This window comes from Lissotriton vulgaris, chromosome 2_2 (genome assembly GCF_964263255.1).
Source record: "Lissotriton vulgaris chromosome 2_2, aLisVul1.2, whole genome shotgun sequence".
NCBI classification, from domain to species: domain Eukaryota; kingdom Metazoa; phylum Chordata; class Amphibia; order Caudata; family Salamandridae; genus Lissotriton; species Lissotriton vulgaris.
The window spans coordinates 301,592,635-301,736,813 of record NC_141688.1 but is presented as its reverse complement, the minus strand read 5'-3'; the positions used below and the strand labels follow the sequence as shown (position 1 = coordinate 301,736,813).

At 43.1% G+C, this 144,179-nt stretch overlaps 1 protein-coding gene across 1 annotated transcript; it reads left to right on the top strand.

Annotated features, from left to right (window-relative positions):
* The first annotated feature begins 45,497 nt into the window (after positions 1-45,497).
* Positions 45,498-143,210, top strand: LOC147729350 (astacin-like metalloendopeptidase). The gene is made up of 12 exons (XM_086959837.1): positions 45,498-45,984; positions 46,093-46,210; positions 53,086-53,261; positions 59,086-59,167; positions 79,950-80,077; positions 82,847-82,962; positions 83,114-83,339; positions 84,162-84,280; positions 84,414-84,649; positions 84,746-84,821; positions 85,502-85,648; positions 143,085-143,210. Exons 1-12 carry the CDS (start codon positions 45,675-45,677, stop codon positions 143,208-143,210), a joined length of 1,860 nt encoding a protein of 619 aa, XP_086815963.1. The 5' UTR covers positions 45,498-45,674.
* Positions 143,211-144,179: the final 969 nt, after the last annotated feature.

Genomic DNA, 144,179 nt, shown 5'->3' with positions numbered 1-144,179 from the left:
CTTCAACTGCGCTACAACACAAGTCGCTGTGATTTTACAAACATTTGAACCGTTTGAGCTAGAAACAAATTTCATTAGTATTCACCTTAATATTTTTCAAAATGTTCTTACGATAAACTCATTTTGGAGGCAAAGATATATTTAATCAGATGTCCAATAGGCATTCTGTCAGGACATCATTGCCCAAAAGTGAGAGCTGGGGGAAGCAGTTCACTTGAAACAAACACAAGAATGAAACTGAGGCACTATAATCAGTGCAATTGTGGTACTTTGAGGCCAATGTCATGCTAAAAAATGTAGTTTTTAGTCGAAATGGAGAACCTAATCTTTTCTGTATTAATTGCGCAAATCGCCATTTTGGTAACCAGTTGAAGATTGTTAATGGAGGAGTGCTGTTGTCTTGAAGCACGTAAGTGATCCCTTTGTGCCACACGCTGTCCAGGGGAATATCATCAAGGGCCAGCAAAAATTATCGCTGACCGCCTGTAGCATGTGAAATCGTAACACCGACTATCGCCGGATCCTATCGCCCGGTGAGCGCACACATCACCGAGGTGATAGAAATTCAGGCAATATCGGGGCATTAACGGAGGAATACCTACGATAAATAAAAGAGTAAGAAATAAACATTGCTGATAGGGAGCTGTGGACTCAGCATAATGATTCACCTCCCCTTATGAACATAGCCAAGTCGGTAAAATAGCAGGCGTAAGAAACCTGCGATACAGCGGGCTAGAGCTAGTTTCAATGTTGCTAAGCCTGTTAGCGATTGCCTTGCTGATAGGGAGAACCTCTGTTAGCGTTGAGAATCACTGTATTCTACTAGGGAATGCCTACCTTGCATCTCATTAGCAATGCAAGACGATAAGTTTATGTGCGCTAAGGCATGCATTCACGCGTTAGCGTGTCCATGCTGATAGGGCGTTATAATTATATCCGCTTTTCGTCCTTTAAGATATGCCCCCCAGTTCTGGTCCTGCTTTGTCCTGAAAAAGCCTCGTAATTCTTTGTGAACTGGTTCTGCCTGGTTCTGTCGCTCTTCCACATCGTAGGGGAGGCCCAGGTCGAAACTTAGTTCACTTCCCTGCATTCAACAAAGCCATGCTAGACCTCTCAAGCAGCTGCAAGCATTGAACTGAGCATTTGTCATATGACACAGATGTAATATGACACAGAGTAAATTCACTAGATAGCATACAATATGATGTATCATTTATTAAAAACCTGTGTTTGAAACACAACGTGTTGAGGCCTAGGAAATCCAAAGGTTATGGTACAAAACACATTTTACTCAAGTTTCTGATACAACAAATTATTTTGCATCTGCAATAGTTATCAGTATCTGAGAATAAATAGGTTACTACGCCAGACATGCTTCAACCCTTTGGATACCCGTCCATTGTCACAGTGACCGTGTGCGGAGGAGGGCAGGGGGCCGTCCTGACCACGCCCAGTCATAAATCACCCGCACCGCGGCGGAATTCCAGCTGCGGTCAATGGGTTAAAAGAGTTGAGCATATGCGATGGGATTCGGACTTGACTGTTACAATTAGATCATGGCCAAGACAGATTTGGGTTTGGTAGAGCTCTGTCTGAAGTGGCTGAAAAACGATGGACTGGAATTAATTCAAGTATTTCTTCCTTGACCTTGTTGTTTGTTGCTGTATATTCTCTGTAAAGCTCAACAGCAATGCCCGTATCTGAGACCCATGCTCTCTGTGCCATTGGACTCAAGCTGTAACTCACTGACGAGGTGCAAGTTGGCAGAATCTGTTCCAGGGTTCCTTGTGTTCCTGTCCAAAGGGGACCTGGCTGGTCAGTGCAGGCTGGGCTGTTTCTGTTGAAACAGGACAAATACTGATTTACATATTGCAGGTCTCTTTGTGGTTTGACATTGTTGGGAAAAATTATGGACTGGAATTTGGTCCAGAGCGCTCACCGGTACTGACATTAATTCAAGCATTCCTTTTGTCACCCTGTTGTTTGTTACTGTTCTTGCTACATAGTGCCACTGGTTACTCACCAACTATATATCTGCATTGAGTCTATCAATATTCTTGGCTCAGACCAACTTGTGTTCTGGCTAGGTCATGGCAGCGTTCGTTATTTGAGTGAGAGGCTGTGTTGTTAACCCAAGATAAGAGATGAATTTGTGATCTAATCTTCATCATACTATTAGTCAAATCCATTGATTTTGGTATAGTGACATCATTGTCCACAATCCAGTGCCTAAATGGACATTGAAGAACTGCTATTGAGCTGGCTTTATTGATGAGTCAAATGAGAATGGGGACAGTAATTGGAGACCAATCTTTACTTTTACATATTTGTATACATTGCGGTTGAGTAACGAGGACTCAAAGCCCTTAATCGACTTAGAGATTTCAGATTCCACCATTGATAAGCACTGGGAGAGGGGGCTGAACATTTTGGCAGCTGTTGAGGGCTAGTAGGTGAAGTAGTGTTCTCTCAAAGGGATTCTGCCTTCTCTTGGAAGGAACCAGAGAAGTGAAGTATTAGCTCTCTAAATATGGATAGCATCTCCAGTGAACTTTTGTCAGAACTGTCAATCTTGTTCTGAATAAAAATGTTTTGATTTGTGAATGGCAAGCCTGTGACCATTGTTAAAAATGTTACAGGCTTTTTGCCCTGTATCTGATTGAGTGCCTTTCTAGACTAACCACATGACTTTCAGTAGTCGTACAAACTTTCTTTATTAGAATGGCAAATTAAAGATTGATTAACCCAGCATGACCCAGCAGAATCTGTTGAGTTCTATTTCTAGCCACAACTCGCAGTTCCTGGTGGGACCAATTAGTGCTGTCTCAGTCAGAAACTGTACTATTTTAAAGACAGCCTTTTTACAATAATGCCTATTGAAGGTCATTTTGTTTCAGTGTGCAGAGGTTGCCATTTACCTTTTTATTGGCCTCACTTTTAGGGGAACAAGGCATACTGCATTTGAGAGGTGTTACAATGAGGGCTAATGTGACAACTTCTTTTTCTAGGACATCCAGTAACTTGACCAGGGGGCATCCTAGTCACCTGATGTTAGGCTATCATAATAGCCAATTCTTATTTCCACTATGGTGTAAGTATTGGTGGTTAGATGTTACTTTGATAGGAAGGAGTTTGTACCATGAGATATCTGGGGATCCACCCTACAATTAATTTTGCAGACCGGTTTCATTTAAATTATACACCACTCTGAATAAAGTTCGCAAACTAATTCGTCATTGGCATTCATTGGCCATTACTATTATTTGCTGGACCTCACTAATTAAAGTTCATCAATCATTTTTCTTTTTTTTTCTTAAATCTTTTTATTGACAATTTTCCCCACCCACCCTTTCCCTGACCAAGAACAAGTCAAAAATAGATAAATAAACAGCATATTATATACATACAACAGAAATTAATCCCGTATGATATACTTTACCATAAGGATACAAAGAAATAAAGATGAACATAATACTATATACACAAAATACAATCATGTATGTCTCTGGATCCACAATAACATTGGTGACCAAATCCGCATGTCCATTAATCTTTTCTTAGCCCCTTTGTTTTTATAAATTGCAACTTCCAGGCTACAAGTGGCTAATAGCCTAGACCTCCATTGTTGAAATGCGGGTGGATCAAGATCTAACCATGCTGAGGCAATAGTAAGTTGAAGTATAGCCATGGTCACGAATATTAAGGCCTGAGTGTTTGACTGCAATTCACGATTTGCTACCCCCAGCATGATTTCCTCAGTTGAGATTTCAATTCTTGTTTGACAAACCTCTGATAGAAATTCAGAGATGTCATTATTCAGGTTAGTCAGCGTGTTACATGTTGCAAATATATGTGTAATATCGGCCCCGTATAGTGCACAACGAGGACATGTTGTTCCCTTCCCTGTTCCCCATTTAGCAATTTTCTTAGGGGTGTAATATAGGAAGGAGAAAGTTTTATAAAATTGCGCCTGTAGCTTTATCGACATTAATGAATGTAGGGTAAACTCATATGCTATGCTAGGAGAAGTGTGGCTCACTGATTAGAGCAGCAGACCCTGATGCAGAGGTCTGGCCCGGGACCAGGGTTCAATACACGACGCGGCAGGGTCCTGAACCCAAAAATGTCCACATACTCGATAATTCTCGCCTCAGTGCCTATTCTAATCATGGGGTCCCGCGCTGCAACTCTGGGCAATAGCTGCTTAATCTCCACTACGGCGACCCACCCGCTGCGGGATGCCTGGCTTTCACCTTGGGGATGCCCAGTAGGAGTTATCTCACAGGGGATATTGGAATGTACTCCTAGTTGTTCCTGCCAAATTACGCATTGTTTGTCCATATCATCTGGGGCCATTAAATTCAATGTTTCATAGATTTCCCCAATCCTGGGAGTCATTTTTTTTACATAAATTATCAATCAATTGATTGTTCCGGAAGTTCTTCCGCCCACCAGTTTTCTTCGTTAGGAAATCTCTAACCTGCAAGAACGTAAAAAAATCCTTATGGCTAATATTATATTCCTCATGCAGATCCTCAAATATCTTAAGACATCCTTGTTTATAAAAGCATCCCAATTGAACCATCCCTGCCGATATCCATCTATTTATGCAATTGTCATGAAATATTAGAGGCGGATCATTATTACTATTCGTTGGTGTGTAAAATGAGAATCGCCCAAGCCCCAACATTTTGCGAATACTGCTCCATGCTTTATAAGCCCCTAAAATAGTCTTAAATTTGACTTTCCTAAAATAGTTGTTAGTATGTCGCCAGAAGCAACCAGCAAAATCTTCTCCTAATAGGAGTTCCTGAGGGGTCGGGATCTCTTGATTAATACTATCGATCGAAATCAAATTGGCGCAATATTTTAGGACAGTGGCCCAGTAATACAACTTGAAGTTCGGTAGGGATAAACCTCCCTTTTCCTTCGGTAGTACCAATCGTTTAAGAGTCAGTCGGCATAGAGTCGATAATCCTAAAGATTTTGGGGAAAATTCAAGGCAGATAGTCCTAAAGAAATATAAAAATCAGGGAAAAAAAGCATCTTAATCAAATTACAGCGGCCCCTAGAGGTATATGTAAATTATCCAGTCGGACCATCTCCTTTTTGGTTCTAGAAATCAATGGTTTTAGGTTAATATCAACAATGTTTTGAATTTTGGCAGTTATTGTAACCCCTAGATATACGGCCTCCTCAGTTACTCTTGAAACCCCATCACAATCTTGTTATTTAGAACAATCTGGGTTTTATTAGAATTCAGTTTATATCCAGATACTAATCTAAATAGGTGTGCTTCCTATTCTATCACCGGCATGGCCATATTGGGGTCTCTAGTGACAAGCGCGATATCATCGGTGTATGCCAAGGTTTTGGTATTATGACTACGTATTTGAATTGGTGAAATATTTCTACAATTGTCAAGCCAACGAATAAATGGATCGATATACATTGCAAATAAGAGGGGTGAGCAGGGGCATCCCTGCCTAGTTCCCCTCGTGATTGCAAAGTTTTCTGACAGGAGCCCATTGACTAATACTCTAGCACTTGGTTTATTATATAGGCCTTGAGTGGCCATAATAAATTTGTCGTTGATTTCACTATAAGACATTGCCGTTCATAAAAATCTCCCGGAGGCCCTATCAAACGCTTTCTCTGCGTCAAGGAGTATAAGCGCCATAGGGTCTCCTGTGGACTCTGTATAGTCAAACAGCGAGATCACCCGTTGGACATGGTCAGTCCTGGTATAAATCCATGTTAGTATTTGGATACTATTTTATTTATTATTGGTGCCAATCTGGCCGGCAGGAGTTTCGAGTAGATTTTTGAGTCACCATTTATTAGAGTAATTGGTCGATATGAACCTAAATCAAGCGGATTTTTTTTTTTCAAGAAGACCACAATCTTAGCTTCTGACCAGGATGGGGGGGTGTACCTCCAGGAAATATGTGGACAAACAAAGTAATCAGTATTATTTTTAATTGATCAGCAAATTTCAGATAAAACTCAGATGGTATCCCATCCAGTCCTGTCGCTTTTCCGCTTTTTAATGTTTTTAAAGATAGTAGGATCTCATCCCAGTTGGGTAATTCATCCAACATGTCCTGGTCCTTCTAAAAGGGACCTCGATTTACATCTAAATAAAGATCTGGATCCCCCAATCCGCTTATCGGTTCAGTATAGAGATCTTGATAGAATCTCTGGAATGCTGCCCTTACTTCATCTGGTTCTGATTTTATACCTAATCTCGGATCTTGGATTTCTCTAATAGTGCTTGCTGATGCCTCTTCTCTAACACGCATCGCTAGCTGATGCCCAAACAGTTCTCTCAGCTCATATATCTTTTCCTTATTTACTGATGCTCTAGTGATGGCTGTTTCTACTATTATTTCTGTGATAAGGTTTTTTGCAATGGCTACCTGAGATAATGCACTGTCTAACTCCTGGCCTTGTTGAGCTGCAGCAATCAGATCTTCTTCGGCTTTGCCCAAGTTATAATGTAGTGCAGCTAAGTGGGATTTCCCTTCCTTGTTAGACCTGAGAGAGAATTGTAGGGTCTCACCTCTTATGCCCACTTTAAGAACATCCCATACGATTACTATAGATGTACTTCCAATATTATCTGCAATAAAGCCCGCAATCCACCCCTTCATGTGTTCACAGTACTTTTCATTCATTAATAGAGCCCTTTCGAACATCCAGCTCTTAGTTGGATGGTTATTCAGAGTATATGATAGTTTTAAAGTTAATGGGTTATGATCTGATAGTAGGCATGGTAATTTATCTATCGTACACCCACTTTTCAGTGAAGCATGTAGTCAAGTCTTGCATGTCGCGAATGTGGATATGAGTAGAATGTGAAACCAGGATCTCCCCAGTGATTATGTTGCCACCCATCTATAAGGCTATGTACCAACATAAGTTTTTTAGAGCCCGAAAGACTCTAGGTTTCCTGCCATGATATTTAAATTCCGGAGCCATAGTCCAGTCCCTGGGGAGATGTAGGTTAAAATCCCCACACACTATAAGGGGTAGAGGCCAATGAGCGAGCTCGTTGGAGATCTTTATTAGCAACTCTGGTTCATCACAAACACTCCCATGTATAGTACAAATTGTTATTTTATTTCGCCCCTTATTGTACTTGCATTCGGCGATTGCCCATCTCCCGAGTTTATCGGAAAGTACTTTGTCAAATTGGAGGCCTCCACCTTTTGCTAAGATTGCCACCCCCTTAGTTCGGACTCACTGTGTAGAAGCAGTGATAAGGTTATATCCCATTGATTTTAATAAGTAGGGCTGAGAACCTTCAATATGAGTTTCTTGTAAGCAGGCAATATTAGCCTCCATTAGTTGTAGTCCTACCGCCACCTTCTGTCTTTTTGTAATATCATTGAGTCCGCAGATGTTTAAAGAAACAATTTTTAACTTAGCCATATTAAAATTAGAATTATTGCCATCAGCCTGGTGTCATACCCATGTCTTTGTAGCCTAATCATTGCACGATTGTCTGTGGCTACAGTGTTACAGTTTTTTTTACCCTTCATGTGATTGACGTTCCTTGGTCCTACACTCCCGCCCCCTACTCCCATGTCTCACCCTTTCCCCCCCCATCCCCGTCCCCGTCCCTTATCATCCCTTTAGGCATCCTAGGTCCCGAGTCCTAGGTGTGGGCGCCCGTATGGTCAGATCGCCAAAGCGCACCCTGTGACCCTGATAGATTTATAAAAATTAAACACAACCTTTAAACAGGTAAAGCAATTTGTTTCAGCATAGGGTTTTTAGGTTTAAACTCATATTATGCTCCACCCTACTTATACATTTTAGTACTCCCCCATGCTTTTCCAGAATGTTTTAGTTTTCTCCTATTACTTCTTAATATGTTATTTAGTTATTTCCCTGAATTTCGGGTCTCCACCTCTGAGATTTCTCTTAAATATTCTTCAGCTTGTATTTCACTCGTAAACCTTCTGATTGAACCTTTAAATAAAATTTTCAACCGTGCCGGATTCTGTAGGAATACCTTGGCACCAATTTTTTCAAATGGTGCAAATAATTGGCACATTTTCTACCTTCGCTCTACGGTGGTATGCGCAAAGTCTGGCCTGGAAAAAAATGTATACCCTTTATATTCCCTTTGGCTTGTGGGTCTTGCAAGATCATACGTTGGTTCTCTAAGAAGAAAGTTCCCAAAGTAAATCAGCATAGCCCTGGGATATTGGCGTGTTTTATATTAAGAGTCAAAAGGAAGCGATGGACAAGTTGAATCTCTCTATCCATATCCCAGGCCTCTAATTCCGGGAATGCCGTTTTGATTAAAGTAATCATTGTCCCTCTAGCATAATTTCCTTCAAAATTTTCTGGAATACCAAGAAATCTTAGATTGTTCCATCTGGATCTGTTCTCGTGATCCTCGACTTTCGCCATAAGATCTTGATTATTCCATCATGTTCTTTTTCTGTCTTTTGTAGTTTGATGACGTCTATTTCTAAGTTTTCGGTGCGAGTTTCTAGTGTGGCCATTGTCTCCCAGATCTCAGTACAAATTTTATTTACACTTTTTTAACTGCACTTTGCAATTTGTCAATAGCAGCACGGCTCCTTTGGCTATCTTTTTTGACATCCTTATGAAAGTTCTTTATTGAGCTCAGAACATCACTTAGTGAGGGTTCGCTTATAGTTCCAGATCTGCAGCTGTCTCCCATTGATTTTTGGTTTCCTTCTTCTATCTCGGCGGAGCTGCGTTTCTGGTGTGGTGTTTCTCCCGGTAATTTTACGATCAGGCTTTTCGTGAAGGATTTGTTCTGTTTTTGCCATGATAAGTATTAGTGCCTGGGTCTGTTGTCTCTTCGTTGACGAGGTTAGATTCTTTTTTGCTTCTTATCCTCTTTTTTTTTCCTCATTTTTTCCTTGGATTTGTTTCACAAATATTCCTGGAATCATGTGAGCCAGATATCTCCGAAGATAAGGTCTCCATTTGTAAACCTGGACTAGCTTTACTTGTATCACTTAATTCACTTAGTTCACTTGACTCGCTTGATATAGACATCCCTGTTTGATATATATCTGAGTCAGAATCTTCCTCCGAGTATGATTTATTTTCTAAATGTAGATCTTGCCCGTGTGGAGACATCTTGCTTTGATCTGATTGCTCCCTTAGATTAGTCATCAAAGTTTTTGTTTTTATGGGTGCCCTCGACCCTTCAATGCTCCCACTTAGAGCTGCGATCTGGTTGGCGATGTTCGCATCTCTGATGTCATTTTCATTTCCTTCGATGTTCTCGAGGGGCACACCAGGGCTATCTATACAAGTTCCGCTCACACTAACTGGAACTTTGATCTGTAATTTTTCATTCTTTAAGGCGTTAACCGCGCCATCCTTATGTAGAGGACTGAAGATATTGGAGATTCCAGGCTAAGAAGTAGTCGGAGAGCCTGGATTTTTTACGTTAGCCTTCAAATTTGTTATTGTTTGTAGCCGCTGAGCTTTCTTGGCCATTAGCTCCAGTTTCGCATCTTCCACAATATCTCTCCCCTTCTCCTTCTCTTTCTCGTTCTCTTTCTCTTTCTCTCTCTCCTTCTCTTTGTCTTTGTCTTTCTCTTTTATTTTTCGTTTTGTTTTCTCCTTCTCTTTCTCTAGTTTTTTTCTATATTTTTCTCCGGGATTTTACTTTTAATTTTCCCACTCTGATGAGGTTCATTTCTTTCCAAGTCCGTTTCCTTTGCCTTTGACCCTCAGGTTTCAGGGCCTCTCTGTCTCTCATTGTTTATTTGTGAGACATGAACCGTCTCCTTTTCCTTTACCACATTATGAGGTAGTGGATTGTTTTCCACACTCTGAGTATTTTCTGCATGTTCCTGTATTTCTTGGGGTAGTTCTTGAGGTTGTTCCTGGGCCTCACAAATTCTTTGCTGGGCCATGACCTTCCACCTCTCCGTCGAGTTCCGAGTAGGCCAGCACAGTTGTTTGTATTCCAGCTCTTATATCTCCACTGTCATCGGCTGCAGCATCTCTTTTTTCTTTTCTCTCCATCTCCATGTCCTGTTTTTGGCTGAGAGTCCTATTCTTTTCACTTGAATGCTTTAGGAGATGTCTTTGTAACCGTGTCTGTACCTGTAGTTGTGACCAGGATTGAAACTGTGTTTGTTTTTTGACTTCCCTGTATGTTTTTCCACTTTGCTAGTTGATTTGCCAGTTGACTTGCCTCCCTGGTATTATCTGCGGAGCCTTAGATGTGTTATTAGTTTTATTAGTGACCCAGGCACCTCTTTTGCAAGTGTTGCGCTGCCGATCTATTTTATCCATATATCCCAATATCAACACTGAGCACGGCTATATAATTTTTTCTGGTCTCTCTAGTCTCTCTGAGTGTCACCTTACGGTTCGTTAACCCCCAGCACAGCAAGACACAGACTTTCCTTCTCGACAGCATTCGTCGTTTTTTCTCTCCTTTTACAGGCTTTCACAGGCGTTTTCATATGCTTTCACTGCCCCCTGCTGGCTGTGCCTTTCGGAATTGAGACGTACGTCTCCACGGCAACGGGAGATGCATGCGACGCACTGCATACCGCGCACGGCATTTACTACTCCCGGCTGGTGTGCGCAGATGGCGCCTGTTGCTGCCGGTACCGGATATCGAACAGAGTGCTCGAAGGACGCCCGATGCACGGTAGGAGAACAGGAGAGCAGCGCGAGCACAGCGCGTAGGGAGGGAGGGAGTTGCCTACACCACTAAACAAATGAAAGTCCGACAGTGGTAAAGGTGGTAACATCAGCAGGGCAAGGAAACACAAAAAAAATGTCATGTTATATCCCGAGCGTTCTCAGCTCTATTCTCGCCCCAATTTAATCACTCTCAGCTCTCAGCACACAGCTTTAAAGACCCAGGGGGCAGGATTACCTTAAAAGCATAGAATGGAGTCCATATTCAGACTTCAAACGGTTCGCACAGCTTGATTGAACTTTCGGCGTGACTCACAGTTTTTAACCCTTAATCACGGCTACGGCCACGGCTACAGCTACGATCCTGCTGAGGTCTCCTATAAACCACTGCAATCTAGGGCTTAGGAAAGGGAATCTCCAATCTCCAATCTCCAGTCTCCAGTCTCTTTCCTGGTTCTTTTCTCTCTAGTATACAGACCAGAATCCCGTTCATAACCGATCACATCCAGCGATGGGTCACAGCAGGATAGCCATAGAGTGCTTCTTTAGCTTCTTTAGTTTCTTTACCTCTTTTCTTGGAGGAAAGGTTGCAAGGTTTTTCTTAGAAACGCTAACATCTGACAGGGCTCACAGAGTGCTGCTTGTGCGACCACTCACTCAGCCGGCATCTTGGCTATTTAATTTCCAGCACACAGTTTATTTTCTGCTGTAAAATTGTCCTTTTTTTCAGCACAAAGACAGCTTTGCACTCCTTGGTGGTTAGATGTTACTTTCATAGGAAGGGGTTTGTCCAATGAGATATCTGGGGATCCACCCTACAATTAATTTTGCAGACAAGTTTCATTTAAATTATACACCACTCTGAATAAAGTTTGCAAAATAATTTGTCATTGGCATTCATTGGCCATTACTAATATTTGCTGGACCTCACTAATTAAAGTTCATCAATCATTTTTCGATGAGACGATCAAATGATAAACCATATTTTGGCTATTGTGTTCGAGAAGATATAGCACAGGTTTCATATTCCATTATTCATTCTAGCCTTATGATCCAAAGATTGTCGTGCATTAGGCTTATATTTATCCTACGATTTCAGCACCATGTTTAAGTTGTGGAAATGTTAAGGTTGACTGGTTGCATACATGTTTTACATGTCCGCCTCTTTATCATTTTTGAGGTCACATTTTCCTATTCATCAGTCAAAAGCTTCAAGAGACTTTACTGCCCGACCCTAGAGGACTCTCTTCAGAATTATCCCACAATCTAGGCATATTACTGTACCAGCAATTTTAGTTTATCGCCTCGCTGATCATCAGGTCATTAATCCTACAAACATGGAAATCCAATGAGATGCTAACTTTTAAATAAGGGTTAAATAAGATTAAATGAATTAGGTAGTTTGAGAGATATCCTAACCTACCCTCTCAGAAAATAGGAAATGCCTCCAACCTGCTTGTACAAAAAAGTGAAAAGTAAAGAGTCAGAGGGGAGGCAGGGGCAGGACACAGTCTTACCCCTCTCAAACCAAAACTGTCCTTACACTTACCACCTTAGCCATATCTTGCGCTAGAGTCCAGTAAATTTCAACATTTTTATTCTGTTAACTCAGTTGAAAACCATACTGAGGTCCATCTGATTAATACATGTGATGAAAGCAATATTTGGCTGTTCCCAAGCCTGCCCTAAACCTGTACTAAGTTTCCACTGATATCCCTTTATCCCGAGTCCAGGTCTGAGTTCTCTTCATCAGAACTCTACATACCACCTTGACCATGGAACTCATCACTGAGGTCAGTTAGTAATTATAGTCTTCCCCAATATTCTACAAAAAAATAGGAACTAAGACCAAAAAATTAGGAATAGTGTTACTACTTTCAGCATTTAGTGCATTTAAAGTATGTGCATTCACAGGTCTGCATTAGATTTGAAATGATCCATGGGTACTTGTTCAGGCCCTTGAGTTTTCTGGGAAAGGTAGCTAGCTGGAGGCATTTTGTTATTAGGAAGACCAAATTCTTTTGAAAGGTGAAAGAATATTTGGCCATACAGAAACCAGGAGCGGCCCATACAGGTAAAAGTGGTGGCGCAGGGTGGGGTGGGGTTTCAACTGACGTCGACGACGAGAGACAATTAAAAAAATATTAATTATTCCTTCATTGTCATCTGTCGTTCCCCCCACCCGCCCGCAACCTAATTTTGAGTTCTGTCTGCTAGAAAAGTGAGTTACCCATGAGACTCTTTTGCTGTTTGTTTCTAATGTTAGATGTGATCCGATTCGAAATCTGTTCCTAATGTATTTATCAGATCATTATAAATGCAGGTTCCGAAAAATGTCTAGTTATGGGGCCTTCACACTTTAACTGCATCTAGGTGCGAACACATCTCTTGCATCCTGGTCACTGTTTTTCAGAATCATTATTTGAAATTTCATGTATGCAATACATCCTGTGTATGGAGAAACATTGATTGTTTTAATGCATTTGAGCTTATCGGAAAGGGGTGGTTATCCAAATTCACCCCAGCAAATGCATATTATTTGGCCAGAAAGCTTTACTCCTGATGTTGTCGGAAATTTTGAATAATACTTTACATGCTTGTGAAACGTAGCACATGGCATCGAAATAAAACATTAAACATTCCAGACTCCATTTATTTGTGTGTGCCAAATGACGTTTGAGCTGGACAAATGCTAAGAAAGTTAACTTTTATCTTTCCACTGCAGTTCAACAAAGGGTATGAATCAAGTATTAGGCTATATTTAACCAGACCGGCCTTTCACTGTCCTGGTAAGCTCTTCTCAAATGGTAGCGTTAACTCGAAGCCCAAGCAGGGGAAGGCAGAGCCGGACCGGATGGGGGCCCGGGGCAAATGCCGCCCAAAAGCCTGCGAAAAAGAGTGACCCAGGAAGGCCTATCGACCCCCCCAATCAGGGGGCAATTTTGCGAGTGGCTGAAGGGATAAGAAGGGGGCGCAAGGACCCCTGAGTACAGAGAATCCCCCCACCTCCCCTTGGAAGTAGAAGTAGGAAATGTCACCCACCCTCACCAAAAGAAGCGGGAGTCGCAGCCGCAAAGTAGAGGGGAGGCGGTAGAAACCCAAGATAGTTAGGCAACAGAGAGAAAGTTGACTAGAGGTAGATGGAAGGCTACCACAGTGAAGGAGCTATGGACGGCGTACAGCCCCGGATCAGAGGTAATGACCAACAGGGCCCTTGGGCTGCCTCAAGGCAGGGGTACTGAGGGAGAAACATAACAGGACGCAGCCACAGGCACATTACATGAGATGCTCACACAGGGCCCTTGGGATGCCACCCAGCAGAGGCTCAAGGAGCAAGCGAGGGGCACACGAAGGGTCCAGGGGAAGAGGAACAGCACTGGCAACCCGAGCAGGTCCTGACGGACACCCACCAGATTTGACAGCAAGTTGAAGCCTGAAACTGTGAACACAAAGGCCCTGAAATGGGGCAAGCTGCAAAAGACGCTGTCTGAGAAGTGCATAACCAAAGGGAAGGCAAAAGATATTAACAAGGACAATGTGATAAGCATTATCATGGATATTATGAATGACCTATAAAGTGCGAAAAGGTACAACCATGTAATATGTGAATAAACTGAGACCTTTTAAGGCACCAAACCAAGTTGTCTGTGGTGTATATCCAATGGAAAAGGGATGCAGTTAAATGGGCATGGGGGGGGGGCCTTGTTCATTGCACAGAGTGTGCTTGTGGTCTTAAATCTGATTTGTATTTGGGAGAAAAATCCATTTCTCATATTCTTTTCAGTCTTTCCATTAAAAGTCTCACATTTTAGTTTTGTTTACTTTGTATTTTTAGCAATTCAGGAAATGTTCAATTACCTTAAATATATTTGCAGAGTCTTTTTTTATCAATGGCCTAGTCATCACCCTACACCTGTATTTCAATAACCACTGGTATGTTTGGGGATTATTTTAATTTGTGCCTCCTTTTTAGGTCGAGCACGGGCAGCGCATGCACTGCTCTGCAATGTATGTTGCATTTGAGTATGGACTTGACGCTCCACCCACTCTCCGCCCATATTTTCTATTGGCTTGTGTCATTGTCTTTTGTAAACGTTGGCTTCTGACTTGTTAATAGGCTTGTTAGTCCCTCCTTAGTACTGCCTTGTCTTCATTTGTAACCTCCCATGAGGACTGGGCCTTTTATGTCTGTTGTTACACGGTGTGTCTTATTTAGTCTGTAAACGCTACTTTCTTTAACCCCTTCGCTGCCAGGCCTTTCCCCTCCGTGCCTACGTTCTTCGGGGTAGTTCGCACTTAGGCCCCGGTAACTTTTTGACCACATAAGGTATCCACACCAAATTTGTGTCCTTTTCTTCCAAGATCATGGGGATTTTAAAGGGTTTAAAGGGTTTTCTGATTCCCCTGGAGTGGAAATTAGCTAAAATACATCTACAATTTGTTTAGTTTTGGAAAAATGTGGGAAAAATGTGGGAAAAGTGCTGCAGATGAAACGTCTGTTTTTTTGCCTGCAAATGGCATCAAACAAAGGGTTTGTGGTGCTGAAATCACCATCTTCCTAGCTTTCAGGGACTGATGAACATTTGTCAGGAAATCCAATTTTTGTACACAGTTTTGGCACTTTACTGGGACATAGCCTATTTTTGCTATTTTTTGTGCTTTCAACCTCTGTCCAGTTAATGGTAAAAATGAGTATGAAAGCAATAATGGATCCTGGAAAGCTATACATTTCAGAAAGGTAGACACAATTTTAAATTCAGAAAGGGGTCATTTTTGTAGATCCTTCCAGGGTTTTTTTTAATAGAAACTAACAGTTGAAAATAGGAAAAATTGAAAATGAATGGAAAAAAACAGCCATTTGTGCAAACGTTTTCACCTGTAACTTCTAAGTATGACAGATTCCTTAAAACAATATACCGTTACTTCCGCTGGACCCTTCTGGTTGTGAGGATATATAGGACTTGCAGGATCACCAAGGACCCAAGGAACCCAAAGCCAATAACCGATCAGCGCCTTGCAATAGTTTTTATTGTGTACCGGGGATATAGCAATGCATTTGGAAAAATATAAATAGTGAAGAATTGGTATGAAAGACACCTATGTATTTCTGAAATGGGAACAAAATATAGATTTTAGAAACAGTAGCTATTTGCACATCTCGGAAATTGTGGATACTCATGTGAATTATAGGACATTTTTCATCCTTCAGGTCGATCGACTTGCTGGCAAAGCAGGAGGAGGGGTTGCGGCCATAATTAATCAGAAACACAAATTTACATCATTAGTTTCTTTAGGTATCCCCACAGTCGATAGCCTTCTACTAAAATTTGAGTCCCATCATTCTCTGTTCATCTGTGCCCTATTTTATAGACCCCCACAATATGTCCCCACATTTCACCAGCTATTAGGTGATATGATTGCCGAGGTGGTGGTCGACAATTCTCAAATTGTTTAATTTCATATAATTAAATTACTTCCCACACTATTTCCCTATAAAACCACAACCCGCTAAGGAACTAAAAATGTAAAATTGAATTTAAAATAATGTATTAACTACTATAAGTAATAAATAAAATCTATATAATTAAATTACTTCTCACCCTATTCCCCTATAAACCCACAACCCGCTACGGAAATAAAAAATGCAAAATTGTATTTAAAAAAAATATTAGCTACTAAAATTTAACACATATAATAAAAATACAAACAATTCTCAGACAAAATACTAAAATGTATAACATTAATAATAAGTCGATATTTTTAACAACTACATTTTTGTAAACAATATTTAACACTTCGATATTTTTGTAATCAATATTACTTACCTGACAATCGATATTATTGCCTACGATATTTTATCCATCGATATTTATGACACACAATATTTTTACCTTGATATTTAGGTATATCTATACATTGACATTCTAGTTCTGTACCATCCAGCATACGCTGAGAACAAAGAAGATTCCACCAACTGGTGACATTGATGTTCTTGGCATTCTTCCAGTTTGATGTAATGACTTGAAAAGCAATAGCAAGTGGCAGATTCAGAAATGTACCTAATATAGAGCGTGTTGGCCAAGAGCGTGAAGAACTGGTCAGAAACATATGGTTGGTATCAAACGGCAAATTAATAAAGCAAATATTGGAAATAGTTCAACAGACCTGCGACCAAAAAGCCGCAGTTGGCGGACAATGAAAAAACATATGTAGATATATACCACGAAGGGTTCTATAAGACCAACACATATTTGAAAAACTTGGATTATATTTTTACAAAGAAAGTAGGGTGCTATATAGCATATTATAAAAATAATAAAGGGATTGTGTAGTGCTGGCATTGGGTGAATTGTGGTGTATTTTGGTCTAGATTGAACCCCAAATCATTACATTAAAGATAAGGCATGTTGAAGTTTAGATTCCCACAATCCATTTAATTTTAGACTAGGGACGGGAAGGAGTAATGTAATGCAAATATTTATATATGTGTGATGCTAAGTGATGACGAAAGTGCAATTCGATCAGGAGGTCAGGAACTTATATGAGGTTGCGATTGAGTGAGTTAAGAGATAGCTTGTAAAAGAGCATCCTTGAGAGACTCATATTTAGTGGCATAAGTAGACAATAGAGAATATTTGGTTTGAATTACAGAAAAAGGAAGAAAAGTCATATCGTAAAATCGTTGTTTTATTTGGATTATACCGTTAAGAACTCATTGTTTCCAGAAAATAGTTTGATTAGAGATTTTGAGAGATTTATTATGCCATATAGAGGATTCCAAAAATTTTTGTATCCGGGACAAGGGCATCGTCAGAATATGAGAAGATATCATTTTGGAATATTTAGTAGATGGAGTGGAGAAGGCTCACGGAGGATTAGAAAAATATGGTAATGAATAAAACGGAAAAAGTAAAAGAAGTGAATCTTCCAGTTTGCACCAGATATTATTGGGTGGAAAATCAGTGTCTGCCAAACATGGTAGAACCTGTTTTAAGACAAAGGCATTATGGTATTGCTGAAAATTTAGAAAATTTACACCCCCCCAACTATTTGGGTTTACATAGAGATGCTAAAGTGATGCGCGCCTTTTTAACATTCCATAAAAATGTATCAATCAATTTATTAAGACGTTTAAAAAATGTTAAAGGTAATTTATTAGGCAACATGGACAGGTAAAAATTAATGACCTGTAAAAACATCACCAACAGCCCCACCAAGACGAATATAGTGGGGACAATCACTCTGACATATGAAGGATCTTATGATGAACATCTTCTAAATTTATCTGAATAGTCTTTGCCAATAAAGAAGAATATTTAATTCTCAAACGCTTGATAAACTGTGGTGACCTTTTAAGTCCAGTGTCATCAAACAAAGCCCAGACATAATACTTATTAGGAAGGTGTACCTCCCATTTTGAAAAATTCAATTTATATCAAGATAACCCAGAATATGTTGATAATAGATTAGTAAAAGACTGAAGTGATGTTTCCGGTTCAGAGACATTAAGGATCACATCATCGGCGTACGCTGAGAACTGAATCTCAGTATCTTTGTGATAAAAGCCATGGAAGGATGAGGAGTTTTGTAGTGTGTGCATAAAGGGTTCATGGGATAAAATAAAAAGTAAAGGAGGTAAAGGACATCCTTGTATGGTACCACATGAAAGGGGAAAATATAGAGACTGGGAACCATTTAAAAAAAAAACTGTTGTCATCGGGGAGGAATATAACATAGCTAAATATTTGAGAAAAGAGGGGCTAAAACCATGACATTTTAGAGCCTGCATCATAAACTTCCAGTTGACTCAGTCAAAAGCCTTTTCGGCATTCAAAGTTACGGCGGCCAGAGGTGTATTATCAAAGGAGACCATGTATAAAATATCCTAAAACAACCTAGAATTGTCAGTCCTGTGTCTACCCTTAACAAATCTGGTCTGCTCAGATCCAACCATATCAGGAATTAAGGGAGAGATCCTAATTGACAAAGTATTGGCGAAAAGTTTGCAATCTAGATTAATGAGGGAGATAGGCGTATAATTGGCACATAAAGAGGGGGTCCTTATCCATCTTAGAGATAAAATAAATCCTAGCCTCCCAGAAAGTCCCCATAGCTTCAAATTGTGAGAGAAAACATTGATATAAAGTAAGTAAGTGCGGAAGCAAAAGATGTGACAAACAGTAGTAAAATTCAACAGAAAAATTGTCTGGACCTGGTGCTTTATCCTTGGGTAGCACACAAAGAGCAGATTCTAGTTCGGAAATTGAAATAGGCTCTTCTAGAAAAGAACGATACTGCATCTGTTACTGTCTTGGTGGGAGAGAGTGAAAGTAGGAATCTAATGCTTAGTCAGTGGGGAAGTGGTCGGGTGTGTAAAGATCTGTATAGAAATCAGTGAAACATTTCAACATTTCATTGTTTTTTACATGAGGATACCCATTATCATCTATAATCTTTAATATTTAATATTTTTGAGATTTAACTTTCAGATAGTTGGTAAGTAACTTGCATGCCTTACTACGTTCATCATAAAACTTGAAATTAATTTGTAACAACTTTCCAGCAGCTTCCTCTGTTGACCTTTTATTGAGTTCAAATTTAGTTCTCATTAAACGTTGAAGCACAATATCATTGTTAAAACCAAGCAATAGTTGACAGTGGAACCCTGCAGAAGCTAGCACCTAACCTGCTATCCCCAAATTATATAGAGCAAGGGAAGTACCCCAAATCTGTGTGGACGCAATGTAAGCACTCACTGTCATGTGTTGAGTAGTCCAGCCAATGCGTTTCGTCCAAAACATTTGACTTCTTCAGGGCTGTAGAATAACAAATATATACACATTTAAATACATTAAAACATTTAAAAAACACAACTTTACAATATAACCAACAGACAATTACATTGTGACAGAACTAACTATACAATTGTTCATTGTGGAAGAGAGTGTGTCACAATGATCTCATTCCATGTAAACATAAAAGTTAAATAATGTAACATATGAGTGACCCACCAAGTCAATACATACAGAAAAGGACATTGAAAATTGAGATCTAAGTACACGTGAATGACATGAAGTATGAGACACTGTAACACTCCCTACTTCAGAAAATAATTCAAGAAGAATTCAAGAGGGAGTGGGGTGCCCCCCAAACAGGTGAACAGGTGAACAGTTCTCGAAGAGTATAAAAGAGAGAAGGAAGAGGAGAAAAACAGAGGAGAAATATAATACTCAAGAAATTGGCGAAACAGCAAAGAGCGGTTGGCATGTGCATACCCTCAGTTGGATGAAGCAGAGAGAACATAAACGTCGTCCATGCATAACCACAACCAATTGTACAAGCAGAGTGAGAGCACAGAGAATAACAAATGCCCTAAAAGGGTTTGATCGTCATTACCCACCATATGCAAGGTCATCTTAACATATGGCGTCATTGCATCCAACAAAAATTATGAATAATCAGCATATGGTCAGATAGATGTAGAACAAACAAATGGATCACTCTGTATATGTTCTGTTAGAAAGAGCAGAAAGGAGAATGATGTATCACAGTACTCGTGAGACATGCGCTGTGGAATTATAGATCACTAGCAGCCGTCCCAACTTTGTCCTGGTATGAATTGCTGCCGGCCAGTAGTATGTTGTTTGGTAGGATTTCGTTTAGATAGCATTTCTTATCTGTGACAAGCCTGTGAAACGCTCCGATTCAAAGTGCACTGCTGATGCACTTAAGAGTGCGCGTTCAGTAGTGTGTGAACTCGAGTTTTCCTACTTTATTTTTCCTTGCAATATTATATAGCGCAAACTCGACAACATGGCATGAGCACAATTTACATTACAGAAGAACACATTCATTTGTGGTTGGCACAGGGAGACAAAGCGATTTGCCTGGAATCACAGGATGTTGAGCTGATGCCGAGATTCGAGCGTAGCTCCCCAGCTCTAATGTTCGCAATTGTAGAACTTGTGGCTGGAGGTGTGTCTAAAAGTGTATGTTGGTGCTTGCCATCAATGAGAGAGACCTGCACATTTTTCAAATGGGTGGTGAAAAAATATGAGTATGTTGCTGGAGATGTGGGCCGGCGTGCCACCAATGTACTTACCGGGGAGGGTAAACACCCATTATTCTGTAACTTTCTTTCCGCATACCATCACTCCGCATACCGTCATTATAAAAGAACCATGACTTCGCAATGCCATTATAACACATGGCATTACATTTTATATGTTTTTACCAAGCATACATTTACAACAAAATTCGTTGTAAATGCATGAATGGTATTTTTTAATGTTTGGATAAGGTAAGTACGGGTATAGGGGTATATGTTTTCAGGTACTGAGGTATATGTTTTGGGGTGTTTGGGTATTTTAAGGGTTTCAGATATAGTTTTGGGTTATGGGGTACAGAGGTAGTTTTCGGGTTTAGGGATAGGTATGGGTTTTGGGGTACAGAGGTGTTTTTAGGGTTCAGGGCTAGGTTTGTGTTTTGGGGTATAGGGGAATTTTTAGGGTTCATGGGTAGGTTTGTGTTTTGGGGTACAGGGGTATTTTAAGGGTTCGGGGCTAGGTTTGGGTTTTGAGGTACAGGGGTATTTTAGGGTTCAGGGGTAGGTTTGGGTTTTGGGCTGCAGTGGTATATTTAGGGTTCAGGGCTAGGTTTGGGTTTTGGAGCACAGGGGTATTTTTAGGGTTCCGGGTAGGTTTGGGTTTTGAGGTTCAGGGCTAGGTTTGGGTTTTGGGGTACAGGGTTTTTTTAGGGTTTAGGGATAGGTTTGGGGTACAGGGTATATTTATAGGGTTAAAAAGGGTTAGCGTTTAAGGGTGTTGGGGTATTTTAAGGAGTAAGGGTGGGTTATGATTATGCGGTGCAGGGGTATTTAAAGGGATAAGGGTGAGATTAGCACACAATATGAGACTTGGCATGAAGGGCGGAACATACCACACGTCCCCAGCGTTTGTCACGCCCCAGCACACGCCCACAGCACAACGCAGACACGCCCACAAGGGACTACTTTGCTGGCACGGTTCTTTTACCTTTTAAATGTATATGGTGGGCGTCTGCATATCCTATGTCCTTCTGCTCCAACTGCCCTTTCCAACACTGTATTGGGTGTTGTTATTAGTGCTGTGGTTCCTGAGATTACCCGCCTCAAAGGTTTGGGTTCTCTCTTTATTATATTAGTATGGATACAGGAATATCTAAACCAATACATGATACTCACATAAAATGAATGTAAATAGCTATGTCCCTGTAACAGCTGTAATTTTCTGTTCGTTATATTGTAAAATTGTGTTTTTTGTGTTTTTAGTGTATTTATATGTGTATATATTTGTTATTCTACAGCCCTGTATAAGTCCAATGTTTTGGATGAAATGCGTTGGCTGGTCTACTCAACACAGTTTATGGTGTCTTCAAATTAAATTGTAATTAAATAAAAAGGAGGACTTGAAGAACAACTTTGAATGCAGACTTTGTACTTTTGTGACATTGTTCATAAGGTGGTGCACCTATTGCTCTGTTTTTGTTAAACTTTGTAAAGTCCAGTTGAGGATTGCACCGTGACAGTCGGTGCGTACACTGCATGCACACTGATTTAGGGTACTTCCCTTTGTGTGTATAATTTGGGAATATTAGTTTAGGTGCTAGCTTATGCAGGGCTCCACTGGCAACTATTGCATGATTTTAGTACATAACCCATAATTGCACTAACTTGCCCAGATTCCTTTTTAAATACTACATTATATACATTTCAAGTATTACCAGGCTTTAATGACAGAAGACAGAGGCTGTCTCAGGATCTTTTCCCACCAAGATAGAATGTAAGAGGAATACCAACTGGTGGCCCAAATGTAGAGGGTGTTAAAACTAAATTCTAGAGATTAGAGAAACTTAAAAAACAAGAGATATCCAGGTGGTGGGATGGCACCACACTGGCAAAACTTATGGAGAATGAGAAAATACCTAGAGGACTAGAAATATAAATGTTTCCAACTTTTGAGGATCTCGACCATGAGACACTAAAGGAATTTGAGGATTATCTCTGTGACGCATCATTTACTATGATGCGTATATTCATTAAAAAAGCAAAAGGAAGATGCGGGATTGACTCCGCGCTCTGCAGAAGCTCTCCTCTGTACTCCTCATGGGCTCCGGATGAACCGCTGACAGCCCATTCACGTCTTTAGCGAATTTATGCGGTGCAGCTATCGAGACGCACTGGGGAACTACATTTTTTTTTTAAAAAGAATCCGAATTCAGCAGCAATACTTACATCTGATGTCCCGGATCAGGCAGCTATAGAAAGTAGTGCTTGCTGGTCGTGTGGTGCGGTGGTTTGCGCTGCGGCTTACATCAACGTCATTTTTTGACTACAGGAGTGTTTCCTTCAGACAAGATAGCAGGCAGAGGTCGAAAGTGCTGCTGGAGGCAGCACATGAAGCACAGAAGGCCAGAATGGGAACGGGGTCGGACTGAGGTACCTATCAATACCATGACAGTTGGGGGGAGCTTAGATGAGGAGGCAGTAGCAACACCACGCCTGAAGTTATGCCAGTGGCAGGTGATGCCGAAGTGGGTGTTGTGCCTATTCTCAGGCCCGGTATCGGTACTGGGAGAGCAACCGAGCTGCTCCGGTTCTGTGGGCCGAGATGTTAAACGAGGCAGTCCAGGAGGGCCGGGAGGATGCGGGAAGACTGGAGAATCCCCCTCAAATCCCCATCCTTCTATTTGTTCAGAAACTGCTAAAAGAACTGAACTGGTTCTTAGAGATCATGTTACTGGAGCTGTAGGCATGAATAAAACAGAGGAAGCCATTTTTGTAAGTAAGGGGGCGTGTATCGCTCCAGCAACCAGTGGCACCAACACTTCAGAATCTGGCTCAGCATCTGATTTAATATCTGTTCTGAAAAATGGCGGTCTGACCCCAGAAGACTTGGCTGAAGCACTGATGCAGCCATTGAATCGTCTTTTAAGCATAGATACAGGGGATAAGAAGGGGGACTGGCATAACAGTGATAGAGCGTTTTTCGTGGATGAATCAGTCTGTAGTCCCACGGATACTGGAATCAGACTTGGTGCAACCCATTCCTGTTCATGGGTAAGGAAATTCTCAGTCCATTCAGTATAGTTAACGAAAAAGAAACGTGAATCAGCAATGCACTTCAGTAGGTGGTAGCAATAAGGCAGGGGTTCCCAGCTGCACTACAGCCAATGCTCCAATGGGGGGGAATAGGTGGTACCAATGAGGCAGGGGTTCCCAGCTGCTCTACAGCCAATGCTCCACTGGTAGGGGAAAGGTGCAAAAGCGAAATGCCCTAAAGCTACCAGGGCAGGCGTAGGCGGTAAGGGTCGATGTGGAGGAAATAAGCTGCAAGATGATGATGCACTGGGATGACTAAAAGAGGCGGCGGCAAGTACTGCAAAGACTGGTCCTGGGTCGAGTCCCCTGTGTAAATGGGTGCTGTCCATGGGAGAAATTAAGGCTATTGTCTCAGGCTATTAAACCCCAACAATATGGCAATGGCAGCAGGAGTAGGGTCTGGAGAAGGAGCCTTGCAATCAACTCTTGCGACCCCGCTCGGTTATGTACCTATGTCTCACAATAGTCCTGAAGGCCAGGACTGGATGCTAGGCGGATTTACTTGCGGATCTCGAAGTTTCCTTGTACCGTCATCTGATGGACTGCTAGAGGTATTAGCAGAAACTGGGCTTGCGACCCTTCAAACAATTTTGACCCTGCCCACAGCCAAGTATTACCATCAGCGCCTGCCCCCGAATCAGGGATGTCTGCTAGAGTCCAGTAATCAGTTGACAGCGAGGAACCGTCATTGTATAGAATTAGGCAAGCGCTAACTGTTTAGCGAGCAGAAGCCCAAGAGTACTATCAGCAGGCTAAGGATGACATTTGGGAGATTAAGCAAGCCTTTACAGGTGTCACACTTAAGGTCACTCAGCTTTCCTCAGAGGTCACAGACCTACAACAATGTGTTGCAGCGGTGGAAGAGGCTGCAGCAAACTTCGCAAAAACGCAGGACTCACAAATTATGTTTATGCAAGCCAAGATTGAAGACCTCGAGAATCGGCAGCAGCGTCAGACTCTTAGGGGTTTTAGTATTCCGGAAGGAAGGGAAGGCTCGAACTCGAGGGCCTTCATTGTCAGACTATTTCAGAAAGCTTTGCCTGACTTAGCCGATTAGTATAGGGTCACCCAGGATCAGCGCGCGCACAGATTGCCTTAGTCCACCTTGCAGGGCAACTAAGCTAGGTCTAATTTTTCACAACCAATTTTTTGATATGCCAAGGAATCTTTTTAAAAGCACGTCCATCAGCTCATGTAAAGGTGGATACTTTGTATGGGTGCGTTCGGATTTATGTATATCAACTATGGACAAGCGCTGGAGGCCGCGCCAATTAATGGATCCTCTGAAAGATGTTTGCTCATAAGTGTTTTTGCAAGAGCCGGCTCGCTTAAAAATTATTAGAGACGACGTCTAAATTTTTTCTTTAATGAGAGGGATGCTATACAAGCACTATCAAAGTGGCAGACCACCGCTAAAAAATGATGTATTGATTAAAGGATGTACTTTTGGGACAATAGAGAGGAGTCCCGGGAAGTGGTTTCCAGCACACATTCTAAAAATACTTTTGTAACTTTGGCTCTATTTTGCTCTGTTATTACTGTATATATCCTAGGTAGGAGGTGGTGGGTTGCAGTGAGGTCTTGGTGCTCGTAGGGAGGTAGAGGGGGGCCTTCAATACGCCTTTATTTTGAGATAGCAGGGAAGCAGGCAATTCCTTTTTGTAGGCACTGGGGGGGAGTTTGGAGGGAGTGTCAGAGAGTGTAGTCTGCCTACATAAGTCAAGCGGGTGAAATGACAGGAGGGGGATGTCATTGAGAGTGGTGCTTAAGTAGCCATAGTATAGCTAAATTAACACTAGTACAAGGGAAAGGGGAACATAATGAGGGGGGAAGTGAGTGCATTGAGTTTACAAGTATTGATAAATGCCGGACTTGCCAAAATGCATTTAGCTTTTAAGGATAGAACCGAGTTAAAACAGCTTGGCTTTGACATACTTGTATGTACTTCGCAGTCGATATCTATTTGAGGGGTGGCTATACTCAAATCTAAGAATTGTAGAGTTACTGTGTCTCAAATGATGACAGACCCTAAAGGGAGGTGGGCAATAGCTATGGGCATAGGGTTACGGTAGGTATGGTATACTCTCCCAACACGCACTGCCCTGAGGTTATTAACTACTTATGTTCTGAATTAATGGAGTAGGCAGGGGAGCTGATTGTCATGGGAGACTTTAATTGTATTTTAGATAAGAAGATTGACAACACTAGTATCTCAACCTGTGTCAGAATGGGTAGAACTAGGTCAGCCATTTTAGAACTTCTTTATCTGCATCAACTGGAAGATGCTTGGAGATTATATCCAATTGTACCAGGATACACTTTTTATTCATCACTGTATAAACAGTATTCTATAATAGACATGATTTTTACAAAAAATACTACGTTTGAGAAAGCATACATAGAGGTATGTCAAAAAATTACATTGGATCATTATCTAGTGATGTTTAAAGTACTGCTTCTACCCGGGGTTAAAGAAGCAGTGAGGGAATCCTTTTTTCCTAGACATCTCCTCAGTAATTCAGACTATGTGGAACTTATGCGGAGAACACTAGGGGAGTGCATAGAGGGAAATTGGGGGACAGCGTCCATTGCGGCTATTTGGGATTGTTTGAAGGCTTATGTAAGAGGAGATACACTGCAATATATTATTAAACAGAATAGGCAGAATGCTCGACTGGTGGAGCAGGAACATAGGCTTTATTTAGACGTGGTGCAACAACATGTTAGAGCCATTGCATGAAGGGACACAGATAAACAGCGGTTTTATCAACAGGTTATTAAATTAAGAGCCAAATTGAAGAGAAGGTTGAGGGACAAGGTAGCCAATATCTATCACAAGTATAAATCCAAGCAGTATGAATATGGGGAAAGGATTGGTTGTTTGTTGGCTAATCAGATTGCCCACCAAAGGGCTAGATCACATATAAAATTAATTAAGGGAGTTGAAGGTTTATACTGTACTCGATCAATAGATATAGTGGAACAATTTAGGCTCTTTTATGCTAACTTATATGGCAATTCAACACCTTTTTGTCAGAAAATTGCTTTGGACTATATACAAGAAATTGCAGTGCCGGTCTTGAACCCATTGCTTTCAGAGCCTTTACAAAAGGATATAGATCTTGGAGAAGTTGAGGAAGCAGTTAGAGCTTTGCCAACAGGTAAGGCTATTGGTGAAGACACTATTCCGTTAGAATTTTATAAAATCTTTAAAGAAGTATTGGAATCTGTCTTTCTTGTTTGATGTAAAAAAATATTTCACAGGGAGGATGCTCCTTCCTCATGGAATATTACTAATATTATAGTATTTCCAAAAAAGGTGAAGTCTGTAGAGGAAATGAGCTCATATCACCCTATATCACTGATTATTGCGGATGCAAAAATGTTCTCAAAAATACTCGCCTCCTGTTTGGCTCAACTTATTCATCTTTTAGTCTTACAGCAACTACATGGATTTGTCCCTGGTAGAGACATGGCTGCTCTTATCAATACGGCTATAGCTGCATTCGATGTCTCTAGTCAATTAAAACCAGCAAATCGGGATGTTGATGTTGGACATCGAGAAGGCCTTTGACCGTGCGGCATGGGAGCACTATGGTTGACAATGTCATCACTCAGTCTCGGCCAAAGGTTTATCTTGGCAGTCCAGAAGCTTTATAGCAACCCGACAGCGGCAGTGAAACTTAATGGTCTCTTTTCATCTTACTTTACTGTTCAATGGGGTACGCGGCAGGGCTGTCCGCTGTTCCCTTTATTATTTGCTCTTTATATTGAGCCCTTTATAAAGCACTTGCTGCAGAATGTTAGGATTTTCCCTGTGTCTTTTAATGGTCTGGAGTTAAAATTAACTGCTAATAAAGACGATATTGCTATGTTCTCCTCCAAACCAGTAAAAGCTATAGTTGAAATTAAGCAAGAGGATCAGCAATATGGCTCTTTTTCTGGCTATAAATTAAATTTGAACAAGACCAAGACAATTCTAATTTTTCAACCTGTAGTGGCCACTGCAACATTAGGGATTACTAAAACAGCAACATATCTTGGAGTTTGCCTTAGCAGCCGAGTTGATGATGTTGTCACATTAAACTACGAACCATTGTTAAAAAAGGTGGTGGCGACATTGCATAGTTGGCACCGGCTTCCACTTAGTATATTTGGGAGGTACAATGTCGTAAGAATGAATATTCTTATAAAAGGTCTTTATTTATATCATACTATCACGCTAAGGGTGCCAAGGATGTTTTTTAAGCGTTTAGATGGTGTTGCAGGCAGGTTTATATGGGTCTACAAGGAGAGCTATTCTGTATATTAAATTACCATATAAACAAGGTGGCTTTAAGCTCCCAGACTTTAAATTGTATTTTTGGGCTGCATTGGTAGGTCGAATTCAAAGCTTACTTAAAGGGCCTGACACCGGCAACTAACCTGTGGACCAGATACGGGGTTCTAATTTGATAAAACAAGTGACCGTAAATATTACAAGCGGGTCTGGTTTAAGGTAATTAGAGATATAACCAGGATATGGCATGATATTTGTAGAGTGTATACATTGCAGGGTTGCATAGATACACAATGCTGTGGGGGAATCCTATACTGCCCGATATATTTCATGATCACTGTGGGAGAGGGTGGCAGCGTAAGGGCATAGTTCAGCCTGGTCAGCTGTATGACGGACAAGGATTTCAATTGTTTCTAGCCCTGAAAGGAGAGTTTGAGTTGATACAGAATATGTCGTTTAAGTATTTCCAATTAAGGGACTATTTCATACGTGGTCAAGGCTTATTAGAAATGTGGTGTGCCCTCTGAGGACTATCTTTTTTTTTTCAAACCACTGGTCGTGGAACTATTGGTATTGCATATCAGAAACTTTTAGCTGCTGTTTGCAACAATGGCAATACAGATAGCAGTTAGGCTAAGCCGGATTTTTTAAATTGATGTAATTAAGGAGGATGTACAGGATTCTGGAGACTACAGACAATGCAGTGACATCAGTTAATCTGAAACTTCAGCAATATAGGTTTATGTTTATGCTCTACTACACTCCAGAGGTTATTTCTAAGTGGGCTATGATTCAATCGTCTGCTATGGTCATGCTGCCCGAAATGTCAAGAATATGCTGCTACCCTGCGTCATATGTTTGTCACCTGTCCTAGGTTGAGATGATTTTGGACTGATATAACCCAGGTGCTACAACATTAGTCGGTCATGATAACCAGATCACAGAGAAGGAAATAGTTTTAGGGGTAATGATAGTTCGGAGTATTTTTTCAAGAACAATTGTTTCAATTATTATAGTGTGTGCCCGTGTATGTATTGCTCGAGCATGGATTTAAAGGTTGAGCCCAACTAATATTGAATGTTGGGTCTTAATGAGAGAAATGTATTAAATGCAATTAGCGTTAGCTGAAGCTAGAGGCCCCCGCTCTTCGTTAAAATGTAAAAGGGGGTGGTCTAGTTTCCAGTGGGATTAATAATTTGCTGCACCCATGATATCTGTGTTTTGTGTTCACATTTATGTAATTTGCTTTTTCTGTTTTACGTGTGGCAACTGTAATTAGTAATGCTTTGTGCTTCTCTCCCATTCTCTGTTTCTTTTGTGCAATTTATGTTTAATGCTCTGTCCTCTCATGTTATTTGGTATTGATGTATCATATTTATGGCTAAGAAATAACAAAAAGAAAAAAGAAATAATTAAACACACAGTGGAGAAAGGCAGCAAATTACAGTCCAAAATTGAGGACTTGGGAAAAGAAATCGCATCCTCAGAACTGAAAGAAACAGTGAAGAAAAACTATGACATTTTAGACAAGATCTTAGCGTATTTCCAAATCTAACTGCGGGACAAAAAAGTTACGAAAATTAAAAGGGAGAACAAGGATTATAGAGAAGAGAGGATATATAGGTACATATGTATGACAACTTAAAAGTACTGGGGGAAGGCTAGAGAACCCAGGAGGAGACATCTGAATTGGTATCTGAAAGTAACATTAGCTCCCTGTCATCAGTGGCAAGCACAGTCCCCACTAAGAAAATACCAGGTACATGCGATACAGACAAATTATCTAATTTTTTAGTAGAAATAAAGAGATTAAAACTGGGGGTCAAAACTATGAGTACATATCAAAACAAGAAGGGGGGAGATGGAAAGAAAAAAGAAACTAGAGATTAAGGAACAAGACCGTCGCTATGACGACCAGGTCCAAAAAGAACCAGAACAGCCTACATCAGAGGTACACATTCTCACAACTATAGTCAACACAAATCCCTGGGAACATAATGAGACTACCACACAGGAGCTAACGATTGTAAATCTATCAGACAGAGTTTTGTCAGAATCTGATTTATCTGTATTGAGTAAAGGTTTGAGTTTTTGTCCGCCCAATACGGCAAGAATATTGGGGATTTCACACCATCTACCCCCACAGTTTCGGACTTACATGTGTTACAATTGATTCTATCACTACAGGATGATATATCAGTGGATGTAAATATACTAAGAGCTGAATTAAATATCTTTGAAAATGTGGGAATTGAGACTGGTTTGAAGACACACCTTAAATTCACCCCAGTGGGAACGCACCCTAACATTGATATATATAGAGATAAGGTCTCAAAGGTTTTTACAAACTTCTATAACGCTCCATCTCCCCTAATAAAATCACTCACAATCTGACTGTGGCAGAAAATAAGACACTTAAGGAACTTAGGTCCTATCCTTTCATTGTTATCAGGAAGGCAGACAAGGGGGTAATGTTGTGGTCATGGACAGGATGGCGTATATGCAGGAAATTGATCGCCAACTGGCAGACACTGCTTGCTACACAAAAGTGTCAGGGAACCCGATCAAAGCACTTAGCTGCAATACTAACATGAGACTTGTTGATTGGCAAGAAAGTTGGCTGATAAGTGAGGATGAATGTAATTACCTCATGGTTAGAGAACCTTCCTATCCATGCATATACGTGCTACCTAGGATACATACTTTCCCACATATAGATTGTTGGAGTACGTGAAAAAATTCCTACAACCTCCGGTTCACAGCCTGCCAGCCTATATCAAGGACAGCAAGGATATTCTCAATAAATTTGAGGGACTGGTGTGGTCTGAAAACCTGCTTTTTGTCACTATGGATGTAGCCAGTTTATATAAATGCATCAAGAAAGAGTTTCAGCCTTAGCATTTTTTTCTGGGACAGAGAACTGCTAATCATTACATGCACAATGAGGTGTTAATGGAAATGACGAATATCATATTATCAAAAAATGTCTTCCTGCTTGACAATCAATGTTACCACCAGTTGCAGGGCAATGCGATGAGTTCCATGTTTGCTCCTGCTTATGCCGGGCTGTTCATGGGCTGGTATGAGTGGGAGCATGCCTGGAGACGCTGAGCAGCCAACTGGACGGAACATATAATTTTCTGGGGCAGGTATATTGATGAAGTTATCATGCTCTGGGATGGACCTGTCACCAAACAATTTGGTATATCATGCATTCTTGAATGACGATCCCTACAATCTATGTTTTACCATCAACTACAATAGGGATCACATTGAATTCCTCTAAAAAGATTTCTATGTCCAAAACAACTACATACAAAGCACCATTTACCTCAAGACCACTGCCTGCAATAGCACTTTACATGCTCACAGTGCACATCCGAAACATGGTTAATAACATCCCATACACAGAAATGCTACGCATCAGAAGGAATTGTAACTCTGATGATACATTTGTCAAAAATAAGACCAGAAAACGTTTTCTGGCAAGGGCCTATCTTCCAGGAACGTTGGACAAGACTGAGAGGAGGAATGTTAAGGTATCCAGAGAGACTACCCTGACAGTCAGTGCTCCCAGAAAAACCAAGTTGGTCCCGGTATCCATCAACATGCAATATAACATTTGGAGAAATACAGTTTACAATGTTTTAAGGAAACACTGGCACCTCCTCACGGACATACCTAGTTGGAATGAGACCATCACTCCCAGACCCAGAGTGACATACAGAAGGGGAAATAATTGGAGAAATTGGTTCTGCCCCCGTTACATCACCACACCGAGGCAGAAACTTGATTGTCTAAGACGACAAAAGGTTTCTACACTTGCAAGGAATGTAATATATGTAAATTAGGGAAAGATCCAACCAAGACATTCAGCATAACAATGGCAAGGTACATAACATTCACCACCTGATTAGTTGTAAGACACAATATGTTACATCTTGGGCTGCCCTTATAACAAGATCTACATGGGCAGCACTATTAAGCCACTTAAAATGAGAATTCAAGAACACACACGTGCAATAAGAAATTGTGATCTCAAAATATCCCCTCAACTACCATATGCAGGAAAATCAAGCAACCTGTAAGTATATATGGTTTATGGGAATAGACCATACACCATCTAACCCCAGAAGGGGATATAGGGAATTCTCTGATATCACTTCTTCAGGTCTAGGATATTTTCATATTCAGCTCCTTAAAGTTTTTGCAGTATTCCTTCTCTTGTGCAATTTAATCAGAAAAGTTCAAAACAAATGTTCAAACTTGGTTAAAGGATCACTCATGAGGTGACATCGCACGGTATTAGTACGCTGTGTTAAATCAGTTTGCTGTATTTTATTAAGCAATCTGTTCCATCTAAGAGAACATCAATAGACCCTTATTGGGAGTGACCCTGTGTCAGCATTCCGAATAGAAATGCGGTTTACGAATCATAAACATCTACCGAGGCTCCAACATTTGTTATAAAAGTAAACTTATACTGCGTTTTTGCCTCGTACCTATTTAATCTTTGCATAACTCGCTGTTGGATGCGCAAACAACGCGGGAAATTTGTTATGAAAGTATACTTGTACTACATTTAACAATATGCCCTCTGTATATTTAAGTTTGTTCATTACTGCGTGCTTGATCTAACTTAAAATCAAACTTAAAATAATGCCCTTTCTTTGCACCTGTTTAATCTTAGTTGAACTCGCTTTCGGTCATGCATACAGAGCGGGGACTTATTTATTCATGACGGCTTACCTACAGAGAGTACTGGAGCAAACGTTCCAAAGTCCGTTGGGTTCCGGGTACACTGAGAAGTGTGGCTTACTGGTTAGCTCAGGCAGAACCTGAAGCAGAGGTCAGACCCGGGACCAGGGTTCAATTCCCGACGCGGCAGGGTCTTGAGCTCAAATGTCCACGGACTCGATAATTCTTGCTTCGGTGCCTGACCTAATCATGGCTTCAGACTCTGCAACTCTGGGTATTAAACTTGCTTAATCTTCACAACAGCCCCCTGCAGCGGGATGCCTGGCTTTCACCTTGGGGATGCCCTGTAGGGGCTATCTCACAGGGAAAAGCCAGGACGGGTTCCCAAGGCAAGCGCTTAGAGACCCCTGGGTGATAAGCGCTATATAAATCCAATATATAATACAATACAATACAATACAATACAATACTGACGCCAAACCAGTAAACGGCACAACTAGCGCCTCCCGCGATATTTAAAGCGCATGTCCCGGGTGAAGTGAGGAGAGGCCCGGTGCCCCAGGAGAAGCTGGACACCGGTGGGACTCAAGGCGAGGCTCTCATGAGCACCCCGTGTGTGACTGCACCCACCCCAGAGTCCCAACAGAGCCTGGAGGAGTTCTGCAAGAGAGCCTTCAGACCCGGTGAGTGGGGGCTCATTTGGCACAGTATACAGTGCCCATTTCATGAGCGGCCCACCTGATAGTGGGCCGCTCCAATGTTGGGGGCGATTATTTCTCATAGTCCCTGATGGGCGGGTGCGCCCTCCATGGCTACATTGTTGTTAGGGCCCATGTGGGGGTCTAGAGGGCCTAGGGTGGCCTGTGCTTCTTTTGCATGGCTATGTTTTCACAGTTGCCCTACTTGACAGCGGGCAACTGCACTGATGGAGGCAGTGTTTGTTTCAAAGTGCCCCAGTGGGACCACGAGGGCCCAGTCGTGCCAGGGCCTAGTTACTCTATTCCCAGCTGCGTCGCACCAGCGCGGGTAGCTGCATTTTTTTTGCATATTTGTCCCCAGTGCCCAGTGAGTGCCCAGGCCTGCGTTCTGCATCACAGCTGCACTACGCAATTTTGGGATCCTGCTGCACTGGCAGGCACCCTGACACTCTGGACATAGGGAATCTGAGTCCTCTGAGAAGGCCAGTTGTCCAGGGGGACTGTGAAGTCTATAGGGCAGCAGGCCTTAATGTGATTTATGTGGTGTGTAGGATTCCTGTACTGTGATTTATGCTCCCTGATTTATGCCTCTAAAGTGGTTTATGTATGAGTTTACTTGCATACTGTGGTTTATGCGTGTGAGGTTATTCTCTACTGTAATGTATGCCTAATGTGATTTATGATTAGGAGGTTATGGTCTAATATGTTTAGGCTTATGAGATTGGCGCAGAATATATTTCACGCCTAATGTGATACTGTGCATAATATGATTTATGTTGCAGGATAATGCGGAGTACAGTATTTGCCAGTAATTACTCAATGTGTTCTACGTTTATTATTGGTTCTACATCTACTATTTTCACTTTGTGATGGTTCTGACAGTGAACCAATTGGCCCTGTCATGTGTATATAATCCCCTGTAAATATTGACCAGTGCCAGGTGGTACAGTGTATATTGTGTGATTACTATTCTGATGCATGTATGATAATACAAAGGCTATTTTTATATATACCTTTGTGTGAAGTTCCTTTTATGGTGTGCCTAGTAAGTTGCTGGTGTGTGTGTTGTGCAAACGCTTTACACATTGCCTCTGGGATAAGCCTGACTGCTCGTGCCAAGCTACCAAGAGGGTGAGCAGGGGTTATCTTCAGCGTGTAACTCCCTTGCCCTGTCTTGAATGGTGGGCTCTGTCTGGCTTTGGCGCAAGCATTAGCCAAACAGAAATCCAATTTCTAACAATGAGGAAACTAGAACAGCAACCCATCTGAATCTATATAACTGATAAAATGATGCAATCATCTTATTCAACAAAGAACTATAATGTGTAATGAGACCAAAAAAAGAAAATATGTAAACTAAAGATAAAGGAAAGTTAAAGAGGTAGAAGAGATGAAAATAAGAAGAGGAACAGTAACTCTGATAGAGACAATACAGACAATAAAGATAACAAAAAGCTTTATTCATTAAAAAAGTAAGACATATTCAATGTAAGAAGAATATGATGGAGGGGTAGAAAAGCGCAAGACCAAAGACGAAAAGCAGGCCAAAGTCAATTTAGATTGCATGGCAATAGCGATAGGAACAGTTATCATAATGGAGAAGAAACATAGAATATGAAGAGAGAAGGAAAAAATAAAAGGAAAAAGGAGATAAAAGCACTGCAACAATCCAAGTAAATATGACCCGTAAGATAACAAGATGAATAAATCAGCTATAAGAATGAATAGTAGTAAGATGTTCTATGAATACAACTTACCAAACACGAAGGTAGTATGGAAACAGTGGGTCTAGGAGGAAGGTACTTGGGGAACAACACAAGGGAGTCCAGATTAGACAATAGACAGCTGTAGAAGGTTAACTAAATAGACCAATTGGGTAAGGACAACAACCATAACAAACACCATAACAATTTAACATTGTATCACTAATGACGATATAATTAGTCATACAAAACACGATGTGTATTCATTTCAGAGACAAGGGTCAAAAGAAACAGCCTATGACAGGTGAGGGGCCATTCAAAATAAAAATTCAAACTTTTCCGAGATACATTCGTTCAGGTCTTCAGGACAGTCAAATGAAAAAGTTTGGTCCTTATATGTGAAGAAGCATGCATGCACAAGTCCATATCTTGCATTCATAAATCGTAGAGTTGGCTGGAAAGATAAAACTTCATTCCGATGAGCGGCAGTTCTATGTGCTCCATCTTGGAAAATAAAGACCCTCTGACCAGACCATAAAATTTGCGTCCTTTGTAAGCATGGGCGAATTTTGCGAATCTCGCGTTCGCGAATTTTGCGGATTTGCGAACTCGCAATCCGCAAAATCCACGAATTCCCGCGAATTTGCGGATTTTTTTTTTTTTATGTTCGCACGGGTTTCTGCAAGTTCGCGAGGGTTTTGTACAATTTCGCAAATTGCGAAATTGTACAAAACGCGTGCGAACTTGCAGAAACCCGTGCGAACACAATGTGCCCAGTAGGGTATGTGCCTCGTCTTGTGTGAATAAAAGGTCAGAGAAAGATCAGTTCAGCAGATGAAGAGAAAGAAGCTCCTGGTCACAGGAACAGCACGGGTATTGCGCTCGTGAAAGTCAAGGATGCAAAGCCTATCCAGCATCACAGCTGATTTTCCACCGTAGATTTGGGAAGAAGGCACACCTGTCCAGCCTCGAGGACGCTCACGATTGTTTTTGGGCTAATGAATGAGTCACTGAATTTGAGCATCAACTAGTTTGAGCGTCCATGTATGTGTTACTATGCAATCGTCCCGAAGGGCGCAGGGGTCCCTTGAGTGAGCTGTGAGCTGTAACTATTTTACAATGGCGCCAGCAAGCTGCCAGCGCAGTTGTAAAATAGTTACAAAGTTAGCTTGCACAGGAAGCACTTAGATAAAATAAAGCAGCACCTGCTTTTTTTTATATAGTGGTTCCTGTGCAAGCTAACTTTGTAACTATTTTACAACGGCGCTGGCAGCTTGCTGGCGCCATTGTAAAATAGTTGCATGAGTGGGGGTTCAACTTTTGAACTCGTTACGCTCGCGGATTTTTTTTTTGCGGATTTTGCGGGAAATCCGCAAAATTCGCGGATTGCGGATTTCCCAAAAATCCGCAAAATCCGCGAGCGTAACGGATTTCCCGTTCACACTTAGTCCTTTGCTTTGCAGCCATTAACACCATTAGCAGCTCGGTATACTCTGGAAAGAGAATAATTATTCCTCTAAGACGGCCAGAGCTTGAAGCACTTGCAGATTTAGGGCCAATACGGTAAGCATGTTGTAAATTGAGACAAGTTCCTTCTTTAACCCCTCCCATGCTAGTGACGGAACCGCTCCGTCACAAGCCATGGGTGAGCTGTGCTTGTGACGGAACGGTTCCGTCACGGCCCGCTCGCCGCGCCTGCGCGGCGCTGATTTCGCGCCTGCGCTGACGCTTTAATGGGCGGGCGGGTTCGTGACGGAACCGTTCCGTCACAAGCACAGCTCGCCCGCGAGCCGTGACGGAGCGGTTCCGTCACTAGTATGGAGCCGCCGCGCGGGTGCCCCACCCCCTTAGCGCTGCGGCGGAATAGCTGCCGCAGCGGAGGGGTTAAGGCCCACCAGCTTTGGAATATGTATCCCAAGAAAAGCAAGCATGTCTAACCCCACCGTTCATTTCGGAATATCATATATTCAAAGATTGTAACGCCTGTTCCAGTTTTCTAAATCTTCTGTCTGTTGCTTCAAGAGCGCTATCTCCTTAGCCATACCATCAGTTTTGACAGCTGCAACCTGCGCTTCACTAATCTGTTGTTCGACACTTGACACCCCTGACTCAAGTGTAGACCACTTTTCCTCAATAGGTTTAAGTATAACATTAGTCTCCATGAAAAAGGTTTTGAAGTGTTTGATCTCCTTCATAAGGCCTTCCAAAGTCAAAGATAGAGGAGATTTCGTAGGAGAACCAGGGTCTTTTTTCTGCCGCTAGGTCGTACCTTCTAAGACTTTGCGAGCAGTGGGCTTGATAGTAGATGAGGTAACAGCTTTCAGACTGGAGAGGGGAGAGGACTCCATAAGCCTACAATTTTTTTTTTTTAAAAAGGCTGTGAAGAAGACCCAATGCCACACATAGAGGAATATCTAAAGAGTAAGCGTTGTTTCAAAGTATCATGTGTGTCACCTAATAGTTGAAGGCTGAGCCGAATAAATTATTGTGAAAGACGCAGATATCAAAAATAATCCAAACTGTGTGCCCACCTGTGTATTAGATTATTAGATAGCTGGCATATCAGCTTTCTCTGAAATTGCAGTGTTAAACCAAGCAAATAAGCATTTGAAAGCATTTTCCTAGAGGCTTGCAGTCAAAACTTTCTTTCTCCAGAATATTTTAATAAACAGGAGCTGTAGACAATGCCATGAATGTAGTGTACACCTGTCATGCCACGTTACAGTAGACTGTCCCTTTAAAAGCGGCAAATAAATGTTAAGATTGTATTTCCATGGATTCCCTCCTTCTATCTTAATATTGGTAGCCGTTTGTATCCTAACGCAACCAGGCACACGAAGCTGGTTCCATCGTGCTCTGCATTAGACAAAATGACGCCTGCAATGGCCGATACTCAGGTGCATGATGCGAGGGAGCAATTACAAGGTAAATGGCTAGAAAATAGCCAAAAAATGAAAAATACCTTGTCTCTCGGCGCTCGCGCACCAATTACGTTGCAGTGGACACTTCAACACCGAACACCTGATTCCGTAGCTAAGAGATGTCTCTTGTGCCGTTTGGAGTCTCAAAGACCTGCCTTCATCTTGTGGACCGCTTGGTCACGCCCCTCCAACAGTGTTATATTCACCTGTGTGTTAGTGCAGGCTCCCAGGTGTGTATCTCCGTGAGTACACCTGTACAGGTGAGTAGGGAAGTAACAGTGTTATTTTCACCTGTGTGTGAGTGCAGACTCTCAGGTGTGTATCACTGTGAATGCATCTGGACAGGTGAGAAGGTAAAAAGCAGAGTTATATTCACCCACATGTAAGTGCAGGTTTTCAGGTGTGTATCTCTGTGAGTGCACCTGTGCAGGTGAGAAGGTAAGTAACAGTGTTATATTCACATGTATTTATGCACAGACTCTCGTATGTCTAGTTTTTGGGAATGCACTTGGACAGACAAGAAGATTAGTAACAATGTTATATTAATCTTTGTACAAGTGCAGACTCCCGGGTGTATATCTCTGAGAGTGCACCTGTACAGGTAAGAGTGAAAGTAACAGTATTTTATTCACCCCCATGTATGTTCGGGTTTCCAGGTGTGTATCTGTATGAGTACATATGTGCAGGCGAGAAGTTTAGTAACAGTGTTATATTCACCTGTGCTTATGCATAGACTCTCATATGTCTATTTTTTGGGAATGCACCTAGACAGATGAGAAGGGAAAGAACAATGTTATTTATATCTGTTTGTAAGTGCAGGCTCTAAGGTGTGTATCTCTGTGTGTGCACCTGTGCAGGTGAGAAGGGAAGAAACAGTTATATTTACACACAGTCAAGTGCAGACTCCTAGGTCTATATCTCTGTGAGCGCACCTAAACAAGTGAGAGTGGAACTCACATTGTTATATTTGCCTGTACGCGAGTGCAGGGTCTCAGGTGTGTATCTCTGTGAGTGCACCTGTGCAGGTGAGAATGGATGTAACAGTTTTATATTCACCTGTGCTTATGCACAGACTCTCATTTGTCTATTTGTTGGGGAATGCACCGGGATAGATGAGAAGGGAAGTAAGAGTGTTATATTAATCTGTGTACAAGTGCAGGCTTCCAGGTGTGTTGCTCTGTGAGAACACTTTTACAGGTGAGAAGGGAGGGAACAGTGTTATATTCACCTGTATTCAAGTGCAGTCTCTCAGGTGCCTAGTACTGTGAATGCACCTGGATGGGTGAGAGGTGAGCTATCAGTGTTATATTGACCTGTGCACCGGCACAAGTGGGAGGTGCAGTGATACTGTTATTTAGAGCTTTGTTCATCTGTATAGGTGAGACCACGTTAAACAGTTATGTATACCTGTGTGATGTTAAAGAATCCAAGATGTGTATCACTATGTGTGCACCTGTAGAGGTGACTACTGTAGTTCAGTGTGTTATAGACCTGGACACAGCTAAAACATCTCAGGAGTGCATAACTGTGAGTGTACTTATACAGGTGAGATAAGGGGCTCAATAAAAAGGTAGACCTGGGTGCAAGTAAAGAACCATAGCTGTGTCTCATTGTGGGTGCACTTGTATAAGTGAGCACTATAGTAAGAGGGATGTATAGATGTGCACAGGTAAAGCCTCTATTGTGCCTCACTCTGAGTTCACCTGCACAGGTGAGAGACTCATTAATATTATTATATAGGTCTGTGTGCAGGTAAAGCCTTTCAGGTAAGCTGCACTGCGAGTGCACCTGTACCGGTGAGGGATAGTAGCTGTTTATGGAGACATGCAACATATTAATACTCTCATGCATGTTTAACTATGTGTACAAGTGAGAGGTGCAACAACTGTATTATATAGCCCTGCAACACATCTTGGTTGAAGAGGGTGGCAGTGGGGCATCACACCTATGTTCACCTGGTGTGTCCTGGAATGGGCAAAATGACTGAAACTATACAGGGTTAAACTGTCCTTGTAGCTTCTATGTGGCACATGTGCAGTTACATATTCTGCACAATGTGTATTAATGTCAACACATGTTTCTTAGTCTGCAGATGGTGCTGGTGCACTTACTATTTGTGTATAATGTGGAGATAGGTCTGGTGCATTTACACATTGAATGACCTGTGTACACTGTGCATATGTAAATACATATTCTATATAGTATGTAGATAGAAAAGGTGCATTAACGTTTTATGTGCTTTGTTAGACCTGGCATCATTGGCACGGTTTCCCCCGAACATTTTTGCTTGCAGACCTCCAGTTTTTCTTGGGCTCTTTCTCTAAAACATGGTAGTATTGGCTTATAATGAATCAGTATATTTAATTTACTTGTACGTCACTAGTAAAGTGGCCCTACGTGTGCCCAGGGCTTGTAAATTAAATACTAATAGTGACCTTCAGCACTTGTGGTGCCACCCACTTAACTAGCACTTGAACCATGTTTCAGGCCTGCCGTTGCATTAAAAGTTTAAAGCTTTTGTCAGACCCAAACTATCCTTCCTAGGGAAGGCCCCACATAGCCCAGAGGGCATGGTGCAGTGCATTTAAAAAGTAGGTCATGTATATGTGGGATATGTCATGGTAGTGAAAAACTCCTACATTTGTTTTTCACTACTGCACGGCCTATCTCTCCCAGTAGAAAACATTGGAGTTGCCTTTTTACATTTTATTAGTGTAATTTCCAAATGGGAAGAGATAAACAGTTCATTTTTAGGGTCTCTGAAATCACAATTTTAAATCCTAACTTATGATGAAGTCGTTTTTTAAATTACAATTCTGAAAATGCTACCTTATTGTCATTTTCTTGTCCTAGCCATTTGGTACCTGCAACCTGTCTCTGGTTCACATGAATAGGGATAACAGTTGAGCCTTGTGCATTCCTTCTTACTAGCCACACACAATGGGAACCAGGTGTAACTGGATGGGCCATCACTGGCAGGATGTGAGGGAGGAGCTGGGCACAGCCGCACTTACACCTTTCATGTGGTGTTTTGACTATTTTACTATTTGAAGTGTGGGACTAATGCATTGCCTCTAAATTAAGCCTGACTGCTCTGACCAAGCTGCCAAGGGGATACGCATAGATTAATTTGAGGTTTGCATGTTCCTTACCTTGACTAGCACTGTCCTTGCTGCTTGACCAGGGCTCACTCCCCAGTCAATCAGTATCCCAATGTCTAAAATGCTTTGAATACTTGCAGATAGAACTAATGCTGTCATGGACATTAATATAAGTTTTAAGATGAAGGAAGATTTGTTTCTACTACATTCAAGAAATTATTGGAATATATCCTAAAAATACATTTTTTAAACCTTTCGTTCTGCAGGTATTATTTGAAAATCCGGAGACAGATTATGGTAAGTAACATTTTATTCCTCATTACTGCGTATGAAAAGTGTACATGGCCAACAGGCTCAGTACTGAAGGGGGAAGTAAATGTGCCTTGCCTTCCAGATGCGGACCGTCCACCTGCAGCTGAGAGCTTGGATGTCTTTGCAGCTGAGAGCTTGGATGTCTTTGAGATCATCTGCAAAGAGAATGTGGGTAAGATAAAAACAGGAACGTCTGGGAGCCAGGGTAGGAAATACATGCACATGATGCCAGCTCCAAATGAGCCTTAGGACACACACATTTACCATAGCTTGCCACGCAAATGTACAGCGCTGCAAACACACTCAGCCAGAGGTACAGCAGGACAGTAGAGACGCATCTAGGTTTGCATGCCATATATCGAACAATGCCCTCAACTCTCTGCTGCTGAGTAAGCTCTATAAAGATATCATCTTTCTCCTGGTGCTCCTTCTAGTTCAAACCCTTGCGACCTCCTCAGAGCCATTGTTCCCTCTTGCTGCAGGCACCACCATGGCTGCCTCACTGAGGGTCACAATGTTCTTTTCTAAGTATCCTGCAGGTATGTCTCTTCACCTAAGTGACATAACCACACCTTCATGGTCATATTGCTGAAACTTCACACACTCTCCGCCCACATGGGCTACTGTAACGTCCGTCTTTGATTTCTTGTAACGTCTGAAACCATACTCCTGGAAGACCTTCCAACTTTAAATCAGCTGGACCTCTGGTCAAACTCTTTGCAAAAGGCATTGAAACTTATAGGGGACCATCCGAATACTGTCTTCCTTTGAAATCTATCGACTACCCCTGCCCCTCAGTGGTATCTTGGTCAAGAAGACAACTTCCTACTACTGACCAAGCCAAAGCCTAATAGTCCACCCATCCTGCATAGTGACATAGCACAAAATGGTTGGGCCCCTACAGAACGTTATGAGGTGCCTCTGAGTCTTCAGTATCTCACAGATATGCATATGCTTTAAGATGAATAGTGGCCCCTGAAAGTTTGGGGGCCCCATGAAAGGTTGGGGGCCACCCTGTGCTTCAGGGTCTGCAGATGCGTGCTCCCCGCCCCCCTCCCCACCCGAAATCCTGCAACTGATGCTCAAACAGACCTCTTTGTTGTCTGCTGCGGCCACTGGGACTGGGCGATCTTCTCAACATCAGGCAGTTTCTGTGCACCTATGGATGGGGTTTTGATTCAAAATACTTTATGGAATGAATGAGTGTCAATAGAAACAGGCAACGACAATCGCAGGAAAAAAAGGAATATCAAGTGGATCATCGAGAGGTGGATGGAGAGAAGTGTAGAGAGAATAGTAGTGGGATTCATGGAGCATAGAATCAGTTTCATTAAGGTAAGTTTCCAGTTCTCTGTTAAAGGAGGTGGAGTCTTAGGCTACGGGAGAGCCACAGGAATCTGTAGCCAAGGTGCTCAAGAAGCTACGCTGGTTGCCGATCAAGAGCAGGGTGGCTTTTAAAGCACTCTGTACGGCGCACAAAGCCCGGCATGGAACAGGCCCGGCCTATTTGAGGGAAAAAACATCATGTACACCCCCAGAAGAAACCTGTGTTCTCTCTACTCTGAAACCATGGCTGCTCCTAAGATCCGTAGAGCCTCCTGGGAAGGCGGACGTTTTGGTAACGCTGCTTCCATTCTTTGGAACCAAATCAATTCCTGTACTTCTATTGTGGTCTTTTCCAATTTGTAAGAAGTGCAGACACAGCGCCAAGACGCCTTAGGGTATACGCAGCGCTTTCCAAATATAAATCAAATCAGGACTCAGGTGCTACATTCTCATGTTTGTTCAAGCGAGTGACTGACATGGTGTCTACATTACTTTAACGTGTGACGTCTCCAGGTGTAGGAGGTTTATGCTAAAGTATGATTGGCTTTACTGTAAGCCATCCTTTTTTTGACAAACTACTTTCTATGCAAGAATAACAACTCTTAAACATTTCCACTATCCTAGTGTCACTTTACTGTGTTGGAAGGGTTCTTCCATGAACTGTACACCACACGAGTGAAGCTTCTCCTTTTTCAGAATTAATATTTGAACATAACAATACCAATTCCATTTGCTCAGAGGGTTTCGAGTAATGCATAATAGCAGAAAAACATTGCATCCCAGCAGCAGTCACCTCTGATCTTGAGCCCGTATTACATACATGTAGCTCACACTGTCCGCGTTTGTACCACGGTGCACCTTTAAGCAGGCATGCCAGTTGCAAACAGAGACACTGTGTCCTAGGACAATGAATGTGCTGCCCCCAGGCCAGCCGCAAACTCAAGCTGCCCTGAGGGACCAGTGGTATCAGTATTACATATATCTGCGATCTCTTCCGTAATACAATTGTGCCGGAGGTGCAGAATGAGGTCGCACATTCCGTTCCAGGGTCACTATGGAAAATGCAGCCCCAGGTCTCCCAAGAGAAAGATAGGAAAAAAAGGCAGCCAAGCAGAAATTTCACACCCGTGATCATTTAGCGTAACATTTCATGAGTACCCAGAGAGTACTTTAACCCTCCTATACATCCTTTAGGCCTGCAAGTGTACACGTAGCTCTGATCCCTTTTACCCTCCATTAATAGGGTTTGTGGTATGGGGCAGGTGCTTTCATGAGTGTATGATTGTCTAGTGGGTTGGATTTTCATTTATGCTCCAGGGATACCGCCTGTCTCTGTTTGATTCTGCCCCTGGACAAGCCGAGTGTCTGCCTCATCCTCCACTAGATGTGCCCTGAGTGCGACACATACTTCTCTGGTGCCTAGAGGTAGAGGGTGCAGTGAAGCATATGTTTCCATTCTGTTACTGCCTGTGACTACATAATTGTGCCCCCTAGCAGTTCGCTACAATTCTGCCTTCAGCCAGTAATGGATCAATCACAGTAAATCATTTAGCCCAGTGTGGAATCAGTTTAACACAGGCTAATAGAACAGATAATGGCTACAAATCATAATAGATGGTTCACATGATCCTACACCATTAAACTAAGATATGGACCTGGGCATGTGAATAAACCCTGAATGAACTGCCTGGCTCCACAGGCAGGTATGGTGTCCTGCTGGTGTAAATTATTTATGATGCAAACAGGAAGCAGTTTAGGTCTATCATTTGGGGAGACCTTCTTGGTTTGCATACAACAATATTTCCATTTGCATTGCTCAGCACCATTTAGATGTCTGCTTCCCAGGCCTGTCTGATGTGAATGGAGCCATATTCTTGAATTTGAATTTAATTTGAATTTGAATTTTGAATTTAAAAACATTTGTATAGCGCGCTTATACCACACGGTTTCATAGCGCTTTTCAGATTGCGAGGTAACAGCAGGAGCAGGGGAAGATTAGACAGCAAAGGCTCGGGAGAAGAGCAGAGTTTTGGCTTTTTCGGAACTCTGTGTAAGAGGATGTAATGCGGAGTGCCACAGGGAGGGAGTTCCAAAACGCAGGGGCGAGAGCCGCAAATTTTGCTCCACCAGCCTTCTTCTTTTTAAATCGAGGGGTGGTCAGAAGTGCCATGTGGGTGGAGCGAAGCTCTCTACCTGGCTATTCTCTAGCTGCTGTGGACATTGTGTATAATTCAGAAACCCATGTTGTGGAATCTCGGGATCTGATTACCCGGGTGAATGGTCTTAATTGCAGCGGTTCCTACAAGAACCCTGGAATACTTTCCTAGATAGTGTATTAGTCTAATGTGAGAAATTTCCGCTCAACATACAAGTAGCTCAGAGTTGTCAATCAGGCCCTGTATAAATTCCTCACCACCATGTGTTCTTTGGTGAATGGGGGGAAGGGGTTTGAGCCAGGGTATTGTGGGCAGTAAGTACCTGAGTCCAAAGATTTGCTCAGTGCCCACCGCTTGCGCCTTCAATTTTCAATGTGCAGAAAACCAAGTCATAGTATTGATTCCACCCTCCATATGCGCTCTACCTCTTTACCTCCTTCTTTAAGTGACAAACATCACTGCTTTCCTACTTGTCACTGTTTTTTCTGTCTCTATCTTTGTGCTTCTTTCTCCTTTTTGTGCTTCTCTCTCCTGCTCTGAATCAAAGTCTTTCATGGAAAATAGGTGCCAGCCCGTACAAAGGCACTAGTGACATAGTGAAAGATAGCAGTAATCACAGCATAGTAGGCCGCTCAGGCCCCGGGCTCCGATGACACTGTACCTGCTGCACTAATGCTTCACTCATGGAAGGCAGAGTGTGTTGTTTCACTGTAGATTGTTTGCTATTGCATGATGACTTGCGCTCCAGAATGCTGCAGCTTCCTTCATCCCACTTGCCCTGTACCTCTTTCCTTCTGCTATATGTAACTAGAGGAGCTTTAATTCATTCACTCAGTGTATCTACTCTCATTCCAGAAAGCAAACAGCTCCTGCAAGGTGGAGACATCGCTGTGAAACCTGGCCGCAGTGCCAGGATATGTAAGGACAGCAGCTGCTTTTGGCCCAAATCCAGTGATGGGACGGTTAAAGTTCCCTACACTCTCAGCGGTTACAGTGAGTATGTGCTGTGGTGGTGGAGGTTGCATCTGGAAGAAGTAGTTCCACTGCTTGATCTATCTGCCCTCATTTCTCCCTTCTTACAAACTCTTCATTCTTCTACAGGTGATACCGAAGCCGCTAGCATCACTGATGCTATCTCAGAATTTGCAGGATTGACCTGCATCCGCTTTGTGGACCGCACCACGGAAACGGACTACCTCCAGATTGCACCGGGAGATGGGTAAAGAAAGGACCTGCTTCTGGGTTACCCCCATGAATACATAATCAGTTTGTAGCCGTTGCCTCTCTTGGGGGAGCCAGTGCACTCTGGCTCACCGGCACTCTGTAGTCTAACCTGGTTGCTATATGTTCTGTAAAATGAAGGTTTAATATTATCATCGATGGTGGTGGGTCCTTCATCCAACCGGCACCTGTGTGTGATCCTGGACATACACAATCAAACACTGTTCGCAACAAACTCTTGTTATAGCGCAGTGTTTTTACACACTCCACAAGTCCCAAGTCACTGCTGTTCCACCCTCACATGGATGTCCAATGTCTGCATCCTATCACTGTCCTTCGAAGAATTGATACACTGAATAGTCATTGACCTAGATCTGGAAAGCAGTGCAGATAGAAACAAACCGTGGTTCCTAGGATAGATTTGCAGTGTCTGCGGGTCTAAAGATAGATTGGTGAGCTGTTTAGGAATGATAGGTGAGGTGGTAGATATTGACACCACAGCTTATCCTATAGACACAGGGTTTGTCATCATGCCTCTGCTTGCTTTCGTGGACCCATAAGTAAACAAGTTACTTACCTGTAACTGAAGTACTCCAGTATTGGAAGCTTTCATAGATTCACATGCCTGAATCATTCCCCGTCGTCGAGACTGGAGTCTCCAGTACATAAAAAAGCAATGCTTAGTAGTATAGCAAACTGAAAAGAGGCCTAGGCCCATTTCCCTTTTGCAACCCATAACTCTTGTTAGGTAAAAGAGACCAAACTTTTCCCTGAACCAATCAGAGCTCCTCACCCTCTAGAACCCTCCTGAGAGAACCTTCTGCTCTTAAGATTTTGGCGCACCTGTGCATAAAACCACTCTTTGTGGTAAATCCAAGGTGAGCCTCTCAGGGGAGGAGGGTGGGTCGCATGTGAATCTATGACAGCTTCCAATATTGGAGAACTACAGTTACACTTGTTTTCTTACTTCAGTATTGGAGCTTTCATAGATTCACATGCCTGAATCAGAATAGCGAGCAGTAGCATAAAGCACCGCTTTTTTTCATATAGTCATTTAATACAGCACATAGTTACTTTAGAATTCTGCGTATTAATATTGCAATCACTGTAACTAAACATAACTATAGAAAAAAGTGCATTTGTAACAAAGACAAAAGGATGGAGGGATGCAAAGAGGGCTCACCATTATCATATAATGTTTCTCAGCACCACATCTCCCACCGCCACATCTGTCTCTGCAGCTGCTTCCAAGCAGTAGTGCCTGGTAAAGGTGTGCATAGTACTTCAAGTCGCCCTGCAGGTAACCTGGATCGGCACTCCTGCAAATAACGCAGTGGAGGTGAACACTGCTCTTGTGCGTGCAGAGGTTTCCCAGCAGCTTTGTGACAATATACTATAGCACTGGAAATCCGTCTGGTCATCTCACGTTTCGATAAAGGGAAGCCCTTCCTGGGTGCGCTGAAAGCGACAAAAATCTGTGGAAAGATTGCTTTTTGAGATAGGTGTTTAGGAATCTGAGGTCCAGAATCGGCCACCATTGAAGGATGTTTTTCTTGACAAGAAAAAAGCGGGAATAAAACCCCTTCCACTCTGGGAGTTCGGTACCGGTTCTATTGCTCCCTTTCAGAGCATTGCCCGAATCTCCTCTCGCATTTGATGTAAACGCTTGACCTTCTGATGTATTGGCGGCGTATGAGGAGGTTTCGGTAGAAATTCTAGAGTGTGGCCGAATTGAATAATGTTGAGGACCCATTGGTCAATGGTTATCTGTTGCCAATTTTGAAAATAATGAGCAATCTTTCCACCCAGGGGAACATGTGATCTCATGGGATCGGTGTAGCCGGAATTAGAAGGTTGACATTTGTCGTGAGTGTTGTCTTTCCCCTGACGACCTCCTTTCCCTCTCAGGGTCGATTTTGTGTAGCGTTCTGACTGGCGCAGTGTATACTGCTGACGGTAGGGCTGAGATAAGGTGGAGTAAGAGGAATATCAACCCTGTTGGTATCTTCCCTTGCAAGATGATTGACCTCTACCTCTAGAGCCTCGAAAAGGAACTTTCCTGTATTGTAGAGTTTCCAATGACTTAGCCGTATCCGTATCTTTTTTGATACTCTGTCGTGCATCATCTATATGCTTGCCAAATTGATCTTCACCGTTGAAAGGAAGGTCCAAGATTTTATTCTGGACTTCCGTTCTAAATGCCTTTGCCCTCAACCATCCTTGCCTGCGTAGTACTGCAGCTCCTCCCAGAGATCTGAATGTCGTGGTCGCTATGTCAATAGCGCAATCTATGACTTCGGCATTTGCCTATCGTACCTCCCTAGAATGGCCAGGGCATTCGCAGCTTTCACTTACAGAGCCGACATAGAGGAAAATCTCTTCCCGCATTGTCCAGCCTTCTACCCTCCCTGTCCGGAGGCGCCATATTAGGAGCTGACAGATTTCTTGATTTTTGCTTGGCTGCTTGGGTAATAAATGAGTCCGGCTTAAGATGACCTAAAAGACAAGCTGGAGCATCTGAACGTGCCTTATATTTTTTGTCCAACCTGGCGAGCACTGGAGTCACTTTAGCTGGTGCGTCCATGACCTTCAGGCCTTTTTCCCAAAGATGCCTTACACTCGGTAAGGATCGTACTGTCCTACGATAGGGTTCCTTGAAGTCATACAAGAAACATTCCGCCTTATCCTCTGACATGGTAAGTGTGAATCTTTTAGTGGCTCTCTTCATTAAATTATGAACCTCACCTAGGTCCTCCGGTGGAGAATCAACAGGCTTCAGAGACAGAGAAGAAGGTGACGGAATGAGATAATCGTCCCACTCTCTGCTAGGGTCCGTGATCTCTCCTTCTTCCTCCTCATCTGTGGTTCTTGGGTCTTGACCAGATCTCAGTGGTGGAGATATTGGGAGGGGTTCTGGTAAGATGTCCCGCATACGCACTGGTGTACTTGGTACAGAGCGTGGTTGAGGCATAGCCTCGGATATTTTCCTTGAGGCTTGAGGTACAGGATATCTCCTCCTATAATCCATTAACATGAATTGTAGATCTTTTAACAAGGAAGATGGTACACTGGTCATCTCTTCCTGCTGTTCCTGGCGGTATTGTTGCTGAGTGCGCTCTTGATCTTCATAATCTGAATCCTCCTCTTGGTACTTCACCTGCAACTGAGAAGGGCTACTAGCATAACCAAAAGGGCCGCCATCATCTTCGTCCCCTTGCAAATCCTCTTCCTCAAGAAGGTGAGATGGTACCAGAGACGACTTCTTACTTGGAGTGGTAAGTTCTGGCGTAATTGTCCTTTTCCAGGTCAAAAACCTATTTTCTGGGTTATTACCCTCATCAACGAGCCCGTCGAAGAGATCGCCGTCGAAGCAGTCAACGATATCATCGTCGTCGAAGCTACTATCGACGTTGCCGTTAATGTTGTCGTTGTTGCCGTCGACGATCCCGTCATCACTGCCGTCGTCGACGATCCCGTTGACGATGTGGTTGTAGTCGTAGCCGCAGATGCTCTCGTCGCCGACGCCATTGTCTCCGATCTCTTTGTCGACACTGTCGTCGACGGTGGTACTGTCGACGGCGATAAAGCTCTTGAAACAGCTATTACCTCAGGTTTCTTCGACATCAGTGTTAGTTTCCTCGTCGACGCTCCCGTTGACGACGCAGATTTCTCCACTTTCACCTCAGAAGGTGTGGAGGATGGTTTCTTGACAGAAATCTTGACCTTCGGGGGAGATTTTGAGAGCTCTGAACTAGTTTTCTTGGTATGTTTAACACCCAAAGCATGACCCTTCTTCTCCTTCTCTTTGCTTGAAGGAGATTTTGAGGGACTGCGCCCTGAAGACCCTGGGGTGGTCTTTTTTGGGCCTTTTCAGGTCTTTCCCCTGAGGTATCAGCCTGAGGAGATCTGCTCCTTTTCTGAGATCTTCTGGAAGAAGAGGACTCCTTCTCACTGTCACTGGTCGAGCAGTAGTAGCACCCCCCCTCCTCTTTCAGCGCCTTGAGAACCTCACAGGTGAGTAGCGCGCTCTATAAAGGGTTTGATTGATTGATTGATTGATTGGATAAGATCTCCTTCCTAGCTTTCACCTTTTGAAGCCAGAGTAGAAGCCTTTCTTCACGGTCCCTCAAAGTTTTATTAGAAAAGGTACGACATACCTTGCAATCCTTTGCCTGATGGTCTGGATAAAGGCAGTAGATGCAGTCCTTATGAGGGTCGTCTGTATAGAGCCTTTTGTTAGAGCAGGTGGCACAAGCTCTAAATAATAATTTTTTCTCCTTGTCAGCCATGGTAGCAGAAGGAGAAATAGTCTGAAGTATTCCAAATAAATAAATCTGGAGAAGGAAAAAACACTCAGGCTCAATATCAATTGAATATACTGAAGAGTTTGAGCAGAGCTCAAAGGAGGCTCCCTAACACAACGTGCGGTAGAAAATATGAGGAGCAGAAGGTTCTCTCAGGAGGGTTCTAGAAGGTGAGGAGCTCTGATTGGTTCAGGGAAAAGTTTGGTCACTTTTACATAACAAGGGTTATGGGTTGCAAAAGGGAAATGGGCCTAGGCCTCTTTTCATTTTGCTATACTACTAAGCATTGCTTTTTTATGTACTGGAGACTCCCATCTCTACGACGGGGAATGATTCAGGCATGTGAATCTATGAAAGCTCCAATCCTGCAGTAACTAGCTTAGATTCATGCTTCTTGATATACATATCAAAGAGAGTAGGTAGTCACAGGTAATTCTAAAAAGAAAAAGAGACGGACTCCTACGCACTTGTGTGTGTATTCTTGAAAAAAGTATAGGGGGCATATTTATGGACCCCTCTGCATCGCACTTGCTCCATGCAGTGTGGTGCAGGAGAGACGCAATATAAAAACGAAGTTTATGATGCTATGCAAGGTTACCTTGCGTGAACCTGGGTGGCTTCATAAATCTTACGTAATGTAATGCAGAACAAATTGCTATGCCGCATTACTGCATGCGAGGGAGGCGTTACCATGGGCATTGCGAGGGTGTTCCCACACAACGTCCATGCATTTTAAAGCATTCACACTTTTTACTAGAAGTTGTAAACCTGGGAATGCGCTGAAAATCCATGCATATCCAGCTTAGGCATAACAAGGAGAAATATGTTTATATACATTTTCATTACACATAGAAAGAGGAAAAAGCCTCAGGGGATTGTTTTGTTGAAAAAGATACGCCTTTCTTTAAAAAACAATCATCCCTAAAAAACAGACACCCTTGCACCACTGCGCAACGGTTGGTGTGTTGGGGCCAGGCTCCCAAAAGGGCGCAAGTGCTGGAGAAAAGGTGGGAATGTGCTTGATTAACTTGAATACTATGCCTTCCTGCCCTTTCCCCGTCAATCAGTGCTGTACAGCAATGTGACCTTCTGCACTGCCGTGTGTGTCTTGAACATAAATATTTCCCTACATCCATAGGTTTACACGCAGAAGAAAGCAGTGTTGCTTTTCCATACATAGAATTCCATGAATGCAAGATCAGCAGCCATATGGAAGTTAAAAGCTTCAGCAGGGCCTTCTGACTTTTACACATCCAAAAGGAAGGTGGGGGGAACATCCTTTGCAACGCAACTTTTACCACGCAGTGCCTTTACGGCGCAACTTTTACAACGCAAACCATTACAACGTATTGCGCTGGGGGGCGCTCTAGGATAGGGAATAGGTTTAATGTACTATCCAACACCTTCCCTACTATCCACGGGGACTGGAGTTGGAATAGTAAATTAAACTATTCACTATCCAGCACCCCAAAGCACTATACATTGTAAAGGCATGCCTAGTAAAAACCGCGTTCTAAAGGCATGCGTGGTAAAACCTTTTATTGTAACGTCACACATCCGGAAGGTGGCCACACTCAGCTCCACCCACATCTGCGCGGACCATACAGGTCCACTAGGATCCATGTCCACAAAGTGTCCCGGGGGTAGCTGGACAGCTTCGGCTTCTGTTCACAGTGAGGTCCACTGACAGTCTTTGCCAGTACAGTGAATCTTTGCAAGTTCAAGCAGCGAGCCAATTAGGTGGGGTTCAGAGTTCAACTACTCTGAGAGGAGTCTGGAAAGGGCATCATCTCACACTGCATTGTATAGGTCACTGTTTAGGCGCAGATGTGAGGTGGGGGCTGCTACACTTTACATGGAGCTGCTCTAGTGGGAAACCTTCTGATTTCTCTTCAGTCTCTGAAATATAGAGCAGCAGAGGAAGAAGAAGAAGTGGAAGTTGGGGATGGAGTCCTCTGTGTACGAATGTCAGGTTCAATCTTAAAATGAACATTCTTAAAATATAAATATTTGTAAACGACTATGGGTCACCCTACCTATAGCTGCCCAAGTGGCGTTTGTGAAATATTTACTGGGATCACACATTCCAATGATCAGTCATCATTATGACAAGTTATGTACATAATGTTCACACACTTTGAAGCTTTAGCCCCTTGACTTACTTTTACACAGTGAGGCCAATAGATTGCTACTCTGCGAAGAAATGTGCCCCCAAAACGAAGAGACAGCACCCCCATAAGCCAGATCATGCACAGAGAAGGCAAAGATACAGGATGCTGAGACTAATGGAGAGATGATTGCCTCATGTCAGAGTATTGCAAATGGTGGCTCTAAGGAACCTCATAGCGTGCCATATAAACAAATAGGCAGGGGATATTTTAGGGTAAAAGAAAAAAGTATGAGAAATTGCACAACTGTTGTGGTGGGTCTGACTTCATCCTTCTCCTGATACTGTTGTCTCAAGTGTATCTAGTATTCTGTGTTGCAGAGGCTGCTCTCAATGAGGTCACTGTTTTCAGGTTTCAAGTGTTCTCAGAACTGTCTCTCTTTTACTCCTTGTCTCTCCCAGCTGCTGGTCTTTCATGGGAAGGGCTGGCGGACCCCAGCCATTATCATTGATAGGTGGTTGCTTATCGAGAGGTAGCATCCAGCATGAGCTCAACCATGCCTTGGGCTTTCACCATGAGCAGAGCCGCAGTGACCGCGATGAGTATGTGAGGATCATGACAGAGAATATTTCAGATGGTAAAGTAATCCTCAACTTAGACCAATCACTGCTACTGACCAGAGAGAACTGTTTTCTGTTGTTGATTTAATCATGTTGTTAACAATGATTTGCAGTTAGAGAGTGATGCAAGGATCACAAACAGCCAACAAAGTAAATGGGGAAGGTGAGGCTGGTGTACTTGCTCTTATCAGGAGCCTCCATGCTCTATTTGCCTCCCAAACACATAGTACAATTCTCCTACATTAAGAAATATGACATTGTTGGCCTAACTCACGTAGAGTTCAATGACTGTAAAGAAGACTGCTTAGTGCATGGCATAGCAGAGTGGGGAGGTGTAGGTTGCACTCTATTATCGCAGAACCCACCCAATAATCAGTGTATTTTGCACCCAGTGTGGGTCTTGTGCATTTACTGATGCAGGGCACTCCTCTGTATCTGTGTGAGCACAAAGGCATAAGAGGCAACAGTGTGAACTCTGTGCATTGATAATATTTGAATAGAATGTCAGGCACCAACCTGACCACTGAGCTTTTAGATTTACTAACAGTGAGTTAGAAGTACATCAATGTATGCTAATCAGCAGTATTTGACACCTACGTGAGTGTCATCCAAAGCTATGAATGAGTCTCCCACAAACCAGAGTGATCTCTGAGCATTTCTGTTTGCTGCATGGTATGTCAGATGCTAGTGTGACTTCTGTGCATCACTGTTTGCTTAATGACATGTTGGACCGCAGTGTGACAAATGCAGCAGCAAAGACCACTTTTTCTGTGAAAAAAAGAAAAGCCAGATCAACAACACAAAAAAGACAAGAATGATTCCCGCTATCCCATACTGCTCTGTTCCCAAGGGCAAAGCTTTCAATCTCTTCTTGATCATAAGTCTAACTGACAACCTCAGCGCACTCAAGACTACTTCTATGAAGACAACATCCCTCAGGGAGATGTCCTCATACCTCTTATCAACACAGTTAATGCCTCCCTTAGCTAATAACCTTTCCCAGACAAATTCATTCTAGGAAGCATCCTCGCACTGCTAAACAAGCCCACCCTAGACCCACATAACCTTACCATATACATCCTATGGCTCACTTCCCTTTTATTGGAAAAACCATCCAAAAAGGTGTCACCCTACAACTTCTAGAGCATATCACCAATAACAGACTCTTACTGTGTTTCTGATCCAGATTCAGATCTTTTTCAGCACAGAAACTGCTACAATGCAAAGTTAATACCAATATTCACACCTCTCAAGACACACATGGTCTTTGCTAATACAATCTTGCAATGGTTCATCCCCTACCTCCCCAACCTCAATGAACCATCTGAATGACACAACCTCTCCTTTATAATCTCATCACAGGATAACATTCAAAGACTCAGGTCTTATTTCAAGCTCATTGAGAAAATAGGATGTTCATCACCTACTCAGAAGTCCCCTCAACTACGACAGCAACCAAAGGCTGAAGTCTGGTTCAATCCTGGCTAACAGAGATGAAACTTGACAGATCCTCCCCATCTGACAGCTGATGTGAAAACTCTAGAACTCATCCTTGGCAGTGACCTCTCTTTTAATGAATGCATTACCAAGAAAACCGGGAAAGTGTGGAATTAGCATTCACTCCTGATAAAAGGGAACTCTACTTACCTTTAATGAAAATCGAGTCAACACTATAAGTGCTACTTGTATGTTGTATCCCACTTTGATAGAGGTAATGCCCTACTCAGATTTTACTCCAACTCCACACTGGCTCACCTGAAAGGCATTCCACATGCTAAAGCTCACCTGATGAAAGTCCTGAGGAAGTTTGATCAAATCACCAGTCAATAAGGAACTGTGTTCACTCTTCCTACAGGCCGACATTATGTTTAAAATCAAGGAATGCGAACACGTGTTTCACAGCTAACATGGATTGCATTATGAGGCATCTGCAGGGCTTCAAACTCCGGCCGTATTAATTAGCGATTTATATTTCCCTGGATTATTCTTGATTAGAAATTTAAATAGAAAATGAAAAAGGCATTGTATAGCGTGGAGTGTCTAGGCACTGGTCATGTAAAGGAAACATGCCATCTGCTTAAAAAGTGATTGTGTTATTCATTTTGAAGAAACAGACACATTTCTTCTGGGAGTTTATGCTAGGTCTTTGGGCCAATAAAGGAAAATGATCTCGCATCTGTTTTGGTGAGGAATGCAGTTCTCTGAGGGGGCATACACACATATCCTCCTCCTCAGATACATTCCCTTTTCCCATGGAGAGATTTCTGTGCCAGGACCAGAGTCATGAAAAGATTCCTCTTCTTTTTTTTTTTTTTTTTAGTGTAAGACATTTATTGTGTAACAATGAGATAGAAGGTGCACACTGCGTCACGCCAACAACCCGGAGGCAGGCCGCTATCAGGTACAGAATGCACAAGTTTCAGGAAAACAGAGTAGGGGCCGTGATCCGGCCGATTTCAATACTCCCAGATAGACATTCAATACAATAATATCTTAGATGTACGCAGTGCAACTTCAGCGTGTAAACGGTCTTACTTTTCTCTCAGTGTTGTCGACACTTAAAGGCATCGGAAAGTAATCAAGCCGCCACGGGGCAAGCAGCGGTCAACAACCAGCTGCAGCGGCATGTGGAAAGGATGCGTCTAACAGCACCGTTTTTCTCCCAACATATCCCGCCAACAAACAAAACCCAAAAACAGCAATCGTAGGTGCAAGTACGAAAAGAAAAGAATCCTCTTCTTGACCGGCAACCAGTGTAGTGCCTTTCAACTGAGGAGTCATGCACGTTCTTGGAGCCAAATTAGGAATCAATCTAGCTGCTATATCTTGTACCGTTTGAAAACGACTGAGCAAACAATCTGGAAGGCCTTAGTAGAGAGATTTTCCATAATCAAGCCTCAAGGTTATCAGAGCTTGATTCACTGTTTTCCTAGTATCAAATTACAAAAAAAGAAGCATTTCTTTAGGGGGCGTGGGATCCCAAAACAAGAGTCCACCAATGACTAGATGTGTGGTTGGAAAGAAAGGGCACTATCCATGTTGATTTCCAAATTGTTTACTACCTTTTGTTGTTTGCCCAGGGGAGAAGTATCATATGGCCAGCACATTCTCCATATTTTGGGGGAGGAGTCCCAGAAGAACAGGATCTCAGTTTTATTGGGGTTACATTTCAGTTGCTGAACTGATAACCAGTTGAACACATTGGAAAGACAGTATTTAATGGACTTTCCATCAAATTCCATCCCTTTCCACAGGTAAACAGTAGCTGAGGTTCGTCTGCATATGATAATACTTTCACCCCTAGAGCTTCTGCCAGAACAGCTCGGTGAGTTAGATATGCGTAAAATAATGTGAGATTCAGTGCAGATCCCTGAGGCACTCCTACAGATAGTTCTCGAATAAGGGCAGCATATGGAGGGATCCATATTTCTTCATACCAGTTGTTTAGGAATGAGGTAAGCCACTTCAAGACTAGACCATCGATTCATATATCTTGAAGGCGGGCCAGTAGTCTTCCATGTGGCACGGTATCGAAAGGTACAAATAAATCCAGCTGTATTAGGGCGGCCATGACCTCCTTGTCTAGCGGTCATTAATATGTTCAGTTATTTCTAGTAAGGCTGTTTCTGTGCTACAGTTAGCTCTAAAATCCAACTGACTTGGGTGGAGAAGATTATAATACTTTAGGTAACTCGAAATGTGCGAGTTAACGAGCTTCTCTAAGATTTTAGAGAACGCGGGAACAAGTGAGATAGGCCTATAGTTGGTATGAAGTTTAGGGACAGCCGTGGCCTTTTCTCAGTAGGAGAATAATTTTTGCATATTTCCATCTTGCAGGCATTGTGCCGATCGCTAATGCTTCGTTTAAAACTTTGTTAATTACTGGTCAGTGCTACTTCAGGCAGAAGGGTGGGATGGCACGGATCCACAGGAGACCCTGACTTGAGTTTCTTAATGGTTCTCAAAGATTCCTCTATCAAAATGGGAGGGTGAGTGGTTAATGTGGGCGTCATCTAAGTTTTCCTGATTTTTGTGAATCTGCTACTATGATGCTGCTATCTGCTAGCTGATTGGTGTTTAGCCAATCAGCTTGGATTGCACTTATTTTCTCATGGAAATACACTGCCAGCTGATTACACCATTCACCGGAAGCATGTAAATGATTGATTATTGTTTATCGCCTCTAGATTAAGAAATTATTTCTTTGGATTTATTTCCTGACTGTACAGTTTTCCTTTCAAAGAATATATTTTTCTCTATTTGTACCTGGAGATAGTATTCCTTTAATGCTTGTCTATAGGTGTTCTTATCAGACACTTTATACGTTTTTTCACCACGTCCATTCGAGGCATTTACAGTGTTTTTTGCAAGATCTCAGACTCTCACTAAATCTGGGGACTGATTGTTTGGCGTGGTGGTGATGGGTACTAAGCCATTAATATGGTTGCAAATCCAGTCCTCAGTGCCATGTTCATCTGATTTAGGATGTCCAGACAAAGCAAGGGGGTCGCTTCTAGAGCATTGTGTAAATCTACTGATGAAATTTTGTGAAAGGTTGCATTCATAGTTTTCGTTGCATTTGAGCAAGGCTGGTTATACTTGAGTTTCTGTCAACTGAACTTGATGAAGTAGTGATCCGTCCAGCCCATTGGAAGCGGGTCAGTTGTTACAGTTACCATATTAAAAAAAATTGATCTAGCGTATGGCCAGCCAGATGTGTGGGTTTAAAAACAGATATCCCAACGGGGTTTCCCGGCGCAATAGCAGACAGAGAGCGAGGCGTATGAAAGTGCAGCGACTAATCATGTCGGCTAAATAGCCAGGTTTTGAGAGACTTGCGGAACTCAAGTTCTGACTGAATCAAGCGTAAATGAAGGGGTAATTTGCAGAGACCATCCATGGTCTGTTAGTTGTGCTACAGTTTGTGGAGACACTCTGTGACATTAACAACTGGTTATAAAGATGTGTACATCACCAGCATATCAGTGGTATGAGAAGATTATTTAAAATGGAGGGAATAAAGATGTCCAGAGACTGAACCTTGGGGTATACAGATAGACTGACTGATCAGAGCGGCGATGCTATCATCACCAGGAGAATGAGAACAATCATAAATAGGAAGATCACATTTCAATGTAATTACCCATGGTGCCTAGGTGGGATAGGTGCACAAGCAAGATTGCTGGCTGACCATGTAAAACACTGCAGAGAAGACTAAGAGAATGATGGTGGAGGAAAAGTGTTTGTGATGGTGAGAAGTAAGGAAGTTAGAAACATGTGTAAGGGCTGTTTCAATGGAGCAAAGTTGATGAAAGCAGGTTAATAAGTAATACGCAGTGTTAAAAACAAGAGTTATTGGCTGATACAAGGTAGTCACTCTGGGTTTTATCGAAAAAAGGGGATGTTGTTAGCATCAAGTGTTGGCGATTTTAGAAGAGATAGAATAACCAAATATTTAAATTATTCTGCTTAGGGCCCATAGAAGAGGGGATGGTTGCAGAGTATTGAAAGACTGATAAAAACACTAAACGCCTTGGAGCTGGAGTTTGCAGACTGGTTCTGTAGCAGATGTTGGGGTAAAAGAGTCAAGTTAGATCACATGAGCGGGGAGGAGGGGTGCATAAGCAGAGTGCTGAAGTGATAAGGAAACCGTCTGGTTCTCATAGTCGAAATTTTGCAAGAAAGTTAGGGTTCTGTTTCCCTAGCAGTGAAACAGAACTGATGTGTATTGCACACTAAGGATACATGGTTGTTGCCCTCTTTGAATGTGATGCAGTGGTTTTGCATGCAGGAGTACTGTGTTTGTCAGCCCTGTCTCTTTTTATCTCTTCCTCACTGCAGGAAATCTGGCCAACTTTAATAAAGAGAACACCAATAACCTGGGCCTGGAATATGACTACTCCTCTATCATGCACTACGGAAGGTGAGTCTGAGATATCACTGCAGATAGCCGCAAGGGAGCCTGAGATGTTGATTCTAGCAGTAGAAGGAAGGGTCTGCTGGTTGTTTCCAGATAGTGGTTCAAGACACCATGTGAGCTTTACCAAGGGGTCCTACATGCTCACTTACAAAATAAAATCACACATTGAAAAACAGAGTGATCTGATTGGTGCTCTTTTCGGTCTCTCTGGACCGGTACAAGTGCCACAGAACACAGCAATGTGGCAGAAAGGGAAGATGAATAATAACTTTGCAGCCACCTTTACGGGACACAGGGATTCAGTGCCATTTTCCTGAACTGCCTAAAAAAAGAAGAAAGGGCATGGAAGAGATGGGGCAGGATAGAGACACCCACACCCCCTGGATCTTCTAAGGGGACTCAGAGGAAACTCCTCACACCCACCCAAGGTGCCATTTTGTTTTGTGCCTTGTGTCCCCTTCTACTCTTGTGGGACTTGATGTAATCCTCACACCCACCCCCAGGTGCCATTTTGTTTTTGTGCCTTGTGTCCCCTGCTACTCTAGTGGGACTTGATCTAATTTGTGAAGTCATTAGTGATTTCATCAATTATTTCATTTAACATGTCATGATTGACGTAACATTTGAAGTCATTAGCAGTGTATCGTGAGTGCAAGTTATAGTTGGCTCAGTAAACTATGAGAGGTGAATTTCAGTGATTTTTTTCTAATTACACGTTAGGTTTTTTTTTGGTATTGTTTTTATTGGCATTTCGTACAAAAGACATTAAATAATAACACAATATTGCAGTACATTACTTAGCTGGACTTAGCCGTCCAGCCAGGGAGACAGAAAATATTCCATATAACATTGGAATGCAACCACAGTTCAAGGGGTAAAATACAGTCGAGTTGTGCGCTCCTTTACACCTTGCCATGCAGGTCATATCATTATCCCATTTCGGCACCGGCAGTCTTAACAACATACTTCTACACAGTGCGGACCAAGGCCCATTCTCCAGTACCTATTGTGTCAGGGGGCATCCACAGCAGCAGACCCCTGCCAACTTGTAAATTTGGCCCAGATGTCCCTGGGGCGGTATGGTGTTGGTAATAATTCCCAATATCAAGACAATTGGTCTCTACAGTATGTGACGTCTTTAACCCATTCTCTCATGGTCGGTGGGAAGCGGCGCCCCAGTGCAAGGCCACTTGTCTCTTTACCAGTAGCAGTAGCCTTACTATGAACTGTCTCGACTGTGGTAGAACCTCTTGAACAACCCCCATCAGTGCCACCAGTGGTGTGTTAGGCAGCTTCTGCCCAGTTACGTTCTTGATATTATTCAATATTGTCAGCCAAACATTAACGTTAGAGTCTATAACAAAAAAGCACCTAGTTATAATGCCACTTTAACTGGTTGGTTTATTTTCAGTGAATTTCTATTTTTTTTTTAATTGTCAGGTAAAATCTTATCACCTTCCTGAACTATAACCTTTGTTATGAGTGACAAACATACATATATGTGTATGAAAAATGCATTTATGGGATATGGGGCTATACACAAAACAGTAGGGCGGAGTGGTAATGTCACATGAACCTTGAATTTGAGTATTACATTGTCGGAGTAAATGCAAAGAATTGAAATTTATTTGCACAGTTGTCTTAAATAACTTGTGTTAGTGTGCAGATTTATTTTCAGTGACAATATATATATATATATACCTTGCATAAACAGTATTATTTAACACCATATGACTTATGGTGATGGTGTAATTTTCTTCTTTTTGCATATTGCATTGCTGTTTTTCAGTAGCAAAATCAATCTATGCTCCCTTCATCTTTCTACATATATATCTATTGATCTGTCTATCTATATATCTATCTATCTATCTATCTATTAATCTGGATATCTACCTATCTATAATGATAATAATTTGACTCCAACAAGATCTACACAACAAATCTAGAAAGAACAAGAGATTGTTACCCCCAAATCTATAAGTAGTTCATTCAAACCGTCTTCCACCTGTATGCCAGTTATGCCACGAGATGCAATTGATACATTTAGTGATGTGGTTGTTAAACAAATAAAATCATTGAAAGATAAGACCGAACGAAAAACGTGAAAATAAAAAATACCAAGAGAAACAATATCGTGATCTGATATGCAAACTACAAAAAAACAACCAAAAGGTCATCAATAAATCGGATAAAGGTGGAAATATTGTTTTATGGCCTAGATCTGATTACCTCAAGGAAGTGTACAGACATCTGGATGAAGCCACATGTTATAAAAGATACAATATGCTAGAAGTGAGGAAAGCACAGAGTAACTTGAAACTTGATTTGAATGACTGGAGAATGGAAAATTTCAATTTTTATACAACAAATTCCCTGTGATGCCTGTAATGTATTTTAGATCTGAAATACACAAGGGGACATCTCCAGTACCTGGCCATCTGATTATTTCAGCTAGGAATGGGTTATTTGAAAAGATCTCACAATATGTAGATTTCTTCTTTCAATAATTTGTAATCAAATTGCATTCATATATTAAAGATACTGGCGATTTTCCAAAGAAAATGTATTAACTACCCTGGGTAGAAGTTTACAAGCTAATAACATTAGACATCACATTTCTTTATACCAGTATACAACATCATGCTGCACTCAGAGCCTGTGAACATTTTCTAAGAGTCAGACCTATGCAACTTTATATCCACAACAGGATGATGTTAGCCATGATCAATTGGTGTTTGAACAATAATGTTTTTAAATGTTTGACAAGGAAGTCTTTCAACAACTTAGAGGGCTAGCCATGGGTGTCTGCTTCTCCCCCAGTTACGTGGGTCTGCGCGTGGGCTGGTAGGAGGAGCAGGTACTCAGGTGGAGTACAATGCAGAGTGGAAAGAACATATAATATGCTGGTTTAGATTTATAGACAATGCCTTTGTTGTTTGGAAAGGGACAGAAAAAAGTGCAGAAAACTTTGTTATTCAAATTTATTTATTTATTTTATTTTTGCGTTTTATGTAGTGCTGGCCAGACCAATGGGTATTGGAGCGCTTTACAACATTTGTAAAGTAGCAATTGAGTACAAAGAGTAGTACTAATAAATACAATGATTCTTGAGGGTCAATGTTCAGGATTTGTCAGGTAGCGGTCGAGTACAGAGAGTAGTGTTGATAAGCACAATGAATTGTGGCGGGTCTTGTTCAGTGGGGGGGACATAGGTGTGCGTCAAGAGGTAGATGCTGTAATAAGTTATTCTTGTCACAGTAATTGGATGCTGAGGTAGGCGCAATTCCATCTTGTGTGACCGCTTTCACTTCATAACGGTTCGATTGAGGAAGAGGGTTTTGAGCTGGTTTTAGAATTTTTTTGAAGGAGGTGTTAGTCCTGATATGGACAGGGATGTTGTTCCAAATTGTTGGTACGTTTCCAGAGAAGAATGGTGATAAGTTTCTTTGTTTGCGGGTTTTTGGAGGGATGAGCAGTAGAGTGAATGGTGGGTTTGTCAGTGTGCAGAGCTGTGTGGGTGAGGCAGAAAGTTCTGAAGTTGGCGTGCATTTCTATTTGGAGCCAGTTTAGCTCTCTGGGAGTAGAGAGATGTGTTTGAATTTCTTTACTCCGTTCACCATTCTGGCTGCAGCATTTAGGGTTGCTCTGAGAGGAGCAAGGTGTGATTTTGATGTGCCTGTGAGAGTCGCGTTCCCGTAATCTAATCTGGATAGCACAAGAGATAGCGTGTCTTGCCTAAGGTCTTTTGGGGGGATGAAGGGTTTGATTTTGCTGAATAGGTTTAAGTTAAAGAAAGCACACCTTGATGTGTTCTTGATGTGTTTGATCATGTCTAGGTTAGGATCCAGAGTGATTCCCAGTGATTTCACAGAGTCGGCCGGTATGAGAGTGCAGTTGATAGCGTCAATAGATTTTAGCCATTCTGTGATTCGGGGGGGTCTGCTCTTTGTTGGCTATGAGGAGGATTTCAGTTTTATCCTGGCTGAGTTTCAGATGGTTTTGGGAGAGCCATTGTTGGACTTCTATTAGGGTGTTATTAAGTCTTTGCATGTCAGCCCTGGTGGAGGTTTCTATGTAGATCTGGGTGTATGTAAAAAACAGATGATGCCTAGGACACCAATAACGCACTTTTAATACTAAATGAGATAGCTCAATTATCCCATCCTATAACAAATGTATTGTCTTGAACAAAATAACTTCTTGTATTTGTTTTTGTAAGGCTTCCCACCTCCACACAGAACACACAATATATTATTTTTAAGCTGTGGGGTTTTAGGTTTAAACCTATGATAACTGATAAAACCCCACTGAAATAAAAATAGCCCTCCCCGCTTAAAACATATAAACACTGGAAAAAACCCCTGGACAACCACAAACTAAATGCCATTCAAAGAAAGGAAAAAGAGAGTGAAAGTCATTTTTTCTTCCTGAAGGGGTCAATACAATATAACTTTGTTATACAAGCTAGCAGTAAGAAAGACTGGCTAACATTATTCTGCTTGACTTTTGTTCTTTAGGGTTGCCACTAAAATATTGTTTCTTCTTCCTTTTACTTTTTTCAGTTTTGTGGCCTTTGGTCTAAAGATGCAGGGCTAAGTTTCATGTTTTAGGTTTAGTTTAATTATTTTATAAACTATAGAGAATCAGGAAATATCAAACTCATGTTTGATATTTTGGCTGCATTTAATTTTTTCACTGATAGGTAAAATGGCTGGTTTCATAAAAATCTTTCCTAGTATGTGTCATCACATTTACCCACTGAGAATGGGTAAAACCCCTTAATACATCAGACTATAGTTTCTAGTGGGTCAGTCTTGATAGTAGGTGAATTTCAACACCTCAGGCTTTAAACATTCAATGCAAGGTATAGTGACAAGTATATATATCACCAAGCATCTGGTATAGTGGTCAAAACATGACACCAGACTTTTAGAAAGCATGTCACTTGTAATGCTCTGCAAAAAAGGTTCTTTCCAAGTTCACCAAAGATTGGAGTGATATTGTTTGTATTTGCAGTGATTCAGCTACGTATATAAAATAGTTGTGTGATGACCTGTCAAAATTGATACCCGAGCTGAAGTTATTCCCTTTAGGAGATCCTTGCCACTTGTTAGATGGTATGCTGAAAGCATCTTTACAATCTTCGGAGTTAATGAGGGATTCTATTGCCTTTTTAGTCCATTCTGGTGCACTGTTTTCTTCTGCACAGGAACTAAAACACAAATATTTATCATTTCGTGCTTTATGAGGCATCAGAGAAAGAGTCATACCAACTGTGTCCCTTAGCTGATAGTTCTCAGCCCAAGGGGCTATGAATGCTGAGAGGGCCTTTTCACAGAAGTTTACATGAGAAGGAAAGAGTGAGCGCACATGACCCAAAGGCTCACTGAAGAAGTATTGTATGGTGTACAACAATAAGATTAATTTGCAAAAATCTATTTGGACCTCACATACACTATAAGTATACTGTCTATATACCATGTTCTTTCAGTGCAGAAAGCAAGCCATAATAAAAACAAAACGTTCCAATAACACTGGAAAAACACTTTTTCTGTTGTTTTTAGTGGCGCGAAAATTTGTAACTACTGAGAACAACTGTTATTTAAGACATTGAAAACACTGAAAAAACCCCACCAGAATTTATGAAAAATAGAAACTGAAAATAGGAAAGCCTAATTATTTTTCTTATTTGTTTTTCAATTTAATTGAAAAAGAGTTGGATTTAGGCTAATATAATTTATAAGCCCATTTCCTACGTGTAAACAAACAAACACATATATACATACAGATCATTTTCTACATAAATATATACTAACAAATATACATACATTGATCTATTAGCATTTCTTTTTCAAATGTTGTAGCCAATTTCTTTCAAAAGGATGCTTGCTACATGTAAAGACTCAGCATTCCTTCTCAAGTAAGATCACCCAGACCTAAAAACAAGGAGTATAACAAGTCTATATCTTTTTTAGACCTATGTAAAGTCATTTGCCCCTTGCAAAAAATATTTTCTTCACAACTTCATTTACTTTGGCAGGAGTCTTCTTTGAACAAAATGTCGACGCGTTTCAGCCCTCACAGTATGGGCCTCATCAGGACTCGGGCTAACAAGATATTCCATCTACGGGATCAAGAAATCATATATAACTATAAACATCCTATGAATAACTATGTTAAGAGATCAGGGTTCTGTATTTAATATTTACATATATACATATTAGTATACCCAAGTAGCCTCGAAGTGGTCAGATTAGAAAGGAATCACACCCTTAGTGCTATTACTCTAAAGCATGAGTGCACACAGTGCATTTCAACTTTCACCAGACCTTCCAAGTACAAAATAACTAAGAATGTAAGAAACCCCCTGTGTCGTGTTTTAGTAGAAAAGCCACAAGTAACAAGCCCCTTTCATACACCTATAGTTGTCCGTACAAGATTAGATTAGATTAGATTAGGTTTTATAAAGCACGTAGTCACACATCTGAGGGTCACTGGGGCGGGGGGGGAGTCAGATCAGGGGAAAAGGTGGGTTTTTTGCCGCTTCCTGAATCGGAGATAGTCTGGTTCCGTTCTAAGGTCGCAGGGTAATGAATTCCAAAGGCGGGCAGTGTTAACAGAAAAGCGCCGCCCACCCGTCCGCACCTTCCTGACTCTGGGGATGGTGATAAAGTATTCCTGATCGGATCGGAGGGCTCTTGGGGCTTTGTAGGGCCTGATAAATTTTCTCAAAATAGGGGGGCCTTTGCTTTGTAGAAGTCTGTGAGACAGACAAAGAGCCTTGAACTTTACCCGCTCTCTCACTGGCAGCCAGTGGAGGAGTTTCAGGGCTGGTTTGGCCGAAGCTCTGGCCGGAGTATTGGTAAGGATGCGCGCCGCGGCGTTCTGGATCCTCTGTAATTTGTCTAGGGTTGCCTCGGGAGCGCCTAGGTAGATGGTGTTACTGTAATCCAGCCTTGATAGAATACGGCCTTGGATTAACAGTTTCTGGGAGGCAGGAGGAAGTAGGGGCAGGATCTTCCTGATTGATTTAATGAGCCCAAAAATAGTCCCCGCAATTTTTTTGGCTTGCGTCAAGAACCTATTTACCGTTATAATTGCCTTCAATAGTAAATGTGTCCTCTTAGACTGAACTCACAAGACGACGATCTTATTCCGTCAAGGGAAACTAGAACAACAACATATGACATCTATTAAATACTATATGTGTCATTAGAATACCACATAACTCACAACTCTCAATTCTGGCTCACCCATTATTTGCTTGGCAGTCACTGCGCATTACTCCGATGCTGCTTCTCTTAATTTTCGTGGTAGGGCCCCCTTGTACTATGGTACCCATACAACAGTTCCCAAGCTATTATGCACGACGCACGCTGGTAGAGTAAGAGAAAACAGGACAAATAACTGTCATGCTCTAGCGTGCCAAAGGCGCTATTTTTAATGGAGTCTGCTGCTAGAAGATGCCACTTACTTAATGATGTCCGGAGCATCCAGTTTCTCAATGGGCACACCGTCCTACAAACAGACGCCGGCTAATCCTTCCTTTAAGGCTGTTCCTCTCTACAAACTTTGAGGTGACAAAGAAAGCGTGATTTTACTGTCACGCTTTAGAGTTAAAAATCTCTTTATTTTACTGCGCCCTAAAACCCATTGTTACTCACTTGATATGGTTCCGAGAAATCCGAAGTGTGCACAGCTTTACACAAACGCGGGCCGGCTCCTACTGCAGATCACGTGACACGTAACAACCTATTCTCTTACTCAACACTAAAAAAAGGACTCTATGGGCTGATTCAAAGATAGATATGGAAAACAGATGCTGAATAGCACTACCGAGGCTGCAAGTTATAACTTACACTGCACGAACACTTATCCACATATGTATATAAATGAATAGAAAAGGGGAAAACTAGAACTATAAAAAGATAAATAAAAACAAGTGAAAAACGAAGAGTGTTTGAAAATTACTGAAACTTCTTACAGAAAGGTAAGTGAGGGAATAGAAAGTAAAAACCCCAATCTGCCACTCCTAACAATCTAATAATGACATCAAATGTCAGCACTTGATATAACAGTTTGTATAAAACAGAATAAATACATTCAATCAGCTCAATTAGACCTTAATTCTTGGGACATAATATCAGGTACAGAACAGTGACGCGGTATATTATTGGAGGCTTATACATTCAGATTAGTACCCAAATTTCATCTCTGTCATTTAGACCAATACTTCGGTCTTATATTTTTCTATTAATCTCGCCTCCAACTTGTCCAGCTTGTTTTTAATTTCCTGCTGTTTCATCTTTCCTAGTACACATAGGACTGTCCAAGTCATGTCATTTTCTGTATGTTGATGGAATTCATAATGATGCAACAGGGGGGCTCCTTGTACCTTACATTTGACCTTAGATTTATGCTGGAGGATACGTTTCTTCACAGCTTGGGTAGTCTGTTCAATATAAAATTTATTACATGGACACTTAATACAGTATATCGTATTCTGTGTATTACAGTATAAACTGTTTTGGTGATGTTTATATCCATTAATTTCAAACTCTATTGTATCTGCAGTTAGGTTACATGCCACACAATTTTTACACCTATAATGTCCTGTTATAGGTGGTAGATTCAGTAGTCCTCGTAAGTCTTGAGGTGGAGAGTCGACTTTTCTAGCTGCTCTTACTAAGCATTGTCTTATGTTTTTGCCTTTTTTTAAAGCAAAAAGAGGCTTTTTTATTCCTAGATGTTCAATAAGCTTCCAATGTTTTTGAATCACTTTTTTAACTTTGTTAGCTTTTGGATCGTACGTCAGTACGCATGTAAGGGGAGTATTTTTTTCTTTAATTTTTGGCACCAAAAGAACCTCTCTAGGGGTAACCAAGCCCTTTTCAAGGCGATCTTAACTAGCCGTTTAGGGTAGCCTCTAGCTACCAGTTTGTCCTTCAGAATTTCTGCATTCTTAAAATATTCTTCTTTTTGCTGCAATTTCTCCTCACACGGAGAAATTGCCCATACGGCAAATTCTCCTTAAGGGTATGGGGATGACAGCTCGTAAAATGCAGCAGAGTATTACGGTCAGTACTTTTTGTATACAAGCTTACTTCCAGGTGGCCATTATCATCTTGGCTATTTACATCCAGAAAATTCAGGGTTTTTTGGTTGCTGGACATTGCGAAATACAGTTCTTGAGTTCTTGAATTCAACCAGTTGTGGAATTCTTGCAATAGTGTGTTGTTACCATTCAACACCATAAAAATATCATCAATATAAAGACACCAAACATTTACCTTGTTCTTAAAAGGATTGGCGTCGCTATATAACCACTTTTTTTCAAATTCCGCCATCACCAAATTGGCGATTTCCGGAGAAAAACTGCATCCCATGGCCACACCAGAGATTTGTAAGTATAACTGGCCTTTAAAGTTAAAAAAGTTGTTTTTTAAACAAATAGTAGCCAGTGACACAAGAAAATCTATAGGTACTTGGTGTGGGCGTTCCCTCTGTTCTAATACATATCTCATAACTGCAATAGCCTAGTCTTGGGGAATATTAGTATACAACGATTCAATATCGAATGATACTAATAATTGATTGTCACAGTTAAAAGACCGATCCTCTATTTTAGTTATAAAGTCCATAGTGTCCTTTATGTATGATTGGTTTCCTTGACCAATGGGATAAGAAAAAAATCTATATATGTTGCCAAGGGTTCTAGCATAGAACCACAGGCCGATACTATGGGCCTTCCCGGAGGATCAATTGTGGACTTATCCACTTTAGGCAATACATATATGTTTGGTACTTTCTTCTGTTCTGAATTTAGGCAATCAAATTCCTTTTGACATAACCATCCTTGTTCTAAGCCTTCCGATGTTAAGTTTAGAATTTTTTCTTTTAACCTCCCTGTTGGATCATCATCTAATTTTCTATAGTGATTTACATTAGATAGTTGTCTATTCACCTCTTGGTCATATTTGTTAGTATCCCAAAGGACAATTCCCCCACCTTTATCCGCCGGTTTGATTACCAACGATGAATTATCTGAAAGATTTTTAAGGGCTATTTTTTCTGCCTTGTTACAGTTAGAGTTAAAATTAATTTTTGGGGATTGTAAGTCATCCAATTCCCTAAGGACCACATCTTCAAATACTAGAATTTCTGGTGGTAGTAATACGCTTTCTGGGACAAACTTGGAATTATTCTTCAAACCACTAATGTTGTTTGACTCATTTGATTCTCGTTCTAAAAAGAAGGCTATTAATCGAATCTTTCTGAGAAAAGTCAGCATAGAGGTGGAAGGGTATGTTGGCTTTGTGGAGTATGGTGGTGAGGGGCTCCATGTAGATGTTGAACAGTGCGGGAGTGGGAACTGTCCTTGGGGAACGCCCCTGCTTATTGGGCGTAGGTCCAACGTGAAGTTTCTAATTTGTATTCTTTGTGAGTGGTTCTGCAGGAAGGAGGTGAACCACTGTAGGACCACGTCTTCCGCTCCTACCCTTTCATGAAGTACATTGATGAGAAGCTTGTGGTCAACCATGTTGTGGGCCGTAGATAGGTCCAGGAGTATAAGTAGTCAGCAGCGGTCCTTGTCAAGTGAAATATGGACGTCATAAATAACATTCAGGAAAGCTGTTTCTGTGCTCCAGCCTTTTCTAAAGCCCGATTAGTAAGGATCTAGAAAATCATTGTTGTCCATGTGTTCGGTAAGTTGACGGAGAACAAATGTTTCCAGCAGCTTGGCTAAGAATGGGAGATTGGAGACAGGCCTGATTTTATTGAGATCATTTGGGTCAGCGCCCTCTTTTTTTCGGTAGTGGTGTAACCTGGCCGATTTTGAGGCAATCAGGCATGATTCCAGTTTTCAGTAAGCTATTAATAATCTTTGTCGAGAGTGGGTCTAGGGATAGTTTGAGTTTTTTAGCCAGTTCGGCAGGGAGGGGGTCTTCGATGTGTGACGATGGCTTAGTTCCGGTAGTCAACTCCATAATTTCTGTTTCAGAGATTGGTTTGAATGATTTCCAGTTATTTGAGGTTTGCCTGGGTGGGTTCTTTGTAGGGGGGCGTGCTTTCGTCAGGTGGGTGGAGGTGTTCCACCAGTGAGAGCTTGATGATTTTCTCATTGAAGAATTTGGAAAAGTTGTCACATAAGTCTTTGGAATCTGGAATTGCAGAAGGGGGGGTTCGGAAGTTTGTTATCTGATGAAATTGAAGAGTTCTTTGGGGCGATTTTTAGCATTGTTTAGTGCACCACAGAAGAAGGTGGATTTTTCAATTTTGATGTACTTTTGTATTTCCTGCGTTCCTCTTTGAGTTGCTCCAGGTAGATTCTCAAAGGGTTGTTACGCCAGCATCTTTCAGCAGCTCTCAGGTGTCTTTTCTCCAAGTTTACGTCTGTGTTGAACAACGATCTTGATGGAAAGTTTTTGACTCTTTTTTGTTTCAGGGGAGCTATTTGGTCTAGTATGGAGATCATAGTTGCATTGTAATGTGAGGTAAGTTCTGTTGTGGAATTATCGCATGTGATGGAGGGGAGGAGTGTGTTTATCTTTTCTTCTAGTGCTGTAGGTGGATCTGGCTTAAATTTCTCATGGGGGGAGGAGCAAGATGGCAGACTGACACCACCACTGAGAAGCTGCAGCATGGTGTGGTTGCTGAGAGCTCCTAACTCCTGTGTCTCTTGTCAGCAGCATGCCTAATGGAGAGAAAACGCTAGAGGGCTGAGGGGGAAAGAAGCAGCGGTAAAGTGACAAGCAAAATCCTGGAGGGGAGAGTGCTGCAGATTTCGTTATCCGGGGTCCGGTATACATCTCTGAACGACCGGCTGACCTGACTTACATGACGGTGGCTTCGCTAGCAATTGAAGGTGCTGGATGCAGGAGCTATCAAGAACCCGACCCATGTGTTTACCAAACCTCCTGATTACCTATGTGGCTGTGCTCCTTGCAGCCCAACATTCTTCTAATTGCCTCAGCACTGGATTAGCCTCGCGGACATGGGTGTCGACTTTGCAGTTGAGAATGGCCCCGCAGAAGAATCCACCTTGAGGGACTCGAGCCATAAGCCACTTGCCGGTGAGTGCAGAGACACCGGGAGGTGAGCGGGTACCTGGGAAGGCTGACACAATAAGAATAGACAGCGCTAAACAGGCTGGGGGTCTCGGCAAGCCGGTGCTCCAATATCTGCAATCAAAGAAGTCAGTGGAGCTACTAGAGGCTGATATAGACACAGAAAGTGCGGCTAGTAACAAACTAGTTGAAATAATCACTAATTAAATTGGCTTTGAACAAGTTAACACTGATGAAGTTCTCAAGGGTGTTGATCAAGAAGAGCTACCTCAAAATGCTACTGGTGCTTCGGATTCGATACTGTCTGATGAGACTGATGAGACTGAAGCTGGGGGGGCTGAAATTATGAACAGTGCGGCCGCTTCAGGAGTTATAGGGGGAACCACAAGCAATAATACAGATCAAATTATTAAGATTCAGACCCTGTCTTAAAAGGGCATCTAACCGTAACCAGTCAGCATGATAAAAGGAATGAGAACGAGAGCAAACAGGGGAAGGAGTTTGGTGAGGTGCGCTCTGGCAATACACCATATACAGAGAGTATACCTCTGGAGCAGCCTATATTTAATGCAAAAATCAGAAGAAGAAGCTATCATTACTGATGCTGCTAACACTACAATTGCCACAATTGCTGCTACAGTTCAAGAGGAAGGCCAAGCTCAAAATCAGGCCCCAGCTGACACATGAACGGAGCAGCAACTCCAGGCAAAAATAAGGGCCTCCCCAGTAACATCAAAAAAGAAAAAGAAAAGCCAGAAAATGATAAACACCGAAGATACAAGGAAGAGTCTGAGTATATGTAGGGTAGGGTCTGCTAGTAAGAAGAAGCTACAAGTGTCTGCTAACAGCTTCATGCAGATATGGGTTCAATCAAAAGGAGGGCTAACATCTGTTATGTCTAGACTATCTGATGTAGGGCTGACTGATAAAGCTACAATTGCCACTAGCCCCGCTGAGAATGCTGCAACTGTACGGGGGTCAAGCTGCTCAGAAACTGACCCAGAGTCAGAGTCATGTATAACACCAGAGAGATCCGGTAATCTATATCAAAATAGATTACCCATGGCTTCATTCAAATCTCTTGAAGTATCTTGTTTGTCAAGTGCGGGGAAGGATTGGCAAAGAAGATTCTCTGAAGAAAAAGATACCCCAATACTTCCTGATACTGCAAGCCTTAAAAGAGCTGAGAGAAAAGACACGAGAGCTCTTTGCTCAAATTCGGGAAGACAATCATAGTATGCAGAATTCCCTGAAAGAGGCAACAGGGAAAGTTGGGGAAATGACTGGTGAGATCATAGAATTGCAGCAAAGAGTGGTTACAACTGAGGAGGTTACTGCTAAAGTGGCAAATCTAACACAACAGCATTATGATCAGATAGCAAGTGTGCAACTTAAACTCGAAGAATTGGAAAATTGGAAGAGGAGACACTATCTAAAATTATTCAGAATCCCTGAAGGGCAAGAGGGATCAGACTCTAGAACATTCATTGTGCAATTGATGCAGAAGGCCTACCCGGACCTGGTAGACTGGGACTGCCAGGTTCAGAGGGTTCACAGACTTCCCTTGGTGCAACGTCGGAAGGATGATCGATACCCGAGGCTGTTCCTGATCTATTTTCGAACTATTTGCTGAGACAAACAGTTTAGAATTTTATAAGATCTTCCTTGAGGCATTTGCTGACACAATTTAATCAGGTTATAAGACTCATTGGTGAAGAAAGTAGGGCTTCTCATTCATGGAAGGTAATGCAAATAACTTTTAAATAAGGCAACTGGAGGATGAGTGCGGGTGGTATCGACCAATATCACTCATCAATACCGACACAAAAATATTTGCGAACATTCTGGTGAATTGTTTATTGCCTGTGCTACCCAGTTTGGTGTCGCCATAACAACATGGCTTTATACAAGGGAGAGACACGGCTGCACACATAAATATGGCTGCTACTGCTTTTGCTGTGGCGAAGATGTGTCCGACCTCACTCTGTTTGTTTCTATTAGATGCTGAGAAGGCATTCGACCAAGTGGGGTGGGACTTTTTGTGGGCCATATTAGAAGCTTTTAGCATTAAAGGGCAATATGTAACTTGGATAAAAGGCTTGTACGATAAACCTAGTACTCGAATTATGCATGCGGGGTTACAGTCTGCCATCTTTCCGATTCCTCGGGGCACCCGGCAAGGGTGCCCCTTATTACCACTTTTATTTGCTCTTTATATAGAGCCTTTTGTCTCAACTCTCCAGAATCAACAGCTAATTCACCCCCTTCTGCTAGGGGACAATTCTCATAAAGTCATCAAATACGCCGATGGAATAGCAGTGTTCTCAAAGGATCCTTGAGGTGCGCTGCAAACTATAACAAAGGAAGCACTAGAGTTCGGGTTGATTTCCGGATATGAACTAAATATAAAATAAAAGCCCGGTTCTTCTGCATTTTAAATCAACTCTACCAATACAAGGGGTTTCCTCGACTGCTACATACCTCTGAGTTAAGATGGAAGCACAAATTGAAAGAATAATCTCTAAACTATGAAACGTTGCTGAAAGATACAGCTAAACTTCTTTAGAGCTGGCAGAGGGTCAGACTGATTTGCATATGGCCATGTCTGAACTGGGGTGGCAGAGTGGGTTAAAGAACGGTGATGGATTAAACCCAGATCTGTTGACGATGCCACTATTGATTAATATGTCATAATGAGAATGTAGTATGTTGATCTGCAACGTCTCAATGCATTATGTAATTGACTGATTTCATGTTTAAAGATGGCGACCATGAATTGGTTATGTGGTCCGTTAACAGTGTCAATGAATTGTAAACATAAAAATCGTCCGTTTCGGCACCGCCATGTTACCATCGACGAAGGTGAATGCCGAAACCCGCCTGGACACCGTGAGCTCAGAAAATAAAACTTTAGAGTTTGCCACCCTGAGTGCTTGTCTTCTTTGCAGGGGCATACCGCGGAAGTTTGGAGCGAATATATTTGCGGAGGGCACCATCCGCTGAAAAGCGCCCGCCCGTGAGTGCAAGGACTCAGTACAATCTTGGAGCAAACAAATTGTTTCCTTGCACCGCATAAACAAGGAAGGAATTGGATGGAGAGACAGCGTGGACCCGCAGGGTGATGGTCTTGACGATACCAAGCCGTTGGTAGGGCGAGGTGGCTGAATCTCCTGGAGAACAACTTTGGAGATAACCGGTGAAGGGGATACACCGCCGAAAAATGTATTGTGGATCGTGACGAAACGGCCTTGGAAGTTTTCAAAAAGAAAACACCACCATCCTGGGGAGGTTTACCCCGAGTAGGCAAGGAGAAACCCACTATCCTGACAAGCCAGTTCGTGGCTCTGGAGCGACTCTACGAGCGCGAAATTCGTAAGTGGTGGGAAGGGACATCGCTGCAAAACTATGTGGAGGTGGAGAGGGTACCACGGGGCCTCAGAATATACCCAGTTCCCGCTTACGAGAACCCTGACCCGCTGCTTCTTGAGAAATGGTCGGAACACACTGCGCATTCATGTAAAGGGATGCTGTTGATACTCATAGAGTTTGCCTGGAGCGACCATAAAAAAGTACGCGAAATGATGGAAAAACTGGAGAGCAAAATAACCCTGGACACTGATTCAACAAGGCAAGACACTCTAACCGAAGGGATGAGAAAACGCCTTAAGATCTATGAAGAGAAAGTCCATACCCGCAAACAAGAGTAGTTTGAGCGGGACGAGCGCTATTATGCATCAGGGAGGGTACTGACATTCGCTAAAAAATATGACGCACCAAGAAAAGCATTGCGCAATAAAGTAACATCGCAAGCAGCTGAAGAACCGGCAACAAGTGAGTCGGATGCAAATATATCTGAGCAATCCGATGAGGAGAACCAACAAGGGAGAAGCGGAGGGAAGAAACAAGGGATTTTTCAGGACAAGTTTCAAATAATCCAACAATCATGGCAACACAATGCAAGGGGGAAACCCCCGGAGCAAATAAACGCAGGAAAACCAGGAGAGGGAGGTACCGGAACAGAAGGAGTAGGTTCCCCGATGATGACCAGGAGCAGGAAGAAGTTCAACAGGCGACAGTGAGCGGAGATGCCTCCGATAACCTGACAATCATCAATTTGACCCCATGTGTACTTACGAAGACTGAGGAGGATGTAGTACAGCTGGGATTGACTTTTTGCCCCAAGAAGAAAATTGAATATACGCAAACACGTATCGATCTTTTCAAATTTGCCAGGCAATTAAAGTTGCATACATTCTTTAAGTTACACCAAAAGAAAATGGAAGGGCGAGATAGAAGAAATACTCCACATGACACAGACATCTTAACAGTACGGGACATCTCAGCGATACAGGTACTTGAGGAATTGCATGGGGAATCGGTGGCAGAAGCAATTCCGGCCGGATTTGCAGGTATAGAAACAAAGGAGTGCCCTAACGAACTTCAGGCCAGTATCCACTTTTGTTCCTCAGATGCCAAATGACATTGTTGATACTTTTGTGGAAAGGGTCACTAAGGACCTGATGCAAATGCGTGACTGTGATGTCAGAGGAAAGAGTGACTGCAACTTCACAAGAGAACAATATAAGGCAATTGAAGATTTGACGAATGATCCTTCAATAATTTTGAAACCCTATGACAAAGGGGGAAATATTGTATTGCAGACGGTGGAGGCATACAATAAAGAAGCATTGAGACAATTGAATAACAGTGAGTCCTATGCTAAAGTAAAGAGAGACGTATATGTTAAAAGTATTGGGGAATGTCACGAAATGTTATGAGAAAGGGATGTCAGAGACAGAAAAATATTTGTTCTTGAGAAAATTGAATCCGATCACCCCTTCTTTTTATCATTTACCAAAGGTACATAAAAATGCCCTCAGCCCGCCAGGCAGACCAATCGTTTCGTGCATAGGGAGCCTGGTAGAACACATTTCGATTTACATTGACCACTTTCTATCTGAATTTGTGGTCAAATTCAGATCATATACTAAGGACACAAAGGACTTCTTGGGGAAACTAGAGAAGATAACCTGGAGAGAAGGGGACTTGATGATAGCCATGGATATCACAAGCTTGTACACCACTATAGCACATTCTCAAGGGTTGGAAGCGACACAACACTATTTGAGTAACAGAGAAGCTAAGTACACGGAACATAACAACATGCTGTTGGAATTCTTGAGATTTTGTTTACACAACAAAATTTTTATTTTTGAGGACCAGCACTTTCAGCAAATGTCAGGAACTGCGATGGGAACCTGCTTCGCCCCCAGCTACGCAAATGTATTCGTGGGCTGGTGGGAGGAGCAGGTGGCCTGGGCAGATGACAAGGGGCATTGGACCAAGTAGATAGTCACCTGGTATAGATATATATATGACCTCTTCATCATTTGGAGAGGTCCGAGGACGAGTGCTGAAGAGTATATAAATGTACTGAATAATAATACATACAATCTGGATTTCACGGTGGAGATGAGTGCTCAGACTGTGAATTTGTTAGATTTGGAAGTGACAGTTGTTGGAAACAAAATATGTACCAAGTTGTATCGTAAACCCACTGCGGGTAATTCGATCTTACATGCCCACAGTGGGCATCCTCCTAAACTGATAAATAGCACCCCGTACGGAGAATTACTCCGTATAAAGAGGAATAACACACGTGATGCAGATTTTCAGAAGGATGCGGGAGAATGTGTGAGTAGATTCCGTAAATGGGGGTATAGTGTACAGACTTTAGAGGGGGCCAAGACTAGAGTGGGTCATCTGAAAAGGGAGAAACAACAAGAAATCCGCACTGGGGAAAGTGGAAAGAAAGATGAGAAGGCAGGTTTTCGGATGATATCCACCTTCTCGAAAGATGCCACAAGACTCAGGCAGATGTTTAGGAAGCATTGGGGCTTGCTACAGATGGACCCTATCATTGGAATGGATATTCCAAGGAGACCCCTATTAACATTCCATAAAGCCAGGTCACTTAGAGATAGCCTCACATGCAGCTTCAAGAAAAAGGAACCGAAAGGATTTGCTAAAGATGTTAGGGGTTTTCATCCCTTCAAAAAATGTAAAGCCTGTGTGGGAAGTAGGAAAGTGGCAACCTACAAAGTACCAGGAATAGAGAAACCCAAGGTGATAAATAAATTCCTAACTTGTACTACTCCCTACACGGTGTACTGTTTACAGTGCCCGTGTGGGTTGTAGTATGTTGGGAGCACCATACACCAGGCCAAGATTAGAGTATTAGAGCATGCTAGGGCCATAACAAATGGTGATGTAACATATCCGGTGGCGCAGCTTTTTAAGGCTCTACACAATGGAAACAGGGACCTGTTAACATATTTTTGCTTGGATCATGTACCACTAAACCCTAGGGGGGGGGGACAGACTGATGACCCTAAGAAGGTTGGAATCGAGGTACATAATTGACCTCCAGATGAAGACACCAGGGGGGTCTGAACGCACATGAGGAAGTGGCTATACATTTGGGTGACTAGGTAGCTGTGGAGTAGGATTTTGAAACTGATAAAAAACTTGATTGATTGGAATGAAGAGATTTTAATGGCGAAATAGGAGATGATGGAGGTATAGGACACTGAATACACGGACAGTATTTGCCCATTGAGGAGAAGGATTGCATGGAGAGACATGGTATAGGCCCATCTATGGGCTAAATGATGATAATGATGTTGGAAGGAAATGACAAAAAAATGTTGAGTAATTTCGACAGCCCATCTGCGGGCAGTATTTGCGGGCAATATAGTTGCGCGAGTTTGGCAAATTGTGCACATTATGATGAAATGTGTCCTGATTATAAAAATATGATGCCACTATTGATTAATATGTCATAATCAGAATGTAGTTGCGGGCAATATAGTTGCGCGAGTTTGGCAAACTGTGCACATTATGATGAAATGTGTCCTGATTATAAAAATATGATGCCACTATTGATTAATATGTCATAATGAGAATGTAGTATGTCGATCTGCAACGTCTCCATGCATTATGAAATTGACTGATTGCATGTTTAAAGATGGCGACCATGATTTTGGTTATGTGGTCCGTTAACAGTGTCAGTGAATTGTAAACATAAAAAACGGCCATTTCGGCACCGCCAGGTTACCCTCGACGAAGGCGAATGCCGAAACGCGTCTGGACACTGTGAGCTCAGAAAATAAAACTTTAGAGCTCGCCACCCTGAGTGTTTGTCTTCTTTGCGGGGGCATACAGCGGAAGTTTGGAGTGAATATATTTGCGGAGGGCACCATCCGCTGAAAAGCACCCGCCCGTGAGTGCAAGGACTCAGTGCAATCTTTGAGCAAACATATATACATATATACATATATATATATACAATCCTCATTTGGCTGTACCCAAGCCTCTTCTCACGGTGGGCAACACGGCAGGGTAGCCACCCCTAAAATATCCACACTGATCCAGTGAAGTGGTTCTTTTGGCAAGAAAAACACCTGAGGCGTGGCCTCAATTAACAAAACATGTTTATTGCAACACTTGGTCCCGATTCCTTTCAGAGTTGCGTCACTCCTTTCTCACGGGCAGGGTTCAGGGCATTTTCACTTTCTTTCAAAGAAACAAGTGCTAATTACGTGTGCATAATAATAAACATGAAAAACATACTTCAGCTGGTCGCCCTCGGGTGTGTCAATAAAGTTATCGTACATACACTTATTGCTGGAAATGCATTTGATAAAACATAATGTAAATTATCCTTTTATATAGAGTGAAAAACGCCAACATCATGTGCAAGTAAGCCAACATGAGACACTCTTGGTGCACTAGTGCCACGATGAATATAAGGGCAACAAGACAAGTCCTTGAAAAGAGTCATGACATTGAATAGTGTACATACATGGTAAATCTACCTATGTAGTTGTTACTCCATTTTAAGAAAGGACATGGTATTATCAAAACAATTCAGCCTCAGTTGGCAATGAGAACTTTTCTGTGAGTCACATTCAAATATTTGTAGAAGAAATATTAGTCTATGGAGCATGTCTTACTGACATTAAAGTAAATCCAGGTTTGTGAACTCAACTATCTATGAAGCCAAATGACTGTGTGCTATCCATGAATGTCCACAATCAATGTATTTGTGAAAAAGCCAATGTTTAGGGTAAAAACACCACAACATTAACATTGTTGAAACATGAATTAACTATAAATGTTATGTATTTTACAAAGGCTCAATATAAATGATGATATAACAACCTTTGAAAACTTGGGATAGTTGGAGCGATAGATTCTGCACCAATTTATTGAAAGGAAAAAGTTCAGATCTGTTTTTCTTTGAACAAGGATTTCTTGCAGACTGATCTATTAGGGGATATTAGGTCCACACTCCAGGGCTCGACAGGAAAAGGACAACAAGTGTGCTAGGTGCTAGTAGGATTACATTTTCTTTTAGTTAGATTTTTGGATTGTTGTAAGGCACTCAAGTTTCAAAGTATCTGAGGTACATATAACTACCACACTTTTCAAACAAAATGGTCTAATACAAGAAGGGCAATAGGGACAGTGGACGAATGTGAGGTTGGATATGGTCAAGTCAGTAAAGAATTGAAGAGTGAAGATTTTAATTTTTTTATTTTTCTAAATAAATCACAATAAACCAGACTCAAGCCTATAGCAGAGCACCTGCATGCATACTGAATCTTCGAAATGTGATGCTGAAGGTATATTGAATGTAACTTTATTCCCCCCAGGTATGCATTCACTAAGACCACTGGACAGGCAACAATTGTCCCCATAAAAAATCCTAATGCAGAAATTGGGCAAAAATTTGGTCTCAGCAACTTGGATCTTGCTAAAATCAACCGACTATATAACTGTGGTAAGTAGCAGTTTTCGATGAATAATTTAGATATTTGTGATTTGCTCAATATTCCTCCTCTGCTATGGCATCCCAGGGTCATTCCTTTTGCTACGAGGTGGCATCCACCAATCCCGGGGATTAAATAAATACCAGCATTCTCGTTTACTATGCAGCACTCCCATCATGGATCAGCATCTTTCAATTGATGTGATTTCTGTATCTCTCCTCTTTGGGATCAAACTATATCTTAAAATTCCGTATGCCCTCTTATCTGATCACATTATCCTCTCCCGCATGTGATCTAATATCACTTCCTACCATGTGATCGCAGAATCTTCCTTTATGTGATCCCAACTTCATCTATTTTCTTCTTGCCTGTCTGTCCACATTATTCTCTCCGAGGCGAAAATAGTATCACCATCTCCACTTTATTTCAGAATATTTTCGTTGCATTGACTCCTTCACAAGATCGCAGCATCGAGTCATTCATGTGATAGTAGCATTGTCTCCCTTCATGTGTTCCCAGTAATCTCTTGTAATGTGATAATATTATCCTTTCCCTTCATGTGATCACAGTGTTCTCTCATTATTGTGATCATAGCATTCCCTCCCTTCTTGTGTTCCCAGCATTCTTTTCATGTGATCCAATTAAATACATACCAGTATTCTCATTTACTTTGTAAATTCCTATCATATATCAGCATCACTACCATTATGTGATTTCTGTATCTTCTCTTCTTTGTGAACACACTTTATCTAAACATTTTCTATGCCCTCTCATCTGAACTCATCATCCTTTTCTGCATGTGATCTAATATCACTTCCTTTCATGAGAACGCAGAATCCTCCTCTATGTGATCCCAAATTCCTCTTTTTCATGTGATCCCAATATAGTCTTTGCCCGTAGGTCCACAATTTTCCCTTCAAGGTGAACCCAGTATGACTTTCCCCACTTTATATCAGAATCTTTTACTTGCATCCACTCCTTCACAGGATCCCATCATAGACTAGTTAATGTGATCAAAGCATCCTCTTCTTCATGTGATTTCAGCATTTTCTTGTTCATGTGATCATAGCATCCTGTCCCTTCATGTGATCCCAGCATTCTCTCTTTCACGTAATTATAGCATTCCGTCTCTTTATGTAAGCCCAGTATTCTCTCATTCATGTGTTCATAGCATCCTATAGCTTCATGTGATCTCAGCATCCTCTCATTCACGTGGTCATACTCTCTCTTTATGTGATCCCAGCATTCTCTCATTTATGTAAACCCAGCATTTTCTCAATCATGTGATCATAGCATCGTCTCACTTCATGTGATCCCAGCATTCTCTCTCTTCATGTAATCATGTACTCTGTCATTCATGTGAGGTCATTATCCTCTTATCTCATGAAGCTTCGGAATCCCATCCTGTCATCTGATATCATCATCCGCTCCTCTAGTTGATCTAGTATCACTTCCTTTCACATGATCGCAGAATTCCCATTTATATGATCCCACTATCTCCCTGAATTACCTCTATATTCTCTATTCTCTGTGCAATCCCAGCATTCCATTGTTGAAGTGATGCCAACACATTCTGCTTGATGTGCTGTATGTATGGTTCCAGCATCCTCTGCTTCATGTGATCTCTCTTTATCAAGGAATTCTCTTTGCCTGTCCTCTCTTTTGTGGGATCACATCATGCTGCTCTTTAAGTGTGCCATGTGAGCAACCTTTACGCAATGTGATCCCATAATCCAATTTCAGTATTCTTCACTTAACTTGACCCTAACATTCCCTCATCCTCATGAACTAACCTTCATCTCTTCTTGTGTCATCCTTGCAGTCATTCTTCCCAGCAGTGACAGTTATCACTTCTCTAGTGATCCTTGCGCTTTCTCCTCTCTCCTTTCCATGTTACTTCAGAAACCTTTCCCCGTGTGATTCTGTAGCCTCTTCTCCATGTGCACCACATAAGATGTGCATCATCTCCTCCATGTGATTGCACTATCCTGTCCTCCAAGTGATCCCAGCATATTGTTCTTTAAGTGGCCTAGGTATATTCTCCATTTGCTCTCAGCATCATGTTCTACATTTGATCCCAGCATCTTTCCCACCCTGTGATTCCACTATACATTTGATCCCAGCTTCCTTTCTACCATTCTACATGTGATCCCAACCTCCTCTCCTTCATGTGATTCCAGCTTCCTGGTCTTCATGTGATCTTAACATCCTCGTTGACGTGTGATCTAAGCACCTTGTCTGTTATTTCTGGTCTCTGTGTTATCCCAGCACCATCTCCTGCTTGTTATCTCAGGATCCTTCTCACCAGGTGATCTCAACATCCCTCTCTGAACATTACCCTAGCATACATGCCTCAATTGTTTCCAATAATTTTCTCTGCTCATGTGATCTAAACATTTTCTCCTTTCATTTTATCGCAGTATTCTCTTTTATCATAAGATTTATCGCTTTGTGCTTCTTGTGATCTCAGCATTCTCTCCTACTACTTGATCGCATAAACGTCCAGTCTGTGTGAGGTCAACACTCTCTCCTGTAACAGCTGCAAGTGCTGCGTCCCCCAACTTAGGACTTTTATTAGAGCTTCCTCAGTGTTGCTACAGAGTGTAGGTGCTGCTGCTGCCTTGTTATTGATGATAGTGTTGTCATGGTTTCTATCTGAAATACCTACATCGGGAAAATGTAAATGTTCAAATCCAACGTGCTTTACTGCTTCTACCAGTAGTAATAACGCATAAATAGACCTGCTCATTAAAGGTACCTTTTCTTCCTTTCCCTTTCAGATATGAACAGCACAATCTCCAGGGTGGGCTTTGGATTTTTGAGCTCTACCAATTACCCTTCACATTACCCAAACAATACAGAATTTTCTTATCTGATTCGAGCTAATATCGCAAAGGTAAGTCTGCAGAAAGTTTCTTGTTGGTTAAGAGTGCTTGCCCATTAAGTTTTCAGGCACTGGATTGCACGTTTGATATGAAAGACTCCCTTGATGCGGAAGACTCAAGGACAGTGTTGATGCCAAGGTACCTCTCTACCTTCTCTTCCAGATTTTGCTCACATTTACCGCCTTCGATATTGAATCCTCTCCAAAGTGTAAATCTGACTATGTCAGGGTTTATGATGGGATGACCAAAGACTCCCCGGTCTTACTGAACAATGCCTGTGGGAGAGGAAGAGTGCCACCAGTGGTGTCTTCAAGAAATGTCATGCTGCTGCAGTTTGTTACCAATGGAGCCATCTCTGCCAGCGGGTTTAACGCCTACTACCAGAACGGTAGGAGACTTTCTGTTTCTTATCTCATAGTCACTAGGTTGTTGAGCGCTTGAATGGCAAATTAGCTTATACCACCTTTATATATTGTATTTGAATCACTTTAAGACACATTGTGATAGCATTGGCCTTTTCTATAGCTAAAAAAGTTTACATTGAATGAAAAGAGCCATGTAATATAAAACTAGCACCTAAACCTACCTGAAATGGGCCACTGGGTCCTAAAAGCAGGTATGACACTAGAGTAAGTGGACAGAGGTCAAAAGCACTAAGGGAGAGAAGTGAAATGATCACCTAGGCAAAGTGCCCATCCAGGAATAAGGGATCATTGAGAGATATGATGGAATTTACATGTATGGAATTTTTATGTGTATGCTACTGATCATGGGCCTGATACCAGAGTATCTCTCCCAGAATATCGTCTGACATAAATACTGTGACTTAATGGATTTCCTAAAATATTGCCACATTGTGTTCATAATAGAAGTCTTCACTCAGTTGGATGAACTGTTTGTAAACAATATCCAAGACACAATAAAGAAAAGTCAGACAGTAGTTTTGTCAATGATATTCTGACATGCTACCCTCATTGTGAGTAGCCAATGTCAATGCCTGTCACAGGCTGTGCAGCCTGTAGTCATGTTGAAAATGAGGTTTGAAGGAAATTAATGGAAGAATTAATAATTTGACTTCTTACAAGCATTAGTGAATCATCGCTGCATATTGCTAAAGTGTTTGGAACAAACCAGTGCTCCTGGCACGTAGCTTGTGATTGCAAATAGAGGTTTCTGTATGTTTGACAGTGTGTCTCTCTTTGCTTTCTAGTTGCTTGTGCCCAATCATACAGCACTTCCCCAGGGACCGTCACATCACAAAACTATCCTCAGAACTACCCAGCCAATTTGGACTGTGGGTACTACATCTCGGCCCCATCAGGGAAGAAGGTCAGTAGCACAACACAGTCTTTACTATTGCACTGGAAGAGACTATGATACCATGTCAAGTGGTAGAAGATTGTGAGTACATAACATTGCTCCTGAATAAGACTCCTCTTTTCTACTGTGTCTCATATTGTAGATTACATTGGAGTTCACTGACTTTGACTTGGAGCCCAGTATGCCCATCTGCCGCTCAGACAAGCTTGTCATCTACGACGGACTCACAAACAAGGACCCACTGATTGGACGATTTTGTGGATCCGGTCCAGTTCAAAAAGTGGAGTCCAGTGGGAACTCATTGCTGCTCCAGTTCCGCAGTGATAGTTCAGTTCAGAAGAAAGGCTTCCAGGCTACCTACATTTTTGGTAAGTTGAGGCATGCAAAATAAATGCTTTGGTGTGCTAAGGTGGGTTCAGTTCTGGTATGTGGTATTGCTTTGCGTGGTACTGTATATTATGTTTTTCATTTAAGAATGCTTTCCGGAAGATTTAGAACTGCAGCAAAAACAGGCCAAGCTAACCACAAATTTACCACAGAAGCTACTCAGGTACCAGCCATGAATTTTATTTACTAATTGGGTTACTCTACTGAACATTTTTCTTATTTTGGTAACCCACAAAATTAAAGATCACATGATTGTTGTTTTGAAAATGATGTGACAAAACTCACTGGTGCAAAATCCCACAGCTAAACTTGCCTTTACAACAGAAGGTATGAGCAAATGAAACTCACCTTAAAGTCACTATACCATGTTCCAGTACAGTTTAAAATCAAACCCAGAGAACTTGTCAAATCACAAAAAACATTTTAGCACAAAGGACAACGATACCTGCAAACAATGGACCACAAAGGGTCCTCCTTTTAGTCATCGCACGGAAAATCCTTTTAACGAGATCTCTGATGAAAAAGCAGAGGCCAGATTCTTCAAAGAGCATGGCTCAAGGCAATGGGACATGTTCAACGATTCGCGTGACCCATGAGCTATGATCACAGATTCATCATATCCTTCCTGGCCTCTACTGCACACCTCTGGCAACTGTCCTTTACTTCTCTGTGAAGGCTTGAAGCACCAAAATGTGATTGTGCAAAAGTGTGAGTGCCATGCATAACTGTCAATGAAGTGAATGTGGCACTTGTTTGCATTCCTTCTCTCTTAACCTCAACTCATCCTCACTATCATGTTCTAATCCATCCATTGTTATGATCTTTATGACGTCTCTGCTACAGGTTAAGGACCACTTTATAGTCACAAAGATAGCCAACTTGCAGATGGAATATTTACTTACAACTGAGATGCTCTTATCTGAACTTGGCCACAGATACTTGGAGCTACAAATCACTATGAAGAATCGTGAAGGATTTGAGTTCAATGAGGCAAGAAAAAAGAAAAGAAAAAACACCTCCTACTAGGGTATGTTGTCTAGACACAACACTGTAGCAACTAAATATTTATCCCCATACCAATAAAATCAAAAATAATTTTACTACTTTGATACAATGCAAATATTAAGACACTATGTTGCAATATTTCAGTTGCACCTCAAGCAATGGCTGGTGCTTTAGACACACACTACTCCTATTCCAAAGCACTCTGGGGCAGATTTACAATAACTGGTACATCCCTGCATATCAGCAGGGATGCGCCATTTATTGTGCGCCGCAACTACGCCACCCTGGATGTGCCGCATTTACAATGCGGCGCAGCATGGGGCAAAAACGGAACAGATGCATCATGCATCTATGCCGTAAAAGCGGAGCATTGCCTGGAGTTGCGTCACAAGCGCGACGCAGCTCCAGCAATGCTCTGGGGGGGGTCCTAACTCCACGATGCTGCATCAAGCCTTATGCCTGCTTGAAGCAGGCGCAGGGTTTCGACGCAGCATGGGCCCAAAAGTGACATCTTGTAAATTTCACTCAGCCACTTTTAGGAGGCAGTCCTGCGCCGGAACGCCCCCCCATGCGCAGGAACGCCTCCTTCTGGCACAGGGCTTTACAACATGACGCATGTGGGAGATGCGTCCCATTGTAAATACCCCACACCATGGCGCATATTTTGCGCTGCCGCAGCGTCACTAAAGGGAAGCAGCAGCGGTGTAAAAGAGGCGCAAGAGGCTTGTAAATCTACCCCCCTGTCTGCATTTAGTTACAGTAGAGCTCACACTGCCTTAACATATCTCGTTAGGTCCCGAGAGAACCTCATTGGTTGTTTGTGAGCAGTTGCTACCTGAATGCAAGAGCACTGTTTGAAGCTTAACCTGTTCCGGGCACGCGTCGGCCAATGGCAGTCGCGAGCACTACCTCCCAGGTGCTGCGCACATCCGTTGGCCGATGCAGCCCCGCCCACTCATTCATTCTCCCGCACTGCGGGAGAATTTACACCACGGTTAAGCGGTTAATACAGAAAAGACTGAGATCTTACTCTTTGGTGGAGCTAGTAGTATATAGGACAATTTGTGGTGGCGGATACCTCCGAGCACTGTACTAGAACCAAGGAGTCTGTGATTCTTGGTCTACCTTGCTCTCGATTTGGGAGTTTCCCTTTCCATGCAGGACCAGGTTAATGCCAACTGTGGCAAATGTTTTGGTCTCCCTTCACATGTTTGTAATATTCCAGTGGAATGATGAAGCAGAGTATTCCAGACACTGATTCTGAATAGGCTGCATTATGGCAATGCTCTATATTTTGGGAAGCCTGATTATCTATTTAACTATCTGAGTCCAATCAAAATGCAGCAGCCAGACTGATCTGTAACCGGGCCCTAAATAGCTGTGCTTCTCTCTGCCTACATTCGCTTATTGGCTACCTGTTCATAGGAGAGCTAAAGTCAGGCTGGTATGTTATGTCCACAAAATTCTATATTAACGTGGGCTGCGAACTCTGCTCCACCAGCGGACCTTTGCCAACTCTGTGCTCCGCTGGGAGCATGCAGTTCAGCAAAAAACTCTGATTCCGCTCCATGACGGAGTTTGCCCCTGCCACCCACCCTTACGGTCATGCCCGGAATGTGACAGCCAAGCTGGCACCACCCCTAGGTTTCCCTGGTTCACACTGAGGGGTGCACACATCAGCTCTGGCCGTGAGATGGCCCTTGCCCTTGGAACCCTGAGACTTCACCACCCCCTTCCGGCCCCCCGAAAGGTCGACCGGTTGCTCAACGACGGTGTAACCAACCTCCCCCCCAGACTCCTCCCCGGACAGCGTGAGGGCAAAATCCTCCCCAGCCGCCACCTCCCAGTCATCAGAGTCCTCCCCCCCACTGCCCTCACTGCTCACCCCATACCCCGCCAACTGACTCAAGCTCTTGGACAGCCTGCCCTGGGACGCCAGTGGAGCCTGGCCCTGCACGTGCTCCCCAACTGCCAGCTTGGGCCCTCAGGCCCCTCCCCCCCGGCACCCTCCTCCTCCTCCGGGACCACCTCCCCTGCCCCCACCTTGGCAGGGAGGCTCAACCTCCTCCCCCCTTTCTTGGGGGCCTCCTGCGGCTTCCTGCCCTTCCCTCTCCTGGGCCCCCCCTCGCGAGACCCAGAGGGCTCGTCCATGCAGGCTGCCACCACCGCAGCCACCCCCGCCGATGCTGACCTGGTCGGGCGGGTCATGCCGACCCAAGCCTGGTCCAGGACACCGGGCTGGAGGAGATCTGCCCTCCCAGCCCGGCCAAGCACAATCAGTGCAGCCCTCACCGCCTCTGCGTCTGGTACAGCCATGTGGAAATCGCCTAAAACGCCCTCCGCGAGATGCGTGAGGTTCGGCACCCGCTCGGTCCGTCCGCGAGATGCGTGACGTTTGGCAGCCCTTTGCTCACCGCCCGAAGCACCTGCGCCGAATAAGTCAATTAAACTCTAAATCACACCCAACCTAAATGCGAAGCAGGAAACTAGCCTAATCGCCGTCCTGGGGCACCAGTACAACGCACCCAATAACTAAATTCCACTCCGCCTACCTAGAAAACACTCCGCCTATGCTCCAAATTCTAACTCTTCCCTGAGGCACCGGGGACAGGAAAAGGAAGTTGTTCCTCTCCTATCCCCCTATATAGCCTCCTATCTAACCCCTCCCACCCCTGACCTATCCCCCTAACCTAACTTCCTGCCTGCCGTGTCCTCACGCGAACACCCCGGGGGAAGACTAGTCTGCCGACCTGCATTCCCCCGGGGGCCGCAATGTCAGGTCAAGTGCTGACGTGGGACTCTTCTCCTCAGTGGAGTCTCCCAGCTAAGCTTCACGTCCGACTTTCCCAAGGTCTTTCACACAGCCTACGTGCAGCCACTGGCACCAGCCATTTCCAAAAGATCCCCTTTGCAGAGCAGGGGACATAGGGAGGCTGCTAAAACCTTGGAGGCATCCTAATGTTTCTTTTCTGGGAAACCTCTTGTATATTATGGAACCCCCTCTGTCACACACACCCCAGTAATGGAAGAGCCCGTAGTGTATGTCCCGTTCCAGCTGGGGAAGTCGCGCTCCTTCGACCAGGTAAGAGACAGTGCAGATCAGCTACATTGCAAGCAACTTTATGTATTTTACAATCTGTGCTGTTGTTATGCTTCTGTAAGGACAGAATCCCGCAGTGTCTGAGTGTCCACTCCTTGCATCAGGCTGCATAGATGAGCTACAGCCGTAATATGCTAATGGTCTGTAGCCAGTCTAGGGCGGAGGGGAACTCCATGGAATTCCACGGAGTTTATATGCGACTCCGCGGAAATCCGTGTAGTGCAACTCTGTGAACTCCGAGCAGGCCTGCTCTATATGAAACGGGACTGACTATTCTGTGCTGTCAAATTGCTTTCTATAAACCTTTACAAGCTTTTTCCTTGGTTAATTTAGTGTGGTCAATGCTAAACGCATCCGAAAAACCGAGAAACAAGAATGGGTGGCCACTCTTTCACTCATTTGGCTGTGTGCTACTTTCTAGAAGAGACTGAAGACCTGGCTATTTCCCATATAACGTCTGTAAGGCAGGTTGCAAGGTAGCAGATGTTCTAATGCTGTGATATCCCTTTGGGGTTGAATGTTGTGCACTAGAAATAAATGAAATAAAGAAAATAAATGAGGTTTGCAACTGTGCTAGGTTTCAGCAAAGATAATGATGACAACATTTTGCAGCAACGCCTTACTCTTCTCTTCAGTCTTCTTAGAAACTGCACCATGTGTCCTTTCAATCATCTAACATCATGCATGTCTGTGTGCCCCACAAGCTAACTCTCTCATTTGTCCCCCTCTTTCTAACAATACGCCTAAGTAGCATAGCTCATACACTGGCTGTAACACTTGAGGCAAATAGTTGGCTGGTTCTGTAATAAGAAAACATGCCTTGTGGGAAAGCAATTCAGAACAGGGGGTGGTGATGAACAGAGTGTCTGAATTAAGCAGACCACTCTTACCCAGTCCAAAGATCAGGGCTTGATCCATCACCGTTATTTATCTCACTGCCCCATCCCAGCTCAGAACCTGGCTATATGCAAATCAGTCTGTCCCTGGCCCAGTGCATCATGGGAACAGGGCAGACTAAACTACCAAGCCAATTCTTCACCAGAAAGGAGACAAGCTACCGGGGACCGGTTTCTGGCATTTCAGCCGTCTTCGGCCCGGCTTGCTTGAATCCTGATGGAGCAGTGAGAAAGGGACTCATGTCTGAGTATACCCTGCCACACCTATAGTGGCCAAAAACAATTCAGAACAGGGGGTGGTGATGAACAGAGTGTCTGAATTAAGCAGACCACTCTTACCCAGTCCAAAGATCAGGGCTTGATCCATCACCGTTATTTATCTCACTGCCCCATCCCAGCTCAGAACCTGGCTATATGCAAATCAGTCTGTCCCTGGCCCAGTGCATCATGGGAACAGGGCAGACTAAACTATCAAGCCAATTCTTCACCAGAAAGGAGACAAGCTACCGGGGACCGGTTTCTGGCATTTCAGCCGTCTTCGGCCCGGCTTGCTTGAATCCTGATGGAGCAGTGAGAAAGGGACTCATGTCTGAGTATACCCTGCCACACCTATAGTGGCCAAAAACGATTCAGAACAGGGGGTGGTGATGAACAGAGTGTCTGAATTAAGCAGACCACTCTTACCCAGTCCAAAGATCAGGGCTTGATCCATCACCGTTATTTATCTCACTGCCCCATCCCAGCTCAGAACCTGGCTATATGCAAATCAGTCTGTCCCTGGCCCAGTGCATCATGGGAACAGGGCAGACTAAACTACCAAGCCAATTCTTCACCAGAAAGGAGATAAGCTACCGGGGACCGGTTTCTGGCATTTCAGCCGTCTTCGGCCCGGCTTGCTTGAATCCTGATGGAGCAGTGAGAAAGGGACTCATGTCTGAGTATACCCTGCCACACCTATAGTGGCCAAAAACGATTCAGAACAGGGGGTGGTGATGAACAGAGTGTCTGAATTAAGCAGACCACTCTTACCCAGTCCAAAGATCAGGGCTTGATCCATCACCGTTATTTATCTCACTGCCCCATCCCAGCTCAGAACCTGGCTATATGCAAATCAGTCTGTCCCTGGCCCAGTGCATCATGGGAACAGGGCAGACTAAACTACCAAGCCAATTCTTCACCAGAAAGGAGACAAACTACCGGGGACCGGTTTCTGGCATTTCAGCCGTCTTCGGCCCGGCTTGCTTGAATCCTGATGGAGCAGTGAGAAAGGGACTCATGTCTGAGTATACCCTGCCACACCTATAGTGGCCAAAAACGATTCAGAACAGGGGGTGGTGATGAACAGAGTGTCTGAATTAAGCAGACCACTCTTACCCAGTCCAAAGATCAGGGCTTGATCCATCACCGTTATTTATCTCACTGCCCCATCCCAGCTCAGAACCTGGCTATATGCAAATCAGTCTGTCCCTGGCCCAGTGCATCATGGGAACAGGGCAGACTAAACTATCAAGCCAATTCTTCACCAGAAAGGAGACAAGCTACCGGGGACCGGTTTCTGGCATTTCAGCCGTCTTCGGCCCGGCTTGCTTGAATCCTGATGGAGCAGTGAGAAAGGGACTCATGTCTGAGTATACCCTGCCACACCTATAGTGGCCAAAAACGATTCAGAACAGGGGGTGGTGATGAACAGAGTGTCTGAATTAAGCAGACCGCTCTTACCCAGTCCAAAGATCAGGGCTTGATCCATCACCGTTATTTATCTCACTGCCCCATCCCAGCTCAGAACCTGGCTATATGCAAATCAGTCTGTCCCTGGCCCAGTGCATCATGGGAACAGGGCAGACTAAACTACCAAGCCAATTCTTCACCAGAAAGGAGATAAGCTACCGGGGACCGGTTTCTGGCATTTCAGCCGTCTTCGGCCCGGCTTGCTTGAATCCTGATGGAGCAGTGAGAAAGGGACTCATGTCTGAGTATACCCTGCCACACCTATAGTGGCCAAAAACGATCCAGAACAGGCGGTGGTGATGAACAGAGTGTCTGAATTAAGCAGACCACTCTTACCCAGTCCAAAGATCAGGGCTTGATCCATCACCGTTATTTATCTCACTGCCCCATCCCAGCTCAGAACCTGGCTATATGCAAATCAGTCTGTCCCTGGCCCAGTGCATCATGGGAACAGGGCAGACTAAACTACCAAGCCAATTCTTCACCAGAAAGGAGACAAGCTACCGGGGACCGGTTTCTGGCATTTCAGCCGTCTTCGGCCCGGCTTGCTTGAATCCTGATGGAGCAGTGAGAAAGGGACTCATGTCTGAGTATACCCTGCCACACCTATAGTGGCCAAAAACGATTCAGAACAGGGGGTGGTGATGAACAGAGTGTCTGAATTAAGCAGACCACTCTTACCCAGTCCAAAGATCAGGGCTTGATCCATCACCGTTATTTATCTCACTGCCCCATCCCAGCTCAGAACCTGGCTATATGCAAATCAGTCTGTCCCTGGCCCAGTGCATCATGGGAACAGGGCAGACTAAACTACCAAGCCAATTCTTCACCAGAAAGGAGACAAGCTACCGGGGACCGGTTTCTGGCATTTCAGCTGTCTTCGGCCCGGCTTGCTTGAATCCTGATGGAGCAGTGAGAAAGGGACTCATGTCTGAGTATACCCTGCCACACCTATAGTGGCCAAAAACGATTCAGAACAGGGGGTGGTGATGAACAGAGTGTCTGAATTAAGCAGACCACTCTTACCCAGTCCAAAGATCAGGGCTTGATCCATCACCGTTATTTATCTCACTGCCCCATCCCAGCTCAGAACCTGGCTATATGCAAATCAGTCTGTCCCTGGCCCAGTGCATCATGGGAACAGGGCAGACTAAACTACCAAGCCAATTCTTCACCAGAAAGGAGACAAGCTACCGGGGACCGGTTTCTGGCATTTCAGCCGTCTTCGGCCCGGCTTGCTTGAATCCTGATGGAGCAGTGAGAAAGGGACTCATGTCTGAGTATACCCTGCCACACCTATAGTGGCCAAAAACGATTCAGAACAGGGGGTGGTGATGTGGATGTGGGAAAGCAGAGCACTGTTTGCAAAATCCAATCAGACACAAGTTTAATAGGAGAAGCCGACAGTTGGTTGCATAAGCAAGACATCAAACACAAAAACCTAATCTTACAAATGATAAACCAGACAAAGACAAGAGTCTGACTGCATTGCGTCCTCTATCACTTAAAATCCAGGAGCTGGTATGTTTTTAAAAAGTTGTTGGCATAATGTAAATTGGCATCAGGGGACGGAGGCAGCAGTCTACTGAACCACTGATGGCTCTCCCTCCCCTCGCCCCAATGCTAGCATGTCTCATTCACAAAGTCCAAGCTGCCTGTTATGGTCAGCTTCTAATTTGTGAATGGAAACCTCTCCTTTGTAGTGCACGCTATGTTTGCACAGTATTTATACATGTCCTTCCATCATGTTCCCGTCATGATTCTTTCATGCCACTTCCTTCTTAGGAATCACATGGATTCCCACTGTGGACATTGTGATTCACAAACCAATTTGCTAAATGATATAATCCCAGTATCCTGAGGTACTTAATTTCCGATGCTGAGCTCTATCAATATCAGGAAGCGTCTGGATACCCTCTCAGGTGATTAGATTGCTATACAAATCAATATAACGTAACATAACATGAAATATACGGAAGAAGTTCCTCTATAGATAAGGTGCATAATGGTCTCAGGGTCCAGTTAGCAGGGTTCTTGAGTAAGGATGTTGGGTACCAGTCCCTTACACGTTTTTGGAGCATTCGTAACTTCTCATGTAGTGTTCCACCAAGCCAGGTCTTACAGTGCACAGACAGGAGCAACCCTTCACCACTTAGTTTCCCTTTAATTCTGCCTTCACTGGATCATTGATTGGTAACTTGGACTGACCAATTTTATCTATTTTCTTTACCTCTCCATAGCTGGATAAACTCAACATTCTTTCTAGTCAGTCTACATCAGCCATTTAATTATCCACCAAATCATTTCACCTGTCATGAGTCCAAGCCTCCTACACCAGCCAGTGATGACTAAAGATCATAGCCAGGGTTCGAGTTTCGGTAATGACACCAAAAACCTCCTTTGATTCTGGGCAAATCACTTAATCTCCCGTGCCTAAAATGAATGTGTGTGTCCTCATGTAACGTAACTGGTGCTATGTGAAGCGCTCTGATACCCGATTCGGTTCGGGTCTAGTTCGCGCTATATAAAACTCTGCAAAAAAAGTAGAAGAGTATACATCACAGAGTATAGAGGTGAGGGTTATATCAAAGAATCTAGAAGGGGGTTATAACTGTGAGGCTAGAATTAAGACTTTTGTAGCCCCAAGACTAGAACTCAGGGCGACATAGCACTGAGTCGAGAATAAAAAACGTTATACCACCAAGTCTAGAATTGAGGATTTTGTATAGTCTAAAAATAAGAGGATTATAGTATCACATCTACAATTAAGATGGCTGTAGCTCTAAGTCGAAAATTCCAGAGTTTTAGCTCCAATTCTACCATTGAAATGGCTGCTACATTGAGTCTAGAGTCTATAACCTCACTACCAGTCACATGACACACTGCTTTGCTTTCTATCCCACCCTGCACCTCACATATTCAGCTGTCTGACCTGAAACCCTGTAAGGGTCACCTTAGTAGTTTTAACTGCACTCGTGTGTTTACCCGTTCCAGAAGGGTCTTTGCTGTCCCTGGTATTTAGGAGCTACATATAGCTTCAGTCTGTGCCTGTCTGTGCAAGGAACCAGCCCCTTATAAACTCCAGCTCTTGTTGCCTTACTCTGACCCAACTGAACACAACCTAGAGCAGCAGAACCTTGTGAAGCCATTTTACTTAAAATGTAGATGAACAGATGTAAAGTTCAGGGAAAGAGTAGGAAACATCATGGCTGCAAAGAAGCAGGTTCCCCATCAGTGAGGTTCTGGCAAGGGGAATAACCTGTGGGGGGTCTGAAGAGACCAGCTTTACTCCAGGGGTAGAAGGAGTCCTTCTGCAGGCTGGAATGGGTGAAGACAATCTTCTGACACTTGCAACACTCTCATAGGTGAGCTGTTGTGTTCAGATAGATCCACCGAGCAGAAATCAGTCAAATAACTATGGATCGCCTGAAATCATCATAAGCCTAATGACTTGAATGTTGCATAAATCTGGACTGATTGGGAGGAAACAATGTTTAATATTAAATAGATCTAAACCGGTCATATATATACGTGACTAGCTCTCTGATCACAACGATGAACCGTCTCTGGAAAGGTGTACTCCTGACCAACTCCACAACTGACATTTCTCTCCCTCTCTTTTATTGCAGTGGAAGCCTAAGAAGAGATGCTGCACACATTGACTCAGAGAATATTGCATCTGCCAGCGTCCCCATATCAAGAGTAGGAGCAACTACATCATTTTATGTTACATCGTCTGACACGTCACATAGTTTCGGAATTTTCATCCTGGTGTTGGGAATAGAGGCCCTCCTTTAAAGTTTGTTAGAAAGGATACTCCGTCAAAAGAATTGGAAGCTATTCGTACCCCAAACCTGAGTTTCCAGGCTCAATTTAGAATCCCAGAACTGCCATGTTTCCATTGGCGAAGCACCTATTGGCTCCCCAAGCTGAAACCTTGGACAGATGGAATATGGGTCATTTCTTAAATTGTCTGAAACTGTCCACTCTGTTTAGGGTGATCATTCTGACAAACGTTTTTCCAGTTCTGGACTGCCTGGAAAGCCTGGAGGCCTCAAACATGAAACCAAGGCAATGACCTCAGCATCCCAGAGTGCTTTGTTTTACAAAAAGAAGTGCTTGCTTTGGGAGTATGCTTTTGAAGAACAAATATCTTTTCCTAGCAGTTGCATTAAACATAGCACACACTCATGAGAGCGTCTCAGCAAAGTTTTAAATATTTTGCCCACATACATTATTCCTGGACATGCTGTCACTAGCATGGCACACTAATCTTGTGCGGGTATGAAAATGTCTTCCACAACTGTGCATGCGAGCATTATAAGACATGAACTAACTTTGGCTGCTCCCGGTGCATTACCGTGTTGTGCAATTTCGAGATGTGTAGCAGACCCACTCACTACTACCTCAATAAGAAACAGCTGTTTCTATCACAGTCCTTACCCAGAAATGATAAGCAGTACTGGGCCAAAGGCCCCTTCTCTTCGACACACTTGGACCAGCTGGAACTGAGCTGCAGCGAGCCGCGTAACCTCTGGCCTGAAAGGTCAGTTGCGAAGCCTATCTAATGAATGGACAGCTCCCTGGTTTGTTATACCACATGCCTCCCTATTTCATTTCATATTTATAAGTTTGGTAAAATTAAAGTCAGAACAAGACACAATAAGCATGGAAATAAATACCTCGTCTCAATTCACATGTAGACTTTTTAGCTTTCATTGTAAACATTCCTATAAACTTTGCAACTACCATAAAATATGTCATCCTGAATAGGAGAAGGCATGATGCTCACACTGCAGGTGTCTAGACTTCACACCCACTAATAGAAAGAGCTAAATGTGTCTGCAGGCAAGCACATGATAAAAAGAGAAGAGATTTCATGGGTACTGTCACAGTGTTCATGACACGCAGCAGCCAGTGCTTCATCACACTGATGGGACACCTTGATCATATCAGTGTGTGAATAAATAAACAGATCTCTTCCTTTCTACATAGATGTTTTGAATAGCTTCAGTATTGACTGCTTGGGTAGCCCTCTTCTGCTAGTCTTTACAATGGCGTAAATCCTCCTGACATGGTACATATCAGTGTTCCTCCATTGGCTGTCACTATATTCAAGGTATTTATCAGCAGTCTGACAGCCTAAATGAAGGGTGTTATTTCTATGGGCAGTGGGCTTCTGCCAGGGTGTAGTAATTGTATTGATTGATTATTTAAAATCTTTACAAGGAGTAAAACACAATTATGGACATTTCGATTACAATACCTCTTAAAAATAGTTTTTAAATAGCAGTAAACCTTAAAATTATACACACGCATTGTAAAAACTGTTGGAATAAATCAAGTTCATATGTTTAAAAGAATAGCGGAGAATTTAGGCAGTATGACAATTAATATTGTTTCATTCTAATTTTTTCTGTGCAATAGTTAAAAATGTTGTGAAAGCAGAGTTAATAAGTACATCTTCTGGGCAAAGACACTGAAGCAATGCTTGTCTACAAGTCCTTATCACTCTTTCATTAAATATCCTTTTTAATAAAGTTAGTCTTTCATTTTTTAGCTCTGCCCAGGGTGGAATATAGCTTCCTGTGGTTTGTCATGGTGGGACATGGGGCATATTTGGGGAGGAGGTAAAAACCAGTGTTTGCATAGCCGATAGGTCTCGCATTTGGATCCTTATAAGTGTTCAGTCAGAGCTATCGGCATTGCCAATGTTTTTAAGCTATGGGTAGAGCACTGTAGCTGCTGTGCAGCATGTTGAAAAGTTATAATAAAAAGTAATATAAGTATTTTTGTTAGCTCGTATATAACCAAGAAGATGTTATGTACAACTGAATGACCCAATTAAAAAACGAATTAACATAAATAATGTTGTAGGTTTTTTTTTATCTCTGCAATGCTAGCGACTACTTCCTGGCTATTCTACAGTTGAGTTGGTGTTTAGTGATGTTGAGGTGGTGTGGAGTGATGCTATAGTGGTGGTGCTTAGTGATGCTATGCTGGTAGTGAGGCATGGTGAGGAGGTGGTGTTAAGGTAGTGCAGAGTTCTGTTTAGCTGCTGTTGTTTTACAGAAATGCTTGTTTGATTCTGAGGTGATGTTGCGCTGTCGGATATATTTTTTAAGAGATTTTTTAAATTACACAATATATCATTCAAGCGCTGAAAGGCAAGCTCAAAAGAAAGCACTGCTAGATGTTTTCCAGCGTCACCTATGTTGTTTAATATGTGGGAAGGATGGGAATAGTGTTCACTTAAACCACAACATTATTTCAACTTGCAACTACAACATTGAACAAAGTAAATTGTTACATTAAAAACATAATAAAACATACAAAATAATATGCTACAGGTCCAATTTAGACAATAAATTGAACCACACTGCTAAACAGCACAAAAAGCCATAAATAAATACAAGGGGAGCGCTTGAACAGACCAAATTAATTTTTGTTAATACAGCACCGCCAATTTGTGCACCATTTTTTATTTCACATATATTTTGCAGCTTTGCCTATGTTGTCTAATGTCTGCTTGGTCTGGAGTGTGGTGGATGTACGTGGTATGGAGTGGAATTCTGAGGGTTGTATTGGAAGTTACTGCTGGTGGTTTAACAAGCGCTCTTGTATGTTTTCAAGCCTTTGGGCTACTTTCCACATGCCAGCTGCTCATAGGGCCCAAACTTGTGTTTGTTTGAAGCGGGATGGGTGCAACAAAGGGGCACATTTACAAGCCCCCTGCGCCACCGTTGAGTCACTTTTTCTGACGTACTGGAGGCATATTTTACTGCTCATATTTAAAAGGACAGAAAAAGCCACCCAGCCTGGCTTTTCCTGTCCTTGTAATTATGGCCCCTTTACACGCAGGGCTTTGCACGAAAGGGGCATTCCATGTGTGTTGCTGTGGGTGTGGGCTGCAGTATAAAGGGTTTGTTCAGTCAATGGTGCAGGAGTCTGGTACAGGGCACCCTACATTCTCGAGTCCCAGGGTATCACTTCTTGGGGTACAGTCAGTGACACAGCATTATACATTCTGATGGAAGGCACCATATACAGGGCACCCTACATTCTGGAGTCCCTGACTATATAGCCTTGGGTCAGAGAATAAGATTCTCTGTGGTACAAGGCTCTCAGCCAGGACAAAAGGGGACATATCCCATTGAACAGTCTGAGTTTCAGGATGTGTTGTCCTATCAGTGGGCCTGAGTCTGAGTAAACTGGTCTAAGGGTAGCAAAGGTGCAACCTAAGGGAATCATGCTCTGCAAATGGGTACTCTGATACATGGTTGGCACTTGTACATTTAAACCAGGTACAGATGGGTACTCTGGTGCATACTGTCTAGATCATTGGGTATGCACAATATTGGGATGCGAGTGCCCACAATGAAGAGCTTCATCCGACACTCAGAAAGAGGCGCACGGTCGGAGGAGCACGGAGGCTTACATTTTGATGCGCATAGCAGGTGGGGCATTTGGGATGTGCACCCTTTGACATCACACAATATGACACCATCACAGGGCACACGGGTTACGGTGTATGGCGATTGGTTCACAAAGGTTTTGATACAGGGAGCCTGTAGTCTAGGGTACCAAATAGTCAGGGCAGATGGGCACGCCGCCAGTTGCACAAGGTGCATGCATACTAGCTAGGGAGAACTGAACACTCAAACTGGAGCTCACAAACGTGGGCATACAGGCACTGCCCACTCGGGTGCAAAGGCAGTGGAGCCAGTGAGGCGGCTGGGACACAGAACGTGTGGTATCACAAACAAACATTCACAGCACATACATCAGGCTGGGGTACAAAGGTATGCAGCAGGAGAGCACAGTAGGCACTAACCGGCTCTCTTGCATCTGTGTTGCAAGTCCCCCGAGGACAGCTCCTGATAGCACTGGTTCTTTCTGAGTAGTGAGGAGCTGAGCAGTGAGGAGCTCAGCTGCTACAGATCGGGGCCCATTGTGCTGCTCTGCTCAGGCCTAGCGCTAATGAAGACTGCCGTCCATGGTTCGGGGGCAGCGGCGGGCGCCCGCTCTCGCATCAGCTGGCAGAAGATTGGTGCCGGTGATGTCAATGAGAGGGGTGTGCATCACTGTGCGGACTGAGCCTACCCTCCTCTGTAAGAGGGAGGAGCGAAAGAAGTGGAGAAACTGCACGGTGAGACCTGAGGAGCCTCCTCTGATAAAGTCTCCATATATAAGAACCAGCCGGAAATTAGGCTCCGTTTCCCCACCCAACTGCGTTGCCGGGCTACAATAAAAAAAAAAGAAGTCACAGGAATCATGCCTAATATAAATTGAAGTACAACGTCCAGTGAGTGTTGTGTGCAAGCTGGAAGGGGGAAAAATGCGATCTCGGGGGGATGGTGGGAGCGGCAATCAAGGCACAGGAAGCACACTTACTTAAATTAAAGAACAGCATCCCGCGAGTGGTGTGCGACGTGTGCGCGCTGTACAAGGAAAAAACAGCAACCTTAGAGGGGTGGTGGGTGGGCAAACATGACACCGAAAGACAGGCCTAACCTGCAATAAACAAAGAGAACTGCAGCTTGCACGGTCTACTCGTTCACCTGGCAATACTCAATGGGAGTAAACATCTGAAACAAGGAGAAGGGGTCATCACACGCTATACAGTGTGATGGCCAAACAAAACCTTCTCTGAGTGAGATCACCAGCAATGTAACTAGGCAGGCAAAGGAGGGGCATCTACACAAATGCACCAATAACAAGCCACAGATAATAACCAATGGGAAATGGTGGGTTTGCAAAACCACACAAAACGGATATAACATGTCGATCAAAACTCAATCTAAAAAAGAAAGCAAACTAGCCACAGGTAAGCAAAGGATGTTATTGGCAGCATTTCAAAGAACTGTTGTAATAGCTGAGTTAAAGGGCCTAACCTAGATACATTATTAAGGGGTTAAACTAAGTTGGAAGAAATGTTTAGTGTCTGAGGAGATTAAGGACTTTTAGGCTGATATATTTTGTCTCCTGGAGATGCATATATACTACAAAGATTAAGGTTTATTGAAGCAACTAGGATATCATGTATTTACCAGTGGCATTACACTAGCCCCTGCAGCCCCTGCGGTGTGGTGGGGGCACTCAGGCTCCAGGGTGCCCCCTCCCCTGGCGTTGTGCAAGGCAAGCCTGGGGTTCCCTCAGGTTTCGTTACACCACTGATATTGACCTCTACTACTCAGCTGGTGTACATAGAAGAGGTAGTTATGCTTGCACAGCTGGGCTCTTTGCAAGTTGTACGCGCCTCATTGAAGACTAGAGGGAGACAGCCTGTTGTTCAGTTCCCCCAAGGGTCTACTTTGTTTATTGTTTGTTTTGTTTAAGATGCTAATTCTGATGACCCCTCCCTGCTTGGTACATGATCATTCATATTCACCAGCTGGGTTGGATTACTAATTATATTTGAGGATTGTATTTACTCACTAGGTAGTTGGATGGGTATGATCTACCCTCCCTCCTTGTCTCAGATAAAACAAATGAGAGCACCATTTTAAGGCTAGCTCAGAATTTCCTATAAATACACCAAATAAGAGAGTGAGAGAGGATTTGTCCAAAGCATGCTCTCCCTATAAAATATATCTATATTCTAAAAGAGTACCTCAACCTTTAACCTGGGAATACCACTGTGTAGGCTCACCCACAACTTGACAGACATAAACATCAAGGGTAGACACCTCACACAAGGTAATAGTTGCATGCTTCATCATAGGTGCCTCCTCCCGTTTGGATACGGTAACACCACCCAAATGGGCCCAACCACTAACTGTGAGATACATATAAAAAATTTCTGTTGGATAAGTACAGGGATCCAGATTTTCTTTCCAGCTCCCTTTAATCCTCTTTGCCCGGAATATTTCTTTCCTGATCCTGTCTTTCCTTTTCTTTATCCTGCCGTTCCTTCTACTGTTCCATCTCTTCTCTTTTCCTTTGTCTCTCTTCATGGACCTAGATTTCTTGTCTCCCTACTCACCCCTCCTCCTGCTCCTGGTAAGCTAATCTTATTGTCTACCTCTCAAACTTCCTTTCCTTCACTTCTTCTAAAGAATTAGCTTTCTGAAGGATCATCTACGGAGTCAGGGTCTCTGTTAGACCCACCCTACCTAAGCAGCAATTCCTGGGACTGGAGACTGGAGAGCTCTTGAGTTTGGGGTATGGTTTCAGGGGATGTCTGGAAAGCAGCATAGGGAATACACTTGTGGTGTGCCTAAAAAAAGCCTCTGCTGAGTAACTGTCAGGGCCAGAAACTGCAGCATCCTCATCCTGGGTCCCTTCAATGGTACGTCTCTAGGAATACTTTGTACAGATCTATATCTTTCTATCATTTATCCAGCATCTTTTTTGGTCATATAGTAGTTGCAAGAAACATCACTTATTCTGCACTGTTCGCAGCTGTTGCAACTAGAATCTAGTAATCTCAATGTTTTTAAACAATATATCCCGAGCATGTCTGAATCGTGTACAAAACAGCAGTTCAATAAAATGACGTGTTCCAAACTCTTGTATCAATTTCTTCTTCTTTAATGTTCTTTTCAAATCACAAATATCTCCTCTGATCACTAGCCAACACGTGTTTCGTCTATTTACAGCAGTCTATGCAATTAGACTTCATCAGGGCTAGAATATGCAATAAAAACAATATTTATACATTGAAAAGACTGTATATTACATATTTACAACCATTTTTTCTTAAAAAACACTAGCCGTGCTATGTGCGTCATCATAATGATGTTATTGTCACTGACAGGAGCTCAATAAAAGTCATTCAAGAAACATTAAAATCATTTCCAATTGTAAAACCACCACTAAACAAATTCAGCACCTTGTCAAAAACTGAAAGAAGTGCAGAAGTAATTTCAAAGGCCCTCATTCCAGCCACCAAGTGAAAACCAAAGTATAAATCTTAATCATGTCAAATAGTGAAAAGAATACTCCCCTGAGTGTTCCAAAATAAAAGATAGCGAGTAGAAAAAACATAAGACTCCAACCCTAAACCGATCCTAAATGCAGGCATCAATGATTGCATGCATAAAGTAATCTAATTGCTCACCAGTTCAATTACTTGCGATATGGTGTTTGTCATTGGCATTTTCGTCACAGCGATAATATTTATGTATTCTGTGTCAAGTAAAGGGACAAAAAAGAGTTTTTTTTAAATGTGCTGTCCAAGTTTATAATGGTTATCGCACGCTTTCCCCCCTTAGATAAATACTCATTAAAATCGTCGGAGAATGGTCTCATCATACGAATTAATAAGAGTCCTGCCCACTTAAAGGTGTTTACAGCTGCTACCACAAGTAAGACTGTAAGAATGAAGTTGGCCCTAGAGTACATGCCTAGTACCCCTAAGAAGGATAATAGTGATTGTCAGATGTGACTGACACATGTGCAAGCACCAAGCACAGTTCAGTACTGGAATACAGATGTGACGTGGTTCATTTTTCTTTAGCAGACTTAAGTATCAGGGAAGACCTACAACAGGAGATGGCTGAATCATAGACCTTAGGCCATTTACTGCTCACACAAGCATCCCCACCAATTGCTGCCTGGCTAAGGAGGGGGCAGAGGATTATGTCTGGTGGTGGCCAGGGATGCGCATTCATAGACAGTGTTGCAGGTCTTAGTTTGGGGTCCGGCATCTCCCCTCTGACCAAAGACGCTTCAGTGCAATCATTGCTGGTATGCTTGTTCAGTCTTCTTCCTTCTGAGTGTACCCTGCATCGAGGCAATAGCTGGTAGCTCCTCTGGTAAGACTCTCTGGCAGGGAGACCTCCAATTTAGCGCCAAGAAGCCTTCGGGCATTAGCTGCGCTTTATAAATCCAATTTCAATTCAATTCAATTCCCCGCTCTCAGCCAGCAGGCTGCCTCCTCATTCAGAGCAGTACCTCAATTTTTCGAGTAGCAGATCTCAGCTTTTGTCATTAGGGGTGTGCAAAATTTGTGTAATGTACTTTTGCATAATAATGCAAAATGTTTGCACTATATTTAAGGACAAAATACATACATCAGATTTTGGCACTCTGATTCATTCAACAAAAGCTCAGCGAACAACAGCCACTGGCTTTCTGTTGTTTCAGTGCATTTTTGGTAAATTTGGACTGCAAATGCTGTTTTTTGCTGTACATTTGTCCATTGAATTCGAGGTATTTATGCCCAGTTAACTAATGTTCTCCTTTTGGAAATTTTGCATAACACATGAAATGCGAAATTCCTGAAATTAAGTGAATAATGCTTGCATTATTAAAATTTCGAAGAGGCCTTGTTGGTACCTCCCTTAACAGGGAAACTGGTTGTCAGCGACACCAGCCCTGGTCTTTAGGGATTTCTGCACAACTATATAGGGCAGTGCGTCTACTTGTCGGCAAGAAGTACTGGAACAAATGACAAGATGCTCCATAGCTCTTCTTATGCTCATTATGTATTCCTCATTCATACTTTGGAAGTGATCAGGCCTGACCAGCAGTTTGTGTATACATCTTTGGGCAATCCTGGCAAAGTCTCCTTCTGCAAAGGTATGTGCAAAGGTATGTGCTTGATGGGTAGTGAAGATTTTGTACATGGGCTATAAATTCAATTTCAAAAAATCAAAAATTGCCTCAGCTCAGTGTCTCATTTTTGCAATACGAGCTGTCAAGTGAAGGCAAGAGGCTGGCAAACCAGTTTTTTTAGAAAAATGTGTGATGCTCCAACCTCCAACGACTCTGAACAGAATTTCTTTATGCCCATGTCATCCATGTTTACTTCCCTAAGGCTTCTGACTATTGTATTCTTTAATACCAACATTAGTTTCCTTTGTATAAATGTTGGGGCGTATTTTCAAAAGTGACAAACTGTTGTTTTTTTTAATGTATGTCCGGGACATAACTATATTATTTACAACACATTGCCTCTAAGTTAAACCTGACTACATTTGTGCATAGCTGCTAGAATGTTAAGCACAGGTTTATTTTATGACTTTTTGTGATTCCCCCTGACAAGAATTGTGTTTAATATGTTATTAATTTGGGTTTTGAGCCCCGTTTTCGGCCCCAGAGAACCCATTCTCTTGTTTGTGAAGAATCTTTCAAGGAAAGGGGGTATGTAGCCCACCTCCTCAGGCCGTTTTAAGACCCAAGGACTCCACCCTAGGGCCAAATCTAATTAATTAGGTGAGGGTGGCCCAAAATTCACAAAAAAAAACAAAGGTCAAAGTAACATTGTAGTTAGTTGAAATGTTCAGTGACAACATAATGTTTAAAACAAAAAAAAACACGGAAATTTAGCAGTTGCAGTTTTCTCAAGTTACTATGACTTGAGTCCTAAGGTAACTATAACTCACGCCCTCGCCATTCACGGCAAATTTTGCCACATATTACATCACTTATGACATCTGCTAGGAAATCATTGAAATATCACTGTAACATTTGCAAAAAAATTATTGAACAGAAATCTGGGCATGGTGGGGACGCAAATTATAATTACTTAAGGGCATGAGTTATACTTTTTAATTTTTTTAATGTATTTATTTATTGTATTTTCAATCAAACATACAAGCAGAAAGAAAGAACAATGGAAAGACATTACACATTACATATTGGTAGAACAATGTAAGAGTCATATCATGATACACATAGATACAATAGTCTGTTGGTTATACATTGACCCAGGATTTAGTATATGACACTTATTGTAAAACGTATCCGTAAAATAGGATTGATTTCTATTTGATCAAACATAATGCATCATCCCTTAGAGATTATTTCTACCAACACATTCATCTCTGAGCAGTGTGGGGGGCTAGATCTGCCCATGTCCCATCTCGTCCTTTATTTGACAGCTCACTCTCCAATGTGTACGGAGGTATACGGACATGCATAAAATTAATCATTACTTTCTATTAGGTTCTCCATTATTGGCTCCCAAATGTCTCTGGGGCGGGATGATGCTGGCAGGAGGTCAGCATAGGTCGTGGGTTGATCTCTACAGTATATAAAATCAGACAAGTCAGTATTCGAGCAAGGGGAAGTCTCTTGCTGCTGAAGCCGAGTTTTCCAAGAAATCGTTTTGGATTTTCGGAACTAGTGGAAGTGGCCCTGCCGTATTTGGACTGCATGAGTTATGTCTAAATATGGTTATGATTTCTATGCTATATAAGGATATGGTGATTTATACCTATATGAATCGGGAAAATTACAACAGGGTCTTAAAATGTTATACAACACCCACTCCACGCTATTATGTTCAACTTAAGTTCAAGCACTATATAATCTATAGCATGTGTTTACAATCCCACCCCAAAATACATATAAAATGCAATTGTAATGGTTGTACATGAAAATTGAGCATTTGTAACGCATTTAAAAGCAATGATTTCATCGTAAGCACATAATGTCATATCGGGAATGCTAACTAAATGAATCACGAAATTATAATTATGAAATGGCTATCAGTTACAGAAGAAAAAGTCGAGACCATCCCATAGCAGAATATACAAGCTGTTTTGGTTTGTGGATTTAGGTCCATATTGTTTCTAGGTAGTATTCAAAGAATTCTTGTTCTCTAAGAATTGTTCTACTTTAAGCAGATTGCTTTGTGCCAAGGTTCATTGTGTTTGGAAAAAGTCAAATCAAAAAGAAGTTCCAAAGTTAGAAGCTTTGTTTAAAAAAAAGTGTAGGTCGAATTTCAGAGTTGAAAGAACGCTGTGTGCTAACTTCAAAAGTTATTCTCGATGTCAGGAGAAAACATTAATTCGTCACGGCCGGCAAAGAAATCATCTACCACAATAGATGAAAGTTGAACCACTTCATTAAGTAGATCAATCGTACACAGATGAGACGCATCGATGTCAGCGTCAGTCGCATTAGCAATGTTCGAAGCAGATGGTACATGTGTGCCTGTTGGTCCGCGTATCACACCTTCAGCTGGAATTGCCAGTGAGATCTCAATGAATGCCCTCATAAGGATTGGTAGCCGTTGTGGGCAACACAATACATGAGCTGTTACCGGACCCAGTAAAGCGCCAACATCCGTTGGCATTGCTAGTGGAAGTATCAGACAGATATCTAACACGCATTCCTCTCCACAAAGCAAGCATCGTAGAACAGGTAAGATGCAATCTTGCTAGATTGGTCTGAATGGCAGGAACCATGTGGTATTCAGATCTCTCAAACGAGCCAAGCCAAGGATCTGTGTTATTCTATCACGATACTCTATTGCCAGAAGAGCATTCTCCATGGCAATTTGAGTATTGCTGTTGACTGGACTTGCCATAACGAAGCAGAAGAAATAAAAATAGTATCCCTGCTATGAGTCCCAATATGAGAGGCAGGCCGCCGAACACAGAGTGGACGAAGTTAGGAAAAATGCCCAGGACTGCTTCAAAGGGTGCAATAAGGTGTACAATTCCGCTGGTATCAGACATGTTTAGGGTACGACCTAACATTTCTGCGAAATGTATGGGGCAGTTTGTTGATAATAATGTATGTATCTCTGCAGAGGACCTTGCAACTTCCAGATCATACGTCTCTCTGGACTAGGTCAGTGGCACAGTTTTTTGTAAAAGAATGGCTTTCATTCTGCTTAAAGTATCAATTTGTATAGAAGAGATGTTCAGTGAAGGCTATAGTGGCAACTCCCCGTCTGTCATAGTTTTAGGAAACAATACTTGCATACAACAAGTGACCCTGGCTGACACACTAACGAGATAGGCTGTCCCTGGCATCATTCCACAACAGCTGTGCTCATTCAGCATTATGTAGCTTCCATTGGAAAGCTGCCAAAAAATTGGATCTATCACTGCTGCCGGGAAACCCTGCAGGTGGCATGATAAGTTGTTTGAAGAACCATCACAGGCTCCATGTAAATAATGCCTTGACAAAGAAGTGTTCCACTCAATGTTGTTTCACAGTTTTAATCACTAAGAAACACCTCCGTTTCCCCACTCCAACATTTGTGTGTGTATGGTAAATCCCAGGTCGACGTTATGTACTCTTTACCCAACCTTTCATACAGGCCTGCTGGTACGTGTTTTAAGCAATACTGAAACTGGAATATCGTCACTGGTATTGTGATGGTGCCATTCAAGGGCTGGTTTCTCAGAAACGGTTAATGGTAATCTTTCCAGGTGTTCTATGCTCACCCCCATATCGTCTGCTCCCCTCTGTGCCAAAGAGGTTTGTTTATCTGTAAGGTTAAATACAGTAAACAATGACGCAATGTTGATTAGACGCCATGGCACATAGCCAGAACAAAGATTTTGTAATGTCCAGCCTTGCAGCATTATAGAGCGTAATTGAGACTGGCCATGTTGTAGCATTAGCAAATCATGTTCAATAATGTCTATGACAGATGATAAGATGCTGTCCAAAGAATAAATTCTGGACGTCAGGGTTGTTAACCCAGAGAAAGCTTTCTCTAAATTAATACGATCAACTTCCCATATTCGTTCTGCAGTTTCCATTTGTGTGACTTTCCATGCTTCATTGGAAGCAGCGTAAATACTGGCGTATATGAAACGTTTATGACATGGTTTGCGAGGTCCAAGTAAGAATTCTCGTAAGTCAATGTCATTTTTAAGTGAGGTTAAGTGTTGTTTTATTTCTGGGAGCGTGAAGTTTTTTAGCCATTCAAGGCACAGTTTTCCTACACTGCAAGTTGTTATTATCCCTGGATGTTGTCTCTGGACATATCTTGGATCTGGCCGAGTTACTGTTAACCCTTGTGTCTTATTCAGGAATCTATCTTGACAGTTATTCGTGTCTGTGGGCCAGATTAACCGCTGTTTCCATTCAGAATTAGTTCTGTTTTGTTGTAAAATATAATTTACGTCTACCTCCTCATCTATAGTTCTATTACTATCAGGTGTGGGCTTAGGTATGGACGGTTTGTTTAAATCTTTTATCTTAGCTCGGCCAAGACAAGATCTATGTTGAACAGTTACATTTAAGAACAGTATTTGTTCTGGATTGATGCAAGCTCTGAACAATGCTTCTAAACCTTGTACCTGCCAGTCTTTTCCAAAAGTCGAAGCCTAATGTGGACAATTGAGCATAAAAGGCCGCAGAATAAATTTGCTTAGTATTTGTTAACATACTTTTCATGCCTGTCTTATTAACATTTTTAAAGTGAAAGTTTTCTGGATTTGTGACATTAATATCTGCAAAGTATGGAAATTTCCTATAGAATGTTTTGGAGCTACCTTTTGGAGGTGTTGGACAATGTTCCCATTGATTATAAGTTAAAACATTTCTAGGATTCGCAGATTTGTGCAAATAATGATGACCAAAATGATTAAAACAATACATTTCCTCAAAATTCGATGAACCTTCTAAGTATTCATGTTTTGCAAATGTTGCTGACATTTCTAAGTCTTCCATCATGTTATTAACAGTCTCAAAGTCTCAATCATCAGAAAATGTACTCGGTGAAACAAAATCGCTCAAGGAAACCTTAAATTGGTGTGGAATCTTCAGCAGCTTGACAGGACCATAAATGTCATAATTAGTTCTATCCCATGCTATTTCACCAGGTAGAGGAACGGCCGTGATGTTCCCTGATGACAGGTCTCTTTGTTCATGATGAGATGATTTGTGTGGTTTCAGGAGCAAGTTGATGTTCTTACTTGCTGCGTCCATTTTACTATATTTTCCATCTATCAGCTTTCCCAAACTTAAAACAAGAATGAGCCATAGTAGGAGAAAAAGTACACCTAACCCAATCCAAAATTCAACCCATGAAAAAGCCAGATATGTATTTGCAAGCTGGTGACCAAGTTCTGATAATTGTTCCTTGAAAGGTTTGTTTGTTGGCTTTGTTTCAGGCTCACTGGGATCCTCAGAAAAGGTATCAAAGTTGATGAAATAGCCAGAGGCAGTTCTATCAATTGTTGGTATTGCATCCAGATTCTTTGAAATCACTGGAGCTGCTTGTTCACTTGACATGTTAGTATAGTCAGATGTTACATCATTGTAGACAGGAGTTTCTTGACAAACTGTTATTTGGGTTTCATGAGGCACAAGTTCCATGGCTTTGTTGTATAGTTCTTCTTTTCTCACTGCAGATTCTTCAAAGGTGATGAGTCTTTCAGTTTGAACCTGTTGGATGGTAGCAAGATGTGGTCATCTGCTACATCTTTGGAGTCCACTGGGCCAACTACTTATTATCGGCCACATGGTGTGATTTTACCAGGTCAATTGATACGAACCGGTTCTCCTTTCTCCAGCAAGGGGTGGCAGTAACACTGTTCTTGATCAGTGGACTGCTAGTAGAGGTACTGATTTTCTGTAAGAAGCCCAAATTCCTTCTTATCCGCTATTTTCTCTCTGATCAGATCCTCAATCTTTGGAATCCAGACAGGTCTTGCTGGGACAGGTGGTTTTTCTTCAGTGGTCATTGGCTTTTGTATGGTGTTGCTTAGACTTCTTCTTGTTTCATTTAAGTCCTGTAAAACAGCCAAACGATCTTTGATATCAAAGGGTTTTTGTTCTACCACTGAAGTATGACGAGCGAGGTCTTCAACCATAATTCTAGTACCAACAAGGATTTCATGTGGAGTGATTCCACGCAGAGATTTTCTTGAAAGATTATTAAGACTACATTGGACACTTATTAGATTTTTGACCTACCCGTCACCCGAACCTAATACCCTAGCTGTTATAGATTGCTTTATGTCACGTTTTTTTCTTTCCACAACCGAATTTCCCTCAGGATGGAATGGACTTGAGTACCGCAGTGCAATGCCCAAGAGGGCCATGGCCTCTTTGTAAGCCCTAGAGCTAAAAGCAGGACCCTGGTCAGAATGTTGCATGTCGATTGCGTATGTGCCGATAAAGACTCGCAAATCTTTTATACAGTTCGGGCATCAGCTGAGAGCTGAGGCCACATCCAAATGTATCTTGTCCTAATATTTGTGGGACCGCTCTTGTCCACAGGGACGTCTGAGCGTAGATAGTCTAATGCTATCTAACAATGGTGTCTGTACTGAGCTGGCTACACTGTAGTCAGGAGTCTGGTGGTGCTCCAAGCTGTTATCTCTGTAGCAGACATCGCAATTACTTCCAAATTCATAAATGTGGGAGCTCATCCCTGGCCACCAGTACATCTCTTGTAATTCTAGTAGAGATTTAGAGATCCCTTTGTGTATCAGACCCTCTCCCATATGTGCTTCTGGAACCAAAGCACCTCTCCGATTCCTGTTTAGGATTACCCTATCCCCCACTCCAGGGATTCGAGCACAAGGAACAGAGTTTGCATCAATTATGTATGTATATTCGAGTGGATAGTTTAGAGGTAATGCAGCTCCGCTGCCTTTGCTTGTGGCATTTACAGCGAGCATGGTTTCACCGCCTATTTTTGTTTTTGAACGAGTGATTGCAGCTACGGAAGCCGTTTGCACAGCTGCCTTCGCAGCTTCATCAGCAAATGAATTCCCTTCAACGTGATCGCCATTACGCTGATGACTCAGAGTATGGATCATTTGAGTCTTTTGTAGTTCTTTCTGTAACAGAATTACTTTTCCCAAAGCATTTTATGCTTGATAGTGCCACCTTTTGTGTCCTTAAAACCATTTTGAACCCAGTTCTGCAGATATTCATTTAAAGACTGGACGCAGGAATATGAATTGTACACTATAAGTGTGGGGAATTCGCGATCGGTATTCTCAAGCGCCATCTTGAAAGCCTGAAGTTCAACTTGCTGAGCTGTACAGTCTCCGAAAGATTGAGTTTTTGTGACCATCGGTCTGAATTTACCATTGCGCCAGCGACCTTTAACAATCGCGCACGCAGCACTATAAGCTTGTTTACCCCCAATTGCGGGCTGTGCTGATCCGTCTGTATATATTATACAGCCGTAATGTTCTAGTGGCAGAATTTCAGTGGGAAGAGGACATTCTTGTTCGTATTGGAGAAATTTTTGTGTCTTTAAGTATGGGTCAAAAACGTATAGAATGTCTGTCGCAGCAAGAGAATTAACCCATTGTATCCATCTTGGATGTAAAGCTTTTGCATTTGGAATGCTTGCCTTTGTCACTGCCTCTAAGGCAGGTATGGGAGTAACGACTTTTATGCGTTATCCCTGTGCGATGGCTCTCTTGCTACTGCAGTTTGAACCGGTCAGACTTTTTTCTGTTGAAGTGAATTTCATTTCAGCCTTTGTGTACAAGTGTGATTTGTAAGCTATTGGTACCTTTTAACCCTCACTAAAGGTTAGGTATGTGAATCTGCATCTCCCTGGGATGATTCGGACTACAAGGTTGCGTTCATTTACGCGTGTCTGTAATGTATTGGTGCTAACATGTCTGTTTGCACTGAACACAAAATTTCTGTGTGTTTTTGAGTCCAATTAGTAGGTTTGTAATCAGGTATGATTAATTCGCAGAGAGGTTTAACCCTTTCTGCGTAACTTAGAATGTAAATTCTTCCAAAATTCAGGAATCCTAGAACTGACTGTAAATTTTTCAGCATTTTTAGAGGTTGAAGCAGCGCACATTTTTCTAATAAGTTTGCTGCCAGGCTTTTGCCTTCACTTAAAAGTTTGTATCCCAACAAGGACGATGAGGTGGGCAATTCTTGATTTCTTAAAATTGAATTTGTAACCCTCAGAGGTGAACCCAAGTTTTATGGTATTCACCTTTTCAAGTGCCTGTCCAAATCATTGTCTGTAAGATAGACGTCATTGACATAAGATAATGCCTCATCATCATACGTTTGTAGTAACTCTTTTGCTCTGGCTGAAAATAACCCTGGACTATTCTTGAATCCCTGGGGGAGACGACAAAAGTGTTGTTGAGAAAGGGGTCAAATACCTGCTTTCAGGTGCAATGTTTTGACAGAAGAAACCGTTTGAAAATATCCAATGTGGTTTTATATTTTTAGCGCACAGTGTTATTCATCAGTGCTGCACTGTGTGCATTTTGTAGTGAAAACTTTTTGCAACAAGAGTTTAAATGTCTGTAGTCCAAAACTAGACGATATTTATTGTCTGGTTTGGAGACAGGAAACAAAGGATTGTTCATTGACGAGGTGCATGTTTCAATCACCCCTTGGTATTCAAGTTGATCTAGAATCTCCCAGACCTGTTTGTTAGATTTTTGTTTAACTGGATACTGCTTCTGAGCAGTTGGTTGATTTTTAACTGGATTTTGTGGTGAGGAGAATCCCCATCCCATCCCACATGATTTTTATATAATGCTGGTGCCTGGGCCACAGCCCATTTTCTGGCATAAGTGTATTTTTTGTGAATAGGAATATGATTTAAGAAGGCTGGCATAATGAACTCTTCGCCATGTGGGCACTCCCTGACAAATTCAGGTGGCCAGTCTTTTTCAGCCCGAAGAATGTGATAACCCTTTGATAGTTTTTCCTAAAAGAGTGCTTTTATTTTCCTAGTTATGTCCCCTTGTATTCGGAGTGTGACTTCATATAACTTATATGGTACACTAACCCTGGTATCTGCAGTTTCAACCTGAATGCATTTATTCAGGTCCACTGTCTCCAGATGATCCTTCAGGATCTTGTGAGCTATGGTAACCTCTGTTGCGCTGTCCAGCATTGTCTGGGCCCACTCCCCGTTCTTGAGTTGTGTCCTCAAGATCCTCTGCATGTCTGATTTTAAGACTTGCTACCTTCTGTTTGGTGAATTGAGTTTTCTTATTTCTCGGAATGTGTTGATCATCTTTGGACTTCACGCGTTCTTCCTTGTACTCTGATCGTCCTCTTCTTTTGGATTTCTGCGAGCAAGTCTGAAAGGTACGAGTGGAACGTGTATCAGTATCTTGATATCTATCAGGTTTTCTCAAATTATCCCTGTTTCTGAGGTTATACCTCTTTTCAGAGGGCTCCTTTTGAGGAGACCTTCCTCTTGATTGGGAACGCTTCTCTTTAGGAAGTGTCTGTCTAGTATTTGCACACTTCTTTTTAGGATTAGTGAGTGTGTTTTTAATAAAAAACTTTTTCAGTATTTTCTGTAAGTTCGGGCTTTACTGGTTTCCCTCCCAAACTATCTCTTCCTAGTTCTTCATATGATTTTTCTATAATTCTGGCAAGTTGATATGGTTGCTCAGTTACATCAAGTTCATTTAGTTTTTGGTGCATTGCCACTGATGCTGCTTCACCTTTAATATTAGCTAATATTATAGCTGAGACCTGTTTAAAATCCTTCAGTGACTTCATACCGAGACTTAAAGCAGGCTCTGCCCCATATTCATTTTGAATCTGTTTCAGGACGTCTGGTATTACTGCCATGGACGGAACACCATGTGTTTTTGTGTAGATTGCAGCAAAGACTGTACTCCAAGTGTCACAGTCCTCCAGGTGTGGTGCGATTCCCACTGGTAAACAGATTGTTAGAATCCTGTGTTTCTCATGAGGTGTACTATCGGGGAATACTGCCTCAATCTGAGTAATTTTTTGAGCTAACCAGAATGGAATTTGTTCCCTTTTGGTGGGTAAATTACCAATGACTGATTGTATGGTCTGTGGTGTAATTTTTGTTTGTGTTCCCCTGATTAGGGATGTGCTGTGGAATTCTTACAGCAGGTTAACTTCCGCATGACATATTGTACTAATTGTCTATGGATTTAAATTAATTGTTTTAGCTGAGCTAACAGTTCTGGACCTGTCATTTGTTCAATGGCAGGGTGTGTTGTATAGCTGGCTAGTACCGATCATATTGCTCCTGGTATACCTAGTGGACCGAGCCTGGTAATGTGATTTTGATGTTGTAGGGCGCCTTTAAACCACAGCTGATGCTCTTGGTAAGTTAGTGGAATTTCAATGTCCTCGAAAGGAACGTATTCCGTTGGAGGATCCTCTATCTTATAGAAGTGGAACACATGTGTTGTTGGATTTGCTTGTGGAAAGATAATCCATGAATAGAATACCTCTGTCTGCCGATATTCATGTGCCTCTTTGACAAAAATTACCCTACCCTACGGAAGAGGTGTGGCGCCGCGGCTAGGGCGACTGACTCAGGAATCTGGGGATCACGGTTCGATCCCCGGCACCGGCGGCAAATTAGCCGAGCACCATGTGACTCTGGGCAATAGCTTGCTTAATCTTCCCGACGGCCCCCAGCACCTAGAGACCCTTATGGGTGATTCTGCGCTTTACAAATGTGGATTATTATTATTATTATTACTACCACCTCTTGCTGATAGGCCATTTTCTATAAGCTTTATAGCTATTATTTTCCGCACATTTTCCGGGATGTTGATAGCGTTCGGGTCGTCGGAAACCTGTAACGTCAAACCCTGGTTGGTTTGCATTTACTGCAGTTCCACTGCCTCCAGGATTGTCATTGTCTGACATTTTGTTAAGAAGTTCTGCCGAGCAAGTTTCAAGGAAATAAGGATAAGGTGCACAATATTTTGGAACACTGTATTTTTCAACGTTGAACAAAACCAAAAACTAATAAATAGGATTCTTCGTCCTACTCAGTTTATGGCGTATTTTTGTCCTTTAACCCACTCCAGATGTCTATTTGAGTATTTTACGGGATAAAAGCGGTCCCTGTGAAAAGCACGACTGAGTTACTCTAGTATCTAGCGTTAAATTAGTGCTTTACCAAACGTTAGGCGCCATGTAGTGTAGTTCCTATATTCCCAATAGGCTCTGTGCATTGGAATAATATATCCTATAGATGCGACGTAGGACTTATGTCAACTAGGTCTCTATCGAAATATATTAGACTTAATTGTGAGTGCCAGCTAGCTCAGAGGTCACTAGAAACTTTCTCAAGTTCACAAGAAGGGATTTAGTTTCTGACAACCGCATAAACATGACAACTTTGTTTCCCCAAGATAAAAATGATCTCAAGAGTCGTGGAAACAATAGATAGATATTTCACTCAGTCATTCGTGCATGCTTTGTTTCCCCAGAGGTGCAGAGAAATAGATAGACTGGCGTTGTCAATTACAGGATGTATTGAACAGTCTATGAACTGCTACAATTGTAAAACTGGTTGCAAAATATAGTGCATACAGTAAAAAAGAGTAGAATAAAATTATACTGTAAGAGCATTATATGGTTCCAAGACCATAGATAAATACATACATAAATAATAGAGGCTAAAAAGTACTCAACTGGTGCTTCTAAAATACGCCTACCCAATGCACCTAACCTCAGCTTAGGACGAGGGAAGAAGTAAGTGAGGTGTAGCATAAATTCAGTATTCTTTGCCAAGAATCTATCCAAGATTTCTCATAGGGTGTAATCAACTCCGTACCTTGGTGTAGAATGAAGAAGGTCAATCTCAGGACTCAATTTCCCAACAACCCGCAAGGGTAGCTTGAAAACACTGGGGCTGGATTTCTCAGCAGGAGAAAAGACAGCGTCTCTCTCAGTGTGTCTGCTGGAGGGTCGGCTACCTTCGGCACTTGCAGTAGCAGGATGCGTCGGGCAAGTAGATAGTCAAACTGCTCCAAACCACTGTGTGTTTGGTATGGCATGTATGGGCATATTTATACCTTGAAAGTGTTGAGTTTGACGTAAAGGTGGACATAATAATGTCATCAAAGAGTCTTGGTTCTTTGAAAACTCCATGAGTTCTTGGACAAGTCAGTATTCGAGCAAGGGGAAGTCCCTAGCTGCTGAAGCTAAGTTTTCCAAAGAATTGTTGTGGATTTTCGGAACTAGTGGAAGTAGCCCTGCCCTACTTGGATTGCATGAGCTATGTCTAAATATGGTTAATATTTCTATGCCTATATAAGCATATGGTGATTTATAACTATATAAGGGCATGAATCGGGAAAATTACAATATGGTCCTAAAATGTTATACAACACAACTCAGATGCATCTGTTTGGACAATGAATTCTCTGGAATAGTTAGGACTTTGCAGAATTGCTGCAGTGCACATGACCTGCATCAGGTCATCAAATGCCTTTTGACAGCTGACTGTCCACTGAACTTTCTTAGGCATTCTTTTAGAAGTTAAGTTATTCAGGGGTGTCACAATGGATCCATACCCTTGACAAATCTTCTGTAGTACTCAGTGAGGCCCAAGAAAGCTCTGACCTGAGTCTGGGTAGATGGAGCAACCCATTCCATGATGGTCTGGATTTTGCTCTGCAATGGTTGAACCTGGCTTCCACCTACAAGGTGGCCCAAGTACACAACCTGACTCTGCCCTATCTGGCACTTTGTAGCCTTGATAGTTGGGCCTGCTTTCTGCAGGGCCTCCAAAACATTTTGCAGGTGGACCAGGTGATCCTCCCAGGTGGAGCTAAAGACAACAATATCATCTAGATATGCTGCACTATAGTCTTCCAGGCCTGTTAGGACCTCATTCACCCACCTTTGAAAAGTGGCAGGTGCATTTTCCAAACCAAAGGGCATTACCACAAATTGATAGTGCGCACTAGGGGTGGAAAATGCTGTCTTGGCTTTTGCATCATCAGCTAGTCTGATCTGCCAGTAGCCAGCTGTAAGATCAAATGTGCTCAGAAATTTGGCTGAGGCAAACATATCTATCAGCTCATCTGCTCGTGGGATTGTATGGGCATCATTCCTAGTGACTGCATTGAGACCCCTGTAGTCAACACAAAACCCTAGCTCTCTCTTACCACCCTGTGTGTGAGGTTTTGGTAGCAAGGCCACTGGACTAGCCGATGGGCTATCTGAGGGTTCAATAACTCTCAAATCCAACATATTCTGGACTTCTGTCTTGATACAGTCCCTGGCATGATCAGGTTGCCTGTAAATCTTATTTTTAACAGGCAGACTGTCCCTAGTGTCAACTTCATGAGTGCACCAGGTAGTCTGACTTGGAGTTAGAGAAAACACATGTCTTAACTGATTGAGCACCTATCTGCAATTAGTTTGCTAATGATCAGTGAGGCTGCTTGCCAAGGCTACACCATCTACTGACCCATCATCAGGGTTCTGTGAGAGCAGGTCAGGGAGTTGATCACTCTCTTCCTCCTGTCCCTCACCAGTAGCCATAAGCAAGCCCTTGTCTGCCCAGTCAACATATGGTTCCAGTCTGTTGACATGAAGCACCCTATGGGGGCTCCTGGGAGTTCCAAGATCTACCAAATAAGTAACCTCTCCCTTCTGTTCAACAATAGTGTGGGGTCCACTCCACTTGTCTTGGAGAGCTGCTGGGGCCACAGGCTCCAACACCCACACTTTCTGTCCTGGCTGGTAAACAGTCATTACAGCCTTTTGGTCATGCCAGACTTTCTATAATTCCTGGCTAGCCTCAAGGTTTTTAGTTGCCTTTTTCATGTACTCAGCCATCCGGGAGCGGAGACCAAGTACATAGTCAATATTTGTCCTATTTAGGGGGTTAGAGAGGTAACTCCCATCCCTCCTTCACTAGACACAATGGTCCTCTACAGGATGCCCAAACAGAAGTTCAAAAGGGCTGTAGCCAACCCCCTCCCAGGAACCTCCCTGTATGCAAATAAAAGTCAGGGTAGTAGGATGTCCCATCTCCGCCTGAGCTTTTCTGGGAGACCCTTGAACATACCCTTTAAGGTTTTGTTGAACCGTCCATTGCATTGTGGGTGATAGGGTGTGATAGGGTGGGTGAATTTGTAGTTTACTCCACACTCCTTCCGCATTGCAGTCAAGTAGCTAGACAGAAAGTTTGCACCTCTGTCAGATACTACCTCCTTAGGGAAACACACTCTTGAGAACACTCCCAAGAGGGCACTTGCCACCACAGGTGCTGTAGTGGTCCTAAGGGGAATAGCTTCTGGGTACCTAGTGGCACTGTTAAAATCTAGATTGCGACGTAAACATTATCGGCGCCATCTTGTCCCTTTTCAGGCTCATATGTGCGCGTAAGTAGCAGCCATTTTGAATACCATGGCCTCTCTGCCCACTGCCGATAGCCAGCGCGTCTCTCTCCCTCTCCCTCTGACCTCGCAAGCATCCCCCGCGCACTGACAGCCCCCGCTCTCACATGCTTGGGCCATAAACCACTCCTTCAGCGCGGCCCTGCCTCGGAGCCACATCCTGTCCCGGCTAACACCTCCTTCATCACTTTCATGATCACACATCCTTTGATGAACCCCCTTCGTCTGTGCCCGATTGTCCGACCCGATCCCAGGCCACCACCTGGCCCTGCGGATGCAGTTTATTGCCGCCTACAGTAGGAAGATGCCCCTCTTGAAAGGATCTACGACTGATCAATGTCCCCACCCCATGAGATCCAATCAGCCGCGCACATTCCGGGAACCGGCGGAATGTCCAGCTGCGCGACAGTCATCACCTACTGAGATCGGGGTGGGACTTCTACTGTAAATGTGTGTGGGAACGGGCTTGAAGCGGGCATTCCGAGGATGTCTTTCCGTACTTCAAAGTATTTGCAAGAATGTGCCACATATAATAAACTGTAATAAAGACCATAAACCTGTGTATAAGAGGCCAGGCCTCAGAGATGCGGTTAGAGCACCTCGAGAAGATACCCTGTTGTCTGATTTGATGTGTTCTGCTCCGTCGGAATAAACTTCTGTTTCCTGCCTTCCAGTCTCCAGCGCCTGCCTCTTTGTTTGATAATTTCGAGTGGTATGAGAGGCGACTAACGCAGGGCAATACTTAAAGGTTATCGGTTCAAATCTGCCTACCTTTTACAATTGGCATCCCAAACGTGGGGCCTATCAGCGACACATGGATCCAGTGGGAGAGGTCCTGACGACAGAGTGAACTACTGCAACGATCGGGAGTGCACCTGCCCGATAGACCCTCGTCTGGCAGCCGATCATCCGTACTTCACCGGTTCCGAGCAGACCTCTCTCTCGAGTGATCTACAGTCCTGACTGGGAACCATCAGGAGTGCCGCGGCAATTACGGAGAATAGAGGACGATCAGGCGCTGGAAGACGAGAAACTGTCCATACAGTCCGGGTAAGGTCGTGTAACACGACAAATTTCGAAACGATTGTTTGATTGTTTGAAAATACTAGTATTGCTCATTGATTGTTTTTGAGATATTCTCTGCCTGCAAACGGGGAAGAATAGAAATATTCTCTCTTCCTTTGCTAAGTGAAGGATAGGTAACGCTGACTTTTGTCCCCCTTTGTAATCTGTCGTGCCTATTTTTCTCCCCACTGATTGATTGATTGTTCAAAGTTGGTTCTTTTGAGATATTCTCTGTTTGCAAATAATGTAGAATAGAAATATTCTGTCTAGTCTTTGCAAGTAGTGAAGGATAGGTTGTGCGGACCTTTGTCCCCCTTTGTAATCTGTCATGCCTATCTTCTCCCCACTGATTGTTAGTTGGTTCAGCCCGGACCGCTTATTAGAGATGAACCATCCAGCTCCACTGGAAGGCACCCCTAATAAGGACATGTTCACTAAATATGGATTACTCGCCGTAGCCTATAGCAAGCTATGGCACAAATATACAAGAAAGGATCAGGAAAGTCAGTGGCCACTAAAAGGACCCTTTGATGACGATAAAATAGACGTGCTGGAAACAGCCCTTCGTAACAATAAGACAACGCCCACTATGCTTGATAGTCTCGGCATGTGGCGCAAGGAAACAGAACAACGGAAAAAGAGAAACGAAGTTAGATTAGAGAAAGAGCTACGAAAAGCAGCTCACCTAGCTGCCAAAAAGTTAGAGGAAGAGATAAAGGGGAGAGAGGAAGCCAAACAGAAGCAAGAGTCTGAAACATCGGGCCAGTGTCCCGTTGGAACACCCTCTACGCTCTACCCTGAGTTACCCTCGAAACAACGAGCGAACGATGATTTATTACTGGGTCCCCCAATCATCTATATGCCCCCTCCATACGCCCCTTCCCAACCCTTAGTACAGCACCCGCAGCCCCCAAGCACAGGTGAAAATAGTGCCAGGGCCTCGGTCCTCACGGCCTCCACGCCGGCCGAGCGCCTTGTACTCAACGCAGCGCAAACAGTAACATTAGACAACCCTGAGATCCGAAAGAAAGATTCCACTAGAATGAACCGGTTGAGCAAGGATAAACGAGCAGGGATCGATAAGATAATAAGGACACTGGTGGAACGGAAGGAGAGCGAGGAATACGTAACGGATATGTACAATTCATATGCCGATAGCCACAGACGACACTTTGTTGTGCAATTTTGTTATCACACCCTCAATGCCTATGAGGACCGATACCAAGACAAAGGTCCTGAGAGCCTAACGACTCTGTATAGGAAAGTTGACATTGGGGATGAAGGCGAGTGTGACGTGACGGACCTCTTCACGCGTACGCTTGAAGTTTTCCGCCACCTCACTGAACAGAGGTTAGAAGCTAAAACTACGACTCCTGTAGCGACCGAACCTCGAACAGAAAAAACGAACAAAATGATGCCTATAAAGGAGGCCGCTCCCTACTGGGTTCCCCCATGAGGACAGGGAATGCATGATGACATTAACAACCAAGATACGAGAGGGAGGGTAGTTTATAACTGGGTCTACCAACCATGGGATCGACAAGACATCCTGACTTTCCGAAAATCCCTGCCTGATTTCCGAAAGAACCCCACTGTCTTTTATACTGAACTAGGCACAGCCTTGGGTTTGACAATTATGACCCTAGCGAATATCAATTTTTTCGGGCTATGTCTGCCAGCTGATGTGTGGAAGCAAATCCGGAAAGTCGACCACCTTGAGCTGTTCGGACATACCTGGTCACAACTCGATGGCATAGACAGACAATTAGAGCCTGGACAGAAAGCTTTAAAATCCATTTTAGACCTCCCAGACAAGATTGTCCAGAAATTGAAAACCCTGATCCCAGAAAAGAAGGTGGACTGGTCGATAGTAACGGCCTGCCGCCAGAAACCCCAGGAAGACGTATCAGAATACTTCTCCCGGTTCGAGACGGTGTTTTCCGATTACAGTGGCCAGGACATGACCACTGCAACCGGACATCATCTGTTTGTCCAGAATTATGTCAAAGGTCAGTCTCAGGAAGTCTCACAGAAACTACAGACTAGCGAGAGTAGTTGGGCGGCCTCCAAACCAGCGGCTATCCTTCAGATGGCCCAGTATTATGAGCATCAGAAGAACGAGAATGATAGGGCGACTGAGAAAAAGAAAAAGGACCTGAAAGAAAGGGTGATGATTGCACAGTTGCAGGGGGTGACTATAGGAAGAGAGCAGTACAAAGGAAATTACCAGTCGAATGCTCCTAGAAATCCACTCCCTAAAGACCGTACACCTGCACCCTACGCTGGATTTAAAGACAACGACGAGAACCAGTGTGCGTTTTGCAAAGCATTTGGGCATTGGAAGTCCCAGTGTCCGGTCCTGCTAGAAATGAACAAAAATAGGGACACAAGAAACGTAGCGGGTGGACCAAGAAATAGAGGACAGGGACGAGGGTACACGAACGACACCAACAATAACAGGCCAGGCAGACCAAACACGTTTGACCGTCCCCGACAGAACTAGTACCAACAGTCTGACTGCGACGACACCCACGACTTTGCATAGGACTGCCAAGGGCAAGGGAGGGATCCAGTCGAGCTCTATGTTGACCAGCAAGGTCATTTTGTCACCGCTAAGGTCCTGGGTACGAAATCTCCATTTTTGGTAGATACTGGCGCAACACGTAGTGCGTTATCAAACGACTGATTCCAAGGGCACCCTTGTCTGGATCACATGTAACATCAATAGGTTTTGATGGAACGCCCTCCACTAATCTCTTGTCCACACCGATCTCCTTTGACTTGGAAAATAACACCACTGACACAACGTTTTTGCTCTCATCCAACACCCCCGATGCCATTATGGGACTTGACTTATTGAAGCATTTCCGAGCTACTATTAGGTGTTCGCAAGACGGAGTTCAAGTCTTTTTGTACGACAACCCGATTCTGCTCAGACTTTGATCCACCCGACGCATGTTTTCCATCACTGATGCTGACTTGTCCCTGCTCGACACTCTACCTCTATATCTGTGGGCCAAAACTGACTCGGACGTAGGATGCATGATGATCGACCCAGTGCACATAACTGTTCGACAGGACGCAATACTCCCAAAACTTCCACAATATCGGATATCTCCCGAGGGCGAGAAGGCATTGGTAAAGATTATCCAGTCCCTGATAGATGCAGGAGTGGTAGAGGAAGTAGCCAGCAATGTTTGCAACAGCCCTATCCTACCCATTGTAAAGAAGCAGGGTAAGGGAGATGAGAAAACGTACCGCTTCATCATCGACCTACGAGAGGTCAACAAAGTAGTTGTACCTCAGTACCCCGTAGTCTCAGACATCACCACCATTCTGACTCTGATTCCTTCCACTGCCACCACCTTCACTGTAATCGACCTCAAGAACACATTCTTCTCTATCCCCATCCACCCAGACAGCCGATACCTCTTCGGCTTCACCTTAAAAGCCCGCTCATATAGATTTGGTAGAGCACCCCAAGGCTACACTGAAAGTCCCAGCATCTATAGCCAGGCCCCCAAGAGACAACTGGACGCAGTCCAGTTACCGGATGGAGTGGTGTTGATACAGTACGTCGATGATATCCTTTTGGCGGCCGACACCACTCCACTTGCAGTCACAGCCACCATCCAATTCCTGCACTTCCTCGCAGAAAATGGCCACAAGGTCTCCAAGAAGAAGTTGCAATTCTGCCAACCCCAATTCACTTACCTAGGCCACCTCATGTCCAAAGACGGGAGAAAACTTACACCCAATCGAATTCAAACCATTCTAGAAACCCTTGTCCCTAAGACCCAGAAACAAGTCCGCTCCCTGTTAGGCCTCACCTCCTTCTGCCGACAGTGGTTGCCAAATTTCAGCCTCATTGTGAAACCACTACTTTCCCTGCTGGCTAAAGGTGTCCCCTACCCGCTCCCTTGGACCCCTGAATGCCAATCCTCCTTCAAAGAACTATGAGATGCCCTTTGTTCTGCACCAGTCCTAGGAACCCCCGATTACACAAAGCCCTTCTCCTTCTACACTCACGAAAGGGAGGGTAGCGCTTTGTCTGTCCTGACTCAGTCCATTGGCCCCAAGCAATGCCCATGTGCCTACTTCTCTGCCACCCTTGACCCCGTAGCCAGAGCTTTGCCTGCCTACCTTCGAGCTGTAGCTGCCGCTGCTGTCTCTATCCGACAAAGTGAGGGGATCGTGCTCTCGAACTCCCTCACGGTGTTAGTGCCCCATGCGGTTGACACCCTCCTGAACCAGACTTAGACGCAACATCTGATTAGTGCACGACTGACTGGGTACGAACTGTCTCTGCTTGCACCCCACATCACACTGAAAAGATGCACCACACTGAATCCAGCCACTCTGTTGCCCCTACGTGAGAACGACCCCAATGTGTCCCCTATACATGACTTTGTGACCCTCACGGACGAACAGAGTAGGAGTAGGGTTGATCTCCGAGACACTGCCTTCCCAGACCCTGACGGAGAGCTATGGGTGGACGGCTCTTGCATCAAACTCCCCGACGGCACCACCTCAGCTGCTTATGCAGTTACCACAGCCCGAACTATAGTCGAGACAGCCCGCATCACACAACGATCTGCACAGGCAGCAGAACTGATTGCCCTCACACGAGCGTGTATCCTAGCAGCAGGGACGACAGCAAATATTTACACCGACAGCCAGTATGCCTTCGGGGTGGTTCATCATTTCGGGCTCTTGTGGAAGGAGCGGGGATTCTTGACCTCACACAGCACACCCATCCTGCACGGAGACCCAGTCTCCGCCCTGACTGAAGCGGTCCTCCTTCCCAAACAACTTGCTGTAATCAAATGCCAGGCACACAAAAAGGTGACGGACATCATTGGGCAGGGGAATGCACTGGCTGACATCACTGCCCGGACCACAGCCGAGAATTGGACCACGACACGCATGTTCGTGACCAGGTCACAAGCAGAAAAATGGACGGACACTAGGGAAACTATTAGGGACATCCAGATGGCCAGCTCACCACACGAATTGACTGAATGGGCACGGGTGGGACTGAAGGACGATGAAGGCTGCTGGTGGACAAAAGACACGAACAAATGGTTGCTACCCAATTCATACCTGATCTCCATACTGACCATGGCACACTCCCCTGCACACATAGGATCTGCCCCTATGGCCGAACTTGTCTCCAAAGTTTGGCACAATGACAAGATTACAGACTCAGCTAAACGTCTGGTCCAACAATGTCTGATATGCCTGCAACACAACCCTGGGAAAGGAACTGTAGTACCCCGGGGAGGATTTGGGGTCCCCAATCATCCACTTGAAGACCTACAGATGGACTACATCCAGCTAGAAAGATGCCAAGGTCTGGAGTATGTACTTGTTGTCGTGTGCGCATTTAGTAAGTGGGTGGAAGCCTATCCAACTCGCGACAACACTGCCATTGCCACTGCAAAGGTATTACTGAAAGAATTCTTCCCTCGCTACGGCCTTTGTCGAATTTTGTGGAGAGACAATGGCCCCCACTTCGTAGCCGAGGTTATCCAACTCATCTTGAAGGGGTTGGGTGTAAAACAGAAATTTAACGCAGTCTTCCACCCCCAATCTGCTGGACTGGTTGAGCGACATAATGCTACGCTGAAGCTCAAACTAGCTAAGATAGTGGCTACCACAGGACTGAAATGGCCAGACGCTCTCCCACTGGCATTGCTATCAATGCGTTCCACCCCCACCAAACACCATTTGACCCCTTACAAGGTCGTTTTCGGCCGACATATGAGCATTTGGTCTGCACCAAAACTGACATCCATTCACGACGTCCCGGACATCCTAATGTCTGACTATTTGTACAATCTGACTAAAACACTGTCTGTTATCCATCAACAGGTGCTGCAGGCCATCCCTGATGCTTCCAGGGGCCCTGGACACAACATCCAACCCAGAGATTTCGTACTGATACGAAATTTCCAGCGTGCAAAGAGTCTGGAACCCCTGTGGACGGGCCCCTGGCAAGTCTTGATCACCACCTGAAGAGCTCTTCGAGTGGAAGGGAAGTGAAACTGGCTGCTTGCACACCATTGTAAGAAAATCTCCTCAACCCTGACGACGACCGAAGACGTTGCCACCCAAGAAGAGCTCCTGAACAAAGACCGACCATCTCTGAGCTGTTACCCTGATACAGGGACACTTGAAGTGGCAGAATTCCCCGATCCCACTGTGCCCTCCAGAGAAGGGTATAACCTGCGACGAAAGGAGGGAGCTTCGGCTAAGCAGACCACTGACTAAGTTACAATCCTCAGAGCGGTAGCCTAAGGCTGTCAGGAGAGAAGCTAAACGAAGTTTTGTGGTTCTGCCCGCTACCGAGCCCCTTGAAGATGATGGAAGCGCCCAATACGAAGATGATGGAAGCACCCGACACGAAGATGATGGAAGCAATCGGACATCCGAAGACCCACTACAGAAACCCAAAGACTGACAAAATACACAGCTCAAAGACTATTGCCCTCTTTATCGCCCTTCGCTTTTGCCTCCTCCTCATGACCACCCTCTGGATCGTGGAAGAGAGCGCACCAGCTCATAAGGCATTTCTAACTACTGCGCAGCCTACCACCATGAAAGAACACTACCTGTTCTCTCTTTCACTCCAACTCCGAGAAAGACGTAAGAGTTCTGGAACAACTCCTTCGTGCAGTTGCTCCACCAACACAACCTTGCCGTCAATGCCACAAATTGCTGCATTTGTGGGTTGTTTCCACATGCCACTGGACATTCCATCCCCTTCATCCCTTCACCTTTCTCCGTTCATGGTTCCTGCCTTGCTTGGCTGATACTCTTCAAAGAGAGTTACAGGGATAATGCCACTTCCAGCAAAACTGTGTCACACTTTTATCATGGGGTCTGGCTGAACAAAACAGGAAGAACCGCTGCTCCCTTTTGCCCTGTGACATCCAACGCTTCTTTTCATATGGACATCCCTGCCAAAGAACGGATTGAAATGCAGGTGTTCAACAATCCAGCCAGACCCACCTTCTCCTATCTACGAGCAGCTGCCACCCTGACTGTGGCCCTGTCTGTTGTCAACGTCTTGGGCCTTGTATGCATCGAAGGCCTCAGGGCACAGTTTTTATTTATTTATTTATTTATAGTGTTTTATATAGCGCGGACAAGACCCGTGGGTATCAGAGCGCTTTACATATGAGATTACAGATTGACATTATATAAGCAATTATAACAGCAAACATATATGGAGGTAGAAGGCGATATACTATCTAGGATGGTTACAAACTGACATATGAAGTTAATAACTTGACATTATAGTAGCAATTAAAACAACAAAAACAAATATGGAATGTAGGAGGCAATATGCTATCTAGGGTGATTGAGTAAATATATTCTTAACGCCTGATCACTTAGCGATAAGTGGTGCATATGGTTTAGGTTGTGCCATAGTCGTACAGTCAAGTTCGATGAGGTAGGATTGTAAATTATTATCAGAGCAGTGTCAGAGTAATTACCAAAGGGTAAAATGGGTATAGCTAGTTGTAACGATCATAGATATTCACAAGACAAGGTAGGGGTAGTAACTTTGGTGTGATACATAGTGCAGATAACACCTAAATATGAGGTAGCGATAGGGTGTACAGCCGAAGCTTGAGTTATAGTCATAGTCATAACTAGAGTGTTTAGACATTTGTCTTATTGGTCTTCCAATTGTTTATGATGGCCCCCGTCATCTTTGGCATAAAAAAAAAGTTTGCGCCACTGGTCTGTGGTCATCTCTATGTAGGGTATTTACTCATCATATGGCTTTTCAGTTCCCTTTTAAATGCTGCAATATTTTGAATCTTCCTGATATAGGGTGGGAGTGAATTCCAGACTCTGGGGGCGGCTCCCGAAAAAGCTCGGTCATAGGTCTTTTTTTTCCGGAAGAAGGCCGGCCGTAGGAGCAACTCTTTAGCGCTTCTCGTTGATCTGTTACCTCCCGATAGCTTGATTTTCTTGGCTAGATATCTTGGCGTGTTGTAGTGGACCGCTTTGTGTGTAATACAGGCCATCTTCATTTTAATTCTAGCATCATAGGGTAACCAGTTTAGTGCCTTCAGGTGGGGAGATATGTGATCAAATTTCCTCGTTCCCGTGATAAGTCTTGCCGCTGCATTGAGACAGGCTTTTAGCGGGGCAGTGGATGTTTTTGGTAGGCCAGCTAACGTAGTGCAGCCATATTCGATCCTTGAGATAACTAGCGATTGGATCGCAAGTTTTAGATCTGCTTCTGAGATAAAGGGTTTCAGTTTCCTTAGATAGTTCAAATGGAAACGGGCGCTCTTAGCCATTGCATTGATGTGTTCTTTCATGTCTAGGTTCTCGTCTAGTGTAATTCCTAGAGATTTGGCTGAATTAACAAGTGTCGGAGCGCAGTTAAGCGCAGTTATCATTTTAGCCCATTCCTTTACCTCTGGTTGACTTCTTGTCGGTGAGATTAACAGGAATTCTGTTTTGTTGGCGTTAAGTTTCAAATGGTTGGCTGTTAGCCAATGCAACGCTTTCTTTAGAGTTTCATTCATAAAGTCAATGTCAGGCAATCTTCATGTATATTTGTGTGTCGTCTGCGTACATGTGGTAGGAGATCTGTGTATTCCGAAGGATCTCTGTGAGAGGTTCTACATATAAGTTGAAGAGATCTGGGGATAGCGTTGAACCTTGAGGGACCCCTATTGTGTTAGGGCAAGGGGAGGAGATTGCTTGGTCGACCAGGAATAGCTGAGTCCTGTTCTGCAGGAAGGAGTTAAACCACTTCCAAACATTTCCAGTTGGTGGGCCACAGTGCTTGCCACATCACTAGAACCTTGGACTCAGCTGATCCACCTTCTTTTGTCTCCTCTCCAAACATGTACTTTGTTTGTGGTACGAAAGCCTACACATGGCTCCCCAAGGGCTGGGGAGGTACCTCTTACATTGCCTTCATCCTTCCTCCGACCTATGTGGCTCCAGCAAACCATCACCGACAAAAGCGAGCAAGAGACATTGAGCAAGCCGACTCCACCAGAGCACAGTTCCTGGACGCAATGAAGGGACTTGTTCCACTCTGGGGTCCGATGGCGAACAGCCGTGCCATCCGACATTTGACCCAGGCAGTTTAAACGACAATGAACATTACAGCTGGCATCCTCACGAACAATACAGCCGAGCTTCAGGCGGTTCGCCTGGTGGCCCTTCAGAACCGCCTTGTTCTAGATGTGGTTCTAGCAGATCGTGGAGGAGCATGCTGTATCATTGGGTCCAGCTGATGCACCTACATACCGGACAATTCACCCTCAGTCTACAAAGCCATTGAACACCGCCACAGACTTTCCTCTGAAGTTCATCAGGACCTAGAAGAATGGTCGCTTGGGAGTTGGTTCTGGAGTGCTGTAAAGGACTGGGGGTGGAGGTTGTTTATGATCGTATTGATGCCGATTGTCGTAATATGTGGATTCTGCCTGGGTGTTCAATGCTTGCCACCCCTGTGCTCACTTTTTGCTAACTGTATCTGCCCTAAGACTCTGGACTTCGAAGCTGAGTGCATGAAAGCTTTGTATGAAGTAGAAATCCGTAATATGATGGGGATAGACATAGATTGACAAGCTGGCTAGATATGTTGAAAAGGGAGGACTGTTAAAATCTAGATTGCAAAGTAAACATTATCGCACCATCGTGTCCCTTTTCAGGCTCATATGTGCGCATAAGTAGCAGCCATTTTGAATGCCATGGCCTCTCTGCCCACTGCCGATAGCCAGCGCGTCTCTCTCCCTCTCCCTCTGACCTCGCAAGCATCCCCCGCGCTCTGACAGCCCCCGCTCTCACATGCTTGGGCCATAAACCACTCCTTCAGCGTGGCCCTGCCTCGGAGCCACATCCCGTACCCGGCTAACACCTCCCTCCATCCCTTTCATGATCAAACATCCTTTGATGAACCCCCTTCCTCTGTGCCCAATTGTTCCACCCGATCCCAGGCTACCATCTGGCCCTGCGGATGCAGTTTATTGCCCCCTACAGTAGGGAGCTGCCCCTCTTCAAAGGATCTACGACTGATCAAAGCCCCCACCCCATGAGATCCCATCAGCCGCACACATTCCGGGAACCGGCGGAATGTCCAGCTGCGCAACAGTCATCACCTACTGAGATCGGGGTGGGGACTTCTACTGTAAATGTGTGTGGGAACGGGCTTGAAGCGGGGATTCCGAGGATGTCTTTCCGTACTTCAAAGTATTTGCAAGAATGTGCCACATGTAACAAACTGTAATAAAGACCATAAACCTGTGTATAAGAGGCCAGGCCTCAGAGATGCGGTTAGAGCACCTCGAGAAGATACCTTGTGGTCTGATTTGATGTGTTCTGCTCCCTCGGAATAAACTTCTGTTTCCTGCCTTCCAGTCTCCAGCGCCTGCCTCTTTGTTTGATAATTTCGAGTGGTATGAGAGGCGACTAACGCCGGGCAATACTTAAAGGTTATCAGTTCAAATCTGCCTACATTTTACAATATCGTCCATCACAACTAGGATAAACCAGTTCCCATATGCTGTTTGGGGATCCATTGGTCCAACAATGTCAATCCCCACTTTCTCAAAGGGAACCCCCACCACAGGTAGTGGTATCAGGGGACCCTTTGTGGTGCCACCTGCCTTACCACTGGCTTGACAGGTGACACAGGAGCGACAAAACTCCTTTGTGTATTCAGACATGTGGGGCCAGTGAAAGTGAGGGACAATTCTGTCCCAAATCTTGTTCTGGCCCAGGTGTCCTGCTAGAGGAATATGATGGGCTAGTGTCAGTAGGAAGCCCCTGCATTTCAAAGATATAACTAGTCTCCTGGCTGCACCAGGTTTGAGGTCTCTACCCAATAAATCTTATGGGTGCCACTAGCATTCTCAGCAGCCTCAGCAGCTGCCTGCTGTCTGAGGGGTTCAAGAGAAGGGCAGCTCAGCTGCTCCTGACTCAGATCTGCCCCATGAAGGGCCCCCTGTCCCCAAGAACTCAACCTGATCAGGCTCAAGCTCCTCTGGGAGAGTTCCTTCTTCAAGAGCACAATCATCTCCCTCAAGAGAATGATCCTCACTCACTGAGTCAGGGGGGGAGACCACTGCCTTTACCCTACTGCTCCTTTTCTTGGAAGGCTCCTGGTCCATTATTCCAGAATCCAGGGCCTGTTCAGTGTTACACTTTTTGACCTGTGACCTAGTCACAGCAAACACATGTGCGGAGATCCCTAACATTTCTGCATGGGTCCTTAACTCCACTTCAGACCAGGCTGACGTCTCTAAATCATTTCCAAGCAAGCATTCAACAGGGAGGTCTGTACTTACCACAACTTCTTAAGGCCAGTTACCCCTCCCCAGGAGAAATTAACAACTGCCAGGGCATGGTTGGTCCTGACATTGCTAGCTTTGGTCACTTGGTAGAGTTCACCAAGTATGATCTGTCCAGGGTCCACAAGGTCTTGTGTCACCATTGTGACACTTGCCCCAGTGTCCCTGTAGGCCATAGCCTCTTTTTTCCATGTATCAAAGACTGTTGTCTGTATTTGCACAAGTTACTGGGAATCACAAATGAGGACATATCCATGCCTCCAGCACAGACTAGCACAGCCTGATTTGGAACTCTGACTAGACCAGAGTCCATCGCAGTACCCAGGGTTAACCCTACCACACCCTTCTGCTGAGTACCACCACTTGAAGCTGAACTAGGGGGAACAGTTGCCTTATGGGCAACGGTGGCTGGAGTTGTATCTTTCTTAGTGCAATCACTAGTCCAATGGCTGTTCTGCTTATAGACTTTACACCATGGTTTATTTTGGCCTTTTGTTTTGGAAGATTGAGAATCCCACCATTAGAAGATTTGTGGGGGCCTTGTGAACACTTCTTGTCTTTATCCTTCTCCCCACACGTATTAGGATCTTGTTTATTCTAGTCACCACCTTGGTTCTGTACCTTCTGCTTCACCCTGGTTCTGACCCATTTGTCTGCCTTCTTTCCCAATTCTTGGGGAGAGGTCAGATCAGAGTCTACCAGGTGCTGATGCAACAGCTGTTTCTGACAGTTACTAAGGATCTGCTCCCTCAAAATCAAGTTGTTTAATCCTGTATAATCACATACTTTACTGCCCAGTAACCAGCCCTCCAGAACCTTGGTAGTACAACCAACAAAGTCAACCCAGTCCAGAGTCTGTGTTTTTTGGGTATCTCTGAACTGTAATCCATACTGCTCAGTGGTTAGGCCGAACCCATCTATTAGAGCACTCTTCAGGGCTTTGAAATCATCAGCATCCTCTTCTTTGACAGTGAGGAGCTTGTCTCTACCTTTGTCTGCAAAGGAGAGCCACAAGATTGCTGCCCGCTGCTCCTGGGGGACCTTTTGTACTTTGCAGGGCCCTTTCCAGTGCAGTTATCCATTGTTGGATGTCATCCCGACTCTGGTATAGAAGGGACAATCTTGTTTAAATTTCTATGTTCATAAGTCCTTTCCCAACCACTAGGGAAGCAGCTGCCACCATAGGACTCTAGTCCCATCTTTTTTCTTCCTCTTTAAAGCTCTAGGGACTCCCTTTCTAAGGCTACTCTTTGTCTCCTTATCCTCAGCTGAGCTTCTTCAAGTCTCATCTGATGTTCTTTCTTCTCCTGGGAGGTGTCCCTCCTATGAAAAGAGACAGAAGTCCCTACAAATGTATCAGAATGGTTAGACTCCACTGAAGGAGATCTTGGCCTTATGGGCACACCTCCAACTCTTCCTGGGGGGGCACAGAAAGGACCCAATGGGTCTCCATCTCCATCTCCATTAGGAGCTGCTCCATCCAGGCCAAGGTCATTGTCACCTGCCTGGTCAGCATCAGAGTCTGATTCCTGTGGGATAGGACCACTGGGATCTTACTCATCTGCTGCTCTCACCCCACTGCCTACCCTCTCAGGCTCTGAAGCCTTACTAAGGTCGACTAACAGGAATACCTCTCTGATTCGTTCGGTGGTGACACCTTTGCCAGTCTTCAGTTTTCTCATTGTACACAGAGCCCTTTACTCAGAGAAAGGGAATGTGTCATACTTAGATGTCTGTAATTTACTGACATCTGGCAAGGACACACTAGGTCCAAGCACTGAAGACATAACTCGTGAGGTGTGGTGTATGCATTACCTACTCTAGTTGTTTACCTACTAAACTCTCTTGAGTTGTAGAAAGGGTGTGCTAAGCCCTTGACACAAAACTCTAGGTTCAGTAGAACTTACTGTATTTAGGCTTGTATTATATGTACCTCTGGTACCTTTAGTGGTTTTCAATTGATCAAACACTTGAGATTATCTGGTAAAACAATGGCAAGCTGGAATCCCACACGCTGTACACCAATGTGAGAAGTTGTCCTGGCATATGCTCTCCACTTTTCTAGTGGGCACGTTGCACCAGTTCAAACGACCCGTATTGATGGTAGGTTTAAAGAAAACCTATATAGAAAGCTATCCTAGTGGTAGCTGTGGAGAGCATCCTTCAGGCAAAGTCTTGAAGGAATGTAAAGCAGCTTATTTTACCAGTCTATAATCTCTTGAAAGACCAAATGAAAGGAGAACCACACCAGGTATATATATATATAAAATATATGTATTTATTCTAAACACATCCCTCTAGTCTTTTTATGAGGCTAGAGGCAAAAGTACATAAGGAAAACTTAATAGCACACAGTAAATAAGCACGATATTCATTAAGCCCTAGGGGAGTTCCAAACCATATATTTAGAAAGGGGTATAAGTACCACAACTTACATAGAGCACAGGCCTAGAACCTGTAGAACCGCTGGGACCACCAGGAGCCACCCAAGGTAGTGACACAGGGGACCCACGGGGGACGCGTGCGTTGTCTAAACACAGCCGTGAATCACCATTAACTTTTACTGGGAATGTTGCGGTTGGAAATTACAGATAAAGGACACTTAGAAGAGGACTTGGAGCAAACCCCTTGTCATATAGATATATATAGCCTGTATGCTGTGTTAAGTTATCATGAGCTTTTTAGGAGTTTAAATGCCATTTTACCTTTCTGCTGCTTTTGCACACAACACATAGCTGTTGCTTTAGCTTTGAGCCTAGTAGAATGTTTTTGATTCATGCGAGAATAATATGTTGTTACTCTTATATCAGCCTTGCTTGGCGAGCTGTGTCTGTACAGTGAGTGCAGAAACCTTCAAGGATATCTCAACACAGTGGTTGTTGTGAGCATTGATCTTCGCACGTTCCTAGACATAACATACATGCAGCTGCAGCCAAGTACTGGCTTTAGGCGTATTTTATATTACTTTGCACAAGAGCATACAAACACACTTGATGGTGCTTTGCATGCAGAGACCTGGTGGAAGACGATGTGATCCCTTACCACTAGGATCTTGAGGTATGGGGTCGTCCTGCTAAAACCCAAAGATACCTTCTTAGATATAATATAATATACTAGCAACCCTTTAATAAACTTTGAATAGTATTCAGCCAAACCTAATAAGTAACTAATTTGATCTTTGTTCACAGGTGTTGGGGCATTCTTTATGCTGTCAACCAGCTCACACTGGGGCTTAATCCCTTCTCAAGAAATCACATGCCAAGCTTGTATTTCTCCTTCTTCATAGTCACTCCATTCTGGGAAAATAACCCCAGCACCAAACCTGGAGTTTCATCATGTTCCTTACCACAATCCAAAATGTAATCTTGGAAAAACATTGTGCAAGGCAGATCCTCTAGCTTTAGTTTTAGAACCTCTCAAAGCATGCAGCTGTGGATGGCAAGATAAATGGCATGCTCATATATCTTTATGCTCCCAGAGGTGTCACAAAGAATTTAACATTTATGGACCCCTCATGGAATGGTACATAATGATAGGTCAATGATAGGTCCTTCATACTAACTATATATGCCCCTGCCAGCAAGGTGAGTGTATCAGAAAAATGAGCTGGTTTGACAATCTTCTCAGATACACTTATATAAATCACCTTGAAAACATTCAATTATCTCCTCAAAAACTTTCAAACGTAATAGCCTATCCAACTCAGCCTTATGCTGTTAAATCATCAAACTAGGAAATGTAAGCACTTTATGGACACATGGTTTTCCATTGTTTTCTGAGGACAATCTTGTGCTCAAAACAAAGTGTTCCCCCTCTCAGCAAAATACTTCTTCCCTGTGGTTGCCCTGTCTTTATAAGAAATCATCATGACAACAAGCGCAACACATCAATGTTTGCATCACCAAAGCTGGCTAAATTCTATTGCCAATCATGATGCATGATTCAGCTAGGGTAAGAAATGTTTTTCCCCAGAATCAATCTCACACTCAGGCATTTTCAAACCTCCAGTATCCTCCATATATATGTCATCCATTACATTTACATATTTGTTCCTTTTTTCTTCCACCACCACATCCACCATTTTTATTTATTTTTATTTTATTATAAAAGTTTTATATAACGCTAGCTTAACCCGTAGGTATCAGAGCGCTTTACATATGCACAGTAAAACAGCAGTAGGACATTACATTACATAGTAGGCCAGCAGTAAGGAAGCAAACCAAAAGAAAAAAATACAGCATAGGAAATAAATATGTAGTGCAGCGGAGGGGGAGAGAGCAATGAAAAGAAAAAGGTGAGAAAGACATAGTCCGGTCACCCACAATCCTTGAATGACCGGGGAGAGAGGAGACAACTCGGATATAGTACTCTAGGTAAGTTGACGTTGGTCATGATAGCGTTGCGAGGCCTTGCGTTGCGAGGCCTTCGGGTGGTTATGCGCTATATAAATGGAATTTTCAATTCAATTCAATTCAATTCAATGATAGTATTTGTTTAGGAGATGGACTTTCAGGTCCCTTTTGAGACTGGAGAAGGAGGTGTTGCATCTGAGGACTCCAGGGAGAGCGTTCCATATCCTAGGAGCGTTGCCTGAAAATGATCGGTATTGGGTGGTTTTCTTTTTCATTTTCGGAGGAAGAAGTAGGAGTGAGTTGGAGTTCTCAGCATTCTGGATTGCCCTGCTCTGATCAGTTTGTTATTTAGGTAGTTGGGGGCAGGAGATTTACACACTTGAGCATAGACCACTCTTATGACAAAAATAATTCTTTGCATAGCAGGTCGAACTGCTAGATGAATGAGCAGAACTACCACATGTAAAGTATTTTTCTTTAAGGTCTATGAACTCTGTGGAAAATTTACTTTTAGCACAGCAGCGGCTGTAATACAGGAATGCCAACGGACGCAACGGGGCACTTTGGTATTACAGAAGGGTCCGCAGATGCTTGTGCATCCCCTTCTGTAATACTGATTGCATTGGTGCACCTAAAGCATCAGCAGTATTATCAGAGGGCATTCCCACAATTGCATGGGGGTGTGACCCCATACAATGATGGAATGCTTTTGCCTCTGCATCCATGCTGTACTATAGACTTGGGCGCAAAGGTATTGAAACAGTTAGGGTATGCCACTTGATGGCAGCTCTCTGGAGAGGGAAAAGGGAGTCCAATGGACACCCCAGATATCCCTTTGTAGGCAGGTGCAGTCACTCACTGCACCTGCCGCCAAGGGAATCCCAAATCTCCCTTCAAAGTGCAGGAGGTTTACCACCACAATAAAACACGAAGACGCTTCACAGCAGCTGCTCCATTTTTATTTATTTATTTATTGACATTTGTAGAGCGCGGCGAATACCCGTGGGCGTCTCGGCGCTAACCCTGAATACGCTGAATACGCTGCCTACACGCTAATACGCTGAATACGCTGAATACACCTGAATACGCTGCCCTAGGGTCATCCAGAGTTCGCATCTGCCTGGAGAGCAGCACATTCTTTGTAATGTGGCCCATTTTCCTGGTTATCACCCAGCACTAACCAGGAAAATGCAACGAATATGTAAAAAGGCACTCTGAGCTATTCTTTAAGTATTAACTACAGAGTCAGTGTTGGCATCATCGTCAGAAACAATATGTATGCTGCTTTGCATACTACAGTGAGTGGCAGGTTGAGTTGTTGGCCCCTCATCTCCATCACCCAATTGAGTGTATTTTCCCTGCTCTCAACAATTCTGACAGCTTTTTTATGAGAAGAATTCTTTGATAAATGTTTTTCTTGTATTCCGTTGCTGATGGTACATCTTTCTTTCGCACCTTTGACTCCAGTAAAAACGTATACTGCTATAACACCACATTTATGCAAGGTCATAAGTAAGCTCAAGCATTTTTATACAAATTTCGTAGACATCTGCTGGTTCACCATCAGCATTATCAATAGTTTATTTCATCTATACTCTCATAAATCCTGTGACTCTCAACACCTAAGTTGTACAATAATATCCGTGACTGTAGACACGTTTCACCACCTTCATCCACCAGGTACGAGTCAAATCGATTTTTCTAATGTTTCCCAGTCTTTTTAGACAAGAATGCAGATGGTTGAGACATATTACTGACTGACTGACACAGTGCCCCACTTGTGGAGCTAAGAAAACAGATGACAACAATTCCTGCTTATAATGTCTCTATTATAATAAGTCGTATGAAGAACAAACCTAAGAGCAGTGCAGCCGTTACAATGCCTCAGTACTTAGTGCAGGTAAGCACTATGAGCATGCCCAATCCAATATGGCCCTTACGTTGGTGTGCTAGAGTGATAACAGGTAGCATGTCAGCACACCTGCTAGCATGCACAATCCAATACAACTGCCACCTTGCATCCCAACTTCGTGACATAAAGCACGTATAGCGTGTTGGTGTGCAGTTCGATCACAGCCTTCATGACAACACTTGACGATTGGCAATATCCTCCTCATTATCAACTGACATTGGTGCAGCATCCAAATGTATATGAATAGCTTGCACAGGCTCCGAGGTGAGGAAAAGTAAGATAGAGCCAACATCCACATATATATATATAGCCATTGTCTGATTATTTAAAGGAAGCATATGGACACTAAACAATATCCAATGTTACAGAAAGAGCACCCCGTTGAAATATAAGGCAACACAGGACACACTGTTCAAAGGTCTGTTGGCATGGAAAGGTTGGGGTCTCCTTAGTGGGGATGAATATTAATTAATCAAAAAGGAACATCCCCTGGTACCTTATATTTATTTCATACCCAAGGTCCATAAGAACTTAACTGCGCCACCAGGTAGACCGATTATTGCAGCGTGTGAAGGACCTTTGGAAAATCTTTCAAAATACATTGATTACCTTTTCCAGACACACATGAAGAAATTGGAGTCCTATGTCCAAGACACTAGTGACATTATTGGTAAAATTAGGAATATTATGTGGAGTTCTGATTTGTTGCTGGTGACATTGGATGTGAGTTCCATTTTTACTTGTATAAAGCATAGGGATGGCCTACGGCTTGTGAATATTTTCTAAGTACGAGACCAAGGGAATTTGCACATTACACGAAAATGTTGTCCTTTTGCTTAGACAAATAACTTTTTCCTTTTTAATGGGCAATTTTACCAACAGGTACAGGGTTATTTTGGCTTTTCTATTTCTCGGGACCATCTCTCTATTTCTTCTGGGGATACTACAGTAGCACTTCTTGTACCTGAGGGTGTTTCCATCCGTACCTCTCTAGAGCTTCCAGGAGTGTTTTTACAGATCGAGTCACCCACTGGTTCCCTTATAGGTAAATCCATCAGGGAAATCACTGACAAGCATTCACTTGCTTCATTATACACTATCAAGGGTTCTTTTCTAGATTGCACTACAGGTGTAGTCATAACGGGAGGTTTAGGACGGGACTGTTTTTCTCCATATGATGGTACAACAGGATCTATGGTTACCGGAATGGTCAAGGCTTCAGGACTCATATTCAACTGTGAAATTTTCTGCATTAATTCACTTCTCTGTTTATTTATGGCTTCTTGTTCCCTCTCCTGTAGCACTTTTTCTAATAAAGTTTAATGCACTACTTGTGGAACCAAAGGTGGTTTTAAGAACAGGGCGCTAGGGTTAACTCTATTTGCTTCTTCATGGTAATGTGGCTGACTTTTCATTAACAGATCCTTCAAGTAGTTATCAACTGATTCACCACTAGTCATTAAATTTCTTGTTTTCTCTGTGCACTTGCTTCCTCACGGTTCCTCTAAAGTCAGAACAGGATATAATCCTTTTTACTAACAAAGACTGTCTCCATTTCTTCATTTGTTTATCTCTTGTCTCTTTTGGAAATCTGGGATAAAAGTTACTCCAATTTCTTTCGCTTCTGGGTCTATCTCGCTCAAAGGTCTCTGTTTCCCATTCTTCTAATGCTTCGTACTGAGTTAATCTAGGTCTGGGATCTAATTCATTCATGCGTGTTCTCAAATTGTACAAAATTCTCCCATTAAAAGTACCATGTTCTGGAAATGCCAAAACACCATCATCTTTTGTGTACTTTGTCCAGTTCTCTAACCACACACAGGTGTGGTAGCCCCTTTCTACCATCATGTATCATGCGGGCGTATTTGGTGGAGGAATATTAATTCCTTCTCTAGTTTTAATCGGTCTTTCCTTCTTAAAGAAATTAGAAATTTTTAATTTTCTTAAATAGCGTCATTTTTCTCTCTCCTCCGTACATGATATGAGGTCTTCCTCTTATGTATTGTTCTTGCGCAAAACCTAAGTACCTCCTGCCGGGGCTATTTCCTACTAGCAGCCCGTCCCGACCTTGTCCGGGAGCATTTAGGCTTCCCCTACCACCGCCTGCTCCGACATTGCCCAGCAGCCCGTGCCCCCGCCCGTCCCGCCACCAGCCCGTCCCCCCGCCCGCCCAGTCCCCCACCTGCCTCGACCCCGATCATTGTTTTAGTAATTTTCCGTCCCCTGCCTGGCTCGACACCCGCCTGCCCCGACATTGTCCCCGGAGCATTACCTGAGCTGCAGGTCCTCAATTCACCGCTCCAATTTCACGTCCCCTGCCTGGCCCGACACCCGCCTGCCCCGAAATTGTCCCCGGAGCCTTACCTGAGCCGCAGGTCCTCATTTCACTGCTTCTCGCGCCTCAGCCGACGGTCCTCATTTCTCCGCTCCGCCGCTCTGCTCCTTACCGCCTGTCCGCCGCCGTTCCTCCCCTGTGCCATGTCCGCCTCTCCGCTGCTCCCACCGCCGCTGGCCTCACGTCACCACTCCTCCCCGCGCCATATCCACCGCTCCTTGGATGCCTCTCCTCCCCGTGCTAACGTGAGCACGCACGCTACTTTGGGGGGGACTACTTTATTTTTAAATATAAATATTGTAAATAACGTTTGTCATTTATATAGCCTATAACCATCTACACACCCTGACGATTTCAACGGTGTATCGGGTGTGTAGATTGGCGCTGTGGTTCCCGAGTTTACCCGCCGCAAAGCCTGAAAGTTCTTACTTTATTATAGTAGTATAGATAACTGTTGGATCTAAATGCCACATATAATGTGCATAGTTAAATTTAGTATGCAGCTACACTCAATTGTTTACTAAATGCTTCACCAATACCAGCTCGTTTCTTATTTTCGAGAACCAATCAGTGTTTAGAATTCAAATAAATTTTGACCAATAATTGCGGTTCTCATGCTCCTGTACTCACCCGTCTTTTACAATTACCTCAGGTACACACCTGCTGTCTCAACCAATACCAGCGCGGCTCTGGGTGACGTCAGCGCAGCTCCGCAACTGACTCCCTCCTATGCAAGGTAATACGTAGACTTATTTCTTTTCACTTTTAAATGCAATATTCATTAATTATCAATGTAAAACATTCACCACTGTTCCTAAGTGACTAAATTCAAAGAAAATAATAATTTCTCTCACTGCAAGTAAATCCTTTCCGCTTACTCTTCATACACTGCAAGTAAATCTCTTCTGCCTACTCTTCATACAAGCATTAGAGAACCAGTTACTCCCTCAGGCTTACCCTTTATAGGTGATATAAGGCCAAAGTTGCACCAGCGAACTTCTTTGCTATCATTTATTCACATAGTTATACAGAAAATCCCTAATCAGTGCTTCCACTATTACCTAACCATGCACATACTTCCTTAGGCAAGTGACCTCACTGCAAAGTGGCTTCCATTTACCACCTGCTATTTTTCCCCCGGGGATTCCAAACAAACACAGAACAATATAAACGGGTTTTGGTTAATACATAAAATCAAATACAATCAATTGATCAATACACAACTAACTACCTATCTTAACTAAACCCTAACCATCTATCTGCTACCAAAAGAATACTGATAGAGCCAAGGCTCACATCCTCAGAATTTTACCATACTCAGCTGGGCCCATAAAACATACACACCTACGCTAAATCAGGATTTTTAATTAACCAGTTAGGGCCTATACCATTGACTCACCAATCCTAGTCACCGGTACCTAGAGTCCTAAGGGATCAAGGGAGTTAGCATAATAGGCAGTAAATAAACATTTGCACTCATTAAAATAACCACAGACTCGGGAAAGATTTAATCACTTTATCTAAGAAAATTCTTAAATGTCAGAGTACATACTAAATTAGTCAAAGTTTGTTCAATTAAGAAGAATATAATCAAAGCAAGATGATGCAAACAAATTATGAGACTTTCTTTAAGCATTGAAACATAAGAAGGGTAAGAAAAGGTAAACAGTACAATGACATACCCACATGAATTTTATATTTACCTAGAATGGTGTGAAGACCAACCCTGGCCACAGGCTGAGATAGAGAACAGGACTGCTAGTAGTTCAGATGCCAGTACGACAGCAGAGGTGTAGATCAGGACCCGTGATGACCAAATTAGGATGGATTTAGGTTGGAACCAGGTACCCTCAGCTAAGTGCAAGGCCAGCATTACACCCCTCACTGCGGCTAACAGTTGGACCCCGATTGGGTTAGCGAATCTTCTCCCTCAGAAACCACAATTGAGTTATCGATTCTTCTGACAGAGTGCTTCGCCAGTACCTATGCTCTCGAATCTTCTGACAGAGGGCTCCGCCTGCACCTCTGCTCTTGATCGCCTATTGAGTGCGTTGGGTCAGTGACAGGTCAGCTATTCTGACAAGTCGGACAATCTAACTAGCTAAGCCTTCCTTAGTTATACCATTTTCCAGGGCAGTGTACCACCCACCAATGTTGAAAATGTGTGGATTACCTCAATTTGATTGGTCAAAGGACGAGGAGAGGTCATCACACCATACCAGTTCTGAGGTCACTTGATTCAATAATGCAAATTATCTTCCCACCCATAACTTTAATTTTCCCATGCATTTTATTCCACCCAACAATGAATGTTCTGATAGTAAATACAATGTTAAACAAATTATCAACATTTCTTCCTCTAGTGAGGTCAGGGGGTGAGTTTCCCATGCGCATCTTCAGGCAAGACTTGTTGGCTTGAATTTAATGCCATGGCTTGTGGACACTTAAAAATGCAGTTCATGCACAGTCATGGGACCCAAGATGGAGCAACATTGTATTTGATTGGTCCAAATACGAGCTAATAGCAAAGTCAAAGTAGTACAGTTTTAGAACAAAGAATAAATTCATGCACTGTATACCACTTATCCCTACTCTATTCCCATTACTTTATTTTAACTACAGCGTTAGGATTTAGGCAGAACGAACAACTTAGTATAAGCTGCAATGCAAGCGTTAGCAAATCAAAACATAAAGCAGCCATCTTTAGTCCTAGTCCGCAGAAGCAAAATTTTTCCCATCAAGCTAAGAATACGTCATGTCACGTGAGTGTGACAGACGCATGCGCAGTAAAGTTCCCGCGTTGCCGCGGCCATATTAGGTTACTCGAGTTACGTTTAGTAAGAAGCACATTGTCAAGCTTCCTCAGCTTACTAGAAATGTCATGTTTTGCATTGTTAATAAGACAAAACATGTTTATTAGTGTATTACAGTTTATTTCGGGAGGGCTGAGTACAAGCAAGTTTCTTTACGAGTGAAACCTTGCTCCATCAGGGCTCTAAGATATTCTTACAGCCGCTGACTTGTCGAATGAGAGTATGTTTAAAAAATGTTACTTTAGACCAATCAATATCTTGATTAACAACGTACTCAGTTCACTTTAAACTTTCAAAATGTTGGCCTACGTGTCATGCCATAATATTCAGATTTTTCTCAGCTTGGTGGGCAGAAAATCTGGATTTTATTAAAGATGCAGAGGCTAAGATTATCCCTCTTCTTACTAACCCTTTCTAGGGGTTTTTACATTTTGACCTATTGTATCCTTTTTCTTTCAGAATAAGACGTCTACGGATTGATAATGAAAGGAGTGAATCATTCCACGTCAAATTGGAGTTATGTTTCAGTGAGTTTATTCCTTGTTCACAGGACTTGGCAAAGAAGTAAGATGGCTGCCTGCTAATGGACTACACTCTCTAATGGAATGTTGTTTGAAGTTCTATATTCTCTTCATTGTGACTGATGAGCTGTGGCAATAAAGGATATTTGTATAATCTGAGCCTCCTTGTTTTAATAAAATCCAGATTTTATGCTCACTGGGCTGTGAAAAATCTAAATTTCTCCTCGTTTTTTGCTGTTTCCATATGTGCTGCATTGTGCAGCACACGTAGAAACAGCAAAAGGCCTTTGATTGTTTATGTGCAGGAAGGTGTACCTTCCTTCACATATCAATAAAAAAAATTACTTTATGCAACATTCTATGTGTGCTGCATTAAGCAGCACACATAGAAGTTTCAAAATGCCTTTTAAAGATTGTTTATGTGCAAGGGTGCCTGCATTGGCGGTAGATTTCTAAATTTGGCGCCAGCGAAGGGGGAATTGTTGTAAATAAGGTGCTGACCAGCGTTGCAGAAGTGGGTAAGGTGTGCCTTCACACATGTGCAGTGCAGTTTTTCCTGTTAATTGAATTTTAGGAGCCAGCAGGCGCAGTGGAAGACAAGTGCAGCCAGCAGCAGGGGAGAAGAAAGAAAGGAACCAAGAAGGAAGCCAGTGCCACCATACCCACCCACCAAGACCAGGAGGATGTCCAGGACAGTTAAGGTCAGGCTTTATTATGTGGGGGTGCAGGGTTGCAAGGGGGGAATGGGGGTGCAGGTAGATGTGAGGGGTATTGTTGTACTCTTCCTCTCTTTTCCCTCTTTCGCCGTGGTATGTTCCACCTCTTGTTCCCCCCTCCCCTTGGTTTGCCCTGCCAGAGCTTGCCTTTAAATGTTGGCATGCCTCTGACTAGCTGAAGAGTTGGTGGCAGAATAAAGTTCTCTACTTATCTACTTCTGTGTTTGGAGTTTTATCTTTTCAACACTGGCGACGAGAGAGAACGGCGCAGGGGGCCTTCTGCCACCACCCCTTTCAGTGCTCTCTCCATCTTCAAGTCGGGTTCTTCATTACTGTTCGCGTGAGAAGGGTTCTTCTTCGTCTTTCAATCAGCCCCCTGGCAAGTGCAGATTGCTGCCAGTGGTTACTGTTCCGGTGATGTTCCTGGGTTCTATAGCTCACGAGGAGTGGGAGAGACTTTTAGCTGGGATGTGCATTTGGCTATCGGAGTCTCTGTGCTTACTTTGACCTCTTGTGGCTCTATCCACTGCCTTCCGCAGTGTCGTCTGTGCTGCCTGTGCGTGGTACTGAATGTGGGTGCTGTGCTGCTGCCTACGTTGCTGGGTCTGTGATCAAAAGTGTCCAGTGATCCTTGTCTCAACTCCTTAGGTTTTAGACTGTTCGGAACACCCTCTGCCTTAGACTCGCCTTACATTCGACGTCCTCCTCCATGTAATCGAGTTGAGGCGCCTACATCCAGCATTTTTCCTCTAGAAGCGACAGAGGCTATTACCTTGTTTGGGGCTCCAGTGCTCGTGTACCTTTTCACCCTGGTATTGATTCCTGCAAGTGGAGTGCTCTATGTCCCAGCTGCTTTGCGGATTTCCTCAGGAGACCTCCGGCGCACCATTCTCCTCAGGGCCACCTCAGTGCCCTCCTCTGCATTCCACTCTCCTCAGGGCTGCTGGTGGAAG

Excerpts from the sequence above, each read along its gene's own strand:
- LOC147729350 (XM_086959837.1), top strand. The coding sequence starts at position 45,675 with ATGGAAGGCAGAGTGTGTTGTTTCACTGTAGATTGTTTGCTATTGCAT. Across the intron at positions 82,963-83,113 it reads TTCGAGCTAATATCGCAAAG|ATTTTGCTCACATTTACCGC; the intron begins GTAAGTCTGCAG and ends CTTCTCTTCCAG. Across the intron at positions 83,340-84,161 it reads TAACGCCTACTACCAGAACG|TTGCTTGTGCCCAATCATAC; the intron begins GTAGGAGACTTT and ends TTTGCTTTCTAG.